The 144,179-nt window shown below is 40.3% G+C and overlaps 7 protein-coding genes and 2 long non-coding RNA genes across 9 annotated transcripts; 2 read left to right on the forward strand and 7 right to left on the reverse strand.

Annotated features, from left to right (window-relative positions):
* Positions 1-3,181: 3,181 nt before the first annotated feature.
* On the reverse strand, positions 3,182-19,510 carry cfap418 (cilia and flagella associated protein 418). Its single transcript, XM_080897413.1, has 6 exons — positions 19,274-19,510; positions 18,895-18,997; positions 16,304-16,368; positions 15,877-15,942; positions 15,567-15,662; positions 3,182-6,151 (listed from the first exon to the last, which is right to left on the reverse strand). Exons 1-6 carry the CDS (start codon positions 19,417-19,419, stop codon positions 5,992-5,994), a joined length of 636 nt encoding a protein of 211 aa, XP_080753539.1. The 5' UTR covers positions 19,420-19,510; the 3' UTR covers positions 3,182-5,991.
* Positions 19,511-24,186: 4,676 nt separating this feature from the next.
* On the reverse strand, positions 24,187-28,003 carry cd83 (CD83 molecule). The gene is made up of 5 exons (XM_080897412.1): positions 27,884-28,003; positions 27,584-27,720; positions 26,566-26,794; positions 25,837-25,940; positions 24,187-25,618 (listed from the first exon to the last, which is right to left on the reverse strand). The coding sequence occupies exons 1-5, from the start codon at positions 27,927-27,929 to the stop codon at positions 25,457-25,459; spliced, it is 678 nt and encodes a 225-aa protein (XP_080753538.1). The 5' UTR covers positions 27,930-28,003; the 3' UTR covers positions 24,187-25,456.
* Positions 28,004-28,023: 20 nt separating this feature from the next.
* Positions 28,024-35,830, forward strand: LOC308406415 (uncharacterized protein). The gene is made up of 5 exons (XM_080897414.1): positions 28,024-28,116; positions 29,235-29,362; positions 29,718-29,837; positions 31,159-31,255; positions 32,037-35,830. The coding sequence occupies exons 1-5, from the start codon at positions 28,089-28,091 to the stop codon at positions 32,093-32,095; spliced, it is 432 nt and encodes a 143-aa protein (XP_080753540.1). The 5' UTR covers positions 28,024-28,088; the 3' UTR covers positions 32,096-35,830.
* Positions 35,831-37,305: 1,475 nt separating this feature from the next.
* Positions 37,306-70,245, reverse strand: LOC308406411 (uncharacterized protein). Its single transcript, XM_080897410.1, has 26 exons — positions 70,027-70,245; positions 66,570-66,654; positions 65,822-65,890; positions 65,503-65,675; positions 63,191-63,319; positions 62,976-63,029; positions 62,794-62,847; positions 62,090-62,143; positions 61,808-61,861; positions 61,016-61,069; positions 58,473-58,526; positions 57,925-57,978; positions 57,615-57,668; positions 56,651-56,695; positions 50,853-50,906; positions 50,717-50,770; positions 47,786-47,839; positions 44,161-44,232; positions 43,566-43,601; positions 41,266-41,310; positions 41,103-41,135; positions 39,878-40,024; positions 38,809-38,985; positions 38,567-38,657; positions 38,179-38,256; positions 37,306-37,899 (listed from the first exon to the last, which is right to left on the reverse strand). The coding sequence occupies exons 1-26, from the start codon at positions 70,045-70,047 to the stop codon at positions 37,703-37,705; spliced, it is 1,992 nt and encodes a 663-aa protein (XP_080753536.1). The 5' UTR covers positions 70,048-70,245; the 3' UTR covers positions 37,306-37,702.
* Positions 70,246-71,249: 1,004 nt separating this feature from the next.
* On the reverse strand, positions 71,250-78,355 carry snrnp48 (small nuclear ribonucleoprotein 48 (U11/U12)). Its single transcript, XM_080897343.1, has 9 exons — positions 78,127-78,355; positions 76,846-76,959; positions 76,569-76,629; positions 75,959-76,039; positions 73,981-74,160; positions 73,739-73,860; positions 72,443-72,546; positions 72,207-72,329; positions 71,250-71,473 (listed from the first exon to the last, which is right to left on the reverse strand). Exons 1-9 carry the CDS (start codon positions 78,271-78,273, stop codon positions 71,377-71,379), a joined length of 1,029 nt encoding a protein of 342 aa, XP_080753469.1. The 5' UTR covers positions 78,274-78,355; the 3' UTR covers positions 71,250-71,376.
* A 404-nt stretch (positions 78,356-78,759) lies between these two features.
* Positions 78,760-81,044, reverse strand: LOC308405613 (uncharacterized protein). Its single transcript, XM_080896300.1, has 4 exons — positions 80,881-81,044; positions 79,679-79,966; positions 79,399-79,471; positions 78,760-79,203 (listed from the first exon to the last, which is right to left on the reverse strand). The coding sequence occupies exons 1-4, from the start codon at positions 81,041-81,043 to the stop codon at positions 79,131-79,133; spliced, it is 597 nt and encodes a 198-aa protein (XP_080752426.1). The 5' UTR covers position 81,044; the 3' UTR covers positions 78,760-79,130.
* Positions 81,045-82,499: 1,455 nt separating this feature from the next.
* sri (sorcin) lies at positions 82,500-93,615 on the forward strand. The gene is made up of 9 exons (XM_080897628.1): positions 82,500-82,614; positions 82,775-82,829; positions 84,124-84,168; positions 84,316-84,385; positions 87,159-87,202; positions 87,360-87,507; positions 87,978-88,091; positions 88,373-88,431; positions 93,242-93,615. The coding sequence occupies exons 2-9, from the start codon at positions 82,782-82,784 to the stop codon at positions 93,266-93,268; spliced, it is 555 nt and encodes a 184-aa protein (XP_080753754.1). The 5' UTR covers positions 82,500-82,614; positions 82,775-82,781; the 3' UTR covers positions 93,269-93,615.
* A 34,482-nt stretch (positions 93,616-128,097) lies between these two features.
* Positions 128,098-128,757, reverse strand: LOC308406154. Its single transcript, XR_013973461.1, has 2 exons — positions 128,585-128,757; positions 128,098-128,309 (listed from the first exon to the last, which is right to left on the reverse strand). It is a non-coding gene; the product is annotated as an uncharacterized lncRNA (long non-coding RNA).
* Positions 128,758-128,935: 178 nt separating this feature from the next.
* On the reverse strand, positions 128,936-131,174 carry LOC308405814. The gene is made up of 5 exons (XR_013973398.1): positions 130,987-131,174; positions 129,824-130,063; positions 129,615-129,726; positions 129,211-129,299; positions 128,936-129,098 (listed from the first exon to the last, which is right to left on the reverse strand). It is a non-coding gene; the product is annotated as an uncharacterized lncRNA (long non-coding RNA).
* Positions 131,175-144,179: the final 13,005 nt, after the last annotated feature.

The following is a 144,179-nucleotide window of genomic DNA, read 5'->3' on the forward strand; positions in this document are numbered from 1 at the left end:
GAACCGGTGCCATCATGGCACCGGACACCGGTACCCATCCCTACTAATGAATGTTAATGCTTGGAAATAGGACATCTCCTGATGAGATGATGCACATCAATACACTGCTGGTGTGAACACTTACATACAAGAGAAAACAATGGACGCAGGTGTAGCAATGGGTAACGCGGCGTTGTCTTACCCATCACTGCTCAGGAGGACTCATGTTTGAGTCATGATCAAATCATTATTTAAAGGAAGAAAGCAAAAACTGTCATTATGAACAACTCAGCAATGATTTTGCCGGTATTAAACACAATATGTGTGATTATGGAGCGCTGGAGAAGACTGAAGAACATTTATCCACCACTCATCCACCTGTGGCAGATGTGATGCGGTCTAGTTGTTTACTGAAAAACACAAAATCTTCCTGCAAAAGTCTCCACGATTATTTATGTATGACTCGTATTATATAACCACCGATATGCGCTCTACCCTGATATTTGCTGTGCGGCATGATGGCACCATAATATATGGTGTTATTCAACACCTTATATATATGTACATGCTGATTTGAGCTTTCGTGTATATTGGACTTCATGGAAAACAATATGAGGAGGAAAAAGAATGAACTTTTATCTCATTTTTTTTTTTTTTTTTATGTAACACTAAAGGCATGTTATAAAATGCAGTATTCAACTAGGGTACTGTGCAAAAGTCTAGAGTTACCCTGCATTTCTTCACATTTTGCTTTCATACTTTTCAAAGTGGTCTTGAGACATAATTCTCAAGTTTTTGTGAAGGTCTTTCAAATTTTTTGGGGGGGAAATGGCTGCTTTTTCACTCATTTTCAGTCCAGCCCACGTACCTCCATCTTTTTAGGAGGAATGTTTTGGGGTGTTTTTTTTTATTAAGCAACAGCTTAATTTTTCAGAGATAATAAACACAAAGTCAATGCAATAAAAGCATAACTGGATAGAAAAACACACAAAGCCCCGACCTTAATATTATTGATGCAGTGTGGGATTGTCTTGACAGAGAACACAACAAACAGCAGTCAACATCCAAAGAAGAGTTTTCAATGTTCTTCAAGAAGCCTGGACAGCTGTTACAAGAACGTTTACATAAGACCGGCTGTGTTGAAGAATAAAGGTGATGATATTAATTACTGACTTGCAATTAAATTAAATTCTATTCAATTCAATTTTATTTATACAGCGCCAAATCACAGCAACAGTCGCCTCGAGGCGCTTTATATCGTAAGGTAGACCCTACAAAAATACATACTGAGAAAAACCCAACAATTATATGACAAATGATGTCTGTCTCCTGAATCCAAACTGGAAGCTGGTTCCATAGAAGAGGGGTCTGAAAACTGAAGCCTCTGCTTACCTTTCAAGCACATTAAAATTTATACAATCTTTTTCTTGGCCTATAAACTATATTTCCATAGTTTCAATAAATCCATGCACCCACTCATAGGAAAATATAAAGAAATATAACTTAGGAAGGAGAGCAGAAAACTTTTTCAGAACACTGTAAATTGTTCTTGCATTTAACCAAACCAACACTGAATGTACCCACTCAACCTTTATTACTACTAAAACATACACAAAGTAGCTTCGGCTCATTTTCACCCACACCATCCTGCAAGGCACCCAATGTGCATGAGACCAGTCCCCGAGAAATGCACGATTTGTTTTCTTTTAGAGAAGCTGTGGCTGTAATCTATAGTGTAGCTATTTTAGTGTTTTAATGAGCTGGCTTCTTTAGGGGGAAGCAAAAGGCACAATGCTGAAAAACCAATGTTGATGTGTTTTGTTTTACTGGATTTGTTGGCAGTAAGAATTTGCTAAATAGGTCCAGATTTAAAGCTTTAATCTGAGATAAGATTAGGGTTTCTATGAATAAAGAATAATATACTTTTGCAGTGGGTGCAATTTTTTAAATAAACCCGATGATCTACTGTTTACTTCAAACCATCACCAGGTTTTGTGAACCAAAATCTAAATTTTTTTTTAGATCATCAGTAATTGATTTATGAGATTTTTAATCGACCGTGTTAGCAACTCTCAGCGCATGTCAGGAAAACTCACCTTGCTCCCATTTGCTCACTAAGTACACCACTGATGTGACTCCATGTGGCTTTATCTGTGTTTACAGCTAAACAGCTTAATCTCATTAAACTGTGACTCGACTTTAAAGCGCTGCATAAAAATGATCTCGGAGGCATCAAACTGTCGTCACTTCAAAAGCCATTACTGAAGCAGAAAACTGCAGATTTTCAAGTCACAACATGGAGGAAACGCAGCCTCCTCGAAACGAGACGAGCTGAGATAGCTAATACGCTGTTTCATAGCAGGGCTCTTTGCTGCTTTAGTTCAGTTACTCATTTATATAATATGAAACAGTATTGTGGAAAACGTTACAGCATTAATGTCACGTTGATAGAAGAAAAAAAGATGTGTACAATCTCCAAATTGACTAAGACTTGGCTTAAGTCCTGATTAAAAAACGATATATAACAGAGAACATTTACATTTAAATAAAGTTCTGCTGTAAGACGGAGATGGTTTTCATTTTAGACTAAGAAAAGTCTAAGTGGTTAATATTATGCACAAAATACAGAAATACTTATTGTATTGTTATATGTTTTTTTTTTTAAAGAATTTTAATTTGTTTTATCATTTTGATTTGAAGTCTTCACTATAAAGCAGGATTAGGAGCTTATTAGGAGTAAATTCAGGTGTGACTCTGCATTTTCAGGGTTGCAATGATGGTTCAGGTATGATTTGTGTTGGACTTTGAGTTTTAAGATTAGTGGTTAAGGTCAGAGTTTCAGTGTAAAACCATCTCGAGGTGTCATATTTTCACTCAGCATTTAATTTACATTATGCGTTAAGTGTTGAACAGATTGTTTGCTCAGGAAATATGTTCTGTATTTATCAACATGTCTTTCCACATTTTATAAAAACGACTCAGTGAAGCCATGCTCTAAAGCTTTGTTGTGATGCTGGGAATGAATGAATGTTTCTCTCTTTTTTGTCACAGCAGTGTTGCGATTTGCTGTAAGACGTTTCAGGTTCGTTACACATTTTAATGCCTGGGTTAACGGAGAAAGGCGATAACCACCGCCACTGTAATACCCCTTTATCTTCACTAAGGTTTTAGGTTTTGTCAAGTCAGCTTAAGTAAAGAGAGCTTGGCTATGTTGCACTTGCTTTGCAGTGCAGCCCTCAGGTTACGTTCAAGATCAACATGCACAAAATCATCACTGACCTACCAAATTTGTATTTTCTTGATGAACATCCACAAGAAATACAGATCCTTAGAAACAATTGTAAAACTTAAAAAACCCCAATAAGTCTTAATATTGACAATTGTTAAAACGGGTAAATCAACTTTCTTACCCTCACATGGTTTAACACCCCCAACGTTGCAGGTGAAAGAATAGAGCATGTTAAAAGAAAACATCTAAGCAACACACGTTTGATGCAATACAAAACTAATTACAGTCAGATCTTAAAGATAGAATGAAGATATTGATGAGTCTTAACTCATCAATATCTTCATTCTTACATGTTTCTCTGGCTTACTTTTCTTGATTTAAATAACCTTTGCTAACAGTTTTACCACTTTTCCAGTCAAAGCGCTTTGAGTGCACACACATTCACACAGCATTTCTTTTAACATTTAAAAAGTTTTTAATACTTAACCCCACTTTTTACACACTGCTATTACTGAATAGCTTGTAATATGCATTTGCTTATTACAGCAAATACACTGGTGTGGAGCCAGATGCTGCTGTCAGAAAGACAAACGGGCATCAGGAAATGTTTCCGGACATTTATCAACATGCAAACTTTTTTTTTTTCTTTGCAGTTTTTTTATGGACAACATAATGCATAAAAAGACCCATGGGGTGATTTGGAAATGGTGCCATTACACTGTTTGTCCAACAGAGCAGCTCTAAAGTCACAGTTTACATGCAGCTACTCTCAGCTGAGAGGAGGAGGTGACAAGTGTTGTCTTTGCAGTTTGCAAAATTCACTGCTGGTGAAAAAACAGCGATGCCATAATTTAATTAACTGTAAAGATTAACAGCAGATATAATGTCATAATTATTACACACTAAAATGCAAGGATCTGTTGTGGCCTACCAGAATCAAATATTAACATCCAACATGTATAAAGTCACTTTGGAAATTATACCACAGAGAATTATGAGCTGAATCTGCAGCATCACCTGGTTTTGCAAGTTTTTATCAGGTTTTGGCCTCATTGTTGAGAACTCCTACGGTTGCCTTTGATTGCAAGCAGAAGCTCTCTGCAAGAAAAAAAAAGCCTGTGAGCCCAGCCTGTGGAGGATTTAGCAGCTAAAGAGGAGTCGACAGGAAGTAAATACTTACCTTGACTCGGCGCTTCATTTGGTAGTCCCTAGTCACCATAATTTTCAGATGCCTAATATTCTTTGTAATTGTTTTTGCTTCATATCCCAATTTCCTCTGGATTTTATATCCACACACTCAAATGAGTTGTGATAACTCTGAAAAGAGGTTAATGCTAAACATGTTTACATTCAGATGAGCACAACTCAGAAATTGGGAGAAATAAAGGAAGAAGATGTTTTCTGAAAATGTTCCAATAAGTAATCCCCCCCAAAAAACGCAGCAGCTGAGCAACAGAGCTATAGAGTTTATCTCAGATTTTCTAATTCACTGGGACAGCAAACAACCAAGCAGGTCAAAAAATAAATACAGCCGTTACATCACAAGTGCCATTTGCTCTGTTGTGCTGCAGATGTTTTTCCTCCTTTTACTGCAGAACTTTCATTTTGAACTCCTCTGCCTTCTGGCAGTCAAAGCCTTTTAAGGCCATCTGACATTTTTTAAAAAAGAAACATTATTATGTTGACATTACTGTTTTTAAAAACAGCGAAACTCTGCGCTTGGGTGTAAATTTTGATGCCAGCTGTCAAACTAGAAGTTAACAAACTCTTTAAATACAAAGATACATTTCATAGATCAATTATCAATCAAAATTTTCATTTTATTGATAATTTCAATCATTTTACAGCTACACATTTGGAGAAAAGAAGGACCTGGATTCTAATCTAGTCTGGGCCCCTCTGTGTAAAGCAGGAGTCTCAAACTCACGGCCTGGGGGGCCACTTGCAGCCCATGTCACCCCTACTTGTGGCTCATATATTGATGTGAAGAGATATGATGCAATTTGGCCCTTGAAGTTACTTTTTTGTTAGGGAGGATTTGTTTGTTGTTGAGTGCAATGTTAAAAGAATTTCTTTAAAAAGCCCAAAAATGATTTAATATGACGGTAATATGAGCAGAGAGCACAAACATGCTGAGGGATTGGCTGTGTTAGCTCAGCAAAAGTTATTTGTAAAGAAAACAGTTTTCACTGGCAGTCAAAAACTAATGTGTACACTTATGTCTGCATTTTTATTTTGTTAAATACAAACAAAATTATAGCAGATGTGCTGCCACGTGTCTGGCCAGAGAGAATACCAATTTGTTTATTAGGTAGTTCAATGAAAGACTTCAGTTAAGAGTGAGAAAGAAATGTGTTCACGTTTGCAGTTTTGTCCTGTTGTCCTGGGTGGCTGTAGGAGGCAGAGCAGGTCACCTACTGATCGGAAGGTTGGTGGTTCGATCCCTGGCTCCTCCAGTCTGCATGTCAAGTATCCTTGGGCAAGATACTAACCCTAACTTGCTCTCCGATGCATCCATCGGAGTATGAATGTGTGAATGTACTTAGAAAGCACTATGTATAGATAAAGTGCTTGTGAGAATGGGTGAATGAGGCATGTTGTATAGAGCACTTTGAGTACTCCGGGAGAGTAGAAAAGCGCTATATAAGAATCAGTCCATTTACCATTTATACAATATTTAAATTTTTTTTAAAAAAAACTCCTACATTTTCAGAAATTTTGGAGGGTTTTTTTGTACTACTTGAACAGTCTTTCTAGCACTGAGGGTTAGGGGTTAGGGAAAATCAGTCTTGGTGTTTGCCACAGACCCATCTGAGCTGAGGTTGGTCCCTGAGGTCTGTCGGCTCTAACGTGGAGATCCAGCTGCACTGGCAGGCGTACGCCCGCAAGCCTCTCCTCTTCTTCAGCTTGGTTCCAAGCTTCTGACGTTCCGGCATGTTGTTCCTGCCGGCAGAGAAAGACAGACAGTGAACTTTAATCGTTACAGGGATAAGACCTTACCCTTCCAGCTGCAGCCCTGCAGACAGTCTGCTGGAAGGACAAAATATCTGACATGCACAGATGAAAGTGAGAGAAAAAAAGGATTCTTGCCCTTAAGGAACTTTTAAGCTATGATGCCAAAGTATAGCGACAATAAAGGAATCTTTATCATATGAAACACACTGGCCGACTGGTTCCATTTCTGTGTTTCCAGCAGCTCAGGCAGTGTTTTCATCACACAGCCTCTGACAGACTTCACCAAGGGGAAAATCTAGCAGCTTTAGAGACAGTTTGTAATTTAAAAAAAAATGTTCTTTGGACACAAACACCACTTTAAACTGATGTCAGTGTTGCTCTGTAACTGGTAGATGGGTACACTCAGTACCTCAGTTTGCTCACAAAGCAACCTCAATTTGTGCAGTCATGGAATCCACAGGATGTTGGAAACAATCCTTTGAGTTTGACACAATGCCATCACATAATTTCTTCAGAGTTGATACAACCGTCCGTTTTAATGCATCACCAGAGCTCTTTGTTATGTTTCAAGAAACCAGTCTGACATGACTTTTGCTCATGCTGGAAGCAGCCACTAAACATGGAAAATTATTTCCTTATAAGAATGAACATGATGGATGACAATAGGGCGACCGTGGCTCAGGGGGTTGGGAATCGCATCTGTAACCGGAAGGTCGCCGGTTCGATCCCTGGGCTCTCTGTCCTGGTCGTTGTGTCCCTGGGCAAGACACTTTACCCTACTGGTGATGGCCAGAAGGGCCGATGGCGCGATATGGCAGCCTCGCTTCTGTCAGTCTGCCCCAGGGCAGCTGTGGCTACAACTGTAGCTGCCTCCACCAGTGTGTGAATGTGAGAGTGAATGAATAGTGGTATTGTAAAGCGCTTTGAGGGTCTCGAAAAGCGCTATATAAATCCAATCCATTATTATTAATAAACAGAAAGGCTGCAGCATTCCAGTAATTAATTAAAAGTAGATAGAAGTTAAAGTACACTTCTACTTCTTTGTTTTCAATCATGTATACACTGTTACAATGATGTATCCTCCATGACAAATATCATCCATATAGTAACCTTTCCAAAAACACAAACAATAATACCAACCTATACTGTGTCAGTTTGGGTTAAAGTAGGGGCCCGTTCTTCGTACCTCGCTAAGTAAGTTAGCTGGATTTGATTGTTGACGATTTCGCGTGATCTTGGATCGTTCGGTTCCCCGAAGCTCATCCGGGACTTGCTGTCATAGCAACAGTAAGCGTAAACCTGCTCGGGAGCAGGTTTACTTTATGTAAACAGGATTAGATCGCGGCCACGCAGGTATGTCCGCTTCATTCATACGAAAGCAACAGCGATATTCCACCACTGTTTCACCATAAATAAATAACATCAATGTAACTAAAGATAATGCAGCACTTGATCCTTTTATTGATTTCACACAGATACATACAGGTCATTTCCTAAAAAAGGGAAATGTACTATTAACATTCTATTACATGTATGTGATTATTATAGATGTAAGTCATATTTCAGAGTAGTAATTGTAAATTACTTCATGTAATCAAGATGAGAGACCACGGCTATAAAAGCGAAGGTGGATTTGGGAAGCCTGTCGCAGTCATATCCTGTCCGTTTACGCGAGCCACCCATTGCGGAAGGTGCAAGATTGATAAGGAGAGTCCTCAGAATTCAGCGTATATTGCGGGACAGACAGGATCCTTTAGCTCAGCGCGACAGTGTGCTCATAGAGAGATATCGATATTCCTGTGAGGGTATTATTCACTTAACCAACTTGTTGACGAGGGGGTGCAGGACCACCACCTGTCTTTTTTTTTGCTCTGCCCTTTTCTTGGTTGCTGTTATGAACAAACAAACAGAGTATTCCAGGGTCTCTTTCCAAGAGACTAAAAGCAATATAAGTGATAAATATTACCAGTCTGTAGAATATTCTTATATTTCACTTTTACTTGTTCCCATGTTCTAGTGGGTCCTGTTGTGGCTCTAATGTGAAAGGGGATATAATATAACATATTATAATATAATATAATGTAATATAATATTGGGTAATATAGTGTGATATGATAAATCTACCCTACCGCCTACTGGTGTTGGCCAGAGGGGCCGATGGCGCAATATGGCAGCCTGGCTTCTGTCAGTCTGCCCCAGGGCAGCTGTGGCTACAACCGTAGCTGCCTCCACCAGTGTGTGAATGTGAGAGTGAATGAATAGTGGCATTGTAAAGCGCTTTGGGTGCCTTGAAAAGCGCTATATAAATCCACTCCATTATTATTGTTATTATTAAATTACTTACGAGTTTAATTTGTCAGCAACTTTCTGCCAGCCCTCTCTCCTTGCTTTTGCAGCCTTTGCAGTATTCCCTTGCGTTTTAATTAAACTCTGAAACTCCTGAAATCCCTCACTCAAGAGTTCTTGCTCTGCTGCCGAAAAATACCGAGCGCGCTCCTTCGACATTTTCGCCGACCAATCAGAGGGTTGCCAATCAATGTTTCTACTATCGATGCGTAGCCCCTTTTACAACACCCAGTGATCTCACATTAGTTCATCCAGCTGTACTAATCGTCAACAGCAGGTGTGTTTGGAGAACCGGAATAGCGAGCTCACGGTTAGCGCGATGATTTGGTCTTGGATGTGTCATTTGATCTTGGATGTAGTAAGCGACGTAAGAAGAACGGGCCCCAGGTCTTTTCACTTTTACATCAGCGGATCTTACATCCGTCAGTACTGAAACTCTGCAACTTAGGAAACACTGAGTTAAAGTCCTGGCTTTAGCATGAGGAGAGAAAAAATGTGAATTTTAATATCCTTACATAGAATAACATCATGAAATTGAATGGGCTAGATAAAGGAATCAAAGTCATTCATCGGAAATAACTATATAATGACTTATTTTTTATCTTTTAAATATACAGTGATTAACAACCACCAGTGCCCACAAACTCTTTAATCAAACCTTTTCATGTTTCCGAATTTCCAAAAAAAGCTGAAAAGAAAATAGTAAAGCACATTATCATTATTTTTTGAATAGATGGATGCATGGATGATTACTTTTTGATGAAGATGCTAAATTACAGTTCTTTGTTAGTTTTAGTTGTTAAATGTCTGGGTTGATATATTTCTGAGAGGTCCAAAGTGCCGGCTCTAATTTGGGTAGAAAAACACGAATTTGGTTTGTTATTTGCTTATAAATGCAAATGTCATTTTTAGGTTTAAACAAGTCTTTGACCGATTTCTGAATTTTTTGTATTTCTTTGTTTTTATGACAGGTGGTCGAATATATGTGTTAAGCACTGCGTTAAACACTGTAATTAAATATGAAACATTTGATTTAGACATGAAAACGTAAAATCAAACATATTTAAAGTTTACACCGGTAATAGTCCAATATGAATAATCCTGACCCACTGACCTAGATTCATCTATAACAGTACCCTGATCTTCGCTAAATAAAAATGCATGCTTCTGCGTGACAAATGAATACAGACAGTCATTAACATTACGCTCAAGTGTACTTAACATGTATTTTCCTCTAGCTTTGTGCTGTTTGAGGTTGATGTTTTTTTAACTTCTGCTTTATGCTTGAAATAAAATCTGCGTTATGCAGGTCACCCCATAATAATTTATGAGTAGAAAATTATGCAAACAATTCTAAATTTGCATACTGTGCCACTCCCTTTTGCTTTTAAAATTATAGGCACAGCAGACATGCACTTCTATCACTGTTAATGTCCTGGTGTAAGCCTCTTAATTAAGAAGAAACAACAACCGTGTGGGTAGTAATGGATGCATAAGCTACACATGACCAGGCAAATGTCAAATTAGTGTGAAAGGAAAATCACCTACTCAGACCACTGAGGACAGAAAACACGATATTCCTCATTAACAAATTATGGGTAAACTACTTAATGTACTATTCAGACAAAAACAATGAATTTAATTCGTTCAACACAGATCAAGTGTGAAATTAAATTACAGCTCGGTAGCTTAACCCTCCAGTAAAATGTGTTTGAATAGATTATAGCATAACTTTTATTTTAATCTGTCACCAGGTCTGTAAAAAAAAAAAGTAAATTTGCATGTGAATATGTTTTCCCTACATTTACATTTAGAGGCTATGAAGTGCATATGTACATGCCTCCGATGTGATGTTTCTATTAATTTTTTTTTTAAACTTCACCTTTTGTAGCTGAAAGGTCGAAGCTCTACTCCTAACGGACTGAAGCTTTATTGAGGATAACACTGACGTGATGACATGAAGGGCAAACTCATCATCCTGAGTGCTCCTGAGTGCTTCAAAGTGCTCTGAACCTAAAATCACACTAAAAGTAAATTGCACACTTGTGGAGTAAAAACATTGCTAAGTGCTGACATGCCATTGGTGTGGACGTATATCTTTGGGTATATCCTGGTGTGAAAACTTGACACATTTACAGCCTTCTTAACATCTCATAATGTCTTTCCAAGCACTAAAAGCCTTCTGGACACATACATTTAGGTTTCCTGCACTTTCCAGTGAAAAACACTTTAAGACCGTCTTAAGCTTCACAGAGCCAGCTTCACCGTTTCTATATACTCTGGAAACCTTTCATAATCAGAGGATTTCTGGTGTTTTACCCGCACACTAACAACAACTCATTTAGATGTATTAGATCTTTTGTGTATGTACTTATATATTAATTCCGATATTACTCATAAATCACCACCTACCCACCTACCTATCGATCGATCTATCCTACATGCATATCTGTGTTGTCTTTCAGAAGGAAACTATATAGACCCAAGCACCAAACAGCTCCTCTATTACAACTTTATATTTTATGTCACGAGATTGAGAATATCTCCCTTCTACTTAGCAGAAGTTAGGTGAAAAGATGTAGAAGACAACTTTGATGGGCATCTAAACAAAAGCCTTTTTATCAAAAAAAAAAATTGAAGGAAACATTTTCTCTGCAGTCTTCAAGACTACAAGGCAGCAGATCTAACCACAGCCACATCATGCTTACTATTGTGGGAACCACAAGTTTTTAATTCCCAGACTTCCATGCAAATAAGCTCACCATGCAGTATAGGCGTAACCCCATGGGAAACATGCTTTGCTTTGGACAAAGACTGGATTTAAAACTGTAGTTACATATTTGCCTAACAGGTGAAAGACCCCTCATATGAAACACCAATCTCTTGGGCAGCTGTGTCAGGAAGGGCATCTGCTGGAAAAATCTGCCAGATTAAGCGTGTGGAGATAACTGCTGTGGTGACCCATTGTGAATAAGGAGCACCTGAAAGTAGCTTTATGTGTGATCTAGACATCTACTAAACTTTCACCTCTGAACCACAATGAACATGATTTTAATCTCGACAGCTCTGTACCATTTACACACCCTTTCAGACCCATAATCAACAGAAAATTGCTCAGTGGGATATGGATGACTGGCTGAAATTAGGTTGAATTCGTGTTAGTGTAAAGGCCTGAAATGCCAACCTTTCTCTTTTCAACTCAATTCAGATTTATTTTTAAAAGAGACTTAATCCACAAAATAATGTCCATAGACATCTGGTACATGGGGGAGCAATTTTTCTTCATTAATGAGGTTATTTTGTTTCCATTGTCAAAGTGAGAATATGTCTAGATTGAGTTTCCCTTATTCGGAAAGGATCAGATGGAATGCTTTAAGATCACATTGCCAACTGATGCAAATCAATTCCGTTTTTGAGGAATTAAGGCAATTTTATAAGGATGGTACTGGACCAGAATTTCACCATCAGCTAATCTACTAACAAATTTGACTTCAATCAAATCTCCAATAATATTAAAAGAAATGTAGAAACAATCATGAATCAGTGTCTTAGCACCATCAGCCCTAACCCAATTTCCCTCGGGATGAATAAAGTATTATCAATCAATCAGTTTACACCTACGTATTTCCAGCTATTGAAATGGAAGAGAATCGATCAACTTGAAAAGAGAAAGTCACCTGCAAACAGTAGAACAATGCAGTCACACCATGTGCAGATACAAATGCTGGCAACGACATCATCCACACTGTAGGCTCTCCATACATTCGACACAGACGTTAATCAGCCTCAGTGTTCAGTTAAACCCTCAGTTCCTTTATTTATTTATTTATTTGCCTTTACAGTAGCTCTCAAACTTTTACTCAAATACTTACTTTACTTAAATAATGGTCAGACACCTTAGTCTCACTTCATACTTTTCACCTGATTATCCGTGGCCCATTAGTGTGACCCGCCATAGTCTAAGAACCGCCGCTATAACGAGTGACAGCGTCACCAGAAGTCAACCTTTGCCCCTCCTGTAGCTGCACGTGCGGACAAAATGACACCATTACCCGTTGTAACATTAATGGACGTCACCTGTGTGCTGTTATCTGAATGGTATTCTACTGCTTTAGTATTAAAATTATGGAAAGCTCATTTCTCACATCATCATCCATCCATCCATTCGCTTCCGCTTATCCTTTTCAGGGTCGCGGGGGGCACTGGAGCCTATCCCAGCTGTCATAGGGCGAGAGGCGGGGTACACCCTGGACAGGTTGCCAGTCTGTCGCAGGGCTAACACACAGGGACAGACAACCATTCGCACTCACATTCACTCGCACATTCACACCTAGTGACAATTTGGATTATCCAATTAACCTATCCCTACAAGCTGCATGTCTTTGGACGGTGGGAGGAAGCCGGAGTACCCGGAGAGAACCCACGCAAACACGGGGAGAACATGCAAACTCCACACAGAAAGACCCCGGCCTGATGGTGGAATTGAACTCAGGACCTTCTTGCTGTGCGGCAACAGTGCTAACCACCGTGCCACCGTGCTGCCATCACATCATCATAAGTAGATAAAAGCATGAGGATGAACCTGTTTGTGTAGTTCAAACTGCATTCACAATATCACATATTACTAATTATTTATGTCCTCATGAACTTTGTTTTCATATATTTTCTGAGCAACAGAAAGAAATCTATGAACTGGGATGTAAACACAAGCAACAAGAGTAAAAACAGACTGGTGCTTGTCTGACAAGTAGCACGACTCACAGATAACTAAGACATTATGTGAATTCTGTCAAGAGAAAGTTTACAGAAAGAAAACCTAATATGCTCACATTTATATAACTGTGATACTCAGTCTGTAAGCTTGTACCAGCAGTCTGCTTAGTTTATAGTTTTCTGGAGAGGCTTAACAAGGGTGTGGGAGTAGGATAGTGTGGTTGTTTATATTCTAGTCACAAAGATCTGCAGATGCTGAGTTGTTTCCATTGGGGAAAGATAACTGCTCTTATCAGTCATTAGGACTGTGGGTGGATTAATGAGGGCTGACCATGTTTTACAATGTGCCCTGTTCTACTTTACTCAGAGTTCAGCTCGTCTAGAAGGAAAAAAAACAAAAACATATACATTTAAAAGTAGCTCCACAGAACATTACTGCCCCCGTCTGGTCAAGCACAAAAACCCAATAAATCTTGAGAAAAAATAATAATATAATTTTCTTAAAACGCATAAACATTTAAATTCAATTTTTATGCCATGTGATTCGTTTTTATATTGCGCCAATTCAAAAACGGTCACCTTAAGGTGCTTTATGTGGTAAAGGTAATGACACCAACAAGTTCACTGTCCCAAATATGGGAACAAGTGAAAAACACTGTTTTGGTCGATGTAGCCATTCCATGCACTAAGACTGAAATACTGAGATACTGAAAGGGTTCTGTAATAGAGCAATGAAAGACTTTTATAATTCACTTACATACTTACAATGTGAGTAGACTATAATAATTAGAACATTCATTCAATATCCCCAAAAAATCCAGCCTTCCTGACATTATATGTGAGTAAGAGTTGTGGATAATTTGGAGTCTCACACTTAACAAGGTTGGTATTAAGATAAACATCCAGGAAATTCCTTATAAAATAATAAAAGGCAGCACAGAGGCTTTTAATACTGTAAAATAGGATTTCATGACTCATTCTTTTTTTTTATGTTATTTGGGTACAAATGTGTTTGCTCATACTTGATTGGCCAGTAAAGCCTCATTCCCGATGATGATGTCATGTTCAGAGTTTGTTTTTTTTTGTCCCTCTGCTGCATTAATAAAGTGGCCTCATTCAGTTTCACACTGTTACCTGTCAGAACAAGGCGCACAACTCAGTACGCGCACATCAAACAGCTAAAGTCCACAACAACTGATCTGCACTTATGTGTAACAGACTACTTTATCACTGCTCCCTGGCTTTGCGGGGAAGGTGGGGTGAATACAGTTGAAACTCACACAGGGGATCTCAGTGTGTGTGTGTTATGGATCATCAAATTGATGCCACATAAGTCGAAAAAGTGGTGAGAACAATGAAATGCTGTGCAAATTCACTTCTGTACAGCCCCACTGGTACTGGTTTGTAACCTAGGATCCCCAATAAGGACGACAATAAAAGTGTGTGTGTGTGTGTGTGTGTGTGTGTGTGTGTGTGTGTGTGTGTGTGTGTGTGTGTGTGTGTGTGTTGGGGGAGGGGGGTCACAAGATAAAACCGGTAGCAGGTTTAAAAATATGTATGGCAAATTTATAGACAAATATATCCTTTTCCTTGCAAGTTTTTGTATTTTGTTTTTATGTGTTCAAGAGGAAAAATGAAGCAGAAAAAAATCTGTTTTATCTGAAAAGTGATAAAACAGAATAGCTTGAGTCTCAAGAGACCAAGCTATTCTAGAGACTAAAATGCCAGAGTGGGGTCATTTTATTATACTTTTTCTGATGGCTTTACTCGTGTTTATCTCACCTCTAGTGTTTCATTTATATGTGACAGATATTCTAAAATGTTCTAATAGACTTAAACGTGACTGAAAACTAGAATTATGTAAAAAGTAATCAAAACATTTTCATCATCAACTTTAGCAACAAGCCTTATGCAGCTGCACATCCTACTATTCTAAGTCATCATAATTCCTGTAAAAAACTACGAAAGTTTCAATGAAAAGTTGCAGATAGAGTTCAAATATTTAAAAATAATCACTGCTGGGCTCGTAAATTATCCCGATCAATCACTTGAAGGTTATAGGCTGACCAAAAACCAAAGTTTTTAACAAGTACTAGCAGAGCACACTAAACTGCATATACAGTCTGTAGAGGCTAAGCTTGCGCTTGAAGCCAGTGAGGTGTTCGTGTGTCTACCTTAAATACATTCCCATAGACACACCATATGTAAAACACAAAAGGTGACCACTAGCGCCATACATAAGGAGCAATTTAAATCTGCTACTCGTGTTCCTCTTTAAAACTTCTTTAATCACGCATTTTCTTGTCAAGATGAGAAAAACATGGCATCGAGCCTGCAGACTCACCTGAGGAACAGGTAATTACAGGTTGAATCCCACTCACAGTCATCAAACATCAGCACCCGAAAGTCGCAGGATATACACCTCAGCTGGTCACATGATCTATTGGTATACAGTCAGTTATTATTTGCAATAGGCAATGAATACACACTATAGGTAATCACTCATTGGTCTATAATCATTTGAAAATGCACCGTGGTATAATTTATTTAAACTAATAAAAAGTATGTTGTGGATCCTAGAGTTCTACATCTTTATAAACCAGGACCAGACGAGACCTGACAGACGCTCTCAGTATGAAATTACTTTTTCACACCTCTTGGATGCGGCTGTTCCGACACCATTTGCGACAGAGCTCCCGCCAATAAAAACAGGACAGCACCTGGATGCAGAACACGCAGTGCAGATTGTGTCCAGACAAACAGAAAGAGCAAGAAAATCAAAATCCTGCATAAACAGGATACACAGCCTGAACAAACACACAACCTGGTTGTTACTTTTATATTTAATATAAAGACTTTTATCTGGCCACTGATACGCTTCCACATAATATGTTACTGACTTTTATCTTGGTTAACTATCCTTCATACACTGATTTAGTAAATATCCAAACTTATGGCACATGTAGAAATGCTAACTCGGAGACAAATGCAGTTTAACTTCCTTGCATCCTGTGATTATTGCATGCCTGCATGTTTTTGTTGTTTGTTTGTTTTTAATTTTGAATAAACTAAAAGACTTACTTTCTTCCTCCTGACTGAGATGGAAGCCTCTTTTCCACATGTGGCCCTTTAGGAAACTGCTCAGCCTAAAATGAAAGGTTAAAAAAAGAAAAGAAAAAAAGAGTTATTTCTTTCTTAAACTGTGAATAGAATTCAACCAAATAAAACCTACATTTATCGCCACCTGCTCCTCCCCATCCCTCTTGTGTATGTGTAGTTATAATCAAGTAGAGCTGTCACAAAGAGGACATTTGAAAACCCAGGTGTATGTTTATGGCTCTTACTGTTTATTCATAATGCAGGTAAAGACTTGGAGATGAGACAGGTGCATCATAATAATGTCTGACTGTGAAGGCAGAAGCTGAACCTATCGGCACTTTAAGTGTTTCACATAATCGTATTCTTCCACCTGCCTCTTCTTAGAACCCGCTCCTGGTGCCTGAGCTGCATCCTCTTTGTACCAAACGTAGCTGGTCACAGCCAGTTTTAGTGTTGTGGGTCAGAGTGACCGAGTTTCCCTCTGTCAGAGGACCAGAGCGGCTGAGTCATGTGTTATTTAGAGGATCTGAAAAATAATTTGGACATAAGAATTTGAGCCGTACCTAAATTAATAGATTTTGCCCCCACTTGAAAAAAAAAAAATCCTTTGAGTATCTGGTTCTCCAGCTTGAAATGCTCCGATGTGTTTACCTGCTGGTCACTAACTTTCTTTTTATTGGTCAAATTGGTTGATCATAGCTTTTCTGTTAAATTGATGCTGAACTGAACAATTTCTAAGGCACAAAAGCAAAACAGAGGAAAAAATTTAACAAATTGCATTCGCAGGGAACTACAGTGTATTAGGAACAGATATTTCCTGTGTGTGTGTGTGTGTGTGTGTGTGTGTGTGTGTGTGTGTGTGTGTGTGTGTGTGTGTGTGTGTGTGTGTGTGTGTGTGTGTGTGTGTTTGGGGTTCTTTGTGGCAGCAATTTATTTAATTAGTGTAATTGTTTCATATAGCACATTTTTTGGCTTGGTCTTGCCTAATAAGTCAACTTGTCACATCATCCATTTAGTTAATAGCTGACACACATTAAATATTTGGAATTTTGTTACTGGAAACTGTGTATCCTCTACTTTTATTATATATTTTCCCTCACTTTCTGCAAAATTAACACGATTAGCTAATGCAACTCCTTTGAGAATAGTTTCAAACAATAATTTTCTGTTTTTTCCCCTCAGTATACCTGTCTATCAGCTCAATTATCCAAGTTAAGGCTACTACCTGCTTCATTCATTGGGCACTGTAAGACTGTGGTTCTCAAACTGTGGCTCATGAACAATCAGAGTACCGTACTTTCAAGCAACATTAGAGATTTATCAAAGTAACTTAAAGTTTTACCCTAAAAAGCGGTTCACTTCTTACAAGAATACACTGCGATGGTAACTTGTGCTGCAAATCAACACGTATAAAAATCACTTTTTGCTGACCAATCAGTTTCCTAAAAAGCAGTGACCACAGAAAAGTGGCACCTGGTGTGCTCTTCTGCAGCTGTAGCTCATCTGCTTCAAACTTTGATGTTTTGTGCATTTAGAGATGTTCATCTGCATTCCTGGTCTCACACAAGTGGTTTTTTGAGTAACTGTTGCCTTCCATTCAGCCCACAGCCTTAATCCTCTTACCTCTCTGGGTCAAGGCATTTTGACCCCGAAAACTGCTGCTCTCTGGATATTTTCTCTTTTCCAGAAAATTCTCTGCAAAGATGGTTGTGTAAGAAAATCCTAGCAGATCAGCGTTTTATGATATACGTAGACCAGCTAGACCCAGACCATGTCACCAATGACTATGCCACATTCAAAAATCACTAAAATCATCTTTCTTCTGATTCTCTGCTTGAACTTAAGGAGCTTGTCTAGACCATCAGCATGCTTAAATGCATTGACTGTATGCCGTGTGATTGGCTATTTAGATTGGATTTGCATTAACAACCACTTGACTGGTGTATACCTAATGAAATGGCTGGTGAATGTATATAGGGCCTTCCAAGGCTTACTGACTAAAGCACTAAACCACACATATTCCTATCAGGCACTGCTGACAAATGCCGGGTTGACTTATGAGGGTAATAACTACCTTTGTGTAAGTGCTTAACCTGAATGCAGATATTGAGATAAATAAATCTTGACATTTTGAACTTACTCTGTGGTCCTACACGAAAACAAACATGTGAAGTGAAACTAGTTGAATAAATATACTTATTGCTAAAGCTTGATAAAATCTCTGGGGCATGCCAGCCTGAGGGCCAACACCAGCTCTTGGTAAGATTTTATGAGGATCCTGAGCCTGACAAAGAAGAAAGAACAACTCTGCATTTCATTCATCCACTTCATCACTTCAGACATGATACAGCAGTGCAAAATAAGATTATGGGACCACAACGCAAGATTAAGTCTTCCTAACAATTTCAGATACAAGCAGTGCCAGCTCAGCATCAGTTAAAAACTTAAAGTATATGACAGCAGTGTGCCCCTCAATCATATGCAAGACTTAAAAAATGTTTTAAGGTGTAATTCACTTCTTGTAATTCACAGTTCTCTTTCCAGAATTCAGAACGGGTTCAAGTCAATCTTACCTTTGGCTGAGGGAAAGGACTGCAGTCTTCCTCCTGTAATTCCTCCAGCAGGGCGTCAATATCCTCAGTGACACTGTTCACTGACCGTTTAGGCTTTGTGGCACTAAATCAGAAACAAATACATGGATTAGTGTCTTGGAGTTGTAGCAGGTGCTGGTGACAGATATTAATGACTGTTTTTAAGAGCAAACCTCTGTATCTACAATAACCCATATTCTGCATATTTCGGCAGTTTCTAGTATAATTTGAAAACGCTGAAGTCATTGAATATAAACTGAACTGATCATTAAGTTTATTAAATTGTAGCAATGCATGGAAGCTGAAGTAATGCTCAGCTAACTTATACCTGACATGTGCTAGCCAAGTTAGCTTTGTTTACCCGTGCTTTTTCTGTCCGTCTTTGTCTTTCTCGTCTTTTCCAGCCACATTTGAGTTGGTGCGAGCCGCTGAGGACGCGATTGAAACGTTGCGACAAAACTTTTTCTCGACTTCATCCAGCAACTTGTCCAAATCTTCATCATCCATCGTAAAGAGTTCCTCCCACAGAATGCTGTACCCCCACCCCAGCTAATCAGCACAAGCTAGCGGCCGAAACCATGAGAGCGTTTATCGTTGCTAAGCAACAGCGGAACATAGCGGAAGCCGAACTGCGGAGTCTTCAAAATAAAAGTCTAAATCGACTCATGCTCAAAGAAAGTTTTAATTTATACTTGACATTAGGTATTACATTAGGGATTTGCCCCAGAGCCTCTGCTTGTTTGCAGATGTTTGTGTCTACCTGACATATGTAGGTCAGGCATGAATCTCCTGGACTATGATGTTTGTAGACAACAGTGTTATCGATAGTGAGAGTAGGGACCTGATAAAATAGGGTCTGGAGAAGTGGGGTCATTGTTCTCTAGAGAGATTGCGAATGAAAATCAGTAGAAGAAAGAAATACTCAAGATAGCAGTGAGACCCCCAAAAAACCCCATACAGGAACACACACTTTGTCTAACCTTTTTTCAGGTTAAAGTATACTGATATCTTACAGGTAACTATCAAATAATTACATTTGACAACATGGGCGCGCAACTTCTATTATATATTGGGATGTTTATTTATAATGGGATATTTATAAATAGAGCTATTTGTATTTATTAGAGCTATTTGTATTTTTCTTGCTGTGTTTTATTTCATTTAGTTGTACAGCACTTTGGTCATCTGTGTTGTTTTTAAATGTTTATAAATCTCAGTCATGATTTTGTTCTGTTTTGTAACTCTTTAATATATTGTGATGTTTCATTAAGTTTAATTAGAACGCTTATTTTATTAATAAATTTATTTTGAAAATGTGACAGGATGTACTGTTAGTTGTTCTTTCGTTGCTTATAACATTAGAACAACCGTTTTTAAACTAATGTAGGCTAATTTGTCAACAATAAAATAGTCCCGTCCTTTGAAAACCCGAGAATGTAGAATTGCAAATTGCATTTTAAAAATAAATAAATAAATAAGCCAAAAAGATTCGTTGTCGGCAGGATTCGAACCTGCGCGGGGAGACCCCAATGGATTTCTAGTCCATCGCCTTAACCACTCGGCCACGACAACCGGATGGAGCAGTACCTTCAAATTGCACGTTTTTAACAGGCCAAGTTAGTCTTATACGAACGACAGAATGAGTTCCTTTGGTTCATAGCGTAGTTCTACTGAACTGTACTGTACAAAGTACAAGTACAGTTCCGCAGAACTACGCTATAGGAACAGGTGTATTTGTAGATATCAGTGGTGTACTCTGTATTTACAACAGTATTTGCAACCGATTTCCCTACTTCCCTTAGTTGAACAGCTCTACACACCCACATGCTGTAGTCTCACATTACAGTAGTTACTGCAGTTTAATTTGAAACCGGTGTTCCTTAGAATGTGAAAATATCCAACATATATTGTGCATCGAGCTGTAAAAAGGCGCGAGGTCTGAGTTTTACAAGAAGTGCTGCTTTGAAAAAGTCCCAACCACTCAAACACGGTGAAGTGTGAAGACGGCGGAAGAAACTTGGTTAACCTCGTAGTTGAGTTATTTAGGGTCAAGGAACAAGTCTGACTTCCTGCTCATTCAACATTAAAGAAAACCCAAGTCGTATTCCCGTATTATGAGTTCAGGTGCCTTCCCATCAGGTGCAACACTTTTCCGCGAAATTTCCTGAAATCAATTAAGACTTTAGGGAGTTCCACAGTTTTATGAAAACAAATATTATACTAAAATAGAATACTACTCTCCCTGAACACTCACAGAGCTTGATACAATACTCTTCAGGTTGAGGGATTGCCCTGCTTCCATTATGACACATAAAATATATTTAGAAGCTTAGCATTCATCCAGCGGCAACTTAATTCCATAATATACAGTGAATTGTATGTATTCATCTATATAAAGCTTCCTTAACCATTGTGTCAGCCCTCCCTTCACTTCAGATGCAGCCATTTATCTATCTATCCACTTTTTAAATGCTTATCCGGTTCACATGAGCCTGTTCCAGCTAACACTTGGCATTTTCCCAGGACAAGCTGACAGAGGTGGTTCACCTCCAATTCAATTCAATTTTATTTATATAGCGCCAAATCACAACAAAAGTCGCCTCAAGGCGCTTCATAGATACAGAGAAAAACCCAACAATCATATGACCCCCTATGAGCAAGCACTTTGGCGACAGTGGGAAGGAAAAACTCCCTTTTAACAGGAAGAAACCTCCGACAGAACCAGACTCAGGGAGGGGCAGCCATCTGCTGCGACCGGTTGGTGTGAGAGAAGGAAGACACGATAAAAGACATGCTGAAGAGAGACAGAGGTTAATAACAGATATGATTCAATGCAGAGAGGTCTATTAATACATAGTGAGTGAGAAAGGTGACTGGAAAGGACTGGACTCCAGCATCGTCCTGTTGAGAGGAAGCAGTGCCATGCTGCCCAGCTCTTCACTTCATTTATTAGCGTCTTCTGCTCCTCTGTCATGCAGCGTCCCACAGGGCTCAATTTTAGGGCCACTGCTCTTTTCACTGTATCTACTGCCTCTGGGTTCTATCCGTAGAAGGCATGGGATATCATTTCATTGTTATGCCGATGACTGCCAAATTTATTTGCCACTAAAACACAAGGATGGCATCACCATAAAACCTCTCTTGACATGTCTAGATGACATTAAAGCTTGGTTGGCTCTAAACTTTTTAAATTTTAATGAAAAGAAAACAGAAGTGTTGGTGTTTGGACCCAGTGGTCCCTGTGAGTCCTCCTCTGTTGTTTTAGGATCCCTGGAAGTCTATTTTAAATCTGTTGTTACTGACCTTGGTTTTAAGTTGGACAGTGATTTTAAATTGGACAACCAAATCGGAGCAGTGGTGAAGTCCAGTTTTTATCATTTAAGGCGACTGGCAAGAGTAAAATCTTTTCTTTCGAGGCAGCACCTTGAAACAGTGATCCATGCTTTTATTTCTTCCCGCCTGGACTACTGTAACTCACTTAATGTGGGGGTCAGTCAGTCATTGCTCTCACGTCTGCAGCTGGTTCAAAATGCGGCTGCACGACTCCTAACAGGAACTCGAAAAAGAATTAGAATTAGAATTAGAATTCAACTTTATTGTCATTGCACATGCACAGGTACAGGGCAACGAAATGCAGTTTGCATCCATCCAGAAGTGCTTTAGTGATATAGATATATTACAATATATATTAGCAATAATATAGATATGTGAGTATATTACAGAAATGGGTCTATTATGGTATGTTATAATGTACACGGTATGAAGTATGTTGTGAATATTCTATAACTATAAGTATGTACAGGCTGTAGTGAGTACAAGCTATGTACAGGATATGAACAGGATATAAATATGAAAAACTATACAGAATATGAAAAAAGAGAGCATATAACCCCCGTGCTGGCCTCTCTGCACTGGCTGCCTGTGTCTTTTAGAGGTAATTTTAAAATTCTTATGTTTGTTTTTAAATGCCTTCACAGTCTTGCCCCGCCTTACCTCTCTGAGCTTCTTCATCCCCACATACTCTGTCGGTCTCTCAGGTCAGCTGACCAGCTGCTCCTGGAGGTACCGAGATCCAGGAGGAAGCTCAGAGGGGACAGGGCCTTCTCTATTGTGGCTCCAAAATTATGGAATAATTTGCCCATGCATGTTAGAGAGGCCCCTTCACTGTCCACTTTTAAATCACATCTTAAAACCCACTTTTATTCCTTGGCTTTTAACCTCAGTGAGACTTAGTTTCTCTTTTAATTGAAGTAGTTATTTAATGAATGATTTCACTCTTCTTTTATTTGTTTTTTATTTATATCTCATGTAATTTTATTTTACAGTTCCAATGTACAGCACTTTGTGTCAGCTGTGGTTGTTTTAAAGTGCTTTATAAATAAAGTTGATGATGATGATGATGTAACTTGTCTAACTACACTTTCAAGTTAGGAAGGTTTGTCAGGTGCCCAAGATGCAGTTTAACAGCTGTCATCTTAGAAGTGTTAGTGTAATAACTCATAGATTAGCTTTTCTAACTACTCCTATTATCACCTAGTTCAGTTTGTAGTAAATTTACTGGCACTGACTGGTAGAGTGGTTTTCTACTCTGAGAACACTTTTACACTACAAACTCCATACACCAATCCCAAACCAAGCATGTTGCCCAACAACACTTTAGCACGGAGACTCAAGGAACTGGAGATCGAACAACTGATCCCACAAGTTATTAATGACCTCTTATATTTTATGTCAGAGTTTGGAAAGCAACAAGGAATGCCCAGAGTCTGTCCAGGAGAGGTAGAAGCTTCTGAGTAATTTCTGACTTCCAAAGTCGGTTTCTGCACCATCAGACATAAATTGTTAGACACTAATGTGCTGCACTTTAGTTGATGAACAGACCCCAAAAAGCTGCAGAGACACAGATCCAAACTCAAAAATGTATTTATTTAATATACAGGCAGTATTTGGGAGATCACTGGTACTGCAGATGTGTCCATATAGTGTTTTTTTTATGCATTTTTAAACTATCAACAACACACATTAGGAGACGCACATACACATAAGAAATACCAATGTATTTCTTATGTGTATCATTGAATCAAAAAAGTATCCATGAATCATTAATTGAGATACAGAAAATAAAGCAATAATTTTCTCATGTTACGCTGACTGAATGCAGAATATCAGTGTTCCCATTTCTGTCTCCTTTTGTTTTCAGTTTAAGAAAGTATATATATATATATATATATATATATATATATATATATATATATATATATATATATATATATATATATATATATATATATATATACATATATATATATATATTCTTTTTCTGTTGAAGATTTAGGCAATATACATGTTGCTGTGGAGCAGCAACAAAATAACTTTTATGTCTGTTACCAAACACGTTGGAACGAACAGGCGAAGACCTAAATGCGGACATAAAAAATAAGAAGTGGACCGATAAAAATAAATCCAGACTACACTGACCCGCTCTTAGGACTTTCCCCAAAACAAATGTCACGCTAAATGCAAATAGATCACGGGTGTTCCTATATGTCATCATGTTTCACTTCTTCTTTAGAAGGTCACTTTGTTTTTTAACATTTCAAGTGACAAAAGTCTCCTTTTTTTGGTGTTGTTGTTCTTGAAGGTCATTTACAGATGTGGTACTTCCTGAGAATAATTCTCTGAACATAATTTTTTTTCAAGTTACAACATTAATAAGTCAATAATATAGATTTAATCCAGAAAATCACTTATATAACAATAGCTTATTAAAAGGTCTGCTTTAAAGAAAGAAAACAAGAAAATATGAGAACATAAAACAATTAACAGAATCCAGAATGGTAGTTTCTGTCATGGCTCAATTAAAGCAGGTAGTTTAAAGTAATTTTCAGTGTGGACACTTTAAACTTGTAGGAATGCATCCATCCTCTGTGTAAACATTAGAATTCTTGACAAACACATAAAAATACAGATCCTCTTACTACGGTGGGACATTTCAGTCTCATGAATAACATCAGTGCCTTTTACTCCTGATACTCACACATCTTCCACTACATGACTACATGTGCACAAACAACGCAAGGGTGAACCTTCTTGGCTCCATCCTGCACAGTCACTGTTTGCCTGACTTGACAGTACAGTTTTTATATGTTTGTGTTTGTCTGCCTGCAGAAAAACGTCATTTTCTTAATAAAACTTTTAGCTATGGGGCGCAATTAAAGTAATATCACCTGAAAAATTCAGGTTTTTACAAAATAAATGTGAATCTTTGACTGACTGCTCATGCAAACTCACTGTCTTTCTGTCTTAACCAGTGGCTCTTTTATATTTAACCCACAGACTGACCAACCGACGTCTGATTACTGGACCTGCTCTTTGAACCAGGTCACCAGTTTCTCCAGCATCTTGGCATCTGTGGAGATCCAGCTCTATATCTGACTTTTCTGATGATTTTTGAAAGGTTGTCGCATAATCTTCCGATTTCCATCAGTTTCCACATGTCAGGGCAGAGTGTACTTATTCTATTGGCCAACGTTAGTCCTCATCTTTACACACAGAGTATAGTTTTTGTGGATGGTTTTGGACCCAAAGTGTAGATCAACTTCAAGTCTTTTGGTTCCACTGGTTTGTTCAGGAAAAAATCTTCTTTTGTTATTTGTTCTTGCTGTTGTTGTTTGTTTCTTTCTCTCAATCCATTCGTCAAACAAACCTGTGGTGGAGATATGGGAAATACATTTAGATTAAGAATGACCAGCATATGCATATTGTTTGAGTATGTTTAAAGATGATCATTACAATCTTTTGGTAGTACAACAAAATGATTATTAGGTAAGTTGGGTTCTAAGTGGATGCACATAATAGAAATCTCTTGTGGAAAATCTGTTTAAATATTAGTGTGTTTATATATAATTATCCTCCATTACTTACGTAGCTTATGAAAGACAGCAGAAGTGCTATCATTATCACTACGGAGGCGAAAAGAATCAAGTAATCATCTCTCTCCAGACTTTCTGTGGGAGCAGCTGGACAATCTGAAAATGAAAACACAAATTAAAGTTACTCAAGTTTGAACTCACTTGAACTGTACCACACTGTGCTAGCTCAGGTTGTGAACCTAGTCAGGCTATTCTGCATACAGGAAACTCCTGTGTGGCTGGATTTTGTACATTTTTCAAACTTTCATATCAGAAAACTCGAGGTGCACTTTGCTGTAGATATCTAAGGAAACATTCCCTCTTGTTTGGTATCCCAATAAATCTGCTCAGACTTTACCAATGAGTTTTTCTTTGTCTTTCTTTGCTAAAATATAGAACATGGTAAAAGCTGAACATCAGCATTAGCCACCGTAAAAGCCTTTAAAAGCTTTTCCAAAATAAGCTTCTTCTAAACCAGCTTTTGATGGAAATCTAATGCTCTTGATGTTTTCCAAATCATGTGCTTGACAGATGATTCCCACACTCTATGCCTTGGGCCAAAGAGTGATAGTTTTGTAAAGCTGATGCTCAAAATATAACAGTTGATTCAAGTTTGGAAGTTCTCCCTGAGTCAAATTTCAGTCATGGATGCCTCAGGGAACTTGGGAAAGTTTGGGAAACCTGTATGTTGAATTTGCATGAGCACCTAAAGAACCCAGAGACAACTGGGACAAACGTTTACCTGCCAGCACCAGGTGAACGTAGCCGTCCTGGTTTTGCTCTCCCACAGGTGCTGCCAGGTGACATATGTACACGCCGGCGTCACTGCACGTTGTGTCGGCCAGGAGGATGTCGTGGGTCTCGTTGACCAGCGCCACATCTCTCTCCACGCCATCGTACCATCTCGTCGTACCATCTGGGAGGTCTCTGGTCAAAAGGCCATTACGAGCAGACGATGGGCTCTCTGAAACCTGAAAAAGCATCAGTCCAGTGTTAGAGTCATGTGCCTGATGAATGACCAAACAGGATCTGAGACTAGACAGCCAAACCAAACACGCCTGATGTCAGTGTCATTATCACTTCTGTTAATGGAAAAAAATGCCACTACTATAAATAGCACTTCTTCTTTTTAACTTTTAACCCATTAACCACAGTTACTGCACACCCCATATTTGAGTTGAACCTTGTAGTTTTAAGCAAAAGCCTAAATATTTAACCAGTTCATAAAAACAAGGATTAAAATAATCACCAGACATGTTTATACTGCCATTCTGACCTTTATACACCACGGCTGAGCAGTGTCTTGTGACCAGCAATAATCTTTATGACAGTATAAGAAATAAATGAATAAACCTTTACTGTTACTTTCACTGCTGCTTTTTACTTTACCCCTACTACTTTTAACATTACTGAAATAGAAGAAAAAGTACATTTTGAGTCGCAGGTAATTCTACTTTAACATTCCTAATTAGACTTTATAGACTAAAGAATTAAGTTGTAAGTACGGCTGCTCTTGTTATTACTGCAGCATACTCATAATGTTACCCAGTTGTAGTGCTGTACTTTGTGTTTTCATTGTTATAACCTTTTCATTATGTGATTGACTACAAATATTTTGACTTTCGAAAGAAACGAAAGTGATATTACTTTGCAGTAATCTGCCAAGGAGAGCCTGACATGTTTTTTTCTTCTTAAATGTGCAGCATGACAATAAAAATAAATTGTATTTGTATTTATTTGGTTATTTAATTTATTTTTACCTTGTACCATCTCACTGCAAGGTACTGGACTCCGGGCTTGAATTTCGCTTTGCACGGAAGGATAGAGTCTTCACCCGAAAGGACCACGACTTCTGGTGTGTCCTCCTTGACAGCTGCACCCACAGCGAGGCACACGCCTGAGGAATACAAGAATAAGATGTTTCTCAGTACACGTATTTATTTTTCTTTCAATACATATAAACATGCAGCTCTTGGTTACAAACTATACCATACAGCTATTCGAATGTACAAACTCTAATAATATAACGTTCGACTAAAGTAAACTGAAAAGACACTCACCCTGCGAGAAGAGCAGAAGACAGCCAAGGAAATCTGCAGATATCATCTTGTTGACTGAATGTTTAGAAATCGAGAGTGAGGAGAACTGTGCCCTCAGCCTTAAATGGGGTTGTAGTGAGAAGGAAGTGGGGAAGGGAAGGGGCGGGGCGGATGAGCGCGAGGTCTCATTCAACTGCTACTCTCACTTAGTGTAAAGCTAAAAACAATGAACGCTGTTCTTATCGTCCTGCTATGTAAGTATATTAGAAATGGTCTTGTAATGCATTTTACTGTACGTTTAAGCCAACCCAAGCTCTCAGTACGTTGCGGTGAGGTACCGGTATGTAATATCATTTTTTTAATAAAGCGACTTTTTATTCAGATGATTTTGCAACATCGGCATAACAACAACTTCGATTTCGATTAGCATAACCAAGTAAACAACATCCTATGTCTCCAAATCTTATGTTTCGCTTCACCGGAGAAAAAGTAGAGAAAGTTTGTGAAAGTCATTTTAGCATCAGCAGACTTAAAGACCTTAAAGACCCTATAGATCGAACACACGTTTGTCTTTCGTGTAAAATGGCAGCGATAAATCAATCGATGGGAGTTTGAATCGAGTTTTGTATTATTTTCTGAGAGTTGGCAAAATTGAAGTGTTTTTTGTTCATAACTTATGGTTTGAAATGTTTTGTAGTGTAAATACTGCATGAAGAAATAGCACAACACTTGCCCTGAAAGCTTATTCAACGTTATGCATTACCGTTTATATGCCTTGTTTGCGAGAATAGCCCGTTAGGCTATAGCTGACACGTATTTTTGTAATTGTATTCTGCAAGAAAGTTCTTACCATTTTGAATACGTAATGTTGTTTTTTTAATCATCTGATTAATTTTTCGGTCACTGTAACGAAAGCGCAAGCATCCAGGGATTCCCCTTCCTTTCCCCTGAGGTGCTTTCCAGTGCGTATGGCGAAATAAAGAGTATGTCATTGAAGTAGGAAATTCCCATCTTTGAGTCACGTAATTTCTTTTTACTACCACTATTACACGTGGAAGTATCAGAAACAAAACAAGAGACACGTCCCATATAACAGGTTGTTCTTTGATGTGCGCTGGATTTTATGTCGTGTACATGCGAAGCTAATGTTTTTATTTGTGCTTTGGGGTTCATTACTATTGTCAGAATGTTTAAATAAAAATAAAGATACAAACATATTGTATATCCTAGAGATTAATAATGGGTGAAATGGAGAGAGATTAACAATCACTGTCCAGGTCTTTGATTAATGATAAGAAGATGAAACCAAAACCGGTGAATCACAGAAGTGTTCATAGTCTAATGCATTTCTTTTCTTCTTTTTTTTATTAAGTTGCTGCTGTGGGGTCGGCCATAAGCAGCTCAGAGGTGATGCAGAAAAACATTCCTTACTCCTGCTGCCAAAGTAAAGCACTGGAGTTTGACCAAAACTGTGAGAACACCTGGAGTGTTAATGGCAAGGTATAAATATTCCTGCAAGTTCACACAAAAATCTGTGTTACAAAAATCTAATAAAGTGTCAACTCCTGGTTCTGTTCTTTCACACATCAGCTGAAGTCGGCTAGTAATTAAAAAGGCATGGTTAGAGATACTTCAATTGTTGAAAGCAGTTTTTCAACTATGACAAGAATGTACAGTCAACAAGCTTATTTCAGAGGATCAATGAGTCCAATATAAAAGAAATAAGAACTCTTTTGAACATTAAGCCATGTAAAGCCACTTTAGAGCCCAAGAATACAATTCTAAAGCGAGCAACTGGTATAAAACCCCCAAAACAACCTACTAACTCTGCTTTTGGGTTTGTTCCTTTCTGCAGACCTTTGCCCACTCCAAACGTGTGAAAAAAAGCTGTGTACATCCATGCCAGAAAATTGAAGGTGGAACAATTGTCATGGATGAATGCGTGGATCTAAATGTTACCACAGTTTGTCATATGGTACGTTATCCACTCGCCTCTGTCAGTGCGCCCCAGGGTGGCTGTGGCTACACTGTAGCTTGCCATCACCAGTGTGTGAATGTGTGTGTGAATGGGTGGATGACTGGATATGTAAAGCGCTTTGGGGCCCTTAGGGACTAGTAAAAAGCGCTATATAAATACAGGCCATTTACCATTTACCATATTTGTTTTAACTTAGGCCCTTTCTAGAGGGAAAAACATTATGTAAAGTCATGTATGATGCAGTTAAAACCCCTAAAAAGGGGTTTGTTTGAAAGCATGGTTTCTTGGAGTCATTTCTAACTAAGTACAGACTCCATAAGTCAATTCAGACAACTGTACATAATTACAAGTTATTGGGATGTATCATGACTTTGCCAAGGTCTGGAAAAATACCCAAACAGTCATGCTCAAATAGGAGGAAATTGATTAAGATGTTCAAGGTTCTTTCTTGGTGCCAACCAAGAGAAGTGTGTGCTCCAAAATTAGCACCTTCAGGCTCAACTAAAACTTGTATCTGTCTACATGGACAACCAAAATGACTTCTGCCTTCACTTTGTGGGTGTACAAGAACCACTGGCAGCAAAGCAGTACCATGAAAACATGATGCTACCACCATCATGCTTTACAGTTGTTACAGAGCTCTTAGGTTTGGAAGCCTCACCTTTACCTCTACAAGCATACCTTTTGTCACTGTGGCCATCATCTGACCATAAATCTTTAAGGAAATGAACTGAGGAGGGAGCCTAATAGTACATCTTTCACCATTTTGCATTATTGTGATTGCAGCCATTCCTTAGCTCTCTATGACTGGTGCTTATGGCCACTGAGAAGTAGTCATGGCAGTTTACATATTAACAATCATGAAACTCTGGTTTGGCCATTATGCAAATGTACTGTTAGGGAAAACTGCAGTTAGATGAGACTTAGATGAGAAACATCTCTCAGGTCTCTTCTGAAAACACTATGTCCAGATAAACAGATTGCTGATGGCTACCAACAGCATCTGCTTGAGGTGCCATTTGAGAGATGTTTAGAGATGTTTAAACAAATTTTAGTGGGGCTGTATGTATAACTTTGACCCTGTAATGATTAGAGGAAAGCAACGCTGAGAGGAGATACATATCCAGTGCTGGTCCCATGCACAGGTACATGGGAGCATAGGAGGTGAATCTGGTGTCAAATCTGTGCCAGATATAAATATGTAGATCTCTGTGCTGTGGTGACCCAAAGGCATGGCAGTCAAAAGTATCCATTTAAAGTCATGTCAACACAATAAAGAAAGAACTCTTCAGGTTTATTTTCACTTTATCTGTTACAGCGCTCTGGTATTGTTAAAGAGGAGTGCATCCACTACCAGAGCCAGCCCTGCTCCCAGACTGTTCCTAAGGATTTTAATGGGTCGTGTAGGCATCAGAGTAAGTCTTGTTTTATACAATGACAGACAGATTTTTGACTGTGTTTTTAAACTCCATTTTTGAGATACATAAACATAGACCTAGATTCCACTCCCCAAACAATGTTTAAGCTTATTTTTATTTCTCTCTTCAAGAAGATGATACAATTTTGAATCGGTGTAGTGAACTGTAGGCCATGATTATTTTCAGTGAACAAAAAAAGGATAAAAAAAAAAAAACACTCCCGTGCATGACATGAATCACAGTCTCACAGCCTTCTGAGTGACAGTAAAATTATTTGTTTTCTGCAATGTTTTGATGTTATTGATGTTATAACACAAGCAATATCAAAACATCAGCAGCTGTTGAACATGTTGAACAGCACATGTTCAATACAGGACTAAAGTAGATGGTCTAGTAGAATGAGGCAGTCTTAAAATACTCTTTAAACTCTCCATCATGTGTCTAACATGACACATATTTACATAGGAGTGCAATGCTACTAACCAGACACGAATGTCCCAGGTAACAATCTTGTTATAAGGGTGGAAATGTTCCCGTTTGCTTGCAAACAGTGCTCAGCTTATTAGCACACAGTACAAGTCATTTAATCAAATCAATGGAGAATCCAAAACTTTGTGTTATGGCATCTATTCAGTAAGCTGAAAAATATTTAATTCCACAATAGAGACAAAGGATGCACACATTAAAACTAGTGAATGCTATATTAGCACCTATCTGAATAGTGGTTTATTATAAGCATGAAAATCTAACCTGCTAACCAATTTTCTTTCTGCTGCAGGCACCGTTGGATTGGCACTACTGACAGCCGGATGGATTGTGAAGCAGATGATCTCCTGAGTCGTCTGCTTTTGCCAGAAAGAAAAGATGCTTTTAATATCAGGGGTGGAAGGTATTTCTGCTAAGGGAACAGCTATGCTTTTGCTTCCTGTCAGCTTGAATCAGTTTGCACTGTCTCGCCATGCAGTGCCGTGTAGACAGTGTTTACCATGAAGGCAATTTTATACTTTTATACTTTATACAACTATAAGCTCAAAAATATTATATTTACACTTCTTCTTACAGCACTGAAACACTTTATCATTCTTCAGGCACATCGGTTTCCATCCTTTACTGTTAAATGACAAAATGAAAGTGATTTAGAGAGCATTGGAATATATATCCTACAACCTAAAAACCTCACTTTTTTTTTTTTAAATTTGAGTCGTGTTTCTCTCAGGGGTGTATTTACCAAGAAAGACCCTTTTAAAAATTTCATGGATTTCTTCCACAAGCCAAAATAATAATGATCACCAGTCAATTTTTTCGCTTTTGTCTCCTTGCCCCTTTTGGTAAGATTTTTAAGTTTAGTGTTAAATGATGACAAAATATTTAAAAAGTGTAACATTTTCCTTATTAATGAGACAATTTGCTGCTACCATTTATTTATTGACACTGAATGTGTATGGACATGACCTGCTGCTATTTAAATGACAAATTTATTGATGAAGATAAACATTCAATTTATTTGAAACACACTAAACTACAGTACAGAGGTGTACTTAGCTGCTACACTTGGTAAATACAACTCCCAGAGTTCACTGAACAAAGCTGCTCACAGAAACCTTTCAGAAATTGTCACTAGTGTATTATGAAGGGAAGAAGGTTTCTGTTGTGTCATAGGACTGGAAGAGGTTTAAAAAATGTGTACATGCCAATTTGATGTTTACAAACCAGTGATGGTAAAAATCCAGGTACTAATTTTAACAAACTGAAAGTATAAACAGGTCCCACTTGTCACTTTACTGTTATAATCTCAGGAAACAAAAATACAGTGAAGTGCTGACAAATTTATTATTTATTTATTTAAAAGAATACCCTGAATGCACTTGAAAGAAGGTCAGAGATTGTCGAAGCAGAAAAGAGCATCTTATGTTTGTTTGGTTTACTTGAATTGCACCAGCGACCTCAAAGCTGTATTTTACTACTGTAGGACTAAACCAAGCACAGAACACAGCTTGTTTTAGTGTTTCATACATTTTCAAGCATTTCTAAACAAACTGCTCAAAACTAACTAAACTAATCTAAACTGGTCAAAACAATTACCACTGACACTATCCAAAGTAACAAAGCAAATATTCAGGTAATATCTGTTTTGAAACCACTTACTGACATTAACTGAGCTGCTAATAAATAAGCTACTTTCTTTGAACAATTTTATTTTTGAATAAATATGCTCCATATAAACATTTCAAGTTATGACAAAATAAGCTATTTAAACTATGTGATTGGTGCCTTGGGAAACTGAGATTAGGCGTTTTTAAAAACTTTTATTTTTAATTTCATAATGGGAAATTGACATTTCTTTTTTTACAAAAAAATATCTGCTGCTTTTATTCATTTTAAGTGGCTAACAATAAGGTATTTACAGCTTTTTTGACAGGCTAAAGTAAACTCTTTTTAGCTGAGATTTAATAAAGAATCAGTCAATATTCAAGACAATACTCATAGATTATAGAATTTTATTTATGTTGTGATCCATTCTTATTCTGCAAAATGCCAAATTTATGTGTGGCTCATCTTATTAAAAGATGACATAAATACAGTTATGTGGCACATAGTTAAATAGCTGAAGGACAACACCAGCACTGGAAGGAGTAACATTCCCTAAACACACAGTTCTCATGTACAGCTCTTCCTGCAGAACTCTTAATGCAATGGCAGCTATGAATGTTTACAATATGTATTTGAATAGTAACTGTAACGGTTTTACTACATTTAAATGACAGCTACAACTAGTAAAGCAGAACCAAAGCCATTCTCTGTATAGATGGAGTGGAAATGAGATAAACTGCCAGTATTTCTTTACCAATGTTTTCCACTCCATTTCTCTCCTCCCTACAATAACTGTTTCGCCCAAATGTGGCCCATATCTGCAGTTTTCTCTACAGGCACTTTGGCCTTGATTAATGGTACTGTACTGGTACTGGTGGAGTAAGTTTAATACCAGGCTACATCTGACCCAACACTAGCTGTGACCAATGTTAGGACCACTCTGTGCCTTTTATCCATGTTTGGCAGATGCACCATTTGCCAGTTGCCATAAAATAGCCAGATTAAACCCAGATGTGTCTTCTTTCTGGAATACATAATTTTCTTTTGTTTTTTTTATTGACCTCTCATGTGTTTTACAAATATTCGACACTTCCACTCCAACTAGGGAAACTATTTTACATTTTATTACCAACTTAAAGTGTAAAGTATTAAAAAATAAAATATTAACAGTGTTTTCATTTGGACCAGATGAATATGTAATAAATTGTCCTACACATCTGCTACATTATATATAAGGCATTAACTTTAAACTCTTTCTGCCCATTAAAAAATGCATTAAAAAAATGTGAAAAAACACACAAACTTTAGATTTTCTCTAATTTTTTTTATCATCAAGACAGTCCATGTACTTTCAATACAACATGTTTTAATTGTGATTTTTTTAATCAGTTTCTTAATCATATCATTAGCTTTTGATTAAATAAAATAAAATCAATACATTTGTTTTAATTAACAAACAATTATGCTCTTTTTTGCTTCCCAATTATCTCTTATCTTTTGAAAATGATTATTTCATTAAAATTGGGCATTAAGTTAATAATAGAAACATTCCAATAAAAGCACTAAAAAGCTGTCCCACTGAAATACAAAAAGGACATATCAAACGTAACAGCTGAGTATTTAAAAACTATGCAGCCAATTAAGTGGTGCTTTTGTTTGTTTGTTGTGTGTGTTTGTGTGTCTGTGTGTGAGAGAGAGATATGGGGTGGGGGACTTTTAGTATTATTGTTTTTATTAGAGACTTCATTAGAGACTGGAAAAAAATGTGAAATAATCAAAAACAAAAAACAAAAACTGAGCCAAATAGAATTACCGGTAATAAAAAAAAAAAAAAATTGCTGTGTTTGAAAATCCTACTGCCGAATAGGTGTTTATTTATTTGTTTGTTTGTTTGTTTGTTTTAACCACACTGTTGTAATATGATCTATTGAAGCACCAAACATTAGAATGTAAAATTCCATATTTTTACAGTCATGTGTCATTTCATGCAGTAGGGTGTAGGGTACTTATGTGCTTTCCTTCTTGTGTTGCTGCTATCATATGTTAATCAATGCATCAGTGCTGTCCATGCTGGTAGTATAATATTATTGCACAGCTATGAAATAAAACAAAACAAAACACAATTATCGTGTGTGCTGAGTGCTTTCTTAATGAAGAGGTAACAGATGTAGTTTTATACAAAAAGTCCATGTCACTGATAATCATAGTTTTTAAGTTGGGTTTTTGTTGTGCACAAAATTGTCCTGTACTACTCATTCTGCCATTTTATTTTGTTGAAATGTTAGTTTGAAACTATAACATTGCTTAGGTCACACAGCGGACATGTCTCAGCCTCCACCACTCTCAGCACTGGAGCCCCCCAGGGGTGTGTTCTGAGCCCCCTGCTGTACTCTTTGTACACATATGACTGTGTGGCCACTACCAGCTCCACCACCATCATCAAGTTTGCTGACGACACCGTCGTGGTGGGCCTGATCTCTGATAACAACGAGACGGCCTACCTGAAGGAGATTAGGAATCTGGAGAACTGGTGCCAGAGGAACAACCTCCTTCTAAACGTCAGTAAGACAAAGGAGCTGATAGTGGACTTCAGCACTAAGCAGGAGAGGAACTACCAGACCCCCGTCATCAACGAGTGCCCAGTGGAGAGAGTGGACAGCTTCAAATACCTCGGAGTTCACATCACGCAGGACCTGTCATGGTCCTGTCACATCAACACCGTGGTGAAAAAGGCCCGACAGCGTCTCTACCACCTCAGACGCTTGAGAGACTTCCAACTGCCCTCCAAGGTGCTCAGGAACTTTTACTCGTGCACCATAGAGAGCATCCTGGCGGGAAACATCTTAACCTGGTTCGGGAACAGCACCATGCAGGACAGACGAGCTCTACAGAGGGTTGTGCGGTCAGCTGAGCGCACCATCCGCTCCGAGCTCCCTGACCTGCACTCAATCTACAGCAGGCGGTGCTGGACCAAGGCCAGGAAGATCGTGAAGGACCTCAGCCATCCCAACAACAGACTGTTCTCTCTGCTGAGGTCAGGAAAGCGATTCCGCTCCCTGAAGACCAACACAGAGAGACTGAGGAGGAGCTTCTTCCCGCAGGCGATACGGTCTCTCAATCACACCACCACACAGTACTGACCCACACATATGGTTCTTACACACACACTGGACTTTCTGGACATTGTTTTTGCACACATTGTTTTTTTGCACAACACTGGTCACTATATTCTTCATTTCCGGTTAATACTTGTACAGCTGCTGTTATTGTGTATATATTTATTTATATTTAGATTTCTTCATACATTCTTATATAGTTCTATATTGTGTATTTTGTTGTACAGTTATTTTATTTTCAACTTTAATTTATATATTTTATCTTATTCCTTCCCAGTTAAATTTACCCTTCATTCTAATTTGTGTTGTACAGTTATTTCATTTTTAACCTTAATTTATATTTTATTCCTTCCTAGTTAAATTTACCCTTTTTAATTTTTCATATTTATTTCCTATCTCATTCATAGCCTTTTCCTTTTTTGTTTTCTTTAGGTCACGAGCAGTTGTCCAAGCATTTCACTGCATATCGTACTGTGTATGACTGTGTACGTGACAAATAAAATTCGAATTTGAATTTGAATTTGAATTTGAATTTAGTAAATGTGTATTTTTAAGCCACACATTACCATAAGTGTACTTTTCATATACTTGAAAGAAATCCAGTGAAAAAAACCTGATAATAAGAGTGTAATATGCTATTTTTCTTTTTCATTTTTTTTTGAATCACTGAAAAAAAGATGTTTATGACGTCGTGGAAGATCCAGGAAATTGAAACCAGGCCATTTCTGGGGTCATTGACTGCAAAAACTTTGCAAAAAGTAAAATAAAATAAAAATGCACCCAGTCAGAAAAACTGAAGACTCAGACTGACTAAAGAAACATCTGTTTATTTGTTTCAGAGCGCAGCACATGTACTTTAGAGTCTTTACAAAATATTTACATAGATTTATCTATTTATTCTTTGGGTACCAGAGAAATTAAAAAACTAAAATGAAGAAATAAGGAATCAGCTTGGGATAATTTATCATTTTCTAAAATCACAACATACACAGCAGTAAAAACTGCTGCAGAGTTTGAACACGTATGAAATATAATCCCTGTGTGGTATCAGATGTTGACTAGAGGCATGAGATTTCTGCACAAGTCAAGTGCATCATGACACTACACTTTATCCACTGACATTTATATCACAGCTTTTGACAGACTATTGTCACAATATTGTATGTAAAATATTTCATTGTTAACACGAAGTTATTCCTATAAGCACCATAATATCTGATGTTTAGTTTCAGATTTTTTAACTCACTGGCCCTTTCACCAGACCCTGCTCTTTGCGCATCACTGGTGCATAAATGCTGCAGTCTCGTGCCTCGCAAAATCCCGGTACACCTGCAAATCCAACCATGCCGGGTGGACCCACGGGACCAGGAAAGCCACGAGCCCCACGGGGACCCTCCATGCCATCTTTTGGTTCTGCCGGGTTACCTGGTGAACCTGTAAAAAGCAAAATTTGAAAAAAGAAAACATAGTGCAAACATTCATTACGCTATATCAAGACAGTACTGAGTTTTTGGCTAATTACGGACTAAATAAATAAATTAGTATGTTTTTTATTTTTTGTTTTAAAAAAATTCAGGCTTTACTACTTGTTTATTACAGATACACTGTTATCTTTCACTGTTATCTAATTCAAGATAAAAAACAAAAAAAAAAAACAGTCCTGAAGTAATGTTTACAGGATGTTTGACAGTGTGGATGCGACCAGTGTCCTACCTCTGAGTCCCTGTGGTCCGTTGAGTCCTGGCAGCCCTATACCCGGATCTCCTACAACGCCTTTGGGTCCCTTTCGACCTTTTAAAAAAGATAAAAGATGCAACTCACAAAGCTGCACAACTATGTTTTCAAACGTTTTTTTCCCTTTTGATGAAATACTGACACTGTGAGTAAAAACCATGGCAAGAATACTATTCTAAATGATTTTAAATTGTTTAATTTACACTAGTGCCGTTCTTTAGCTATCCAACTTTTTCCCCACTATGTGCCCTTATATGTCCATCTTAACCTTTCAACAGTTCTTAAACTCTAAAACCTTCAATAAAAAGCATAAATATAAAAAAATAACATAGGTATTTAATTGGTCAAGGGAGTAGGAAACTCTTGCCTCTGTCGCCGGGTGTTCCCTTTTGTCCCTCCAGTCCTCTGTCACCTTGAACACCTCTGGCTCCTTTTGCTCCGGGTTTTCCTACTTTACCCTGGTAGATGAAGGCAGAAATTATATTAATATACTAATAGGTATAAGGGCAGGACATCCAAGAGTTTATATCACATCCCTAGTTTATCTCACAGCAGCTATTAAAATGACAAATAAATAATAAATAATAAAAAGACTGAAGAGGGACTTGCAGCTTTGCCTGGTGGCCCTGGTGGCCCTTGAGCTCCTGGGGGCCCAATGAGTGTCCGGTTGTTGATGGGACAGCCCTGAGAGCACTTGGCTCTGATGGAGGAAGCATACTGAGAGATCTGAGCTGTAACAACACCTCTGCAGAGCTGCAAGACCTGCTCATCAGTAAGCCCAGGACCCTGCAGGACAACAAACAATTCAAATTCTCTGCATCAATGCTGCAAAACTCCAGCGTTACAGTAAGAAGCTATCATCTTACTCTTTAAGTGTGAACGAAATAATAAACTGGTCAGGTTCAGGCAAAATCAGACATCTGATGCTGATCACTAGAGGTGTTGGAAGTTTCTCTGACGTCTAAGATACAAAATGAATGATAAGTTAGTCACGAAAATATTGTACACATTAATTAATAATGGGAATTCATTCTAATTATTAATGATTTTAGTAGACTGAGGCCCAGCTCTTAAGAAGACACGTTATTGTGATTTATCCAACAGTAATTTTTTCTGTGATATTATCAGCCTTCTGTTTGTGAGATGTATAAAAGCTAAAATAATATAAGCCAATAATATTTTCATATAACATTTGGACTTTTCAAAATGACTAACTGAAGTGAAAATAATGGAACCAGGAAGGAAATGACGTCAGGGAAATAAGTTTCAGCGATACTTTTAGTTCCTCTTTTAAATAAGGCAGTAGATATTATTTAGAACACACTGAGTGTGTTTCAAGTTTAACTTAAGTTGAAAACAGGGATTTTTCAGTTTAATCAGAATCAGAATACTTTATTGATCCCTGGGGGAAATTATTTTTTTGTTACAGTGCTCCATTATAAACAACATTAACAAGACAGACCAGCATGTCATGGAGTGGGTGGGAGGTGTTATCCAACATTGTCTTTATTTTGGACAATTTATTTTATTTATTTAGTGGTGAAAAACAGCAAACATGAACCTTCAAGTATTAACACTGATGAACTGGTGTTCACAATGGTTACAAATGAATATTGTTTCAATGTTCAATTTGGTTAATTCAAAAATCCATGCATTCTCCCATGCAGATGTTACTCACAGATGGACCTTGCACTCCTTTAGGTCCAGCTCGACCCTTAAGACCTGGGTCCCCGGCTGGACCACGTTGTCCTCTGACCCCTGGGATGCCAGGAGGTCCAACCGGGCCTGGAGCCCCAATGGGACCAACAGCTCCCTTAGGCCCACGCTGTCAAAAGAAGATGTTTCAAATGAAGAAGAAAGAGGCATGTGAGTACTTTTACACTACAACAGATTACTGTTTATACCCCAAAAAGCGTAATTAGTATGACTAATTTTTAGTTAGTTGTCTGAGTTTTTGCAAATTATATGTTTACACAGATTACAGCATGGGCAACGGGGAAGTGAAGTGAAGGGATTTTGAAAATGTGTGATGATGATAAAAAAATTTGAATGTTTTGTCTTGAAATCCCATCATAATAACATAAGCTTCGGGTCAACTGTCAGCTGTTAACCTGGCAGACAGTGTGGAGAAATCATAAACAGTTCTGCCAGCTACGAAGAACAGATGCTAATGTAGATACCTCTGCTTTGAGACAAGTGATAAAGCTGCAGCATCAGAATGTCTTTTGAAACAATGTTACACTGGATGCCTGTTTGTATGTTTATTCTGAAAGTTGTTGTTTCATAGTTTAGAACAAACTTCATGCTGCACTGAAGCAAAGGACAATACTGGAGCAGGGCTGGACTGTCAGTTTTCCCAAAGGGCTATGTGACTAACTGGGGCTGTTGTGGATGACTGAACCAACAAACTTAACTCAGTTGTACTCAGTATTAACTTTATCTCCTTCTAAGCTTATTGGTGCAGTACTCCACACCAGTCCCTGTATAACTTTGCCTTTTTCAGCTTTAACATGACAATACCCTTGTGTATAAAGCCTGTTCCCTAAAAAGTGGGTTTTCTGATGTTAGTGTGGGAAAGAAATGACTGGCCTGACCTGAGTTCAATGACATGCAACTCCTTTAGGATGACCTTAAAACTCTGAAGGCTATCCAGACCGATTAGCCCTGTTTAATGTTCATGGTTTTAAATTATTTATATATTTCTTTTACATATGGAGTAATGTGTTCTGATTTTTGCCTGATATATGTAGGATATTCTACTAAAACCGATAACAACTTGGAATCAGTATAATAAGGAAAGGCATGAAATGGTTTTTTTATGGATTCAGAAACTCACGCTGCATCATGTGCATGTATTTCTATGACATTAGAGTAAAAACAAGAAATGTAAATCAAGTACGCACCTGTCCTCTGTCTCCACGGTCTCCTACGCTTCCCTGAAAGGTAAAACGAAAAAGGAACAAACTCAGTGAGTAAATCCCAGCGGGGGTGGAAAGAGGAAATGAAATGGAGAGTACGGTTTGTAGGAAGATGTTTCTTTATCTAACTGTAAACAGGTAAAATCACCTTCTGTCCTTTCTCGCCTTTCATGCCCTTCTTCCCTGCTGCACCCTGCAGGGGAAAGTAAATATGATGAAAGAGGAAGTTGTTATGATTGGCAGAGGATATAAAATATAACCAGCAGCAGGTGCTTTATTTCTTGAGTCACCAATAACAGAACTAACAGGACAAGCAGGAATAACAAAACACCACTCAATGGTGGGTAATTCCCTTCTGCGTTTAATCAGGTCAGGAGACATTTTCAGAAACAATGTCTTTACCCACATCCTACTGACAGGGGTCCTCGCAGACTCCTGCAGAATAACTTTTTTCCTGTTGTTCCCATTTTTTTAAGACTTCAGTCAATTTGTTCCAAATGATGTGACACCATTATTTTCTATTTTGAGTAGTACTTTCTAAAAATACTAATGTTTTAGAGACCCAGTTCAGTGGTGTCAGGATATCATCTCTGCTTTCTGCAGGTGGTAACCTTCAGCTTGCACTGGGGTGGTTTGCATCTGACTATAAAACATTGAGAATTATCATCTCCAAGTCTGAGGCCATGGTTCTCCACAAGAAAAGTGTGGAGTGAAATTTGTCTGGGTTTAAGGATAAGTTGCTGCCCAAAGAGTTTATGTATCTGCTTCATGAGTGAGGGAAGAAAAGAGCAAGAGACTGGGAGACTGATTGGTGAGGCATCTGCTGTAACACAGATACTGCACTGTTCTGCTGTGGTGAAGAGAGAGCTGGGGTTGAAAGTGAAGCTTTCAGTTTATGGCTCATTCTACATCTCCACCCTCATCTGAGCCACCACCTCAGTGTAGTAACTGAAAGAATAAGACTGCAGCACAACTTTGTCCAAAGCATGTTTATGCTCATGCTCAGAGTGAGGGTTCTGAGCTTGGCCATTCGGGAGGAACTCAAAGTACAGCTGGTATTCCTTCACATCAAAAGGAGCCAGCTGAAGTGATTAGGGCAGGAAGCCTACTGGATGTCTCCGAAGGCATGTCCTGGAGGAGGTCTCAGGACAGATCTTGGACATCAAGGTTCAAGGTTACTTTATTTATACCTGTAGGTAAATTTGCTTTACAGAAAAATGATAGCATTAGTTTGCTATTATTTTTTCTTCTTGCAGTAAATTACTCTTTAGTCTGTATTCTGTTTATGTTTAATATGCTGGTAACATGAAGGATAAAAATGATTAAGATGGACTGATAGGCCCCATGCTGATACGTCTGTGCCCCCCTTCCCCGACCTTCTTTATGCTGCTGCCAACTTAATACCAAATATTAAATAAAGAAATAAAAAGTGCCAACTAAGAAATTTTGATCATGTTTCTACAACCATCACAAGATGTCAGCAGTTAAGCAGAGAAGCCCAGACCTCCCTCTCCCCAGCCACCTCCTCTAGCTTATCTGAGGGAACACCAAGGCGTTCCCAGGCCAGCCGAGAGATATCTCTCCAGCGTGTCCTTGGTCTGCCTCGGGGCATCCTCCCGGTGGGACATGCCCAGAAGACCTCACCCAGGAGGCATCCTAGTCAGATGCCCGAACCACCTCAACTGGCTCCTTTTAATCTGGAGGAGCAGCAGCTCTACTCTGAGGACATCATGGTGGTGCTATAGTTGCTGCCTCATAGGAAGAGGGTGTTAATCTGGTGGGGGACTGAGTAGTTTGCAGATGTGTTGAAAAGGAAAAGTATTTTTAACTTTCAGCCAAATTTACGAGTGGAGCGACAACCTTCCAACTTTCATTTTGAATTAGATCTCAACAATATTAAGACATGTGGTTTTACTGCTATGGTAGTTTTTTCCTCCGTTTATTCTACTCCAACATAAATGAGAAACTGCTACACCCATGAGATAAAAGAAAGCCTTAAGCCTTAAGCACACACACAAACACTAGCAGCCCCTGAGCCTTGACACTAAATAATACCCAACAAAGTTCATGTCAAACACAACAAAACTCTGACAACACAGACAAGGGAACTCCCCAACTTAGCTATTCAAACCGCACCTCCGTCCACACACAGACACATGAAAGCGATTGTAAATAGGAAAGTATTTAACTAGCTACTTATTCTGACCATACAACTGACAAAAGATTGTTTGTCTGTTTTCACTGACTCAGAGTTTTCATCAAAGCCTGAACTGAATTTGAATTTTGAGTCAGCACTCTCTGGTAGCTAATGTGTTATGTTTTGTTTTGTTTACAAGTGAAAGTGTGTCTGGTCTTTTAGGCATACAAAAGGTCACAAGTTACAGTCGCTATACCTTTATTTTATTTTACTTTTGTAATGCAGTTTGACTGTATAGTTAAAGAACTCACCTTCTCCCCATCAGGTCCCGTCTCACCTTTTGGCCCCTGTTAAAAAAAAATCAATTAAACACACAACTAAATAATATATCTTGATATTAAAGGTCTGTTGGTCAGTTCTGAAAATTATCAAAATGTGTGGAAGACATTTGGAAGAATGACTAAACACTAAACTAACACAAATAGAATGATTAGCACAATACTTAAGTTAATATTTAAACTATAACTGCTTTTATTAGTTTATTACAAGTTGCTAATACAGTAATCCTGACTGCAAAACCGCCTGGTAACCACCCATTGTTTTGGTCACTAGGAGACTGCGTGGAAGACACAGAACTGTCTGCAAAAACTCACTATTTGCTGACTTTTGGTGGCACTTTTTTCAAGTTTCACTACTGCTCTTTTGAGTAGTTGGCAAGTGTTTGCAGACAGGTTGGTGTCTTCAAAACAAACTACTGGCAACTGTGGTAATTTGCTGACAAAATCAAGTGTAAGGAGGTTTTTGGTGCAGCAAAAACAATGCAATGTTTAATATTTCTTAAAAGACTGAAAGATAGAAGAGAGAAATCCTTGAAGATGTTGAACACAGAGTATTGCGTGCACACACTTTTGGGCCTTGGAGGCCCTTTGCTCCTGGTTTTCCTGGTATTCCAGCATCTCCTTGTTCTCCTTGGGCTCCCTGTTGAACAAATAAAAAAAGCAACTGAAAATTAAATAGGCTTGCGCTGAGCAAATATTTTATCTTTCATTTCTGCTGTTTTTACAATTATATTAAAAACAGCTAAAGAAATCTTAAGCTATTGCCTAAACGGTAACTTTGAATAGACGATGATGAGATATGAAAATCAAACAATTGGTCACTTAACGATATTATTTACATTACAATAATCAGTCAAAAGACTTTCATCAGAATAATCAACAGTCTTACTGAAACTGACTCAGTCATTTTGAAATCACATTCATGTCAAGACTAAAACAAGTAATGGGGGAAAAAATCTGCATTTCTCTGAATAAATATCTTGTGGAGTGCCACAAGGGTCTATGCTGGGGTTACTTGTTGTTTTCTCTGAATTTGAAGGAAATCCATCAACCACTTACATTTCTATATGCCAAAGTATATATCAGGTATGCTGCGCTTAAAGCAATGTTTGGTTTTGAAAAGTTCTCTGAACACCAACTTTGAAATAATTACTCAGGATTTAACTGATAGAATCCACTGTAATGAAAAAATGTAAAAGCACTGTATGGTCAGTCACCAGTTTACTGAGCTTCTCATCTCTCTGTCAACCTCTTCTCCAGATGTTCCAGATATGTAACTCTGGATTAAAGTATATTAGAGACACATAAAAATACATTAAGTTTGCCTGTTGGATCTATTAGCTATAATCCAAACTAACAGTGTGTTTGTTATTTGTTTTTTTTACTATTAGCGATATCCTCTTTTCATAGTTTCACTGTTAAGGTCACATGGGTTTCATTGACTGGATTCATGCCAAAATAATCTGCTGATTTGAGCTTTGGGAAAATTCTTTACTTATTCAGTAGAACAGCTGCTAAAAGTTGTACAGTGTTATGTTTTAATGAAAACCACTATCTTCACTTCCACTTCTGGATTTTCCCTGACTTGCAATTCACTGATCTATGGACAGTTTCCATAACTTAGATCAGCTGAACTGAGAAAGAATTAAAAAAAAAAAAAAAAAAAAAAAAAATCAGTCCACTGCTAAGTATCTATTCTGTGCATCCAGTAAATAGCTTGAATGTACTCAGATTCAATATATTTTTGTAAATAATTTGTTAGGTTTGATATTTCCCAGGATTATAAATAATCTCACCGCATTCATCTGTAACTGTTTGACGTTTTCTGCTTTCAATTTCTATTTCTTAAATAAAATGCAGCCCTATTATTCATATTATCTTCATGGATAAAAACAGATATGAATTTGTTTATGTCTAGCAATATGTTTCACTTCCCTTTGGTATCTCCCAGAAAATTAAAAAGAAAAAAAAAACACTGGCATATAAAGGCTAAATGCAACTGCTAAAGTTCCCCTAAGCCTACAGAGACCATAGATTTCACACAACATTAGTTTGACATTTACATGGGACTGGCCAAAGAGTGGTAAGACAATGAATAACAACGAAGCAGCAGATGTCGCGATAACCAAAGGGTCTGTCCCTATTACTCAATTTAAACCCATGTGTAACTTTTTGGCTTCTCAGACCAGATAACCCAGGTGGTCATAGGGTTCTTTCTCAGTAATTTGTTTCTGTTATTGGGAAAACTACTTTTACAAACTGGCTATGAAGATTTGTGTTTTGTTTTTGATGAAAGGTTATATGTATTTAGTTTACTGATTGTCAGTGTAGGTTCTTAGTCATCCAGGACATGGTAGTCTCGAGTGCCTAAAAAGAAACCAAGTGGACTTTTTTAGGTTTGTGAAGATGTTTCTCCTCTCATCCAAGAGGCTGTTTTAAAGTTCCAGGGATTTATGCTGCATTCCAGATTCCAGATATCTTGGAAGTCGGGAGTGGCATCACTCCAGAGTTAGAGCGCTCCAAGAAAAACAGAATTTCTTTTGACTGTCAGCAAGCTAGAGCCATTCAGGTATCACTAGAAATAAAGCATAATATTTATTCTTTATGCTTAAAAAAACACATTTGTGGATAGAACCTGATCACTGCTCTGCATAGGACTTATTTAATGAGTGAAAAATACACAAGAGTTGGAGTACAGAATAAAAGTTTGCAGTTTTACTATTGTTTACATTCAGTGCTGCCATGTTGGTATGCTCCATCTTTTCAATTGGGAACTTTGTTCCACAATTCTAACCCGACTTCCAAGTTATTCAGGAGCGGGTTAGAATTAACACAGTATGCAGTATTAACCTCCAGTGGGAACTGGAAGTGGTCTTCAGGGTTGTTGACACATTAATAATCATCTGAGATGTCACATGAGTCAAGGAGTGAAAAAAGCATTGGGTCATTCGGTCACTGAGTTGTGTGAAAGTGTGAAATCTTTGTAAGATGTTGCCCAACTCCATCATCGAGCTCAAGAGCTCATAGTTTGAGCTCTTGAGGTCACCCAGACAAGGTGCGAGTTGCGGTTGAAACACCTGGGGAGGGATCTCGAGACTGGACTGTAGGTGAATGACAGCTGGTGTCGTAAGTCATCACCTCTGTTAAGTGGTTGTCACCCACCTTCCCAAATGAAAACTTTGGCACTGGCAACATGACATTCTAAAAATAATAAGTTGTTCTTAAGACAATGTTGCCAATGTTCTTATAATTCTTACCTGTTGTATTTCACTAACATTACATGGACAAAAGCACTGGGGCAGCTGCATAATAGATGTACAGGAACTGCTTGGCCATCGAAGTCCGTATCATGAAGCTCAGTTTTTGTGCTACTGTTTAAGCCAGAGGGGGTTTGGAACTCTTACTTTAATTTATCGCACAATGCACCTCAGTATTCAGAAACCCTGCTCTGTAATTTGAACAGTGATCTTCCACTCCATGTCTGAATTGCTGCCGTTCTTAAGCAATAACAACACTTAAAATTTATCACTGAATATCAAGAAGGTAAGATTTTCGCAAAATGGCTTCTTTTTTAACCATTACTGCATGGCTTGGTGCTACATTTTGTGCACCTTGTGGAAATGGGGCTAAAAATACCTGAATTCAGAGGTGGTCTTTTTTGTCCATATAGCGTACATTTTGGATCCTTTCTTACATTTAATGATTGATAAAAAATTGTGGGGCATTGGGAATAAACTGTATTTCAGCTCCTGCAGCGGGGCATTCCAGAAAAAGTCTGAGAACCACTTGTGACAGGCAGGGACCTGAGATCACTGGACTAGAAAGACTGGACTGGCCTGTAAGTAAAACACATGTGCAAAAGTAACTCTTTTGCTCATGGGAAAATCCTCCAGTTTAAGGGAACAAAAGAAGAACTGGAATGGGCGTGATTTATTGTGGGAATTGTCACAAGAGCTGTTGTATGTTTGTAAATAAGGAAAAGAACCAAACACGGAAATGGACTGTGGGAGAAAAAAGGAAAAACTGAAAGTGAGTTTTTGAGTTAATTGACTGGGCTTTCCTAAGTGTGATCAATTGAAAATTTATGTGTTTTTCATGATTGGTGTTTCAAGACATTTAAGTGGTTATGGGTATCTAAATTTTGCAATTTGTCTTTCCCACATTGTATTATAACTGTGACGCCACTCACTCACCCCAGCGCCCACTCTGCCTCGAGGTCCTCTGATGCCACCATCGCCTTTACTCCCCTGCCAAGGAAGAGCAGGTAATAACAGGTTAAAGGAAGAAAACACAAAATAGACACTAGAGCCCAGTTTGTGTCTGGATGACAATAACCTATAAAGTTTTATGACTGTAACTTCCACAGTTCACATTTCAGTATCATGTTAACAACAACCTGTCCTGACATTTAAGCACCATTCAGTGTATAGAAACCACCTTTGGGGCTAATTCCTGGTACAGTAGGTGGCTTTAGGATCTATTTTTCCAATGACTTTTACAAAAGGAGTCATATGGTGAAAGAAACATTGGTGGTCCAGGGTATATGCTACAGCTGTGTGTTGCTGTTAAGGCCACAGTATTGCAGAACTACAGTAAAAAAGAAAAAAGAAAAAAAAAGAAGGTTTTCACTGGAATTTTACAGTCCTTTGAAAAAAGGTACACATTTACTGCTTCCATAGGAATTAACTACGGAAATCCAAATCAAATCCACTTGATTAGCTGATCATCAGCAAGTGTGAACATTTATAAAAAGCATAAATTTTTTCTGGAGCATTTAGGTGTGCATTAACACAATACCATGCAGTGCTCAAAGAAACTGCAAAAAACCCAAGAGCTATATCTGAGATCCTAAAGTCCTCAGCAAACTGTCAAAGTTGACGACAGTCCAATAAGAAAAAAAAAAGGGGTGATGATTTGAGCTTGTTTTCGAGCCTGGGCACTTCAAAATTATTGAATTGAACATGATTTCCTGTGTATGCCAAAGTATTCTAGAGTCAGAACCAGAATACATTAGTTATTGTTCTTATAAAATAAACTAAATAAATAATACCATATATGAAAGTCGTAAAATACAACAAAATGACTCTAATAGATATAAATAGCCCTAATTATAAATATTCCAGTATATTACACAAATTAAACATATATGGTTGACATTTAGGTGCCCATCTTATCACACTGTACTTTGTTTTGTTTTTTGTAGAGAATGTACAATGGGTGTACAATTATTGCAGTGTGTACTTGTGCTTTACATGGATGAGTTGTACAGAGATGCACAGGCAGGAATGATTTCCTGCGTCGTTCAGTAGTGCATTGGGGTAATCTCCGTGTCTCTCTTGTTACTGGCCAAGATTTCATGGAGTGTATGGGCGGTACTGTCCAGCATTGTCCTTGTCTTGTACAGCCGCCTCTCTGAAACCACCTCAAGAGAGTCCATCCCCACAACGGTACTTGCCCTGTGGACCAGTTTATCCGGTCTTTAAGTCTGACGTCATTAGCCGTGTCTGTGCCCAAACTCTGCCGCAGGTCCCTAAGTCAAACGATCACTGCGGCATCACTGAGAGTTGAAAAACTGTCTAAATTCTTTCATCTGTAATAATATGATCCGTGTGGCTGCTTTACCAGGTGTAACAATGAAGTTTAACATCCAGGCATCCATGAAAACAGAATTTATTAAATTCAACAGCGTTAGAAGTTAGCTTGCTAGTTTCCGTCTAAATATAATATACCATGTTCTGACTTAGAGATTTCTGGAAAAAAAATTAAGACGTACACCTCTGCTATCACGTCCAACATAAATGAAGACAAAATACTAAACAGAAGTGACGTTTGTAGGGTTGCTGAAGTTGGGCTAGCTGGTATATAATGATGTGCTACGACACTAGCGACACAGCTATGTTAGCATAATATAAACACAGTGAAGCTGGAGGATGAACGCTAACTTTTTTCCACTCAATAGTGAGGGATCCTGATTGTTAGGGACAAATGCAATTGCATGGCAGGATGATGTAAACGGACCAAACTTCAGTCAAGAGAAAAACTGAGATAATCCATCCACAATGCGAGGTTAATCATTAATTTATTGCTCTATTAGCTGGGCTGTAGTTACAACGTAAGGTTTTAAAAACTGAGCTTTAAAATAAATAGCGGTAATAAAAACCGAGAGAGGCCAACAGTGATCACTGACAGTTTTTAGGGCTTGTTGATAAGAATAGGATAAGATAGGATAAGATACAAAGCATTAAAACATGTTAAAAACACAACAGCCTTAATAAACGCAGGGTAGTTTGGGCCCGAAAGGAGGGTTCATCACATCATCACTTAAAGACCGGATTGAACCTATTGGCATTCGCGACCCTCAATCCCAACCATGTGAGACCATCTGTCTGGCAGCTAAAGCTTGGTCAAATGTCAATCATGAAACAGGATAATGCTGCCTAGCACAGCAGTAACTCTACAACACAATGAACGAAAAAGAAAAGAATTGAGGTGTTGCAATGGTGCAGTCAAAGTCCGGACTTGAAACTGACTGAAATGATGTGGACCTTAAGAATGCTGTACATGAACACAACGATATGAGAGACTTCTAGTCATACAGAAAACCATTAATTCTGGTTATTTCTGCTAAAGGTAGTTCTAAAATCTGTTGACATGTGTTTAGTTTTTCACGAAATTGCGTAGTACTTCATCAGGAAAATGAGTCATGTCATGAGTCATTTTGAGGAATAATCAGAGACCCTGCAACATGTTTTGTAAGTTAGACAACACTGAATAGTCCAGACTCTTTTTATGACTCGCAAAAAATTCTGCTATTTATGCAATTAGTATAAAACAAAGAGACACTGACTCAGAAAATACCAGGAAGTAAAAACTAACTTATAACTATGATGTCTACTCCAAACAGTGGGGCACAGACAAAATGAGAAGTTTGCAATTTGAACCAAATTATTTCTGCTTATTTGGTACTTGAGCAGATAGAGCGCAATGTTTTTATTCATGTAGGAATTACATGTTCTGAAGTCGTAGCTCTGTGTTCTCCAATGAAATGACTACTGAGGTTCATGCAATTTCTTAGAAACATGAACTGGATGTTTACAACAAAGCCTTGTTCTGCCTGTGGTTACCTTGGCACCAAATGGCCCCGGTTCTCCCATAAACCCTGGGACTCCTATAGGACCCTGTGGAAACAAAAGGTAGGAGTCAATGGTTGTAGACATAGAAACAAGTGCACAGTTTTTCTTTTACTTCTAATCTACTCACATCTTCTCCAGGGTCACCACCTCGTCCTGGCAAGCCACTGTAACCTTTAGTCCCCTGAAAGAGACCGAAGGAGAGAAGGATATAATCAGACAAAAAGCAAAGATTGTCTATAAATTTTTTTAATATATTGCAAAACGTCATCCAAAATGAAAAGTTTTAATGACTGCTAAAACTACAAAACTCAAAAGGCATATTGAAAGGATGATAAATGTGAAATGGACTGGTTCTTATATAGCACTTTTTCTACTATACTATACATAAGAAGAAACAGAAGAAAAACAAAGAAACACTACTGGTGAAGATGCACATACAGGGAGTGCAGAATTATTAGGCAAATGAGTATTTTGTCCACATCATCCTCTTCATGCATGTTGTCTTACTCCAAGCTGTATAGGCTCGAAAGCCTACTACCAATTAAGCATATTAGGTGATGTGCAACTCTGTAATGAGAAGGGGTGTGGTCTAATGACATCAACACCCTCTATCAGGTGTGCATAATTATTAGGCAACTTCCTTTCCTTTGGCAAAATGGGTCAAAAGAAGGACTTGACAGGCTCAGAAAAGTCAAAAATAGTGAGATATCTTGCAGAGGGATGCAGCAGTCTCAAAATTGCAAAGCTTCTGAAGCGTGATCATCGAACAATCAAGCGTTTCATTCAAAATAGTCAACAGGGTCGCAAGAAGCGTGTGGAAAAACCAAGGCGCAAAATAACTGCCCATGAACTGAGAAAAGTCAAGCGTGCAGCTGCCAAGATGCCACTTGCCACCAGTTTGGCCATATTTCAGAGCTGCAACATCACTGGAGTGCCCAAAAGCACAAGGTGTGCAATACTCAGAGACATGGCCAAGGTAAGAAAGGCTGAAAGACCACCACCACTGAACAAGACACACAAGCTGAAACGTCAAGACTGGGCCAAGAAATATCTCAAGACTGATTTTTCTAAGGTTTTATGGACTGATGAAATGAGAGTGAGTCTTGATGGGCCAGATGGATGGGCCCGTGGCTGGATTGGTAAAGGGCAGAGAGCTCCAGTCCGACTCAGACGCCAGCAAGGTGGAGGTGGAGTACTGGTTTGGGCTGGTATCATCAAAGATGAGCTTGTGGGGCCTTTTCAGGTTGAGGATGGAGTCAAGCTCAACTCCCAGTCCTACTGCCAGTTTCTGGAAGACACCTTCTTCAAGCAGTGGTACAGGAAGAAGTCTGCATCCTTCAAGAAAAACATGATTTTCATGCAGGACAATGCTCCATCACACGCGTCCAAGTACTCCACAGCGTGGCTGGCAAGAAAAGGTATAAAAGAAGGAAAACTAATGACATGGCCTCCTTGTTCACCTGATCTGAACCCCATTGAGAACCTGTGGTCCATCATCAAATGTGAGATTTACAAGGAGGGAAAACAGTACACCTCTCTGAACAGTGTCTGGGAGGCTGTGGTTGCTGCTGCACGCAATGTTGATGGTGAACAGATCAAAACACTGACAGAATCCATGGATGGCAGGCTTTTGAGTGTCCTTGCAAAGAAAGGTGGCTATATTGGTCGCTGATTTATTTTTGTTTTGTTTTTGAATGTCAGAAATGTATATTTGTGAATGTGGAGATATTATATTGGTTTCACTGGTAAAAATAAATAATTGAAATGGGTATATATTTGTTTTTTGTTAAGTTGCCTAATAATTATGCACAGTAATAGTCACCTGCACACACAGATATCCCCCTAAAATAGCTAAAACTAAAAACAAACTAAAAACTACTTCCAAAAACATTCAGCTTTGATATTAATGAGTTTTTTGGGTTCATTGAGAACATGGTTGTTGTTCAATAATAAAATTATTCCTCAAAAATACAACTTTCCTAATAATTCTGCACTCCCTGTATCACACAATAAAAAAAAAATCACTGAAAGCACAAAGTGTATGAACAGCAATAATATTACATAATGTGCTTTTAAAAACTTTGTGAGCAACAAACTTAATTGAATCTGAACAGTCTGAACACAGTTTTATTCCCATTCTGTTCACACACAGACTTCAAGGAAACTATGTGTGAGTCAAAACGCTACAAAAATGTTCCCAAAGAGTAAAAGATGTATCTTTGATCTACTTCTACACTTTATCTTAGGATAGGATTAGGATTCAAGGATCAAGATGCAATCAGAAAGAAATTAGGTAAAATGACTCAGGAAAAAAGTAAAATAAAAAGGAGTGGTAAGAATAACGGGCTCCAGAAAATGTAACTAGCTAATCTACTTTTTAACGACTCAGTGAATCAACTGATAATCATATAATGATCAGAACCGCTTCAGCTTCAGGAAATCCTAAGAGAAAACCGATTAATGAAGTTTTGAGTTGTTTGTTCCTGTCAGTGAATCACACTGACGTGCTGCTGTGTGTGAAACTAGTTAAACAAAAACTTGGGTTGTTCATTACATTACACATTATAAATAACTTTGGCAGCAGCACACTGTTAAATGTTTGTGAACTGGTTAAACAGGTTAAATAGATTTTCTGGGAACCAAGTCAAATTAAGATAACTCCTGTACTCACTTTTACTCTTTACTTTCACTTTTACTTACTACCCTTCAACTACAGCTCTTCAAAGAACCTTAGCCTCAGTTTTGTTATACTGGCACTCTTATTAGACACCGGTGTTCATGCATTTCTCAGTTTGACTCAGTATTTTAGTGAGAATTTTGTACAGAAACTTTTCAGTAAACATCTCTGTAAGTGTAAAAATATTCAACAAAAAGTCAGATGGCTGAGATCAAAGTAATAGAGAACTCTTTGGGAAAGTTCAGAAACTACTCTGTGTTTTTGATTCTCTGCCAAAACAGCTAATACAGTGATTTGGGCAGGGATAGCTCAGTAGGTAAAGTGGTCGCCCCATGATCGGAAGGTCGGCGGTTCGAATCCACTTAACGGCTACCCTGAGGTACCCCTGAGCAAGGTACCGTCCCTACACACTGCTCCCCGGGCGCCTGCTTAGTGGGCTGCCCACTGCTTCACTGAGTGAATGGGTCAAATGCAGAGGAAAAACAAGTAATTTCCCCATGGGGATCAATAAAGTATCCATTATTATTATCATTATTATTATTTAATCCAGTGCTTCCAGTTTCTACTTTACTTTGATTACATCACTGAAACTTTTCATTTTTATACTTTCTTTTTGGCTTCTATAGCTCACTTACATATAGACAGAAAAGGTAAAGGTAAACATATACTTTTTTAAAACCCTATAGCAATAAGTGTAATATATGGTATTTTTTTTCCTCTCTGAACTTAAAGTTTCAGGGAGACCTAAAGTTATAAGAGCTAGAAATGACTCACAAGAAAATTACTTTCTTTCCTACTGAGAGAAAAACAGCTTATGGGGATTTTGCCTGCCACCAATGAGAATCTACATTGATTTATTGAATCTTCTTATCATCAGTTATATCAGATCAAATATATTTCCCGTTTTTCAGTGTCACATTTAGATTACAAAGGTCATATGAAGCACAGGAAGAAATGATCTTTTTCCGCTTGTGACTGATTGACAAACATGATCGTCTGTCATAAGTTTAGTTTGTTGCAATAAAAAATATTGTGAAAACTAAGGGTTGCCAAAGAGTTTCTTATTTAGTAAGTAGGTGGTTTTGCTGTCTAAACCACACAAGTTATTTTCCCTCCATTTCCAGTCTGTATGCTAAGATAAGCTAAGCACACTCCTGATTTCTACTCGTTAAACAGATTTTTAGGTATCTTCATCCTTTCATCTCGTGTGTGTGTGTGTCATCTTTAGTTAATTAGTGTAATTGCTTTATATAGCACATTTTCTGGCTCCGTGTTGCCTAATAACCCAACTTGTCACATGATCCACTTAGTTAATAGCTGACACACATTAAATATTTGGAATTTTGTTACTGGAAACTGTGCATCCTCTTCTTTTATTATGTATTTTCCCAAATTTTCTTATATATTTCCACACTTTTCTCAATATGATAGAATTTTTAATATACATACACATTTTTCAGTCAGTGATTTCCATTGATAGAGATCTCCAAAAGTTGATTCTGTTCATCTGGATATGAAAAGTGGCAGGTTAGCCTTGTTAGACTGTGAGATTTCCATCTGTAATGGGGGACAGCTAAAAGCTGATGTGTACCATAAACCTACGCATACGGATCAGTATTTAAGGTTCGACTCTCATCATCCACTGGAGTATAAACTGGGTGTCATCAGGACACTACAACACAGAGCGAACACCATCCCCACAGACACAGCAGCCAGGGAAGCAGAAGAACATCACATCATCACATCAAGAAGGCCCTGAGTAAATGTGGTTATCCCAGCTGGACTTTTGTCATTTACACCTACAGGCCAGTGGACACTCTTTCAATGATGAGGATGTACACATCCTGGACAGGGAGGAATGCTGGTTTGAGTCAAGGAGGCCATTTACGTGAAAAGGGAAAGACCATCTCTGAATCGAGGAGGGGGCCTAAGGGTACATCTTTCGCCATCGTACAATGCTGTGATTGCAGCCATTCCCCAACTCTCTGTGAATGGTACTCATGGCCATTGATCAATGGGCTTTGATCAGTGGTTGTTGATCAATGGTCATGAGAATTTGCATAATCATGATGAAGGAACTGACCTCCCAGGCCATTGTTCCTTCAGTGGGCTGGTTTCAGTCATTATGCAAATATGCTGTTTACCTGCATGAATGACGAAACGTTTCTCCCACTGAAAACGTTACGTCCAGATGAACAGAATCAACTTTTTGGAGATTTACTTACCTGGATGATTGAGCATGCATTAAGATAGAAATCTTGGTGTTTTTTTTTTTGATTTTCTGATAAAACTGAGCAAAAAGATTATTAAGATCTCCTACAAATCATCTTGTTTTATTCTTGTTGTGGTTAATTTTATTTTAATTTTATTTTTAATACGATAAAAATGTTTCTGTTTCTTGTTAATCATTTATTTAAAAGGTTTTCCTGAAGGAGGCTTTTGAAAGCCTTCAGTCAACATGAAGTTTTTCTGACTACTACTCTGAAGTCTCAGTAGGACCACTGGTGAGGTGCCAGCAAACAGGTGAAAAATATAAAGTTAAACAAATGAATAAATTACAATACAATATTTGGGGGGGAAGGCAAGGAAACATACATGTGCTTGTGCTGGCACATTTAAGTAAAATTCAACTTCAACCATTTTTATTCTTTTTGTTTTTTTATTGTGTGTTGCTATAACTTATTTTGGCTTCTAGGCTGAAATAGGTTAGAAAAAGTTTGAGAGCCAGTGATGTATACTGTTATACAAAAGTGTTTTTGTCATTTATTCAGCTTAATAAAGTGTGTACTTAGAGTCAACTAACACTGCATATGTTTGTGTGTTACATTAATACTAAATTCTTTAATTGCCCATATTTACATCATTCCCTTTATTTTAGCTTATTTGTAGGGAGTTTTACCAGCTCTTAACAGTGTGCCTTGGCTTTAGACAGTTTTGCTATTTTTATGGCTGATTCATTAGTTTGTGATGTGGGTCTCGCAAAAGGGCAGAAATGAGATATCCAAACTGGAAAAACAAAAGAAGTACCCTCTGGGCAGTAATAATATTTATGTGAGATTCCTGTGAAATGTGGCCAGGAGCCAGAGTGACTCTCAGACTCATAAAATGCAAAAGTTTTCTTCCCAGGCTGAATCATGAAGGCCATAATCTGGAAACTGAAAGGATGACTGGGTGAACTTAAATACAGACACTTGGGCATGAAAAAAAAGATTTGAGCAGAATAAAAGTGCCTCAGTTTATTTGTGTACCTTCGGACCGCTCTTTCCGATTGGGCCTTGCTGTCCAGGATAACCCTGAGGAGGATAAACAAGAAATATTGTTCTCAGATTTTTTTAAATCAAAGGAGAAAAAAGAGAAATGAGTTCAAATATGACGTGAAGAAGAAAATTATATAAAACAGTGAATTCGGGAAATTTTAGAAATGAAAACACTAAATAAGCCGCTTTGTACTAGAGCCTGAAGCTTAGGAGCTTGTGTCACTTTAAAAGGAGGAGTCTGAGTGATATCATCTGTTGCTACGTAGATGGAACACAATTAAATAAAGGAAGATTAAACCACAAGGCAACCCTTGACAGAGTCACATGTGTACCGCTATAGTATGCGTCAGTATTTGTTGTAATGGAAACCCGAAGAAAAGAGAAACGTGAATCTCCTCAACCCAGGAAAGGTTTATGGAATTATATCTGTGACTCTGTTCTGTGTAATGGGACAGTTTGAAAAGCGTGTTTGGAGGACTTAGGAAAAAAAAGTTGTACGTTCTGCCTTTCGTGTAGATTTAATCAAATTCACAGCTCACAGCTAATGAAATTTCCTCCTGCTCATTTGCTAATAGAGGTAAAACTAACTACTGTGCGTCTCAGATTGAGCAAACTTGGGACTGCACAGACAGAGAAGTTATTAATACACTTTTATGCTGATTAAAACAAGCATGCCGAGATATTTGAAGATATTTTGTCTATTGCATAACATAACTAATGCATAATTGAATAGAGTCCCAGATATATATTAATACACCAGAGAAACTGCATCATCAGATGTCTTAAAAACCTTTGATACAATGTTTTGAATCGGTTTTTTGATTTTAAAAAAAATTGCCAAGAAAGAAAAGGTTATGGAAGTCAAATGAGATTAAAATTCAAATCAAATGATGACACATAGAGTAAATGTTAAGATGTTTTGGTAGTTTCCATGACCAGTAATGATGTGTCTTACAGTGTAGCCTCTCTCGCCAACATCACCTGGAAACCCAGGTGCTCCTGTTTGACCCTGTTGACGAAGAACAAACATGTTTAGATCGACACCAAGACAGCTGTGACTTGAACCGGCACTGCTGGTTATCAAAAAACTGTGCAATAAACAGCTAGACATAATGCAGAAGAATAAAAAGAATTATTTTCTTTTAAGCAAAGAAACTGTGTCAGTTTTTGATCATAGACATTTTAAACCACCTTCAGTTGTGTGCCAGGGGAAATCACCAAACATTTTCTTTTTTGAAGAATTTAAGTATGTGATACTTATATACCTTTGGTCCGTCTCTTCCCTGAGGACCTTGTCTGCCTTTGTCACCAGGAGCGCCCTAAAAAAGAAAAAACACATCCATCCAAAGTGCCAAAAACTAATAAGCCACCAGAGCATTCAAAACACATGGTTAAAAACTTTATTATATTATTCAGTGTAAATAAATTCATAAAATACAGAAACTTAAAATAAAAAAAATCATATACACACTGTATACACTTTAGTAACAAGTACTGATTGTTACTGTTATTACTTGTTAAACCAGTATTTTATTCAATAATTTATTAAGAAAAAAACAAAACAATAAAAATCAGTTTATTTCCATGTCTTTATGGGCCTATTGACTTGGCCAAATAAATAAATAAAGATAAAAATTGAAAAGAACCACTAATATTTGAGTTTATAAATACTGATACTAATAAATGATTAATAAAATAATTTCAGCATTTGCCTCATCAAAATGTTACTGAACATAAAACACAGCTGCGTTGTTGTATTCCAGTCGTGTAATTATCATGAGGACATAGTTATCACTCTTTTTTTTTCTTTTACCTTGATACCTTTAGTCCCTCTTCCTCCAGCAGGCCCAGCATCACCACGACGACCCTGAAATAACCAAAAAACTCAATTACCACCTTTTCCAGTTGTGTGGCTCCATCAGCTCATCAAGTTCTAGGGTCTATAATATATAATCCATGTCTATAATATTAATCTCCCCAATCCAGGGTCTAGCCAAAGGTAAAATGTGGTGATTTATGGTGAATTGTGGCACTGAAACATTAAGTGGAAAATGCTGTCTCATCCATTCGTTAAAAATTGCATCATCACTTTATAATTTTAGTTAATTGTGTCATTTATTCATTTATTTTTTGTCCTAATTTGAACATCAAAATTTATGTTCTTTCCTGAGTCAAAGTGAAACTTTGTGCCTAATATGAAGAACGACTCTAGAGGTTTGAAAGAAATTGTTGTGTTCACAAGAGCAGGATTCTTTTGCAGGCAAAAACTCTTCAGTGATTTACCATGTCACTACCCGATCCGTACCGGAAACCCGATCCGTACCACGCATGTGCGAAAGGCATCTACTTCCACTCGAAGCATTTTATTATAGTTACGGGTCAGCGTATCTGTTAAGATGTTAACAATAATAAGTATCTGTTAAAATGTTTGCAATAATGAAACATTTCAATACAATGTAGACCAAAAAAAAAAAGTTACGGATCAGGCCTCCCCAATCCTTACTCACATGTTCAAAAGTCAGACCGTACAGATCCGGTCTACCCGATCTTACCGCCTACGTGCAGATGTTCTCTTCTTCTTCTGTTTCGTTGTGTATGCGTGTTAAATTTGATTTAGTAATAGTCGAGTGCGTTTATGTTTGTCTATGTGGAGAGGATTGATTGGAATTGTGACGATGATGTCCGCTATCACTGACAATTGTCAGTAAACACTTAATTTGGCTAATGAATCTTCACGTGACTCATTACAAATGTTTATTTTTAGACACAATAGGCTTCTATACGGAGGTATCCATTGTTTAAATGTCCCGGGCAGTCGAAAAGGAAATATGTCCAGAAATACTAGGAGCTTACTTGGCGCTAACCATGTCATTGAAATACATTAACTGTCACAATGTTGGCAAAGAGAGGAAGTGACGAAAGATTCTCGCGTGCGTGGTACAGATCGGGTAGCGACAAGCATCATAACAGATGAAGTAATCATCTTGGCCATCATGTGAGATGGGCTGTGATAAAGTGATAATAACTCCTTTCATACATGAGCAGGGAACTATATTATTTAACTATGGTAGTAATAATATTTTACAATTCTTCAGCCAGTACGGAGTGGCTCTTTGGATCTCATAATACACATAATGTTTGGAAGTCAAAAGGCACTGCATATCACCCTAAAACACCAGAGCAACATTGAAGTTTGGAGGTGGGAATTTCATGGTTTCAAATATACCAGGATGGAACAAGGGTGGAAAATTTCAGCAAGACAGTGATCCCAAACACACAGGCAAGGAAACTCAGTTGGTGTCAGAGAGAGAAAATAAAGCTGCTAGAATGGCTCAGACCTGACCTGAACCCAATGGAAAATCTATGTAAAGAACTAAAGCTCAGAGTTCATAGAAGGAACTCACAGAACATCTGAATTTGAAAACTATGTAATGGAGAGGGCCAAAATCACACCTGAGTAATGCTTGTGACTAGTTTCTCCACACAGGAGACATCTTGTCACCGACAAAGGCTTCTTTACGAAGTATTACATACATTTCAGTCAGCGTGTTCAATATTATTTTCCTGTGCCATTTCTCATTATTACAGATAACTTTGAACATCTATGGTTTGTTTTCTTAGCATGTGTGGATTGAATGGGTTGTTTTTGTGCATGAATAAATGTGTGTGTGTGTGTGTGTGTGTGTGTGTGTGTGTGTGTGTGTGTGTGTGTGTGTGTGTGTGTGTGTGTGTGTGTGTGTGTGTGTGTGTGTGTGTGTGTGTGTGTGTGTGTGTGTAACTGCAGTTAGGGGTCATAAAGTTTATTATCAGGAACTGCCAGAAAAAACCCCAAAACCCCAATCTGCTATTTAAATGTGTCATTTGTTTGTTGATACTCTGGGTGATTTCCAGGATAATGACACAACCTCTGTTGTCTCAGTCTGCGGTGGGAGGTGGTTTCAGTTTCATTTCCTGAATGTGTCAGTGCATGTCAGTGAAATACCTTAAATTAATCTAATTTAATCTTTTTTTTTAAAATGTGCCTGCATAATTTGCTTGCTATGCTTACATAGCATCTACAACAGTTGAAATCCAATTATTAAAGCTTTTCTGTGTAACTTTTGCACTGTTTTTTTTTTTCCAACACGGAAACCCATTGATTCAGTGTAGACTAAATAACATCTGCCAGTTTAAAAATAGTGTGACTCATCGTGGAGTCACGACTTCCTTACTTTCACTTTTATCAGAATTAGTCTGATTTAGTTGAGCTGAAGCAAATGTTTCACTAAAAACCTGTTCTTATTCAGCTTATTGAAGTTTAGCTTAGATGTTAAATTTTCCACCACAGAGAGGCTGAGAGGTAGCTGTGTTCCTTACAGTCTCACCAGGAGGTCCGACTCCTCCACGGGGTCCCTCCAATCCCATGTCACCCTGTCAACAAGAAGAGGCACTGCAATTATTGGCTACTTGAGCTGCTAATAACACATAATAACTGCTGGGCTAAACAAATGCAAAACAGTATAAAAATACAATGGTTCAATGTAAATCTGTAATTTAAAACCATAATGTTTTTAAATTAATTATATATTTATAATAAATCATATAAACAGCAATAGATAGATCTAATAATTATGACGTCTACCACAAACTAATATTATGAAGCCCTGAACTGTAATTCTTTCAGCATAAAATCACATAATTTCAGGTCAAATGAGCTTTCTTTAAATTATTATTATATTACATGTCACTTCAGTGAATTTTAAACTTACTGATGGGGTTGATGCAATTGATAATTACACTTCATATAGTTCTCTAAATGTAGCTGTTGCAGGTATTGCAGTCTGCTTAGGTATTGTCTGTCTATCATTATGCAAATATTTTGCTTATTTATTGACAGGAGCATAGAAGACATTTAAACAAACAAAAATATTGTAAATAATGCACAGAAAAAAATAATGCTCCAAAGGGAAGAGATGCTGTAACTTGTAGATAAATACCTGACACTGTGAAAACATTATGTCAGGTATGACATTGTGGAAATACTAAATGTATACTGTAATCAGTGCATTAACTCAACAGTGATGCATCTATCAACATCCCTCCAACCACATGACTGAGGCGAGAGGGGTGGGAGGGATAGAGTGTGCGTGTGTGTGTGTGTGTGTTTACCTTTAGACCCACATCTCCAGGCTCACCTGGCTCTCCTGGAAGTCCAGTTTCTCCCTGACAGATTCAATGAATAAGCTTAGGAAAGTTTTAAAAATCCTCACAGATGGAGCTGCAGCTTTACGGAGCTTAACTCTTTGGTGAAAAAAAAATTTCAGTTATTACTTTAAAAGGTTTTAAATGAAACTTAACAGCTCACACTCTGCACTTATATCTTTTAATAGTCACAATAAAATGTAAACGTAGCCAGTTAACTTTCACTTCAGGATGGACTGGTTAACTCACTGTGGCTCCAGAAAAACCAGAAGCTCCTTCATCTCCCTCAGGACCAGGGTCACCCTGCAAAATGAGGTCAAAGGTTACAACAGACAAGGGCAAAAACATTTCCAAAGCTTATACACAACACTCACTCTCCTCACACAACAAAGCAGTTTCATAGTCTTAAAAATTGCAACAGCTGAAAGTTATAAACAGTGAATTTTTGATATATGGTGAAATCAATTTAAAAAAGAAAAATAATGAAATTATTGGAATGACTGATTATATCTTAATCCTGCTTTAGTTGGGGCACCTCGAGGTGTTGTGTAAAATAACACTAAAACAGCAGAAAACACTTTTTTCCCTTTTCCTGTCATAGACAAGATTTTTTTTCTGCTTTAGTCTTTAATTACTTAAATTACCCAAATTACTTTAAATTTAATTAAGTTTCAAATGAAGAGCTTTCACTTTCAGTTTGGCTTCAGGTTTTTAACAAACTTTCCTTCACTGCTTATACCTCTTTTACTTTCTGTTTAGCTGACTGGCTTTTATGGTCGTTAAAACTCAGTATTTTCAGTTTCATTTTATTTTTTCTTTAGTTTTTACTTTCACTCTATGTTACAACACCAATGCTGTCATTACTTTCACAGTGTTATGGGAGCTACAAATGTAAATACAAGCTATTTTGCATGGTAGTATCAACTGTGACTGCTGTAGCATGATTTACTCACCACTGGTCCAGTATCTCCTCTCCTTCCCTGAACACCTTTGGTCCCTTTATAGCCCTAAAACACAAAACGGATAAATAACCAGTAATTAAACTACTTGAATATGCAGCTGCTGCTTTAGTATCACTTTAATCAGGCATTCTTGTCATAAACAAACATCCATTATTCATGTTTAAGACTTTTACCTCTCTCCCTTGAGACCCTGGTTTACCGGTTTTACCCTGCAGGCCTCTGGATCCCTGAGAGAAAGAGAAAAGGAATCAGACTGTGGAAAACAAAAACTACAACATAAACAAACCTACATTTGACCCTAGTTTTGGATCAGGCCATGCAGTGTAAGAATGAAACAAAGGGGCCATTGACTGCATTTAGCCAGTGATGTGATGCAATGTGGCTGTACCTTCGGTCCTGTGAAGCCAGCAAATCCAGGCTCTCCGGGCTCACAGTCACACTCTGTTGGCCCCACCTGCCCAAGCTCTGCATCGCCCCCTGACTCTTCTGAGGAGCCAGTGTCAGGCTCATATGGCACCTAAAACACAACATTAACAAATATTATCACACCTATGGTGTCCTTCAAATTTAGCTTCACTACACCCAATGCCCTGCACCCGCATAGACATGGTTTTGTAGACATTCCTGATTCCATTTTCCTTGTTTTAAAGAAATTTAAATCAAGCTGCTACAATTTTGCAGTGCGATAAGAGAACAGTTACCAAATCAACCTCATAGTAAGATTTGCTTGACTTAAACTAAAATGGACACATTAAATTAATTTTGAATCTCATTATTGGTGAGGAATATTCAATAATACTAATTTTATATTACTCGTAACAATCTTTTTTTTTTAATCGCTTATTGGCCTTGTGCAGTGCTTCAGATTAGCTATGCTCTGGAACAAGTATGTCATTTTCATCATGAAGAACCACAAGTTGCAGAAGAGGCTTGATGGTGTAGGGTTATGATTCTTGTAGGTTCAAATCCTGGATGCGCCCTTACTTTGGAGCAATTACTGACCGATAGTTCTGGCAGGCAGTTTGCTTTCAGCATCACTAAACAAAAATTGTAGAAAATCTAGCCCATTACAGAAGACTGCCGGTAATAATACTTAAGTGCCTCCAGGGGGCAGCCACCCGCCTGTGACCTGAAGTGGACACTCCACCCGATTCTAGCTGAGAACCATGACCTCAGACCTGGAAATGCGGACATTCATCTGCCAATCACCTCACTTAAAGCTGGAGGCTCCCACCTGAGGGAGCCAACAGAACCACATCATCTGCAAAGAAGCATAGATGAGATCCTGAAACCACCAAAGTCCAAACCTTCTGCCACTTGCCAAAGTCCAAAACCCATAAGTAGGGATGGGTATCGTTTAGGTTTTATCCGATACCGGTGCCAAACCGGTACTTTTGAAACGGTGCCGGTGCTTAAACGGTACTCAAACCGGTGCTTAAAGAATGGAGAACACCAACTTTGTCCAAAAACCTCTCATGTTCAGCTGTTTTTTTGTAAAAAGATAACAATGTTAGCCTTTTCTGCAGCTATGGGGCATATATGGTATCACTCTTGGCTGGAAGCAGTGCTTAAACAATGGAAAAAACACAACCTTTGTCCAAAAACCTCTCATGTTTAACTGTTTTCCACTTTTTCTTTGGTCATTTTAGCCTTTTTGGCCAGGGTGAAGGGAGTATCTGCCATCAAACAAGAAGACAGCCACATGTAGCTATGATGATGTTTGCTAGTTCACCTTACATGCATTAATGTAATAACGTGGTGAGCCTACTCAACGTAAATTACACACGAACAACATTAAGCTACTCACGCAGAGAAGAACGGCTGCTGCTGCCATCATCATCCGTCATCATTTCTGCTACACTGGCAGGGCTAGGGGCCAGGACTCTATTCTTCGGGTTTTTGGGGGATGTTGCTCCGGGTCCGATAACTGGCAACCCACCCGCAGTAGATGTGCACGGAGTGAGGTCTCGCAGCAAGCTATCAAATACGGCGCATTTCTCGGCTTTTAAAAAAAACGCTATGCGTCACCAGGTGTTTCATCGGATTTGAGGTGTTACCTCCTTTGACAGTATCACAGTATCAGCTTAAAGCACTTGTTGCAGGCTGCTGAGTTTGCATATTTTGCTGTGAAGTACAGCCATACATTTGACCGGTCCTCCTTGGGCATTTTTAATCTAGCTCTGCTCTAAAAGAACGTGCGTACCGGGACCCGCTTACTATCCTCAGAAACATAAAATGATTGGCTAGAATCTAAAGTGTATCACAGCTCAGGGAAAAAAAAGCACCGAAATAAAGCACCGAAATGTGCGCTGCTTTTCGGTCTGGTTACTACCGTTTATGTCAGAACCGATACCGGTACCCATCCCTACCCATAAGGAATAAATCCGACTTATTGCCAACAATGCAGACCAAGCTTTCACTTGGCTGTACAGGGACTGAATGACCCTTAACAATGGGCTGAATGCCCTTTAATAGGAAGATTTTTATGCGTGAGAGAGGTCAGGTTTTTATGAATGCTATATGAAACTAAAACTCAGTTCCTAGTTATGTTTAGCAGATATGAAATTGTTGAGGGGCTTGGAACAAAGAGAGACTGAAAGAGGCTTGTTGTTTTTTAAAGCTCTCTCTGCATTTCTTCCTGCTGCAGTTTAATATTGTTGTTGAGCTACCCCTGACACTCCCAGCACACGGCTGTCCCACCTGCACGATCTCAGTGTCCTCTTTGGCATAGTGGGACTCAGTGGTGGTGATGTAGGGAAAGGTGTCCTCAGTGATCATGGTGATTTGGGTGGGGATTGGGCCATAAGTGTCATAATCCTCCTCCTCGAATATCTGGTCCACATCATAGCTATGAGTCGGCTCTGGTGGATATTCTAAGGAAATATTAAGACATTTAGTTTTGTTTGGACTTTGTGGTGCATTGTTACAGTCAGCAGTCCTGGTCTGGAGCCCCGAGGACTTCAAACAGTCAGAGAGTGTCCTCTGGTACAGTTTACACTAACTGTGTTACTGATCTCACCTGGCTGAGGAGCAGCTAAGTTGTCATAGTGGTCAACTGCAGAAGACTCTTCATAGGTGTGTTCCTCACCTGAATAGACATGCAAAATACATGAGGTAAGAATTCAGTATGAGACACATGGGGAAATGTGACTCGTTTTAGGGGTATGATTCCTGTTTTGAGTGTGCACGATCCCGGGTTCAATTCCCTGATGAGCCCTTAACTTACAGCAAATGTGGGAGGATAAAAGTTGCATCATACTGTACATACAGATCAACAACTTCCAAAAACACCTCTCCTCTCTTGCAAAACTGTGATTTGAGTCAGTGCATTAAAGTTTATGAATAAAGTGAAGTTACAATCGGAAGGGTTTTTTGTTGAAAAAACAAAGAAACAAACAATAATTTGTGGTAATAATTGAATAAATATGAGTTTGTAATGAATATGTGATAAATTTTGTGCTCGCCTAACAATGCAATTCATTTAAAGTTGTTACTTTTTTTCTCCACATAAGCCTTTACTTGACTATGATATTAAACAAGAAAGTTACTAATGAGTTGTGAAGGTACTTTTTAAAAGTAATTAAGCAGTGTTTATCATAATTAACTGTCGATTAGTTACCTAGAAGAAACCAGTTTACAATATTCCTCAGCTGGATTCTATAATTGTGTTATCTGTCACCTGTTGTTCTTTAGTAAAACAAGGCTAAACAGCTATTGTTTCACCTGAGGTTAAAGTTAAATCAGTGTCAGCATGAGGAAGCCCTGACCTGAGTGGTATCCAGAAAATTCCTCCTGGCAGTGAGAAGAGACGGCAAACAGCATGAACACGAGCAGCCCCGAGAGGAGCGACGCCTGCAGGGGACACATCAAATACAGCAGATAGACTCATGCAACACAATTCACCATTTCACACAACCTGAATGAATATTAAACTGTAAACTAAGATGTCACTGCTGGATGAGTTTGTTTTCTGACCCACTGTTCCTACTACAAGTGCTGTCAGCTGTATTTAAATAAATCCCTCCATTTGACTCTATTAATTAAATTAAATTAATTAAATTAAATTAGGTTTAATTAAATAATTAAACCAACTAACTTTTGATTGGCTGCTTCTTGCACACTAAGAATTTGAACGGCAGGTGGGTGGGGCTCCTGTATTCACAAACAGTTAAGTGCATTTAATGACCACCAGAGATGGGCAGTAACGTGTTATTGTAATCTGATTACTACAAAAAGTAATTAGATTACTCTTACTTTCCCGTAAGCACGCTGCATTACTGCGTTACTAAACCGTGATTTGTGTGTGAGAGTGTCTGATGACAATGACGTAAGCGCGTGCGACGTCAGTGGCAGCAACAGATGTGTAAATCAACATCTGAGCAAGCACCTGGCCTTCTGCCATGGGAATGTGAAATTCACAGAGAAAGCGCCGGATCCCCCCACTGACAACTGCAAGAATCACTCGTCTACTTGACTTCTGCATTTCTGTCATTGCAGGTGCTCATTGGTCTATCCTTTGAGGGATAGGTCCCCGTTTTAAATCGTAGACAAGCCCTAACTACACAAAGACTGTTGCAAACTATTCTACTTTGAAGAGTGCCCATGCTGAACCTCATGTTTTTAGATTTGAGTCCCTTGTTGGTATTTTTTTTTAATGTTATGCACAAAAAGGGTATCAATTAGCTGTCTGTGAGGTAGCTCATCCATCTCGTGATCCATCATATTTCACAGGCTAAAAACAAACTAATTATTCTACAGGGACTGCAGCAGTGCTTCTTTCTCTGTGAAGTGAAACTGTAAACAAACAAGGTTTAAAAAAAAAAAAAAAAAAAAAAAAGATTGCAATCATGCTGATGTAGTTTTGCACCACTTTGACTTAGCAAAGACTTGTTTGACCTCGTTTTTTACACTGGGAGTATTTTGACCACTTTATAGGGGCTTTTTAGTTCCAGGAGACTTGATAAGTCAGATTCTTTCTTCCATTTACTCAGTGCATCATGTAAAGTGTTTTTACATTGTAAACTTTTATATAGGATCCAACCAACTTTATTTTATTTCAGAAAAAGAAAAAGTTTAAAGTAATCATGAGCTGCATAAACAGCCTAAAGGGAGTGTTAAGTATATTGATCAACAGAAATTCAGCATAATTCAGCTCTAATTCCAGTCTTCAGTCTTGTTGCCTCAGCTCAGGTGACTGATTACTGTCAGGTTTTATGGCTCTGCTTAGACCAGTGACAGGTGTTATACTGCCCTCTGGAGGTAGCATAGTAAACTACTGGTAGGATACTGACAGAATACAATCCTATGGCAGTTTTTGTATTAGCCAAACAAATTTTTAATAGAAAAACAAAACTCCTTAATTCTAAAGGTCTTTGTTTATTTCCATGTTATTTTTTCCAGCACTGTAAACGCTATGTGCAAATATTGATTTAACCCACACGGTCAGTCTGATTGAATGAATAATAGGCAGGTTATCTGTGAAGCCTTTCCTGACTCACAGTGGTTTTTCATTCAATCACCTCTAGGCTGCATTCCTGAAATGCTCTTTTTGAAGGACTTCCTAAAAGGACCATCATTGGCTTCAGCTTAATAACCTTTCAACAGAAATTTGAATAACTAAAACTAATAACCATGTTAACCAGTTTTAGCAGAGCTGCACTGGCATAAGAAATTTTTTGCACAAGTGATTTTAAAATACTCCTTCTTGTATTTAAAGTCTTTTTTTTTTTTAATTTAAAAGTTTACTTTAAGTTCTAACTCACAGTCATAGATCTTACACTGTCACTTGTTGGACAACCAATGACAAGTATCAAAAACATCAGAAGTGAAGCAACCGCTTTCACTGATGAACCTCCTGACCTCAGAGCAGAACTTGATGCATCAAATATGATCAGAGAAGTGTTTGGGTGGGCTATACCAACAAAGGAGAATGCTGTTTGCCTGAGAATTAAACAGACTGAGGTTTCTTTGTCAGGAGGAAGACTGCTGAGCACTTCTCAGACTCATCTGACATTCCTGAAGCCTCACTGTGAGGCTGCAGACCAGCACAGGAAAAACCTGCTCTGTACCTGGAAGGCTGTGTATTAGATTTTAACACAAGGTCACTGAACTGGATAAAAGGAGGATAAAAATGACCACAACCACATTTTTGTAATCATTTCCGAAACCTCAGATCAAACCTTTTGAAAAAGAATTTTGGGAAGATTCAAACCTTGAAAAGGTCAAATGAGCTCAGCTTCTCTGGTGTTAAAGAATCCCTCACTCTTATATTGTTTCTTTATTCAAGTAACAATTTATTCATATAATATTGCCCTGAATAAAGTAGCAAAAAGAGCTCATTATCCAATAATTTAACAAGAACATTTGCCACATTTCTGCTAGACAAATGTTGCCTTGTTAACCTTTATTAGAGGCTAGTTTGTGCATGAATTTAAACAACCCAAGAGAACAGCTGTAACAGACCATACAAGCAAATTCAAACCCAATTAACTCTGCCCTGTTGGATCTCTGGGGCAGTGAGGTAGTGAATACTCTCACATTTCATATTTAACTTTTTTGTTCATATTTGTGGATTGCTATAAAGAAACAAAGGCTGCTCCAACATTCCCAATGTGTGCAAAATCTATTTGGTCACATGGCCAAACATTACACCATGTACAAATTTCCCTTTGGCTTTGTTGTGAATTCTAGAGAAAAATCCAAAGTCAGCAAAGAATCTAAACAAAGCCTGCTCTGTGAATTAAAAAGCTTCCCCAGAACCTAAAAATTACCCACAAACATTCATCAGAAATGTCTGCTCAGCAAAATGACTCCCACACAGATGACTTACTGAACAGCTGAATACAGAATTAGTTTATGATGTATTGCACCAAAATGACTTTAAAAATGAAAATAAATTACCACAAGTTATACTTCAGTAAACAACAACAAAAAAGTTTTTTAGATAAATTCTGTCTGCAGATTTTGCAGATTTAGACGCTAACACAAACAAAAAGAGAAGATCTGCATTTTTAATATGGAAGTTAAATTAATTATATCGAAATTTTTAAGGCCTATATCAACATTTTAAGGTCCTGCTAACAGCCTGAGAGGCACTTTATAGACTGTCCAGTGGACTAAGGATAAACTAAAACCTTCCCCTGATTATTTTACCATAAGCAACATTTAACAGTTCCCTCAAAATGTGCAGGGCCAAATCCACATATGATGATAATCTCATCTTACCTTATCACAGGAGGCCCCCATGGTGCTGCACAGTGATTCCCTCTAGACCAGACCTGCTAAAGGATTCTTTGGGGATATATGGATGAGAACAAAAACAGCCAGATTTTACGTTCCCTGAGGAGTTTCCCTTACACTATTATCACCCCAACGGTTCCCCTGTACTCTCGTCTCTCCAGGATCCGTCAGGTTCCCAGGCACGGACGGGATCCTGTTCGACTTTTTTTTGTTCCTCTCGTCCTCTATCTGTGCTTCTCAAAAGGGTGAGAAATACCAGATCCAGAATCCAGCATGAGCAGAGAAAAACCAGGACAGAAGGAAGATGAATAGATTTTGGGGTTTTGTGTCTTCACATTAATGTCTAGATCACATTTCCATGTGCTGCTGTCTGGAGTTGCAAAACAGTTTTAACATCTGATTAAAAAAAAAACTGTTTTGAGGATTGTAATCATCTAGACCACAATTTGCACCCATAATCATGCCTTGTATTTCCTCTCATGAGCTAAATAAAAATACATTCAAAATAAACTATCATTTAACGATTTTTCAAGCTTCAGCGAAACTTTTTCAAATTAGTTTAGTGAGGAACACATTTTACCCTCAGAACAAGATTTCTTAAATCAAAAGACCGAATGTTTTGCTGTGTTGCAATTTCAAACAATGATGTCATTTATGCCAACACAAATAGATTGTGTGACTATAGAGACAATTAATGATAATGATAATAATAATTTGTTATATAAACTGGTCATTTTTATATTCTTCAACCTAGGAACAAGAATCACAGGTGCATAGTTTTGCAACTATTCTTCAGTGAACAGTCAGATTTAGTTTTTATGTTCTTCCTGAAAGTCTGAACTCTTTATCAGACTATTAATTTAAATATCTGTAAAATGATCACCCTACATTTACTTGCAGTGTTTTTTGTTTTTTTTATAAACAGACCGCACAAACCCCCTTTACTCCATTTTCTTAATGACTTTCCAGGTAAACACACCCAAACTTACAGCAAAGACTAAAGGCCAAAAAATAACCTTTGAACTTATGGTGAAAGTAGGACAGTTAAGACACTCCTGTCTGAGATTCCAAGTTATCATTAAAAAAGAAAAAAAAAAAAAACCCAGCCAATCATGCAGAGGGAGGTAAGATGTGGCTGTGTTGTAAAACGCCAAAGTGCTGATTGAAAATGGTGTCAGTGAAGCAAAATAAAACTCAACCAGTGAATGTTCAGTTTAAAGACTTTATTGCATTTAAATCTTTACAAAATGCATCAGTGTGTAAACCTATTTTTAGTCTCGCCTTGTGAACACTGCGACTTCAGAGTCGACTTCAGTCACTGCAGATTCAGCACTCTCACTTCTCCTTCTCCCTGTCTCTCTCATCTTTCTTCTTCTTCTTTTTCTTCTTTTTATCGTGGTGGTGGTGGTGGTCATCTGGGGAATGGGAATCCCTGTGAAGATCCAAAAAGTCCAAGTTAACTCTGCAGTATGCAAAATACATTTTGGTGTTACAAAACAAGATATTTTCAATCATTAACCCTTTAAGACCTACCATAGAACCAAGTCCGCCAGAGCTTATAGTATATTTTTACATGCTGTGGAGCCATTTTTTGGAGCATTTCAAGTTGCTATACATCAATACAACCATTATAGCCCAAATTTTAATAATATGCATGCATTAAGTGCATAGTAATTACATAAATTGCAAAAAAGTGCAATAAACTACAAAAAAATTGAAAATCGTTTTTGATTTTTTGACATATATTTCTAGTTAGAGAAATTTAAGAGGCTTATCCCTCAAAACTGTAAATACAAAAATGTTGCACAAACTAGTTTCCCACCAAAGGAAATTTATTTTAAGTGTCTTCATAGTTTTATTTTTGAGATACACCAATTTTCATATACTGCAGGAAAAACGAAAAAATATATTATAGTGCAAATTTGCAAAAAAGCAGCATATGCATCAAAATAAAATATTTCCAGCAGTGCAATATGAGTCCTCAGCATCCCAGAAACGTCACAGAAAGTCATAAAGTCAAACATAACTTTTAAAAACACAAGTATAGGCTCATAAGGCCACAATGGTAAAAAACTACATGTAATTGGTGTGTGGTATACAAGAGCTAGAACAGAAGATAGAACTTCCCATACACATCCACAACCCTTAGATAAGTCCTTTCTCACCTGTCCCTCCTACTCTTCTTCTTCTTGCTCTCCCTTTCGTGGCTTCGCTCCCGGCTGCGGTGGCGTTTACTGTGGGAGTGGTGAGACTCTGAGGATGGTGAGCGTCTTTCATCCACCTGCCGCCTGAAAAACAAAACAATTTTAAAAAAAATTGTCTTTAACCTATAAACTCCTCTGATGCAATATCTTAATCGTCAATGAAGCATAAAAGTGATCATGAGGAGTGCTTCGTGTACCCGTGGGAAGACTGTTCCACTCTCATCGACTCCTCTTCATCTTCCTCCTCTTTCCACTGTCTGGCAAGTTCCTCAGAATGGACGCTGATCACCTCTCTGATCACCTGCAGGGCGATCATAGAGACCACATTACTGTTTCCTAACCTTGGTTCAAACAGGACAGGTCTCTCTGAGGACCGACATGCTGAGCTTAGCATCAGATTTTCAGTTCGGAGATTCCCAGGCAGGGTTTATTTAGTATTCCAGTCAGAGTTATCATAGTTTAGCATTTTCTAATTAGTTTCTTTTTTTATTTCATTTTGACTTAAAAAAAAAAAAATCCGTAGTTTCCAGTTGACTCTCTTATTTCAGTTTAGTTTTTAATGTTCAAAAATGTTTAGTTTTATTTCTTCCAGTCTTGTTATTGCTACAGTGTGAAGGGAATATATTAGAGCCAAGACTCTGGAAAATCAGTGCAGATATTATATTGAAAAACACACTGAAAGCAGTTAAAATCCCGAGTTTCAATAAACATGTCTATTAATGCCTCATTAAACAAGATCTCATCTGCCGCGACCGGTTATGGTGAGAGAAGGAAGACAAGAAAACTACTTATAAAACAAACTTTGCCTTGCTTCCCATAAATGTTTACCCTGCTCAACAGAATAAGGTAACATGTCTTTCAAAACTATACTGCTCCCACCGAAAATTCTCTGCCTGTGTGAAACAGACACACGTATTGTTGAGATCTGGGCAGTCAGTCAACAGTCAGATGACCAGCATCTTAAACTGGATTCTTCGCCCTCTTGTCCATCAAGATAAAGCCTGTTTTGTCTCTGTGCCTTTTGAGAAACTGTCCACATTGGAGTTGTGTAGGGTGATGTAGCAGAAAAACTGATAGTGGAGCAGAGGCTGAGAGTTTTCTGAGGAAAAGAACTACTCAACAATTTATCAGAGAGTCTGTTCTTTTGCTGCTTTGTTGCAGTCAAATGATATAAATTAACAAAAGAAAAAAACACATGAACACTTTATGTTGAAACTCAAGAGCTCAATAAGAAGAACAACAATAAGAGTAACTGGATTTCCAAATCAGGCTCCACTGGTCATTTATACTGTGCTGTCCTTCGTTTTCACCATTTTAAAGTACTGTTACTTTTGATACTTCCAACTAAAGATGGGAAAAGTGGTTCTTGTGATTCACAACACCCTTCATAATTTAAAAAAAAAAGTTATTTCACCTTCATCGTGGATTATATATAAATGAAGTAAATGATTAGAATCAGGACAACACTTATTGTTCTTTATCAACTCATCTACCTCAGTGTAGGATTTCTTGGTGATGTGAACATTTTTGGCTCTGTAGGACTGACGCCGCCTCTTGTAGTCCCTCATTTCTGCCATCAGCTCCAGTTTAGTCTTTGGTTCATTTTGTTCTTCATCTGAACAAAAACACACACAATTTTTATGTGGACTGCACCAGAGAAAGCCCAAAAAAAGTTTTCCTTCACTAAAATTACAGCAACTCTAAGTATAGAGTTAAACTTAGAGTTAAATCTCACCTTTTTGGAGTTTGGACACCAAATCTACGTAGAGATCGTCGTTGGAGGACGATGCTTCCTTCTGTTCATTGATGACGCCGACAACATGATTGTACAGAGCCAATCGGTCGGCAACAGTGAGATCACACACGGCTCGCTTGTGGTTCTGAGGCACGTCGACCGGCTCACCAGAGTACTGACCTGATAAAGGATCAGATAAGTTTTACAAGCTGAGTGAGAAAACACAAACTAAACTGACAAGATTTTAGTTCATTTATCTCATTACAAATCCTGGACTTCAACCTCAAAACAGCCACCTGATCACTCAGAGTCAGAGGTTTGGGATAAGTTAAAGTTTTGCTTGTTTGGAATCCTGAAAAACAAAAAATTCAATCTTTTTAGTTTCTCTAAATTTCTAGTTTTCTCTGCATGTGGCCAAAAGGAAACCCAACTCTAACCCCAGATGAGTCGCCAATAACCTGTTTGCTCCTAAGACATTAATGAGGTTAAAAAACAAAAAACAAAAACACGTCCACATAATGCAAGTCAAATGGTTAATTATTCCTAAGATCACTTCTCAACGTAGCTCTGTATTCAGCCAAAATTGGATTCCACATAAAAGTAATTTGGTTTTAAGCGTTAAAGTAGAAAATCATAAAGGCGAATTTACACCATGGACCCTGTTCTCAAAAAGTGACATAGATTTAACACTGACAGGAAATAAGTGCTTAAAGTTTTTTGGTTTTTTTTTTCTATGTTTAGCGCCATCTTGTGCCAGCACAGAGCATGGCATCATTGGGTCGGTTGGCTGCAGTCAATAGACTTACATTATTTTATGTTAGCTAACTAGTAACAGAACCAATAACTGAGGGGAAAACATGGGGACTTAACTAAAAATCGGTTTAAGGGGGTCACGCTTGTGCTGCCCCCGGCTGTAACAATGAGTTTTATGTTAAAATCAAGGAATAAACAGTAATTGGTTGTTTTGCTAGCTGCACTAATAAGAGGAAATTCACCTGTTAGATCTAATGTTAGGGTGAGGAACAAAGACAGAAGTCACTTTAAAGTTTAGTCCCTAGTTATTACCTAACATCAATGACTGGTTTTCCTTTTTGTTTTGCTGCTGTTTAGTTTCCGTTTCCTTTCAGCTTCCAATCTCTGCTGATAACTCAGCATCAGTAAGGAACTGTGGCCTTCTACTGGAATACTTTTAGATGAAGATTTGACAGAAAGCAGAAACTACATAAGTATTTTAAACATTCAGTCTAAATATGACTGATGAGTCTACATGTATGGACTTTCCCCATCACATAAATCTGAAAAGTATTTGTATGTTTCAAGGATGCAGATGTGACTGATAAGCTTCCCGCACCCAAACCCCTGTGGTTTGAAAGGATATGACAGTAAAGGATATGAGGCATGAAACCAGTGGCAGACCTCTCTAGAGCCCATCTCCTCTAATACTCACCCCAATCGCTGCAAACAGAACAAACAACACATGGATGTTAGGAGCAAAACTAGAAAAGACGCGACGATCCTAAATTGATATTGTAAAAGCTCCTCTTTTACTAATTACTAATTACTAGTACTAATTACTAGTTACTATTTGGTGAGGGTGAGAGCCAAAAAAGTGAACAATGAATTTACAATGAGTTTAGTGAGGACTTTAAAACTAATGGCATTTTTCTTGGTGTATAAAATTAAACATCTAAATATTCAAGAATAACCCTGTAAAATCATGTTTATCACTGGAGAGGAATGACCCTAATCCTAACCATTCTATCTGACCATGTCAAAGGGGGGAAAAAAACAAACTTTTTTCTTTTTTCAACATCTAACAACAGGTCTGGATTCTGAATGTAGGTCTGGTGGTGGGGTTGAGTCATCGCCAATGATGAGTTGGCGATGACAGAGTTAACTTTGTACCTTTGCTTCTAGTAAATGTACGTTGGTGTGTTGTACTTAGAAAAAGAACGCACAGAATAAAATGAGCCGCTACCTTGCCAGAAGACTCCTTCCATCCTCATCATTGGTGCAGCAGATCTCGCCTGTAGGATCACCTGATGCTGGGTGGTTTTGTCTGCATGATGAATGAGAACAGAAAAAACATTACTAAAACATTCCTGACCGAAAAATTCCATCCTTACCTTCCTTTCTACTACAAATGAGTTTCACTACACGCCAAGACAAAAGCATCATTACTTAACGTTCAAAGAACATTTAGTAAACAATGAAATGAAGGCGACATATGTTCTTTTTCCAAGAAATAAAAAAACAGTAATATTCAAAATGATTTATATAATTAACTAGATAAAAACGGCTTTCAACAGGGCACATAACAATATACATCTTTTTTTTACTGCACTACAAACTTTTTAAAGTACATTTAAAAAGAACGAAGAAAACTAAATTGAGTGTTTCTTGTTGAGATTGTTTTATTTCATTTTTTTCAAAAATGAATTATCTCTTCCTTCTTTTAGCAACACAAGTTGCAAAACTTCAAAAGAAAACAGGTGGTCTTCTAAAAAGATCTAATCTCACTAGGGTGAACTTTGGTTATACTAAAGAAAGGTGATAATTTCCAGAGAAAGTCCTCTGTGATGACTTACCCATTGTAAAGCTTCTGACGCTGGTGTTCTCATAGCTCACGGAGGGGTCGTACATCTCCGCCTGCAAAGTAGTGATAAGCTTTACAGCTCTTTCAATTATTAAACACAACTTTACATTAACACTGGAGGTTAGGAGGTTTTCAGTAGTCTGTTGCACAATAACAAGAAGCTTTTGTAGTCTACTTTACTGCTTTTGCCCTGTTGTCTCTGGTCCAATTGCCAGGTTACAGCAGCAGATTCCAGCACCAACACATTAATCTGTAACTAACTGTGTCACCTGCTCCTCGGCAGAGTAGCCCATCTTTTTTAGCTTGCAGGAGGCTTTGTGCTTCTCCATGGTCCTGACCGGGACCCTGTGGTGAGGGTCATAGGGACACTGCTCCATTGGTTCCTGAGAATGCAAGCATATTACATTAGCAAGTAATGAATTTAAATTAACATCAGGTATGAATTACACAGAAGCATTATTAACATACCATTGCTGTAGCACAATTACCTTCTGAAAGGTTTTTTTCTGCAGTGTTTATTAAAACTGTTTTATAAGGACAAAACAACCTCATGGCCAGAATTCAATACAATCTGTATTGTGTAAATATGTATGAAAGCTAATAATAAGCATATTTTCCTATGATGTAACAACTAGCACCACAAATTAACCCCATAGCAAAACTTGTTAAAATAGGTCTAATTCAAACTGAGAATTAAATGTCTTTGTAAAAATTGGATTTAGATGTCATTAACTTTTGTCTGCTCTCTCCCGTACTTGGCGTTTTGCCGTTGTTTTTGTATGTCCTTCTTTCCTTGCCAAGTTCTATTGAATGCTGTTCAAGAAATCTTCCTAATGTAAAGTTCAAAGGGAGTTTTTCCCTTTCAGTCATTGACAAATACTGCTCAGAGCGGGAATTATGACTTGAAATGTCACTATTTTGAATCTTCAGTACCAGAAAATGATCGCCAAGAAGATACAAATGTATATGTGGTAATCAAAAGAAGGAAAACTTGTACTATTTCATGTAAACAAAGACATTTGAACCAAAGTGTAGCTTCAAAAGCATCCTCGTTGAAACTTTTGAGAAGAGCACATTAAAAAATAAATAACAAAAAACTCGGGAAAAGAAAAGCGGCCTTAAAAAAATCCGGTAAATATTATAAGATGCAAGCATAAAAACACTATTAGAAGACACATGACATATTAATTATAGTTTTTTTTTATTACATCAGACGTAGACCACTAAAAAAGCCAAAATAGAACCACATTACAGCAAATAAAAGTGCCAATTGGGCGAGAGCAACCAGCAAATCTACCACCAAGCTTGAGTGACTTCAGAAAAAAATATTAGAAACTCACCGAAAACGCCCCAAACTTAGCTTAGCTTAGGCAGCAGAGAAAAACTCCATTATAGTCACTTAAGCAAATCTCTCTGGACTCAAACTTAGTTAAACGCTTAAATCTGATGCTGCTCTATTGCTGCTACGGAAAACAAAACATTCCGAGAAGGTTTTCTGCTGTTTTGACTGAACAATAAATGCTAACATTAGCCAAACAAACGCTAGCTACCTGGTTGGAGTTCTTGTAGTCTAGCGACCATCCCAGCGTTTCAAATATGTCGTTTATCTGTTTTTTGCACTTTTCAGTAAATTCCGTCAGCTCCTGAAGACGCTCCATGCGGTCCTGGAGAGTTAGCGGCGGTAATGAATCCGACATGATGGGTTTTTATATCAAAATGAACAAAGATTTTCCCTTGAAATCATCACAAGGATCGTTCACTGTACTGGAGAGCGGAACATCCTGCGCGCAGTGATGACGGAAGAACAATAGCGATGCATGCTGGTAGTTGAAGTCCAATAGTTGCTATATTATATTATATTATATTATATTATATTATATTATATTATATTATATTATATTATATTATAAAAAATAATAGCAATTCAGAAATTAGTTGTAACTTTTTTATTTGTATACATAAGTATCAAAGACAAGGACTCATGTAGAATACAAACATATCTGATAAATACATAACTCTAAACCATACAGTCATAACGCAGTGGATTTTAGAACTGTGCAGCATAGTTTGATTCTTCTTGTCCCCTTGAGTATACTCAATTCACACTGATGGAAAATTGTTCTCCAAGTGCTCATTTCGGTATGATATAATATTTCTGTCCCATTGGTGATCGTTGTAACAGGTTAGTGCTTTGTAGGACTTTAATTGGGTGTGAGGTGTCACCCTGTCACTGTACAGTTTAATAAACATAAGAATTACTTCGGTCATATGATGTGAGTGGTGAAAAGTGATGAAATTTTAACCCAAATCAAACACCTATGGGACATCTTCTATTGGATTTTTTACTATCATCGTATAACACCAAATGATGGCATTTCTTAGAAGAGTGGCATTGACTCCCTAAGCTTTGGAGACATGTTAACACCAGGTAAGCTTTTCAGCCCTGCGTCTTCATAATACATACAAATGCATTTCATTTAAATTTGTCGTCTGACTGTGAATTAAATTTTATTTACAGAGCGTACAGTGAAACTGAGAAACACTGAAAGGCACTTCATGTGGGGTACGGCTGGTTTTCTTGTGATGTATCTGGATCCAGCAGATCATCTGCATAAATATCCTCTGTTCTGGGAAGAGATACACAAGCAACAAACTTTTTCAACCATATGTAGTATGTTTGTATGAACTGCGGTGTATTTATGTGTTAGACAAAAAAAGGTTATGAGGTGTACAAGTGTTAGTTGTGCAAAATAATGTTTAAACAGTTACTTTATTTGCTGTAATGATTTTGGTATATGATATAATAATTCTTAAATACTTACATTACTTCCAGAGTGTCTTCAACTGCAACCTCCTCTACAACCTCCACTCCAATGATCACGTTCCTCCTCACTGCTTAAATCAAATACAAGAACATTTTGATATGTCTCAAATGGATGCCTGCATAAATATATGTGTGTGTTGGCTGAATGACAACAGTAATCTCAGCTTTAAACACTCCGATGGAACATCTTAGTTCAGTACATTGAATATCACAATTGCTAAGGTAAAGGGAAAGGATATCATTAAGGAAAAGACCCTAGAAACTAGGTGTAATCTCACCTCCACAGTAGATAAATGGAGATCCTGATGAGCAGTGACCCAAAACAGCTTGTTCCCTCTGTCTATAAACACATCTCTGGGTTTCCATCCCTGGACCTCCACAGCACTGACAACCCATGAAATGCTGGAATACATCTCCTTGCTCAGCTTCAACCACTGTTATTTGCTGCAAAGGAGCACCCGCGTCATGCTGACATAGCCCTGTGCTGTTGGGAATCCCTGAGTGGACCTGAGGCTCATAGATGGACCACTGACCATCAGCAGACTGACTGATAATGTCACCACATCCTGAAGAAAGATATGTGAGATACAAAGTTAACTTGACCAATCAGTGGCTGAGGTCGAGCTATACATTACACTAAACAACAACCAAAATATACATGGCTTATTAATGCAGAGGATGGCTTAGAGTTACACGTCATGGCTGAATCATATGTCTGAACCATCTGTTTCCTCCACCTGCTGATTAGACCTGCTGGGTTTGGACTAAAACCATGGTCAGCAGTCAGCAGTATACTGGTACACATTCCCACGCACACATACACACACAACAAATATACAGAAATAGCAGGGAGTGTGGGGTTTCACAAACAAAAAAACAACATTAAATAGGATTAGATTTGTTAAGATTTGTAATTTATACCATTTACTCCAGTGGTGAAAGCAGTCATGCTATCAACAGTAAGTCTTTGCAAACTCATTCTTCAGCAATAAGAGATACTTGGATTTAAATGTGACTTTTGTTACATAATGTGGCAGCTAAGGAGAGAAAAAATTGAGCATGTGTACTTGTTTAGCTCTCCTCTTGGGAAATCAACCTACACTTTCATTTTATCCACAATGATGACTTGGATCCTTATTGATATTTCTATTATTTTATTATCAGTTAATATAACTAAATACAACAGCAGATCCTTTTTATTAGTCTAGGCCAGATAGTATGTGTGATATCGTTCAGTTTTTTAAATGACATTGTGATCAACTGAACACACATGCATTTTCTTTTTTTTCTTTAAAAAAATGTTATGTTTGTCATACGTTCCATGTAGATTTGCTCTCAATGAGTAAGGTTCTGTATGATGTCATTTAATAATTAGATATGCTTTTTATGCATTTTTAGTGCCTACTTTTTGTTATGTTTCCCATTTTTTAACCTGTCCTGCTGCATTTACAGCTGCAAAAACCTGACATCTCAGACCTACCTGTATTATAGCAACATACAGCTGGAAGTTCTCCTGTTTCTTCACCCTCCTCTTCTTCTTGGTGGCTCACCATGACAGAAACAAGGCTCCCTGAGTGCTGAGGATGAAGACACAGAGAAGGTCTGGGTGACCAATTCCAGCATTCATGACTAAGTCTGTACATCCCAGCGCCAACTTCAGCACCGTCCACTGACGCGTGTGGTTAAAGCGGTGAAACAGATTGCCTTTCTGCCTTCTAAACAAACGATGGAGCCTCTGATTGGGTTTTCTCTGGACTGGAGGTGGAAGCAGAGGAAATGACTGTATGAGCCACTTGAGAGAAGAAGCTGATTGGGCTGTTTGTTTCTGCCTCTGATGTAATGTCTTACATTAAAGGATCAGTCCTGTATTTTAATCACAAAACATAAATAAATAAATAAAATCAACTTCTTAGTTTTGTACCTAGCTTTCAGCAATAAAATTATTTCTTTTTGGCAAATCCAGTCATTTTTTAAATAGTAACATCTGAGAATTTATTTTTACTTAAGTGGTTATCTTTAAGGAAGGGCCAACATAAGGAAAGATTATAAGGATTTATCACAGAAAAACTATAAGTAAAAAGAAAAAAAAACATTCTGTATGTCTTAAGCAATTTAAAGTGGAATTTAAAATCTCCAGGGCATTATCATGGTAGCTTTATACTTTATAAACCACTGACAACTTTTTCTATCAATACATTTCTCCTGATTCATTTTTTGGTCTTGAGGATACTTACTGATGCAAACACTTCAATCTCATGAACAAAGTACTGCAAAACAAACAGACAAAAACAAATCATGTCAGCTAAGCTAAAAGATAAATCCAGAAAGCAAAGAAAGCAAACACACTAGGAGGGCAGGGGGATAAACTAAACTTAATTTCTCTCATTCCCATTTTTTTCGTTTAATATCTCTTCCTGCTCCTCTGTCCTCCAGATGCATTTAAGGAATCGAGATTTTGGTAAACAGACCTCATTGATTCTGGGTCATGAGCACGAGACCAGAGGAGACAAAAAAAGAGAAACGAGAAAACCCTTAGGGAGGGTGGGAACAAAACATGGGATTAATAATAACACAAAAAACCACATGACGATTTAAGCTTTAAAATGAAACAATATGTGAACTGAATGAGGGGACAGAATGAAAAAAACACATACAAAGAGTTGCAGACAGAGACGAACATAGGAGTCAGTCACATAGAGAAAACCACTGGCAAAACAGGAAGTGTGAATAACAACGAAAACCCAGCAATCAATATTCAAAAACAGACAAAAGAAGAAAGAGAATAATAACAACATAACCAGAAATAATACAAAGATCACGACACTTTGCATTATAAAATGTGCAATATTATCTTGTTATCACACGTATGTACGTAAAAGCTTTGTACAGCAGCTCATAGATAGTAAAATGTCACTAAAGGCTTTTACCGTAAAAATTATGATTAGAAATAATTCGACTGTGGTGGTTAACCACTTTAAAACTGAAGTATTGACTGATATTTATGATGTACATTTTTTAATCCATTAATGTACTGCAGAAAGGTTTCACTTTTACAGCTAGCCCTCTTGATCATATTGGTCAATTAGAGGTCACATGTCCTCTCCCTTCCAATCAGAACTTAATGTGGTGGCTCGCACTGAGGAAAGTGGACATTTGCCCCTCCGAGGCTTCACAGTTGTCTGTTTCTTCTCTGAGGTCGTACTTTTTATATCAGGTAAGTTCACATTTAGATCTGTGCTTCATTGTACTTCACGGCACTTTATAACCTCACTTCTCGGTGTTTTCCTGCGTACATCACCAGACACCCCCTCAGTCGCTAGATTTGTTTTGCTCTGAGTCGTTACTATTCTTATGTTTATTTCGTTTTGTAACAGGAATAAGATGGCTTTTCCCGGATACGGCGCTGGCCCTGGTGGATTTCCAGGAATGGTAAGAAACCGTTAAATTGTGATGAAACGGTTTTACAGCCATCAACCGACCTTCGTCCCGGGATGGGCGTCTTTTCCAACCAGTCCGGAAGTTAGACGGTTTGAGAGAAATTCCGCGTTTAGATCCGTTACATACAGGTTTCCATTTGAAATAACATGCAAACATTTTGACAATATATTTGGTTTCAAAGTATCTTAAAGAATATTTCGGCTTTAAAATGAAACTCGAGCAGTATTTGTGTGTTTTAGATTCGTACTATAACTAATGACTGTATAAAGGATGCATTCCGCAGTCGAGCAAAAGGGGAGTTTTTACTTAAAAGGTACTTAGAGTATAAGCCTATCCCAGGTACCAAAGGCGAGAGGCGGGCTACTACCCGGACAGGTCGGCAGCCTGACGCAGGGCTAACACAGAGAGACAGACAACCATTCGCACTCAGATTCACATCTATTAGCAATTTATATTAACCATTTGACGTAACCCCACTAACTGGATGTCTCTGGGTTGTGGGGAGGAAATCGGAAAAAAAACATGCAAACACGGAGAGCACATGCAAACCCCACACAGAAAGTTGAGTGTGGGAGTCAAACTCAGGATCTTTTTGTTGTGAGGCAACAGTGTTAATCACCCAAATACCCATGATTCTTATATTATCACATTTTACTTTAAGTAGCATCAAATAGGATTTAATAAGCTCATAGTGGATCATATTTCTAACCTGATAATTGTTTCTAAAATCCTAACCATAGCACTCCTGAAGCTGCCACACCTCATCAGAGGAGATAGCAGTTTGTTCACAGTGTAGTCGAAAGCTGTTAGAATTATACTAATAATTATACTAATTATATAACAAATTTGGACTTAATACCCTATGACAGCCTCTTGTAATGATTGTATCCAGATGTGTTGTGCAGCTTTTATTTATCTATACATCTGTTATTTAGATTACAGTGTCCATTAATGACAGAAATAATGGTGCTGGAGAAGGATGGCACATCTTCTCCAATGAGGCCTCAGAAAGCAGCCACGCAAATTAGAAAATACACTGAATCATTTCAAGCCTTTTAAGTGGCAAACAGGATTGTGAAATGATTAAAAGCATTTAAGAAATTAAAAAAATAATGTTTATTTATATTGAGATTTTTTTTTTATAATAAAGTTTGTATAAAGTATAGTTTGTTATTTTCATAGCAGGACAGAGTTCTATGGAACTCAAGTGTATCTACAAATACAGAATAATATGAAGAATCAGCTAAATCTCGCTGACTTTGATTTCTTTCGTTCTAACTTTCAGCAACAAGATCCTCTCTATGGTTATTTTTCAGCTGTTGCTGGTCAGGTAAGAGACAAAAGTCAAAGTCTCAAATCACTTCACTGATTTTGGACCTGATGAACTGTTGATGTAATGACCATTCATGCTTCTTTAAACCTTTGTAAAGTAGCTGTTAGTTACTTAACCGTGTCGTGTTTTCATAAACCCCGACAGGATGGACAGATCTCAGCAGATGAGCTGCAGCGCTGCCTCACGCAATCTGGCATCTCTGGCTCATACCAACGTAAGAGCAAAGGCTGTTTAGAATTTAAAAAGCACCTCAAACACAATATGGATTTTGGTCATTTCATTTTATATCTAAATTATATCTGTGCCTCTTGTTAAATAGTACTGTGGTGTGACTTTTGGTCATAGTTATAAAAACCTTTGCTCTAAAAATCATTTAGCATTAAGGGGAACTCTCTTGTTGGCAAGCAGCAGTTTAAGTGCTAACCAGTTTCACTGGTATTGTATTCAGTGCCTCGAGACCTCGAGAACTGTTTTGCACTGTTAATGAATTCAATGAGATAGCTTAAAAACACAGAACAGCCCATAATAGTTCTGCTTTTGAAGTCTTTTTGTATGTGACAGTTGATGCAGACAGGAAACATGGGGGGACAGGTGTTGGGTTAAGAGAACGTGGTTTGTTGTAGTTAGTCAACGTTCGTTCACATTTCTTTCTGCGTGACTTCACAACTGTGGTTACATATGAGAGCAGTTAGTGTTTGTTTTTTTTTTTGTTTGTTTTTTTGATATACAATTTTTATTCGTTATCAAGAATAGCATAAAACATAACAACCAAACAGAAAAGCAAAGAAAGAAAGAGAAGGAAAGAAAAAAATAAATAAATAAATAAATAAAAACTTTACACATACACACAAAAAACATATTTTCACTTAATTACCCACAGATATAGAAAGAGAAAAAGATAAACTCCAAGAATGAGATGTCCTTTTCACTTACTTCCTATTTAACTGAGAACATCTTAATCGCAACCACCCCCCCTTAACAGTTGGGACAAATCATTTGGAAAATAAGAAAGCAAAGGGGACCAAACATTGAGAAAGAGACCCTCATTTCCTCCTAAAATAGCAGCAGTTCTTTCGTGAGGAATAACTTTAAATAATTCTCTGTACCACAACGTCACAGAGGGAGGTTTATCCTTAACCCAATTAATGAGAATACATTTCCTAGCTACCAGCAATAGTTTGTCACATAATTTGCGCTGCAAGTGATTCAATGTTAGTTCTTTTGAGGGTAGGCCAAGAAGAAAATACCCGGGGTCCCTTTGAATCAGATTGTTAAAAATATTACTTAGTTCTTGAGATATGAAGCTCCAAAATCTTTTGATTAATTTACATTCCCAAAAGTAATGAAAAAAAGTGCCAGTTTCTTTTTGACATTTACTACAAAGATGGGAAATATGAGGTGCAATCTTATGCAAGACATTAGGAGCTATATAAAGGCGATGTATGATTTTGTATTGGGTTTCTCGTAAGCGGTTACAAGTAAAAGTGGAACTACTCATGTTAATGGCTCCTTTCCACTCCTCTTCAGTGTATTGATTATTAAGATCTCTCTCCCATTTATAAATAGCGCTCAGTGTGTTGCTACTAAGAGTATATAGGAGAGAGTAAAAAGCTGAGATAAAATGAGTTCTGTCTTTTCGCTTAATAAGAAATGTCTCAATATCATCATATATAACTATTTCTGAAGACTGTGGAATTCTAGAATGAACGAAGTTACGAACCTGGAGAAAGCCAAAAAAATGGTCTCTAGGGATATTAAAATTTGACTGCAATTGCTCAAAGTTCATCAGTGTGTTGTTTTGATACAAATCGCCAATTACCCTTAATCCCTTTTTGTGCCACTTATCGAACATGCTACAAGACATTCCTGGAACAAAATCGTTGTTTCTTACTAAAGGAGTCAAGAGTGAAGTGCAATCTTCTCTACCCAACCTTTTACGCATTTCCCCCCAGACCCTTATTGTATTATAAATGATTGGGTTATTCTTAATCCCCATTTTTAATATTGTTTTTTTGTCACAGACAGCTAAGCTCCAAAGGGAATAAGGTAAAGTGGACCAAGAGTCTAGGTGAGAGTAAGAATTTAGATAAGCATGTAGCCACTCCCATAAGACACGGCTATGACATGCCCAATTATAAAAAATTAAATTTGGTAGGCCTAAGCCTCCCCTATCTATAGGCAGTTGTAGAGTTCCAATCCTTAATCTAGGTTTCTTGCCACGCCAGATAAATTTTGAAAAGGCTTTTTCTATATTACAAGAAACCTTCTGAGTGATCAATAAAGGTAGCATTTGTAGGGGATATAATAAACGCGGGAGAATACTCATTTTGATTAAGTTCACACGCCCCATAAGAGAAAGCGGCAGTTTTTGCCATCTATCTAAATCTTTTTTGATTTTTATTATAACTGGTGATAAGTTCAATTTCCATAAATCTTTAAGAACTGGTGGAATGTTTAGCCCAAGGTATGTAAAGCCACTGGGGGACCATTGAAAGGGATTAGAGAAATCTGGCAAAGAGTTAATCTGATCACCCAGTGGCATAACTTCTGATTTCCCAAAATTAATTCTGTAACCAGAGAATGAGCTGAACTCATGTATGGTAGACATAATAGCTGGTATTGATTGTTCTGGTTTTGATAAGAACAGCAGAATATCGTCAGCGTACAATGCTATCTTATGATTTGTTCCACCCACTGTTATACCATGCACATCTTGGTGCTGGCGAATAGCCTCAGCTAGAGGTTCAAGTGCTAATGCAAAGAGGAGAGGGGACAGGGGACAGCCTTGCCTCGTACCTAGTGTTTGTTTTTGTTCAATCTTTAAACCACCTTGTATACAGATTAAAATCAGTGTTTGTATCGGTCTGTCATACCTGTTAATAACGGTGATCTCCTTATTACACAGTTAATGTTATTTGTATATTTGCCCAGATGAATCCAAACATAGTTATCAGTTGTATCTTTATGAGCTTTGTTTCTTTCCACAGCCTTTAGCCTTGAGACATGCAGACTGATGATCAATATGTTGGACGTATCCTTCAGCTAATCATCCAAAAGACATGTTTAGTGGATTAACTGATATGATGACAGTTGCTAATGGAAAAACACTACGTGACACAGTGCGTTATAAAAGGAAACCATAACTTGGGTGATGTATTAAGGGTCCTTGACTGACTCTGCTGTCTCAGAGGGATCTGTCCTGCACTATGGGCTTTAATGAGTTCAAGGACCTGTGGCAGGCTCTGAATGGCTGGAGGGGGACCTTCGCATCCTTTGACCGGGACCAGAGTGGGACAATAGAGGGCCATGAGTTGCAGCAGGCCATCAACTCCATGGGTAAGACCAAATTAAAATTAAGTTATGACTTTGACAACAGTCAGGTGTCCACTGGAGCATTGCAGCATGTTTTTCTTGCTTGAGTTATTCCCACTTTTCTTACCAATCCCAAAGAGGTGCTGTATATGTACAAGTCAGTTTAGCTGTGATGAGGGATAGAATCCAGCATCCTTGTTCGATGTAAAAATACATGTCAAAGTTTTTCTAAACCTTATACATCAAACAGAAAGGATGTTATCTAAAGTTAAAATATTTTAGTGCAAAATTCTACAAAAGTTCATACTGACCCTTCTCTGGACAGTAGAGACTGTCCAGAAGGTCTCTAAGGGAAAAGGACTTTGAACTTTGTCCTGCATATTTCTGTGTATATGGACTATACATGCACAGACTGCCTTGGGTTTTAGAGTGGCAATAAAATAGATGTTAGCCAAGTGCTATGACCATTAGATAATGTATGTCTGTTCATTCAGGTTACAGTCTGAGCCCTCAGGCTATGAACTGCATCATGAAGCGCTACAGTCTGAACGGCAGAATCCCCTTTGATGAGTTTGTGAGCTGCGCTGTGAGGCTCCGCGCCCTCACCGGTGAGTCGGTCAAGAAATGCATTAAACTGGACAAACTAGCAGTAAATATTCTTGACAGAGGACCTTTCTTAGGCTCCTTGAATATTGCCTGATCTTTTTTTACGTGTATTTAAGTTGTAAACAGGATTAAGAAGACAACATAAAATTATGTTCTTTCATGAGGTTAACAGCTTTGTTAAAACAATAAAAGAAAAGAATACCCACAATGACAGAAAAGCAAAAAGAAATAAATTGTGTAATAAAACTCATGTGGCTTTTTTTAATGTGTCTTTGTTTTTCAGATCAATTTCGAAGGAGGGACACAACCCAAACTGGCAACGCCTCATTTCAGTATGACGATGTAAGTTTTTTACAGCTGACGTGTTTCTTCTTTGTCTGAAGAGTTCGTTTTAGTGCTGCGTTTTCTTGTGTCAAAATAAACACAGAGTTTATAATTTTGTCACCAAATGCTGGAAGGTATTTAATTTGAAATTTGTGTAGAGTTTGTATTAACAGTGTGATGCTGTTAGTTTGAAAGGCAGACAAAAAACAAGCCCTCTTACAAAAACAGAGCTCGAGGGTTGGAAACAAGACTCATGAACTGTTGTACCCAATTATACAAAGGGAATTAGAAATGAAGACTCCGAGACTCGAGACTAATTTCAGATAAAGGCCTTGGTCAGTGTTTAAGGAAATAGATGTTCATTATATAGTAAATATGTTCATTAAACCTAAATATGCTTTTTACCATAATACAGCTTTTATGCAGACAGATTACTTAAAAACACTTGAAATAATTACAAAAATCTGATAACTATTTTTTTCAAACAATGTAAAACTGTGTTTTGATGACATCACAGAACTTTAGTTGGAAGTCGCATTAAAGCTGAGCAAGTGAGGCTAAAGCATGTTGGAAATGAACACTGCCACCCTGTGCTTGGAAATAATATTCCATGTGAATTCCCTGCTGCCACAATCCTGACTGTACTGTTGTTGACACTTGTTATACACTCAGCCTTTCCTTCTTGAATGGAAATTATTAATAACTTCTTGCTGTGTTGTTTTAGCAACATATCAGCTATTTAGCTCCTAGTTTGGTTTGAGGGGCTGGGCTGGACGTGGGACCTCAGTACCGTGTGTCAATCCCACAGAACTGTTCTGCACATTCTGGTTCCAAAACAGGATGTCAGTGCCTGCTTCTGAGATGTCTTGACATCCTTTCTACAGATTTGTGATGTTGATTGTCTTTATATTCAGTATGTTTTAGAAATACATAGACATCTTGGCACATTTTAAGGTTATATAGCAAACCTGTAAGCAACAGTGTTTTATTTGCTGCAGAAAAACAAATCTCCTAAAAACTACAAAAGATATACATATACAGTCTGAAAGCCAGCATGGAAGTGATTCATACTTGCATTCTTTTAAATGGCCACCAGGGAGCGACTCATCAATACAAAATATATTTTATAGTCCAAAAATCTTTGGTCTGGCTGGGAAAGGGTTCATTCTAGTCTAGCGTAACATATTAGCTTTTCTTTATTAGTGCTCAATCCCCACTAACTTCCAAGTGTAGTATATACTTTGCACACATAAGATAAGATAAGATAACCTTTATTAGTCCCACACGTGGGAAATTTGTTTTGTCACAGCAGGAAGTGGACAGTGCAAAAGTTATGACGCAAAAATTAGAATACAATAAGAATAAATACAGTACACAGCTGTACAGAATAGAATAAAATAATATACTATATACAGTAGAATAAAATAGAATAAAAATATACAATAAGATAAAAATAGAATACGAATGCTATATACAACTGAGTAAAAATACAACGATGCCAGAAAAGATTATTGCACTTAGTGTTATTGCACATGTGTGGATGTGTGTGTTTGTTCAGTTAAAGTCTTTGTTGTGGAGTCTGACAGCAGTGGGGAGGAAAGACCTGCGAAATCTCTCCGTCCCACACCGTGGGTGCCGCAGTCTCCCACTGAAGGAGCTGCTCAGTGCTGTCACAGTCTGCTGCATGGGGTGGGAGACGTTGTCCAACAGGGATGACAGCTTAGCCGCCGTTCTCCTGTCACTCACCACCTCCACTGGGTCCAGAGGGCATCCTAGAACAGAGCTGGCCCTTCGGATCACCCTGTTCAGTCTCTTCCTGTCCCCAGCAGAGATGCTGCCGCCCCAGCAGACCACACCATAAAAGATAGCAGAAGCCACCACAGAGTCATAGAAGGTCTTCAGGAGTGGGCCCTCCACCCCAAACGACCTGAGTCTCCGCAGCAGGTACAGCCTGCTCTGCCCTTTCCTGTAGAGGGCGTCTGAGTTATGAGTCCAGTCCAGTCTGTTGTTCAGATGAACACCAAGGTACCTGTAGCTGTCCACAGCCTCAATGTCCATACCCTGGATGTTCAGTGGTTGCAGTGGAGAATGCTTGTGCCTGCGGAAGTCTACCACCAGCTCCTTGGTTTTACTGGCGTTGATCTGGAGGTAGTTCAGCTGGCACCAGTCCACAAAGTCTTGAGTCAGTCCTCTGTACTCCTTGTCGTCCCCATCAGTGATGAGGCCGACTATTGCAGAGTCATCAGAGAACTTCTGCAGGAAGCACTGGGTGGAATTGTGGGAGAAGTCTGCAGTGTAGATGGTGAAGAGGAACGGAGCCAGAACCGTTCCCTGTGGGGCCCCCGTACTGCAGACGACCCTGTCCGACACACAGCCCTGAGTCCTCACATACTGTGGTCGGTCGGTGAGGTAGTCCAAAATCCAGGTAGTGAGGTGATGGTCCACTCCAGAGTTCTCCAGCTTGTCCTTCAGAACCGAGGGAAGAATAGTGTTGAAGGCACTGGAGAAATCAAAGAACATGATTCTCACAGTGCTTCCAGCGGTCTCCAGGTGAGCGAGGGAACGATGTAGGAGGTGAATGACGGCATCATCCGCGCCAATGCCAGGCTGGTAGGCAAACTGAAGTGGGTCCAGTGATGAGCTTGTTAGGCGCCGAAGCTGAGCCAGGACCAACCGCTCCAGGGTCTTCATCAGGTGGGATGTCAGAGCCACCGGCCTGTAGCTGTTGAGGTCCTTGGGGCGTGAAGTCTTTGGCACTGGTACAACACAGGAGGTTTTCCAGAGCTGTGGGACTCTTCCCAGCCTCAGGCTCAGGCTGAAGAGGTGCTCCATCACCCCACACAGTTGGTCCGCGCAGGACCTGACGACCCTCGAGCTGATGCCATCTGGGCCCGCTGCCTTCTTGCCATTAATCCTCCTCAGTTCCCTCCTAACCTGGGTGGTTGAGAGAGACAGGCTGGAGCCTTGTGTTGAGTGTGTATTGGATGCTGTTGTTGGGGGTGGGGGGGAGTGAGCAGGGTGAATAGAGGAGGTGTGAAGTGTCTGAGGTGTCAGAGGTGGAACAGCAGCAGTGGGGGTGGGTGAGTCTGCAGCCGATGTTGTAGACTGTCTCATGGTTGAATCAAATCTGTTGAAGAAATGATTCAGTTCATTTGCCCACCTCACATCCCTCCCAGGCAGAGAGTTCTGCTGTTTGTGGCCTGAGATGGTTCTGAGGCCTCTCCAGACTTCACCAACGTTGTTTTGCTGAAGCTGGTTCTCCATCTTCTGCCTGTAGCTGTCCTTCCCATTCCTTATCAGTCCCCTCAACTCTCTCTGCACCCTTTTCAACTCCTCTTTGTCTTTGGATTTGAAGGCCCTCCTCTTCTGCTTGAGGACAGCTTTAATTTCTGGGGTAATCCAAGGTTTGTTGTTGGAGAAACACCGTACAGTCCTGGTAGGTACGGTGTTATCCACACAGAAATTAATATAGTCAGTAATGCATGTAGTAAGGCTGTCGATGTCCTCTCCATGGTCGTCACAGATCACCTCCCACACAGTCGACTCAAAACAGTCCTTAAGAGCCTCCTCGCTCTCCTCTGACCATCTCTGCACTGTGCGGGTGGCTGGTGGCACCCTGCGCACTAAGGGCTCATACACAGGGACAAGGTGCACCAGGTTGTGGTCAGATTTGCCCAGTGGAGGGAGAGGTGATGAACTGTATGCCTCTTCAGCATTGGCATACAGTAAGTCCAGTGTTTTATTGTCTCTGGTTGAGCAGGTCACATACTGGGTGAAGGTGGGCAGTGTGGAGTCCAAAGAGGCATGATTGAAGTCCCCTGATATTATGAGAAGGGCTCTCGGAGATTGTGTTTGCAGTCTGCTGACCACTGAGTGGAGAGTGTCACAGGCTGCATCCGCGTTGGCCGAGGGGGGGACATACGCTGTTATTGCGATAACATGCGAGAATTCCCGGGGCAGATAGTACGGACGCATGCTAACGGCTAACAGCTCAATGTCTCTGCTGCAGAGTTGTTCTTTCACAGTGATGTGCCCAGGGTTACACCATCTGTCGTTCACAAAAACTGCCAGTCCCCCTCCTTTCCTCTTACCGCTCTCTCTCGTCCTGTCCGCTCGCAGCATCTGAAATCCCGGTAGTGTCACGCTTGTGTCCAGAGTTAGCGGTGTTAGCCACGACTCCGTTAGCATCATGATGCTACATTGCCGGTACTCCCTCTGTGACCAGGTTAGCGACGTGAGCTCATCCATCTTATTGGGCAAAGATCTTACGTTTCCAATGATTACAGAAGGAAGAGATGGTCGATAACGTCTCCTTCTCGGGCGACGGCGCTCCTTCCCAGCACGACACCCCCGTGCTTGTCCTTTTATATTTATCTGTATATTTATTACTATATCTATATATTTATCTATTTCTACACTCATTTTATTTGAGTGCTTGATTTTCGTTGTATATTTGCTGCTATGACAACTCAATTTCTCTCTGGGATTAATAAAGTCTCTCTGATTCTGATCCTGGTAAAGATGCTAAATCCCCTCACTGTTTTTACCAGCTTGTTTCTAGCTGTCTCTGTTTGATGTTCAGAAAGTAATGCACAGTTGATTTCTACCTTTTGTTTCTTGCAGTGGCAGCAGGAAGCTGCAAAGGCAAATAACATAAAACACGGCTTAACCAAACAGAAACAGTTGTCTGGAAAACTGAAACAATTAAATACATTATTAAAGTTATTACACATCCTAATAAAAATGTGATGTAGTGAAGAAAAGAATTGCTGGATAACTGTGTAAGAGTTGTAGAGTAACACTTGACATATTATCTTTGTCTCATTAGTTTATCCAGGTCACCATGAGCATTTGAAGAGGACCGCACTAAACAGAGGGACACCCACCACCTTTTAAAATCTTATATTAATGGCATTTACTTCATATGTTCATATTTTTACACACATTGTTGTACAAAATGTCACTGAAACATTCCATTTTACCAAAAACCTTTTGTAAAGTAATGCATAGTGTTAAACTTAAGAGCAATTAACCTCGGTTTTTGCTAGTGTCATTTGAGTGCCTGTATACTGGAGCTTATTAGTGTCACTCTTACATCTGCATGGGCTCTTACCACTAGTAACGATGTAAACCTGCAGGCTGGTCAGTGGCATGTGAACATTAATGGAATTAATAAAGAAATATGATATGAATTTACTTATACGTTGCTTCTATTTACTTGTGTTATCTTTGGTTTAAGTTTTTGCCCTTTTAAAGATATCTTTTTTTGTCCTTTAAATGCATGCAAGACATGCAATTAAAGGACAAAAAGGTGCTTGTTAATTCAGTGAAGCGTCAGGTTAATTACACTGTTTTTTATATTATTAGCTTGTGAGTTATTTTTTAGTTATTTTATTGGGATTTATTTCATTTGTAAATATGTATCTAGAAAAACAAATGATTGCAACAGTCTGCTTAAACTTAGGCACAAAACCACAAAGTAGTCCCAGAGTATAGGTTCATAGGTTTTTTTTAATCTGTGTAAGATATGGTTTCAAGTGGACATCATTGTCATGTGTTGTGGTACTGTGACTAACAACCTGATAATTATAGCAGGTGTGTCAAATATTCACGTAGAGGCTGAAACCAGCAGCCTTAGCACTGCATTTATTTCATTTAAAAAATGTTTTTAAATATTTACCCCGTATCAATAACATTTTAGTCTACAGTTGTGAACTATATGGCATTGGGGGAAAGAGCAAAGGACCGCATAGTAAGTAACAGTCTGTGCTGTGTCCACATTTATGAGACAAATAAGAACTGCATGGAAGCGCTTCATTTGACACAATCAAAACAGAATCTTGCTCATTGTTTTATTTCCAATGAAGACTTCATGTCATGTAAAAGAATGAACACAAAGTAAGACAGGTTAAAAGTTAGGGAGTCCTTAAAACACTCTTAAGCATTACAGCATTATTACACTGATCTTCAACTTCTGAATTTTTGTTAAGTTCTTCTGATTTTTTTAAGACTTCTTCATCTGATATGTGTTTCATTGCTTCATCTGCATCATGTAATGTTTTTCCTGGAATCAGTTTGAGCAAATAGCCTGCCTTGGTTCCAGGCTGCAATAGAAAAGAAGGAAAAGCACTGTTAAAAGGAGGGTTATTTACCTTCTGGTTATCAGTTTGAAATCTTTTAACCATCTAACGAGCAAACAGAGTAATACAATTTTATTGTCACACACCTGCTTTACATATGCTTTTCCATAACGCACGTAAGTTGCAAGATGTTCACAGTTGTTGTTCAGGAGATTATATTTTCCACTTATTGGTCATGATTTCGATGTGTTTAATTATGTCAGCTTGACTTGATGGTGTCAACTTGTTATCCAGATAATTTTATTTTTTATGTTCTTCCTCATTTGTGAGAGAATCGAAAACACAGTATTTACCGTCATTGGGCTTATCTGTAATGATTAGAAGAAACTGTTAGAAATGCGTTATAATAATTTGACAGCCAGACAGTTACCATGTCTGATTTGTTTCGTTAGCTTTTTTTTTTTTCATATTTCCATTAGTATCATAAATGTAACTGCTATTTCTATAATTCTACACCAGTGGTGTCCAAACTTTTCGCAAAGATGGCCAGACTGGGAAGGTGAGAATGTGTGGGGGCCGACCATTCAGCCTGAAATATTTTGAATCATTAACATTAAATGTAAATGAATGATTTTACAGTCTTTTTAACCAACAACCAGGATAAACACCGAGCATTCCGACTGCGATACTCTGTGTCATACTGTAGCTCAATGAGCTCCAGTTGCAGATGGTCAGGAGCGTCATCAGGGTCCACGGACATAGGAGAGGAAAAAAGCCCGTGGTCTCTTTTCAACAGCTGCAAAATCCCGAAAGCGGTGTTGAAAGTCCTCAGCCAGACAAGAGATGTCTGCTACATGCCTCCTTATTTGCGCACTGATATTGGTCTGTGGAAAACTGGTCATTATTTCCTGCAGCGATGGGAAATATGTGGTATTGGGCTTCCTTTGCGACAGGTGTCTTTGGAAAAGTAGCAGTTTAGTCCCAAAAGCTTTGATGTGTGAATACAGTTGGCTTACCACAGCATTTTGCCCCTGAAGGTTCGTGTTCAGCATGTTATGTCAACTACAAGTCCAGAATCAGCCAGCCAAACATGATCGGATAGTTTGTTGGTTTTCCCTTTTTGCCGATGGGAATGTTTCGTTTTTATGGTCCGATGGTTTTTTTTTTGTTTTTGTTTTTTCTCGTAACGGTATAAAAAATGAAAGGTGGTGGATTAGCCAGATGCTGGCAGATGTGTAAAAATAACTCAATTGTTTGGTGGTGGCTATGGTGGAGCTTCCACAGATTCAGTAACATTAGCAAGTGGTGGAGGCTGGCAGGTGGATGACGGAAAGGTGAGGCAGGAGGAGGAGAGATCCAAAGCAGTCCGAGTATCAGGGGAACTGAACTTCAGGTGAGAAGTTATGAACTACTGAATTTGAACACGGGCCACATTCGGCCCGTGTTCAAATTTTGGCTGGACTTCCGACATGCCTGTTCAACATAGATAAGGAAAATGTGCATCAGATAAATGTGTCTTTTAATGTGTCTCTCCAAAACCTGACCGTTGCTGTTTCACAAAGCCGAACACACACTAGTGTCGGAATTGCAGCAGCTCTCAGGATGAAAGGTGAGTGGTTAGCCGATGTTGCTTCTCTGTCATGATCCTGGGCCATATTGGCCCAGCATTCTTAGTTTTCTTGTATTTTTGTATTTTGTTCCTTATTTATGCCGTGGTTCCTAGGTTCTGTTAAGATGTTCCTTATTTGATTACCCCCTGTGTGCCCCTCTGTGTATCTGTGAGCCCTCGTTTCCCCTCGTGTTTCATTCAATGTTTTCCCCAGCCCGTTATGTCTGTGCTCTCTCCTCCTGTCTGAACCTCTGTGTACTTCCTGTTTTACTTTGCCAGTCTCTCGTCAGTATACGTCATGTTGTGTTCACTCCTGCCCTGTCTCGTTACGATTATCTGTGTCAGCTGTGTTCCCCGTGTGCTCCCACTTCCCTCGTTAACCCTCTGTGTATTTATGTGCATGTCTCCCTCAGTTCAGTGTCGCTTCGTCAATGTCTCCTCCCCGAACCTGTGTGTCTTTCTGTGTTCCCTCGGTCTTCTGTTAGCATTCCCAGTTTAGTTCTGTTTCTTTGTGAAGCCTGCAATAAAGCAGTGATTTTTGAGTTCAGTTCCTGTCTCTGTGAGTTTTGCGTTTGGGTCCTCATCTGCCTCCACACAGCTAGTTCATGACATTCTCTCCTTTATCCAGCCACTCAATTCAATTTTTCAATTCAATTTTATTTATATAGCGCCAAATCACAACAAAAGTCGCCTCAAGGCGCTTTGTATTGTACAGTAGATACAGAGAGAAGCCCAACAATCATATGACCCCCTATGAGCAAGCACTTTGGCAACATTGGGAAGGAAAAACTCCCTTTTAACAGGAAGAAACCTCCGGCAGAACCAGGCTCAGGGAGGGGCAGCCATCTGCTGCGACCGGTTGGGGTGAGAGAAGGAAAACAGGACAAAGACATGCTGTGGAAGAGAGACAGAGATTAATAACAGATATGATTCAATGCCGAGAGGTCTCTGAACACATACTGAGTGAGAAAGGTGACTGGAAAGGAAAAACTCAATGCATCATGGGAATCCCCCGGCAGCTTATGTCTATTGCAGTATAACTAAGGGAGGATTCAGGGTCACCTGGTCCAGCCCTAACTACATGCTTTAGCAAAAAGGAAAGTTTAAAGCCTAATCTTGAAAGTAGAGATAGTGTCTGTCTCCCGAATCCAAACTGGAAGCTGGTTCCACAGAAGAGGAACCAGCTTCCAGTTTGGGAAGGCTCTCCCTCCCATTCTACTTTTAAATACTCTAGGAACAACAAGTAGGCCTGCAGTGCGAGAGCGAAGTGCTCTAATAGGGTGATATGGTACTACAAGGTCATTAAGATAAGATGCGGCCTGATTATTTAAGACCTTGTATGTGAGGAGCAGGAGTTTGAATTCAATTCTGGACTTAACAGGAAGCCAATGAAGGGAAGCCAAAACAGGAGAAATATGCTCTCTCTTTCTAGTCCCTGTCAGTACTCTTGCTGCAGCATTTTGGATTAACTGAAGGCTTTTCAGCGAGTTTTTTGGACATCCTGATAATAACGAATTGCAGTAGTCCAGCCTGGAAGTAATAAATGCATGAACTAGTTTTTCAGCGTCACTCTGAGACAGGATATTTCTAACTTTGGAGATGTTGCGCACATGGAAGAACGCAGTCTTACATATTCGTTTAATATGTGCGTTGAAGGTCATGTCCTGGTCAAAAATGACTCCAAGGTTCCTCACAGTGTTACTGGAGGCCAAGGTAATGCCATCCAGAGTAAGAATCTGGTTAGACACCATATTTCTAAGATTTTCAGGGCCAAGTACAATAACCTCAGTTTTATCTGAATTAAGAAGCATGAAGTTAGCGGCCATCCAGGTCTTTATGTCTTTAAGACATTCCTGCAGTTTAACTAATTGGTGTGTGTTATCTGGCTTCATGGATAGATAGAGCTGGGTGTCATCTGCATAGTAGTGAAAATGTATGCTATGTCTTCTAATGATACTGCCTAGGGGAAGCATGTATAATGTAAACAGAATTGGTCCTAGCACCGAACCCTGTGGAACACCATAATTGACCTTAGTGGGTAAAGAGGACTCTCCATTTACATGCACAAATTGGAGTCTATTAGATAGATATGATACAAACCACTGCAGTGCAGTACCTGTAATACCTACAGCATGTTCTAATCGCTCTAATAGGATATTATGGTCAACAGTATCGAACGCTGCACTAAGGTCTACCAGGACAAGCACAGAGATCAGTCCACTGCCAGAGGCCATAAGAAGATCATTTGTCATAACCTTCACTAAAGCTGTTTCTGTGCTGTGATGAGCTCTGAAACCTGACTGAAACTCTTCAAATAAACCATTCCTCTGCAGATGATCTGTTAGCTGTTTGACAACTACTCTTTCAAGGATTTTTGATATGAAAGGAAGGTTGGAGATTGGCCTATAATTAGCTAAGACAGCTGGGTCTAGAGATGGCTTTTTGAGTAAAGGTTTAACTACAGCCAGCTTGAAGGCCTGTGGTACATAGCCGTTTATTAGAGATAGGTTGATCATATTTAAGATTGAAGAATTAATTAATGGCAGGACTTCTTTGAGCAGTTTTGTAGGAATGGGGTCTAAAAGATACGTTGATGGTTTGGAGGAAGTAATTATTGAAGTTAACTCAGAAAGATCAATTGGAAAAAAGAGTCTAACTTAACATCAATGGTACTAAAAGTAGCTGTAGATAATATTACATCTGTGGGATGATTATTGGTAATTTTTTCTCTAATGATTAAAATTTTATTTGTGAAGAAGTTCATGAAATCATTAGTTAACGTTTGTTATGATCCAATGTTGTGTTTGTTTTATGTGTGACTCCTCCCACCAGAGGATGGCTGTGGGTTTCTTCCCCTTTTCTCTCTTAGGAGGTGGACACCTGGGCGTGCCTGCTGAGTAGCTGGGTGGAGTCTCTTCCTGTCCTTGGATTGGATAATTGGCTAATCACCTCCAGTATTTAACTACCAGATGACAGCCACCTGGCCCCTTCTCTCCTAACCGCCACCATCCAACAAAGAACCTGTGTTTTGATTCGTTGCTGTGTAGAGTTTCTTTGACAAAGTGATTTGCAAGTATAACTGTGTGTGTGTGTGTGTGTGTGTGGCTGGCGTTAGTACTTCAATTTTGTAAATAGATTTGTCAAGTAGCAATCGTGTATTTTGTTCACCTTGTGTATATATCCTTCACTGCAGCAGCCTAGTAGGCGTGAGACGCCATTTGTGTTGATTAAGTTTTCTCTTGTTTTTCATTTAGGAAGTTAGGTAAGTGAATTTTATTTTGTGTAGGAAAGCGTAGGGACCATTAGGGAGTTTTGTTTGTTATTTTTGGCACTGGTCACTGCTGAAGAAAATAAATGGCTGCTTAGCACTTTAAAAAGATATTGTTGTTGGTGTTCTTGCTTGGGTGGTGTGTGAGTGGGCCAACTTCTTGTTGCGTTCAATACTCACCTAGACTAAGAACATAACATTAATTGGGGGCTCGTCCATTCTTTTTTTTTCTTCTCTTGTTGGGTTCTTTTGGTGAGTGGGCTTTTTTTTTTTTTTTTTTTTTTTTTTTTTGTTTGTTCATTGCTGTTGTCGCAGGTAGGTTACCTGTGTTCTTGGTTAGCTCTACTTTTCTGGTTGGCAGTTTTTTCTTGTGTGGGAGGGTGTGTGTTAAAATGGAATTTAAATTGGAGGATTTCACTTTAGGCCCAACTGAAGGAAAGTTGGACAGATGTAAAAAGGATGACCTCATTCTTATTGCCAATTTCTTTGATGTGACTGTGCCACTGAATGCAAAGAAAAAAGAGCTTAAAGAGCTCCTGTGTATTGAACTGCATGAAAGGGGGTTGTTTGGTGAGCCAGGTCCTGCAGAGGACATTGAGCTGGGAGCTGTTGCTGGTATTCCTGCCTCACAAAAAAAAATCTCCCCCCTCAAATTGGCCCTTCTGCGGAAGAGCTGCAGTTAACACTGCGCATAAAGGAGGTGGAGTTAAAAAAGCAGCAGTTGGAGGTGGATGCCATGCACTTAAGGGTGAGGGCTCTGGAGATAGAGAGGGGAGCCTCTATATCTGCCAGTCCTCCTACACCTCGGTCAGCTCTGCAGTCACCATCCCCTAAGCCAGAAGACAGCTGTGATCAGAATCAGAAAGGGTTTTATTGCCAAATGTTGAGCAGGTTTACAACATTAGGAAATTGCTGCGGTGCTTCAGTGCAAACATACTGTCATAAATTACGCTTAAATAGACATGAAATAAGAATAAGAATTAAAAGTGCTACGTAGATAGCTATATACATGATATATACATGAGTGCAGGTGGTGATCAGTGTCAAACATGGAATGATGCAGTGAACACAGCGTAGGGTCATGTGTTAGTGGTGGGAACAGTCATACGGTTATTGTTCATGTGTCCGACAGCAGAGGGGAAGAAACTGTTCTTATGGCGAGAGGTTCTGGTGCGACTGGACCGGAGCCTCCTGCCTGAGGGGAGCAGGTCAAACAGACTGTGTCCAGGGTGAGAAGGGTCAGCTGAGATCCGAGCTGTAAGATGTAAGTAGACACATCAAATTAGTCCCAGCATTTAGAGAAACTGAGGTAGACTCTTATTTCACAGTGTTTGAGCGCATTGCAGGTGCACTACACTGGCCAAAGAATGTATGGTCTCTTTTACTTCAATGCAAATTGGTGGGGAAAGCTCAAGAGGTATGCACAGCTCTTTCACTTGAGGACAGTTTGGACTATGACATTGTGAAAGCTGCTGTCCTGCGTGCATACGAGCTTGTGCCAGAGGCTTATAGGCAAAGATTTAGGAATGTGAAAAAATCTGCCACCCAGACTTATGTGGAGTTTGCCAGAGAAAAGAAAACTCTGTTTGATAAATGGTGTCACGCTACAAAAGTAAAAACCTTAGATGACTTGCGTGAGTTGGTGTTGTTAGAAGAGTTCAAAAGTCAACTCTCAGAAAAAGTGGTAACCTACTTAAACGAACAGAAGGTTAAAACTCTTGCCGCTGCTGCTGTACAGGCTGATGAGTTTGTGTTGACACACAAAGGGGTGTTTTCAGCTCCTGTTCACAGCCCACCGACCTCTGTTAGCCCCAAAATCTGGTCTCCAACGAACACCCGTCGTACCACCACCTCATCCATTGAAAATAGAGAGTGTTATTATTGCCATGAGCAGGGACACCTCATTGCTGTTTGTCCCATTATCAAAAGAAAGGAACAGACCAGGAAGGGTAAATCCCCCTCCCCAATAAACCTTCTACAGACTCAACCTCATGCCTTAGAAGATGTGACCATAATTCAAAGTGATAAAGTAGATGAAGAGTTCAAGCCCTTTGTGTCAAAAGGTTTTGTTTCATTGATGGGAGAAGAAAAGAGGGTTCCTGTTAGTATTTTGCGGGACACTGGTGCAAAGCAGTCACTCATTCATGAGGGTGTCTTACCGTTCTCAGCTCAATCGTATTGTGGTGCCGATGTGTTAGCGTGGGGAGTTATAATGTGTGTAATGCGTGTACCTTTGCACTTTGTGCAGCTCTCATCTCAGTTTGTGTCGGGTGAGGTTAAACTTGCTGTGCGACCCCAGTTACCGGTTGCAGGCATTGACATCATCCTTGGAAACTATCTAATTGGCTGCAAAGTTTTTTCGTTACCTGAGGTAGTTGAAACACCACTTGCAGACACTAGTGGTTTTGATCTTGCCGCACCGAACTGTGTTCCTTTGTTTCCTGTGTGTGCTGTGACACGTGCGCAGGCACGCAAACGTGGAGACTTGGTGGATCTTAGCAACTCTTTCTTAAGTGATTCAAGCTTGCCACCCGAATGTGAAAGTACCCCTGTTTCAGTAGAGCTTCAGCCTGATGAGGAAGCTATGACACTCTCAGTAGATAAAGACAAGCTTATAGAAGCCCAGAAAAATGATGAAAGCTTGTCATCCTGTTGGGCTTATGTGAAGGAACCTAAGTGTAGGAAATCTGCATCCTACCTCATTGAGGATGGGGTGCTGATGCGCTACTGGACTCCCAGTTCTGGCTGCACCCATGAGGGAGTGCAGCAAATTGTTGTTCCGCAGTCATTCCGTCCCCAGGTCCTAAGCTTAGCACATGACCACATCATGTCCGGTCATTTGGGAATTACAAAAACATACAACCGTGTCCTCCGTTACTACTTCTGGCCTGGTCTCAAATCTGATGTAGTAAAATTCTGCCGCTCGTGCCATACATGTCAGCTGGCCGGTAAACCAAATCAGGTGATTCCAGCTGCTCCGTTAAAACCCATCCCAGTCGTTGGGGAACCATTTGAGCATGTCATTGTTGATTGTGTTGGTCCTCTTCCAAAAACAAAGTCCGGAAACAAATACCACCTCACCATGATGTGTACTGCAACCCGTTATCCTGAGGCCATTCCATTGCACTCATTAAAAACCCGTGGGATTGTGAAAGCACTTAAGTTTGTTTTTTTTCTACCTTTGGACTGCCTAAACGCATCCAAACAGATCAGGGCACAAATTTTATGTCTAAAATCTTTGCCCAGGTCATGACAGAGCTCGGTGTCACCCATCACACTTCCAGCGCATCACCCGGAGAGTCGGGGTGCATTAGAAAGGTTCCACCAAACTCTGAAAAACATGCTTCGCAAATTTTGCACTGAGTCAAGCCGTGAGTGGGATGAGGGGTTGCCACTACTGTTGTTCGCCGTCAGGGAGACATGCCAGGAGTCTTTGGGGTTCAGTCCAGCTGATTTAGTTTTTGGCCACACTGTGCGTGGTCCGCTACGTCTTTTGAAAGAGAAATTTCTCTCAGATAGGCATCGTCCAAGAGAAAACATTCTGGACTATGTTCGTTCGTTTAGAGAGAGGCTTCATAATGCCTGCAATTTTGCTCGTGACGTGCTAGCAAAGGCTCAGGTCAGAATGAAAACCCATTTTGATAAAAAGTCTGTAGCATGGATGTTCCAGTCAGGTGATCGTGTGTTGGTTTTCTTGCCTGTCGTTGGTTCTCCCCTGCAGGCAAAGTTTTCCGGTCCGTATGTCATTGAGCGTAAACTGAGTGAAACCGATTACATCGTGTTAACTCCTGACCGTAAGAAAAGTCGCGTCTGTCACATCAACATGCTGGAGTATGTTGGTCGTGAACGCTCTCATCCATCGCCTGCTGTGTCACCTATCGTGTCAGTGTCCGTCTCTCAACCCTTATATAGTCCCTGCGATGATGGGTTGGATGACAGGCACAGCTCTGTTTCCGGTGCACGTCTGAGGAACTCTGAAATTTTGGCTGACTTGGATGTCTATTTAGCACATCTGTCTGATCCCGCCAAAACTGATGTCCGTGAGCTCATTAACCATTACCCAACTCTTTTTGGTGATATCCCCACTCAAACGCACGTGCTAAGTCATGATATTGAGGTGGGTGATCACAAGCCAATAAAGCAACATGCCTACAGAGTAAATCCCACTAAGCGTGCCATAATGCAGCAAGAAGTCCAGTATCTTCTTGATCATGGTTTTGCCCTTCCCAGTAATAGTTCTTGGAGCTCACCATCATTACTCGTTCCAAAACCCGATCAAACCTCCCATTTCTGTAACGATTACCGAAAGGTAAACGCTGCTACAAAACCAGACTCTTTTCCACTCCCACACATGGATGACCTGGTCGATCGTGTGGGCTCGGCAAACTTTGTGACCAAACTTGACCTCTTAAAAGGATACTGGCAAGTCCCATTAACCAAACACGCATCAGAAATCAGTGCCTTTGTTACACCCAATCATTTTTTGCAATACACCGTCATGCCGTTCGGGTTAAGAAATGCTCCCGCCACATTCCAACGACTGATGAACACTGTGCTACATGGAGTCATAAACTGCAAAGTGTATCTGGATGATATAGTGGCCGATTCATCCACCTGGACTGAACACCTCAAAACTCTCAGTGAAATATTTGACCGTTTGCGTGATGCCTCTCTGACACTGAACTTGGCTAAGTGTGAGTTTGGAAAGGCTGTTGTAACCTACCTAGGGAAACAAGTAGGACAGGGTCAAGTCCTCCCTGTTGCTGTGAAAGTGCAGGCAATATTAAACTTCCCAGCTCCGCAGACGCGTCGGGAGCTGCGGCGTTTTCTAGGCATGGCAGGTTATTACCGTGGGTTCTGCAAAAACTTCTCCGAGGTAGTAGCCCCATTAACCAGTCTTGCCAGTCCAAAATCACCATTTGTGTGGTCAGACATGTCAGTTTGCTTTCGAAGCTGCCAAAGCTCTCCTTTGCAGTGCTCCTGTGTTAGCCGCCCCTGATTTCACACATCCGTTCAAGCTTGAGGTGGACGCCAGTGCTTTGGGGGCTGGTGCAGTGCTTTTGCAGGAGGATGAAAATGGCATTGACCATCCAGTCTGTTTCTTTTCCAAAAGATTCCTAAAACACCAATTGCATTACAGCACGATTGAAAAGGAAGCCTTAGCCTTATTGCTAGCCTTGCAGCACTTTGAAGTGTACCTTGGGTCCAGTCCTGTTCCAACCATCGTGTTCTCTGACCACAACCCTCTCCAGTTCCTAACTCGGATGCAGAACAGCAACCAGCGCCTTATGCGCTGGTCCTTACTCCTCCAGGACTTCAACATTGAAATCCGATACAAAAAGGGCTTAGAGAATTTCATGGCTGATGCCCTCTCTAGGTCTTGAATCAAACATTTCATTTGGGGTTAAATGTTTGATTTTTGGGTGGGGGGAAATGTTATGATCCAATGTTGTGTTTGTTTTATGTGTGACTCCTCCCACCAGAGGATGGCTGTGGGTTTCATCCCCTTTTCTCTCTTAGGAGGTGGACACCTGGGCGTGCCTGCTGAGTAGCTGGGTGGAGTCTCTTCCTGTCCTTGGATTGGATAATTGGCTAATCACCTCCACTATTTAACTACCAGATGACAGCCACCTGGCCCCCTCTCTCCTAACCTCCACCATCCAACAAAGAACCTGTGTTTTGATTCGTTGCTGTGTAGAGTTTCTTTGACAAAGTGATTTGCAAGTGTGTGTGTGTGTGTGTGTGTGTGTGTGTGTGTGTGGCGTTAGTACTTCAATTTTGTAAATAGCTGTAAATAGATTTGTCAAGTAGCAATCGTGTATTTTGTTCACCTTGTATATATCCTTCACTGCAGCAGCCTAGTAGGCATGAGAAGCCATTTTTGTTGATTAAGCTTTCTCTTGTTTTTCATTTAGAAAGTTAGGTAAGTGAATTGTCTTTTGTTTGGTTTTTATTTTGTGTAGGAAAGCGTAGGGACCATTAGGGAGTTTTGTTTGTTATTTTTGGCACTGCTCACTGCTGAAGAAAATAAATGGCTGCTTAGCACTTTAAAAAGATATTGTTGTTGGTGTTCTTGCTTGGGTGGTGTGTGAGTGGGCCAACTTCTTGCGTTCAATACTCGCCTAGACTAAGAACGTAACACGTTAAAGGGATGGTTGGCTCGATAGAGCTCTGACTTTTTGTCAGCCTGGCTACAGTGCTGAAGAGAAACCTGGGGTTGTTCTTCTTTTCTTCAATCAGTGATGAACAGTAAGATGTTCTGGCTTTGCGGAGGGCTTTCTTATAAAGCAGCAAACTATTTCTCCAGGATAAATGATGATCCTCTAAATTTGTGACACGCCATTTCCTCTCCAGCTTACGACTTATCTGCTTTAGGCTACGTGTTTGAGAATTATACCACGGAGTTCTGATTTGAGGCCTTAGTTTTCACAGGAGCTACAGTACCCAGAGTCGTACGTAGTGAGGTAAAATTATTAATAAGATAATCAACCTCTGATGGGGTAGTGTTCAGATAGCTGCTCTGCTCTATGAGCATTGAAGATGATAACAGTGGGTGGATTATATTCTTAAACTTAGTTACAGCGCTTTCAGAAAGACCTCTACTGTGATAAAGTCTACTCTCCACTGCTGTGTAATCAATTATTGTAAATGTTATCAGGAAATGATCAGACAGGAGAGGGTTTTCAGGAAACACTGTTAGATGTTCAGTTTCTATGCCATATGTTAACACAAGATCTAGAGTGTGATTAAAGTGGTGGGTGGGTTCTTATACATTTTGAGAGAACCCAATTGAGTCTAATAACAGATTAAATGCCATGTTGAGGCTGTCATTTTTAGCATCTACATGGATGTTAAAATCACCCACAATAATTATTTTATCTGAGCTGAGAACTAAATCAGATAAAAAAAGTCTGAGAAATCAGAGAGAAACTCTGTGTAAGGCCCAGGTGGATGATAGATGATAAGACTGGTTTCTGAGTTTTACAGCTGGGGTGGACAAGGTTAAGCATCAGGCTTTCAAATGAATTAAAAGTTTGTCTTGGACTTTTGTTAATTAATAGGCTGGTGTGAAAAATTGCTGCCACACCGCACTCGGCCTGTGCTTCGAGATTTCTGGTAGTTAGAATGACTCGGGGGTGTTGATTCATTTAAACTAACATAATCATCCGGCTGCAACTAGGTTTCTGTAAGGCAGAGTAAATCGATTTGTTGATCAATTATTAAGTCGTGTACTAACAGAGACTTGGAATAATCCACATTTCACTGTTTTACTCTTTGGTTCAGATGTGGATACTGTATTGTTCTTTCTTTGTGATTTTTTTTTTTTTTTTTTTTTATATATATATATGTTTAACCCTTTAAGACCTACCATAGAACCAAGTCCGCCAGAGCTTATATTATATTTTTACATGTTGTAGAGCCATTTTTGGGAGCATTTCAAGTTGCTATACATCAATACAACCATTACAGCCTAAATTTTAATAATATGTCTGCATTAAGTGCATAGTAATTACATAAATTGCAAAAAAGTGCAATAAACTACAAAATAATTTAAAATCGTTTTTGTTTTTTTAACATATATTTCTAGTTAGAGAAATTTAAGAGGCTTATCCCTCACAACTGTAAATACAAAAAAGTTGCACAAAATAGTTTCCCACCACAGGAAATTTATTTTGAGTGTCTTTATAGTTTTATTTTTGAAATACACCAATTTCTATACACTGCAGGAAAAACAAAAATAAATATTATAGAGCAAATTTGCAAAAAAGCAGCATATGCATCAAAATAAACTATTTCCACCAGTGCAATTTGAGTCCTAAGCATCCCAGAAACGACACAGAAAGTCATAAAGTCAAACATAACTTTTAAAAACACCAGTATAAGCTCATGAGGCCTTGATGGTAAAAAACTACATTTCCGTGAAAATGACGTCACTTCCGGTTTCGGGCAGGTCATGCGGACATGCGATAGTTCGCGCTGATGGACGTAGGAAGTGTTATGAACAGCTGATCGGATCGGCAAAGCGAGTTTCTGGAATATTATGTTTTTGTTGCTGCAAGCGCTTTTTATGCAGTTTTTGCAAAGCTATATGTGGAAGGAAACCGTGACCTAGGACAAGCTGATGGCATAAGATGTAAGTACAACTCCTCCGGTTTCATATGCAAAAAAAATTATTGCGCTAGCTCACGTGGTTGCATTGCTACCGGGATTTAAAAATAGTTACGCAAAACGGAGCCTCCCCGCTCTTACCGGTTTTAAAGGGTTTTAAGTTGTTTATTGCTGGTTTTTAGTTTGTTTTTTTGTCTGTTTGGGAGCTGACACAGTCTCAATGGAGATGGGTTTTTGGGGGGGTAGCAGGAGGACAGAAGCTGCAGAGAGGCGTGTAAGACTGCAACTCTGCTTCCTGGTCCCAACTCTGGATAGTGTAGGAGTGTTTAGCTTATATAATAGTTGACACCACTTTTCCCAAGGATGAAGATCACCTAAAGTGTGTCACTTTGCCATGCAGATTTGACGCTCTGCAGAGAAGCCATCTGCGAGGGAGAGATGTAAACAGACGAGCCTTTTATCTACATTTAATTTATGTCAACTTCTTTAGGCTAGTTGAGGGGGAATTGGATAGAAACGGTAGTGTTAGGTGTGACTGTGGTTATTGTAACTGTGATTTTTCTTATAAGTGAATTGCCCAAAGACAGACCTGAATCCATTCCAGCGACTCCACCATCACAGGCCACGGTGAAGCGAACCAAACGTAGTGAAACAGGTAAATCAGATGAGTGTTTTGATTATTATGGCGGTATAGAGTTGGACTACGTTAAAGGGTCCACAATCTCGTATACATTTGATATTTGTGCTGTCATTAAATGCAAGTGCTTGCTGAACACTTGAGTCCAACATCTTTAATGGCAGTACAAAATCGGATGGCGTTAGATATGTTGTTGGGAGAAAAAGGGGGCGTTTGCGCGATGTTTGGGGATATGTATTGTACTTTCATACCAAATAACACCGTTCCCGATGGCTCTGTGATCCGAGTTCTGAAAGGCCTAAAGACGTTGTCCACCATAATGTATGAGCATTCGGGATTAGATGACCCGCTGGAAGCGTGGATGACCTCTGTCTTTGGGCAATGGAAAGGTTTCATTATGTCAATTATGGTTTCTTCGTTTGTTTTTATTGCAGTATTAGTGACATGTGGGTGTTGTTGTGTGCCTTGTATCAGAGCCTTGTTCGTAAGACTCATCAATCGTGCTGTGGGAGAATCTGATACAAAGGCAGACACCATGATGCCACTTTTGGGAAATGGGGAGTCACAGTATGAAAACATTATGGTGAGAGATTTAGTTTAGTTTTATCTGCCATAGGGCAGATAAAAAGGGGGATTTGTAGGAGTGTTTAGCTTATTTTAGAGTTTAGAAATGTGTTAACATAGAATGTAGAACGATTGTAGAGACATTGACACTGCCCTCAATGTAATAAAGGCCTCATTGTGTTGTGAACTTAGGAGTAGATTGTAGGAGACCCCTCCCCCAGATGGACGGACAAGGTAAGCGACCCATGTTGTAGGTGACGTCAGACGCCGGAGATTTTGGCGGAGAAAAAAAAGCAAATGGTAGTGTGGCGAGACGAGGTTGGGATATAAGGTAAATACTCTTCAGTTTTAAAGAACGACAACGCCACCCTGGGAATTTCACCCAGAGAATACTGGAAACAACACTAAATCACCAAAAAGGCACTTGGGTTCGCTATACTCAATCCAGAGACGAGGTTCAATAATAAACAAACAATTTATTAATAATTATTTAAAACACCATATAAAAGCACAATCATAAATATTCAAGTACAAATATGCTTAAAAGGGTATTCAGAGCTGAGGCTTACCAGTGGAGGGGCAGGGATGCCACACACAAACTAAAGAAAGAAAACACACCAACACACAGGTGCAACACACTATCACACTAATAAACTAAACAAGGCGGGTGTGTACACTCAAGGGATCCCACCACCAAGGCACCCTAGTCTCCTCCACGTCGGCACTCCGCATCTGAATAAAAGAAACAAAGAAAATTTTAATATATTACAACAAACTAATGTGTAGCACCGGGGGATAACCCAACTGCAGGACCACACTGGTGATCTACAGCTAGAAAAAGGGCCTCCCACCAGTGGTGTAACAAAAATCCAAACTACAAATCAAAAACAATAAAACAACATACAATCTGGATAAAACTCTAAAATCTGGAGCAAACGGAATCGCCGTACTGCTCCAACTTGCCGTCCACACGACGAAAAGTTAACAGTCGATCAATATGCACGCCAGCTGACTCCGATAACCGGCATGCATATGGCCGTTGTCCACGCCGACGTCCACTGTAAAAGCCGACAGCAGCAGGGAAAGAATTCTCACAACGGGAACAGACGGTAAAAGCACAGCAAGGCAAAACAGCAGCACTTCAGTTCGCGTAGCTTGGCGCAAAACTAAGGTCCACACTTCCTGCGAAACATAATAAATAATTACTATAAACGAACAATAGAAGGCAGAGAGCGTAACAAAAGTTGATTACGTACCAAGTAAGCCGGGTCATAGAATGTAAGCAGAATAGCTCAGAGGAGGCTTCTATAGCTACGACCAGCCGCGATGGAGACTTTAGAGGAGTAACCCACAAACGATCTCTACCACACCGAGGAAGTCAGGTGACCAAAAAGGAGATCACAGGCAAGCAATGCAGAGACACTCAAATGGCCACTATTTATACCAGCGCCCCCTAATGGGCCAGGCTAAAAGTGGGTTGGACCGAGGGATAACATTCATCCTGCCACATTCTACCCCTCCTTCTTGCATCGTCGCCCCGACGATGAATTACAAAGACACCCAGATTAGTCCCAAGGCCTAAAAAATGCAGAGACAGCATGTACCCTAGGCTCAGAAATAGAGTTAGCAGCCCCTTGTGCCACCTCCCCTGTTGGTCTTGGGAGATGATGGATGTTTGAATGCTGGCCAGCTGTGGACCGGGTTGTTTTTCGCACCACCACATTTCTTGTATCAGAACTCATAGAGGGAGCAGGAAGAGAGCTAGATGGAACTGGTGCTACACTCGGAGTAACCGTACAAGTGGCTGGGACATCGGAAGTTCGGTCTTCTGGCCGGAGCAACAACTCAGGGCTACTTGGAATCACTGCCACTGGGCTGTAAGATGGTGAAACATTTACTTGAGGAGCTCCTACGCTCAGGAATAACAGGTCACTGTCACTTGATGAGTCATGTCCTGGTTCTGGGGAGGATATTTCTGGGCCACGTGGGCTACTGCTTGGAGCAGGCCCTTCTGATGGTGTGGCTGCCGTTATCACAGCCTTCAACAAGGTACGATGAACATGCTTCACACTGCTGGGATCATCTGCAGGTGCAATGGTATATACTGCCCCACCTCCTTTAGGTGCCTTCAGGATTCTATATACCACGGGTTTCCATCGATCTTGGATTTTACATCTCCCTCTTCCACTCAGATCGCGCAGGAACACCAACTGGCCGTCGTTCAATGGTGCCTCTTTCACCTTTTTATCATGGTGCCTCTTTCTGCGGTCGGCAGCCAATTGCAATCGTTCCTTGGCTCCTTCATGTACAACCTGTAGCCGGGCTTGATGCTCCTGAATCCACTCGTGCACATCTCCACTGATGGGGTCCGGTACTCTGCCCAACAGAAAGTCCACTGGCAACCTGGGTTCTTGCCCAAACATCAATAAGAATGGGGTTTCCCCAGTAGCCTGATGGGGAGTGGTATTATAACAGTAGAGTAACTGGGGCAAACATACATTCCAGTCTCTTTTTCTGGATACTGGCAGGGTCCGCAACAAATTGTGCAAAGTCCTATTAAAACGTTCACACTGACCATTTCCAGCCGGATGATAAGGAGTAGTGTGGGACTTCTCGATACCATAAAACCTGCAGAGCTGCTGGATCAGGGAGCTTTCAAAGTTACGACCCTGATCGGAATGGATACGCGCTGGTACACCAAACTTTGAAAACCACTCAGTCACGAGAACCTGGGCCACTGTAGCAGCACATTGGTCACGAGTGGGGACAGCCAATGTATACTTGCTGAAAACATCAGTCATCACCAAAACGTTCTCCAGCCCATTCCGGGAAGGTTCGAGCAAGGTGTAATCAATGGCCAAGATTTCATTTGGTCGAGAAGCCAACAAATGTCCCATGAAACTTTGAGCTGCTGGTTGGGTGTCTTTTGCAACTTGGCAACGTTCGCATCTCTGACACCAACGAGCTACCTCAGCAGACATACCTGGCCAGTAGCACCGTGAGCGGAGAAGCGCTAGGGTCCTTTCCACACCTTGATGGCCGTGCTCCTGATGAACATGAGTCAACACCTGCTCAATTAGTGCACTAGGCAGCAAAAGCTGAAGTACCACCTCGGCACCGTCAGGGCGATGAACCTGACGATACAGAACTCCTTCCCTTTCAATCAGACGATCCCATTGTCGTAGCAGCACCAGAGCAAGTGGAGCAAGCTGCTGCCGCTCCTCAAAGCTGGGTCGCTGCTTCCGTCTCCAGAACACCAAGATCTCTTTTATCACTGGGTCGACCTGTTGGAGGGTATGAAGATCAGGAGTAGTGAGATGGGGCAAAACTGTAATGGCAGCTTGTGATACCTCAGCGGGTCCCAGCCGCAAGGCTTGTTGAAGAGGTCCAGGCAAGGCTGTACCAGGAACCATGGCTTTAATCTCCTGAGGATCAGGTGGATGCTGGCGAGATAAAGCATCTGCATTCTTATTACTCCTTCCTGACCTGTACTTTAAGTCAAAGTCAAACGAAGCGAGCTGAGCTGCCCAGCGCTGTTCAGTAGCCCCAAGTTTAGCAGAAGACAAGTGACTAAGAGGATTGTTGTCGGTGTAAACAATACACTTGTGGCCCAACAAGTACTCTCTAAATTTCTCAGTCATGGCCCACTTAAGTGCCAAAAACTCCAGCTTCATTGAGCTATAATTTAGCATATTGCGCTCAGGGGGCCTCAAACCCCGACTGGCATAGGCTATTGGCCTCACTTTACCTCCCTGCTCCTGGGAAAGCACTGCCCCTAGGCCGGCATGGCTGGCATCCACTTCTAAAATAAAAGGCAAAGAGAAATCTGCATAAGCGAGCACTGGTGCTGTTGTCAGTTTAGTTTTTAATGCCTCAAAACTTTGAGCACACTCTACAGTCCAGTTCTCCACGACACCATGCTCTGACCTCTTCTTTGATTTTCTGCCTCCCCACTCTGCCACCAGTCTATGCAGAGGTGCCGCCAACTTGGCAAAACCCTCCACAAAACGGCGATAATAGCTGGCAAACCCAAGGAAGGAGCGTAGTTCCGAAACAGTCTTAGGAGGCTGCCAGTTAGCCACCACTTCCACCTTGCTAGGGTCCGTAGAGACACCTTGATCGGAGATGACATGGCCTAGGTAGCGAACCTCCCGCTGGAAAAAGGCACATTTGGCAAGCTTGGCTTTTAAACCTTCCTGCTGAAGCCGACCTAGCACCACATCCAGCCGCTCAAGATGTTGCTGTACTGTTGATGAAAAGATTACAATGTCATCAAGATAGAGAAGCAGAGACTGGCACTGTTGATCACCGAAAAGGCGTTGCATTAGTCTCTGGAAGGTGCTAGGGGCATTACAGAGCCCAAATGGCATTCGGTTCCACTCAAATAGGCCGAAAGGAGTACAGAAGGCAGTCTTGGGCCTATCCTCTTCCGTAACTGGGACCTGATTATAGCCACTTGCTAAATCCATGGTGGAAAACCAACGGGCACCAGTCAGCGCATCTAAGGATTCTTCAATGCGCGGCAGGGGGAATGCATCTTTCCTTGTCTTGTTGTTCAGTTGCCGATAATCAACACACATGCGCGGGCTGCCATCCTTCTTCTTAACGAGCACAATGGGAGAAGCATAGGGGCTGCTACTCTCTCTAATCACCTCGGCCCCTAACAACTGGTTAATATGCTCTTTCACAACCTCGTACTCTGAAGGGGGGATGCGCCTATAACGCTGCCGCACGGGGATATCGTCTAAGACTGGAATGTCATGGGAGATCAAGTTAGTGCAACCCAAATCAGTGTCATGAGCAGAAAAGACCGAGCTGTATTTCTTAAGGAGAGACCTCACCTGTCCCTGTTCCTCTGCTGACAGTTTAGACAAATCAATCCCTTCCATCTGATCCTGCACAGTAGGAGTGGCGGTGTGAGATGCCATTGTGGCTACGTTAGGGAGTACTTCTGTCACACCAGCGGGCAAACTGACCACATGAACATCTTCCAGGGTCCCTATAATGGTCCTAGGGTAAAGCAAGACCGCCGTAGTCCCTACATTAACAACTGGTATGTATGCAGTACCTCGAACCACTCGAACCAATGCAGGGGACACTAAAAGTCCAGCAGGCAAGTTAACATCAGTAGGTTCAAATAACACAGTGGCACCTGAATATTGCTCAGAACAGGTGGCGGCCACTACTTTCATTACACCACCCGGAATGCAACATGCTCGCTTACCCCTCACTCTCACATGGCCAGACAAATCCAGTGGGGCTCTTATACTAACGTCATGGCACTTTTGCAGCGCCTGCACAAGGGGTTTAGGGGCCTCTGTGACAAAGCCCAAACTAAACAATGCTTCACCGTGTTGCCCAAAAAGCTCGTGGTAACACTTCCGAATGACATTCATCCCCAATACACCCGGAACCGTGGAAGGTCCTGCACCTGGAGGATCTTTAACGACCAACACGCCACACTGTGGAAGAAACTTGTCACAGAGCTCTACACTTAGCTCGATATAGCCAAGGTAAGGAATGGACAACCCATTAGCCGCTTTAAGCTGCAACCAATGACAAGCTTGGAGACGCTCTTGACCCCAGGACTCAAAATGCTGGCGGAAAAAACTTTCAGTAATGGTAGAGACCATGGACCCCGTATCAACCAAACAAGGTACTTTTATACCGCCCATGTCCACATCTATATGAGGACAGGATGAAATTAATTTCGAGACTGCCTCTGGACCATTAGAAACAACCCTTGAGCCAATAGACACCCCACCCGAACTGTGGCTCGGCAATACGGAGGGTGCTAGTTTTCCGAAGCCGTATTTAAAGGAGAGTGCCTGCGATTATGCAGAGGGGCCTGCGAAGGAGGCCGGGAACGAGGAACGCGTTCCCCATCACACTCCCGAGCAAAATGTCCAGGTTGCTGACAACGACGGCATATAATGGAGTCGCCCCGTCCTGAGCGAGGCATTCGATGGGGGCCCTGCAATCGAGCAATGCTCTGAGTGAGCTGATTAAGTTGCTCCTGCTGGCACTTTAACAATTCCTTCATCTCGCTCATCTCAGACAAATGGGTAGACTGGGCTATTCCTGAAGGACCGCTATGGACCCCATACTGAATGCCATAAACAGAAGGGACAGAACTGCTTCTATGCCTAACGCCACTAGGCAACCCTTCACGTTCCCACCTAATAGCTTCCCCTCTAATCTCCAGCAATGTCAGTGTGGGCTGCCTCCTTACTAACTGCTTTAACTCCCGCCGCAAGGTACTATCTAAGACCTGTTCAACAAATTGATCTCTTAATAAAACGTCAGCATTGGGCATGCCATTGGGGGCACTCGATTTAACTTTCTCCATAAGACCCAAGAGAGCGAGGGAAAACTCTTGCAGTGTCTCACTTTCCTGCTGTTTTCTAGAGAAGAAAGCTTCCTGCAATGCTACATAGGATTCTGAACAGCCATAAAGTTCTTGCAATATAGTAATTATCTTAGCAGGATCAGTCCTCTCTGCACTAGAGCGATATTTAATCTCCTCACGTGCTTCTCCTTCTAGGTGGTCAAACAGGAAAAATGCTTTATCAGCCAAAGACAAATGACGTGCTCTAGCACAACCTTCTATTTCCTCCAACCATTCATTCAACCCTATACCTGATTTTCCTCTAAACATAGGGCACTTTCTGTCACGGGGCACAAAAACTAGTCTCTCTGCTACAGAGACACCAGCCGTTGGGGGGTTAACAGATGATGCAGTTGAAGTAGAAGGTGTAGCACTAGTACCTGACCCAACAGCCCTCTCCTGACGCAGCCTCTCATTGTCTGCTTTCAGCTGCGCGATCAAGTCCCTGAGTTCCTGTAACTCTTCCTCCATCTCTGTAACACAGCTGTGAAATCCCACACCAAAGTAGCTGCTGCTTTGCCTTTATTCTGTACAAAATAATATAAAAAACAATTTACGTTACACCAAACAAAAAAAGAAGAACACACGTCTCTGTTTTAAAGAGTATATCCTGTCGACAACAACGCCAAGTTTGTGGCGAGACGAGGTTGGGATATAAGGTAAATACTCTTCAGTTTTAAAGAACGACAACGCCACCCTGGGAATTTCACCCAGAGAATACTGGAAACAACACTAAATCACCAAAAAGGCACTTGGGTTCGCTATACTCAATCCAGAGACGAGGTTCAATAATAAACAAACAATTTATTAATAATTATTTAAAACACCATATAAAAGCACAATCATAAATATTCAAGTACAAATATGCTTAAAAGGGTATTCAGAGCTGAGGCTTACCAGTGGAGGGGCAGGGATGCCACACACAAACTAAAGAAAGAAAACACACCAACACACAGGTGCAACACACTATCACACTAATAAACTAAACAAGGCGGGTGTGTACACTCAAGGGATCCCACCACCAAGGCACCCTAGTCTCCTCCACGTCGGCACTCCGCATCTGAATAAAAGAAACAAAGAAAATTTTAATATATTACAACAAACTAATGTGTAGCACCGGGGGATAACCCAACTGCAGGACCACACTGGTGATCTACAGCTAGAAAAAGGGCCTCCCACCAGTGGTGTAACAAAAATCCAAACTACAAATCAAAAACAATAAAACAACATACAATCTGGATAAAACTCTAAAATCTGGAGCAAACGGAATCGCCGTACTGCTCCAACTTGCCGTCCACACGACGAAAAGTTAACAGTCGATCAATATGCACGCCAGCTGACTCCGATAACCGGCATGCATATGGCCGTTGTCCACGCCGACGTCCACTGTAAAAGCCGACAGCAGCAGGGAAAGAATTCTCACAACGGGAACAGACGGTAAAAGCACAGCAAGGCAAAACAGCAGCACTTCAGTTCGCGTAGCTTGGCGCAAAACTAAGGTCCACACTTCCTGCGAAACATAATAAATAATTACTATAAACGAACAATAGAAGGCAGAGAGCGTAACAAAAGTTGATTACGTACCAAGTAAGCCGGGTCATAGAATGTAAGCAGAATAGCTCAGAGGAGGCTTCTATAGCTACGACCAGCCGCGATGGAGACTTTAGAGGAGTAACCCACAAACGATCTCTACCACACCGAGGAAGTCAGGTGACCAAAAAGGAGATCACAGGCAAGCAATGCAGAGACACTCAAATGGCCACTATTTATACCAGCGCCCCCTAATGGGCCAGGCTAAAAGTGGGTTGGACCGAGGGATAACATTCATCCTGCCACAGTAGCATAGAGTTTAACAAAGGTTTTTCAAGCTTCAGTATTACCAAATATACTAATCAATTGTCATATAACTAACATCATCTGTCCTATCACCTTTAACACCCTGGATGACAACGGGGAGAGTTTAGACGCTCTCCAAGATTACATCGACCGCTGTTTTCAAGATTTAGTAATGAAGAAGGCTCAGGGTGCATCTTCCCCGGCCAAAACTGAGACGCCGTCATCGAAGAGATGTCGCCCGGCAGACTCCCCCGGAACAACATCGCCTGCCGGCAAAGACATCGCAGACATCCTGGAGTCAATCGACAAGCGATTGTCCAGTTTCGATGCGAGGCTGTCCCTGGTGGAGATTTTACACCGGGAATTTAAATCTCTGAGAGAATCCCTGGAATTCAGCCAGCAGCAGGTGGAAACGCTTGCCGCTGAAAATGCCACGCTACGGGAGTCGGTTAAATCTCTCACCGATAACGTGACCCAGCTAAACATTGAAAATAAAAAAATAAAAGAATCCGTTATCGATTTACAAGCCCGTAGCATGAGAGATAATCTTGTGTTTTCTGGTATTCCAGAATCTGCCGGAGAGGACGCAGAGGCAACGGTGAAAAGCTTCATTAAAATCCACCTGAAGCTGCCGGAGGACACCGTAAAGAACATCGATTTCGATAGAGTGCATCGCTTGGGGGGCGTGCGGTCGCGGACCGGGAGACCACGGCCTATTGTGGCCAAATTCGGTCAATTCAAACAGAAGGAACAGGTGAAGAGTCGCGGCAGAGAGCTGAAAGGAACGGACTTCAGCGTGAACGACCAGTTCCCCAAAGAGATCCTGGAACGACGCAAGGTCCTGTTCCCAGTTCGACGTAGCTTTATCCAGAAAGGCTCCCGTGCTGTCATCGCCGTGGACCGGCTCTACGTGGACGGACAGCTCTACCGCGACCCCGGCATCACACCGTGGTTATATTGACTGCACTCCAGATAAGAACCCGCTACACTCTTTTCTTATTCATTCACACTCTCTCCTTTAACATGAGTTTAACCTAGTAATATCAATGTGATGTCAAAGCAGATATAACACAGTCACCCTCCGTCATTGCTTTAATTGGAATGTTTCCGTTTCGTTTCTTTTCTTTTGGTGTTGCTCACAGTTCATGTGGTTTCTTTCTTTCTCTTGTCTTTCACTGCTGTGATCACCCACTTCCCCACTCACCTACAAACAACACCCTCTATTTCTCCATATTTTCACACCACGATCACGCAAACACATCAGCTCAACGGCAGCACATTCACAACAGCCTCACAGCACGCACAGACTTGCAGGACACATAAGCAAGCCACGCTTGTTCATATTAGTGAATATTCACACACATAGTCAGACTTATGGAGCCTCTCACCACACTTCTTTTTCTCTTTCTATTTACAAACAAGTGATGTTTCCACATCCTCTCCACCTGTCTAAACGAAACACCCAGCGTACATCATTAGACATACACACACAATTATGGGCATGCTGAGGTTTGTCACATGGAATGTAAATGGAGCTGGCTCCAGAGGAAAGAGGTTAAAGATATTTAACCAGCTTAAAAAACTACAGGCAGATGTTGTTTTATTACAAGAAACTCACAGACCTGTCACAGGTTTAAATGAACTTAAAACACCTGAGTTTCCTAACGTGTTTGCAGCCGGTTATAATTCTAGACAACGGGGAGTAGCAATTTTAATACATAAAAATGTTAATTTTACAGTACTCGATACAGTTATAGATCCAGAGGGTAGATTTCTAATTATTAAACTATCAATATTGAACAAAAAACTATGTATTGTAAGTATATATGGTCCAAATGTTGATGAACCCTCATTCTTCCACGGATTTTTTAGTGCACTCTCTGAACACCTTGATTGCACACTCATTCCTGGCGGTGACCTCAACCTTGGACTAAATGAAGACATGGATAGGCTCAACACAACAGGAACTCAGCGCAATTGGCAGTCCACAAATATAATCAATCAGTATATGAGCGACTTTGGTCTTTGCGATGCATGGCGCTCTCTTCACCCCACCAGTAAGGAATATACTTTTTTCTCGCATGTTCATCACTCTTACTCTCGTCTGGATTATTTTTTGGTCAGCAGCTCACTGCTGTGTGACATTTCAGACACTGAGATTCATCCTATAGCTGTCAGCGATCATGCTGCTGTATCTTTAACACTAATGCACAAGAATAACACTACGCCAAGAAAAAACTGGAGATTTAATATATCACTACTTAAAGATGAAGACTTTATTAAATATTTTAAAAAGGAATGGACTTCATATTTAGACTTTAATGACACTCCCGGAATATCTGCTTCTGTTCTATGGGAAGCAGGGAAAGCTGTGATGAGAGGTAAAATAATTTTTCTCATCACACAAAAAGAAAGAAGAAAACAAAAATATTCAGGAATTAGAAAAAACCATCAAATCACTAGAAGAAGCCTACGCGTCCCACCAAGATCAGGAAACATTGAACAAAATATGCAAAACAAAACTAGAATTAAATGAAATTATTAATAAAAAAACACAATTCCTTATACAAAGACTACGCTTGCAGAATTTTGAACACAGTAACAAATCAGGTCGATTTCTAGCTAACCAGCTAAAAATAAATAAAGAAAAAACAACTATATGTGCTGCTAAAGATTTATCGGGGAACACAATATATGATCCTGGAAGAATAAACAACATTTTTAGGGATTTCTATGAAACTTTATACTCACCACAAATAAACCCATCTAAAAATGAAATTGATCTGTTTCTTGACAACGTAACTCTTCCAAAATTACTAGACAGTCAAGCAATGGAACTGGATTCGCCACTGACGCCAAGTGAACTCCAGGAAGCCCTGATAAGTATGCCCAATAATAAGGCTCCAGGTCCAGACGGCTTCCCTGCAGAATTCTACAAAGAATTCTGGACAATTTTGGCACCAGTATTCCACGGCATGTTGCAGGAAATCGAGGAAAATGGCAGACTACCACCAAATATAAATTCTGCCACCATTAGTCTCCTGCTAAAACCAGGCAAAGACCCTTTATTTCCCTCAAGCTATCGTCCAATTTCTCTTTTAAATGTAGACCTTAAAATAATCTGCAAAGCTCTCTCAAAGAGATTAGAGAAAATGACCCCCCTCTTAATTCATCCTGACCAAACTGGTTTCATAAAAGGTCGGCACTCCTCAACAAACACTCGTAGATTACTTAATTTAATAGACTACTCATACGATAAAAACATCGAAACCATAATATTATCTCTAGATGCAGAAAAAGCATTTGACAGAGTTAATTGGAAATTTTTATTCGCAACTTTACACAAATTTGGTTTTGGAAACTCTTTCATAAACTGGATAAGAATATTATACAATTCCCCAACGGCTCGTATCAGAACAAATGACCAGACATCCTCCAGCTTCTGTCTCCTGAGGGGCACCAGACAGGGATGCCCACTCTCCCCTTCACTTTTTGCAATTTTTATCGAACCTCTAGCAGCAGCATTTAGACAGGCTACAACAATTAAGGGCATAAAATGTAAGAACATAGAACATAAAATCAGTCTCTATGCGGATGATGTGTTGCTTTTTCTGCAAAACACACAAACCAACCTCTCTGAGGTAATTACTTTAATAAACTGGTTTTCAAGAGTTTCAGATTATTCAATTAACTGGCCAAAATCTACAGTTCTCCCCATTAACTGCTCCTTCCATAATTCTTCCTCTGCCCCACTGCAATCCGGAAATATTAAATATTTAGGTATTAATGTCTCTCCTAAGCTTTCAGACTTAACTAAATTAAACCACATCCCACTTCTAAAGAAAGTAGAAGGCGATCTGACTAGATGGAAATCTTTACCCATATCACTCATGGGAAGGGTCGCCACTATAAAAATGATGATCTTGCCAAAAATAAATTACTTATTTTTGATGATCCCCTAACAAACCATCACAAGATTGGTTCAGATCTCTGGATTCATATATTTCCAAATTCCTTTGGAAAGATAAACCCCCGCGTATCATCTTAAAAACGCTACAAAGAACCAAGGATAGAGGAGGATTAGATCTGCCTAATTTTTACCAATACTTCTTAGCCAACAGGCTTCAGTTCATCTCAGAATGGTTAAAACATACCTTCTTAGTTGAGCCCTGGCTAGATGTTGAACAGGCACTATGCAAGGATCTAGAGATTTCAGACCTACCATTTATTAGCTCAAACATCAAAAGACATGAATGCTTTAAAAGTATCAACATCAGCTTTTCTCTGACAGCATGGTGGGAGTTTCTAAAAATAACGGAGTCTTCATTAATCCCATGCAAACGTACACCTATCTGGAATAACCCTGACATATTACAAAAAAATAATATGATTAATCTCCCAGAATGGAGTTGTAAAGGAATTAAATACTTAGAACATATATTAGAGGGAACAGAATTTATTCCATTTGACAGACTAGTTGCACAATATGGGATCAACAAGACAAGATTTTTAGAATATCAACAAATTAAATCCACAGTAAAAAAGAAATTTAACCTCAGTCAAGTTGAATTACAAACACCACTAAGTGCGGCACATTTTCTTACTCTTAAATCCCCCAAATTATTATCTAAAATATACAGAACACTTTCTAAATTAGATGAATCAATATCCCTTCCTATTGCAAAGTGGGAAGCAGATTTATCAGTCAGCTTAGACCAAAACTTCTGGTCTCAGATTTGCTTAAAAACCTTTAAATTAATTAAAAATCCCAGTCTGCAATTAATACAATACAAAATACTACATAGAGTGCACTATACAGGTCATCGGATGTTCAAGATGGGCTTTACATCTTCCAACAACTGCTCACACTGTCAAGGCAATACACCAGACAATTACATCCACGCTCTTTGGTTCTGTCCACCAGTGCAAAAGTTTTGGCGCGAGATATGTGAAGACTTATCAAAGTGTCTGAAATGTAACATTCCAACTTCCCCCTTAGTGTGTTTGTTGGGCAGCTTAGATAATGTCACTTCAGAAAAGAATATAGCCCATATGGTTTTCACTGCCCTATGCATAGCCAAGAAAACAGTCCTCATGAACTGGAAAAATAAAAATAATCTTAATTCTAACCAATATAGAAATTATCTATTAGATTACATTAGTCTTGATACAGCCTCTGCCACCACATCAGATCAATTGCTCTGGGCTCCTTTATCAGCTCCATCACCTAGTGGGGGTGGGGGGTCATAGTTTGGTCCCGCCTTCACTGTTGTGATTGGTGTGGGGGTAGGGACAGGCTTAGGGCGTCGGGGGGTTCCCCGGAGGCATCTTCCTTGGGGGGCTCAACCCGGGGTAGCGGTCATGTCCGGTTGGGGGCTCTGTTGGCTCTCAGGTGACTGTTTCCTCGCGGCTGCGTGCAGCGGGGCTAGGGGAGGGTCTGTGCTGACGGACGTGGGTTACTGACCTGGTAGCCTGGCTGCCCCTGGGTGGGTCCGGGATGGGCGTGAGGTTCTGGGGGCGCTCCGTCTCTGGGCTGGGGCCCGGGCCGGACCTCGGGGGCTTGGGTCCTGGTTGGTGTGTTGCCGGGGTTGTGGGCGGGTGGGTGCATGGGGGCCCAGCCCTGGAGCAGGGTGCCGCCGGTGCATCGAGCCACCTGGGGGGCTCTTCAACTGGTGGGGGAGATGGTCACATCTGCAGGAGCTTTCCTCTCTTCAGGGACTCTCTCTGCAGGAGGGGGAGATACAGGAGAGGTGGAGGAAGATCTCAGCCTGGGCGTTTACTGTCTTATGTAGTCTGGAAGATGAGTGGATGGTGGGGTGGGTGCAGTTTTCTCTGTGGTGGGGTTGCGTGAACTGTCCCGGGCTCTGTGGGGCCGGGAGGCGCTGCTGCACTGGGCCCCGGTCTGGATGGGCCTGGGCCCCCTTTCCCTGGCGGGTCGCGGAGTGTGGGAGTGCCTACTGGGGTCAGCGGGGGAGCTGGCCCCAGGGAAGGGTTACCTGCCCCTCCCTTCCTTCCCTCCCCATCTCCAGCTGCCTCCCTCTTCCCGCTCCACCACAACCACCCACACATGCAGGGCCTTGGAGTAGGGGTATGTCACCAGGGTGCAGAGGAGGCTACCCCCCCCCCCCCCCCCCCCTGTCCACTTCCGGCGGCCTCTGCCTCAATTTTATCCCACAACTTAGACATTCACATTATTCACACTCTCATTACACATACATATAGGATCTTGGGGGTGGGCACAATCACGGAGTCCATATTACCATCAGGGTGTACACCTCACCCCTGGCGTCGTTGCCCACCTCTCAATTTTAAATACACTTAGACATTGAGGGCTATCAGGAGGGACTATGCGCTTACCTGCTGCTCCTTGGCAGGTAGCTCCATGCCCTCCTGGGTTTTAATTGCACCTTAGAACACACATGCATCAACACTACAATGAGCGGGTGGAGGGAGGTTTGGAGTCTTCTCCCACCCCCATTCTCTGCAGCCTGCTGGAGCGGGAGGGCTAGGAGGAGGAGTTGGCCGTCCGACTGCGGTCTGGAGTGTGGTGCCTCCCTGCTGCTACGGAGTCGGGGTGGTCTGCCTCTCCCCACCGCAGGGAAAAGGGTAACACCACCTGGGTCTGGGTGCAGTTCCCCCCTCCAGGGGAAAGGGCACCTAGACCCGGTTTGTAGAGTACGCTTGGGGAGTGTGATCGTGTGTACAGCGTCTCTTTATGTCTGTCTCCACGTTGGTTGAGTGTGGAGTGAGTGCATATGAGAGCATGAGGGGGGGAATGGATGTTTGTGTCTGTGTGTGCCTGTATGTCTGTGTCTATATGTCAGGTTGGGTATCAGACACCACCTCTCTGGGGACACCTCAGGTCCTCCAAGGTATGGAGGCCTATCTCCACCCACCACCACTTCCCCTGCCAGTGGCGGACTCCCTCAGGTGTCGGTGCGTTGGTGGTTCTTTGTGTCTGGGGGTGGGCGTCCAGGTACACACCGGCTCACTCCTTGGCGGCCGCTTATCGGGGCCTGGAACCTGGGGCTCGCTCGGTCCACTTCGGAGGTGGGGTGCCCCCGGCCTCTCGGCCTGGGGCTCGGTCACTCAGGCACAGCTGGCTGCAGGGGGAGCTCACGGGCGCGTCACTGCAACTCCCCCTGGCTTCTGCTCCGCGGCTGCTGAGTGAACCCTCATCTGGGACTCTCCTCAGCTCTTACTGGGACAGTGGCGCGGCTGCCCCTCTGTTGGTCTTCCATGGTCTCTTGTGTTCTGGGGGCCTCTGGATATCTGGAGTTTTGATCTCCTCCATACCTGCTTCATACCCTGGAGGACGGGGCTGTGGCCCCCCCACACTCCCTAGCAGATCGTTACATGGAGAAACCTTTGGAATACAAGCACGCTGATCCACACAGGTATGCACACAGGTGTTCACTGCTCGTAGACTTAAATTACACCTTTCTTGGCTACTACTTCGAAGCACATCTGTCCTGCGTGCTGCACAACAACATTGAATATTTAGTATTTACTGCTGTTTACACTTAGCTAGATTAATGCGATGGTGTTGTGTTTAGTATGTTGCTTTGTTTTTTTTGTTTTTTTGCTTGTTTTCTATTCTTCTCTCAACAGGTGATCCAGGAGATTTTTATTTTTTTTCTCCCCCCCTTTCTCACTGTCCCTCTCCCCTTCTGTTTTTCCTTTCCTTCCTCTTTCTTTCTCCCTTTCCTATCCCTCACTCATGTCTGTCCCGTCTGTAACATCTGAAAATAAAATATAATAAATAATAAAAACAAAGATCGACCAAATGGACCAATACGGCAATGCCACGATGATCCATTTGGCAAAGTAAATCCATTGGGTATCCTTGTTGGTCTTCAGACAACAATTCTGATGGCTAAAGAACCAAATGGGACAGGCAAAAAAAAAAAAAAAAGAGACCCCTCCCCCACTTGAACTGTGAAAGTAAAACAGAGAGGAGTTAATGCTGAGTGGAAATTCCCCAGAGAATGTTTGGGTGGGGGTCTCAACATTTGTAACTGGATAACTGTGGTCTGGAAGGGAGATGGATTTTATGACCTAGGGAGTCACCTACACCCACAGTGTTTTAACTGTCACGCACACACATCCACACGCACACTCACTCATGTGCACTCACACATACACACAGGTATGCGTACACAGTCACACACGAGCACTCACATAGACACGTGGGAACGCGCACATGTGGGCATTCATGTGCTCGTGCACATAGACACAGACAGAGTTTGCAGCACACCATGGGGGCTTTTATACGGTGGCCCCTAGAGACAAAGCACGTACAAACTCCAAAACACTTGCAAACTCCAAAGCACATGCAAACTCCAAAGCACATGCAAACTCCAAAACACATGCAAATTCCAAAACACTTGCAAACTAAAAAACACATGCAAACTCCAAAACACGTACAAACACGTACAAACAAACTCCCACTTTGGATGGAGCAGCTCTCATTTCTAGAAATATGGACAAATTTATTAAACCCCCCAAAATATGACTATTGTTGCGAAATCAGTTTTACCCCGGTTCTTTTATTCGTTGAAACTTCAAGAGACGGCACCGGAACTCGGTAGTCATTTCACAAAACCTTTATTCATCTTTGTTCATCTTCATTTAAGCATGCACTTCTAGAAGGGAAGACAAGGCCAGTGTGTCCCTCTGCAAAAAAATCTTCACTCCTTTGTCTGTGAAACACAGTTTTGCAGGGGCGACCCTATCATAAAACTAGAGCCCCTAGAGACAAAGCACGTACAAACTCCAAAACACTTGCAAACTCCACAGCACATGCAAACTCCAAAACACATGCAAATTCCAAAACACATGCAAAATCCAAAACACTTGCAAACTAAAAAACACATGCAAACTCCAAAACACGTACAAACTCCAAAACACTTGCAAAATCCAAAACACGTACAAACTAAAAAACACTTGCAAATTCCAAAACACGTGCAAATTCCAAAACACGTGCAAACTCCAAAACCACGTGCAAACTCCAAAAACACGTGCAAACTCCAAAAACACGTGCAAACTCCAAAACACAACGGAAGTGCTCCAGGACGCTAGGGGCAGTGTTGAGCTCGATTTGCAAAATAAACTGCAAGTTTGTCTGTATGGGACGGTCTAGTCTCCGTCGCGCTTCCCAGGTTGCCTAGCAACCATGATACTAACCGCTGGAAACGTGTCATACAACTTGGTTTGACAGAAATGAGGGAGAACATATTTTGTTCATTTGTTTGTTTGTTTCTACAAGAGCTTTGTGTGATTTGATAAGTATCTGAGGCTGAGACCACAGGACAGTAAAACATGATTTTTGGGCTTCATTTCTGTACTGAACAGTTATTTCAAGATTAGTTAGTAAATAAGAATTAGCTGATGTTGTTCATGAGACTAAAGTCATATCACTTTGGTAATGTAAATATAACATGGCCAATATTATAGATATATTAATCATTATTAGCTATTACAGCAGTGAACATGAACTCTGTGTCAAATACTGAGCTTCAGTACAGATTCAAGTTGCAGTTATTTATATGTCCTATCACCTTAAATCTTCACTCAAAGACAAGTATCTTTGACAGTGCATATATAGGTGTATCATATATAAGAGACAAATGTTGTTCCTTCAGTATGTTGGCATTACTAAATTTGGCTCATTGCTTACATATATTTATAAAAAGAAAATGTACAAGCTGTGATAACTGTTTCTGATAAAATGAAGAGTAGACTGATATATGAAATATTCCTTTATTGGGTGAGAAAATCAGACCATGTCATAACTGCTTTAAGTCATACAGAATAGATATCAGAGCCTTAAACAGGCTGGCTTCTGCTAAATGGGTCAAACTGGGCAGAAAGTATACAAACACATAACATCCTTATAGAATATGATGTAACACTATAGATCAACTTAGCTCAGAATATATAAAGCATATAAACAATTACAGCAATATGATGCAACAAACACAGCAGTGCTACTAATCCAAAATACTCAAAGCTTCATAGAACTGGAACAAACATTTATTTTTAGGTCCATTCTGCTGCTGATACATACTTTAGGTTTCTGAATATTACACTTGTTGCTACCTTTCATAGTGTGTAACTTGAAGGCCCCGAGTACTTTCTCCCACACTGAAAACACTGGGATGATCAAATTATTTGAACATTACCTAATAAGACTGATTCAGGACAGACAATTAGTTATTTTAAACTTTTCTAGCAGTCCTTCACAAACACTCACTTTTTATTATTATTTGTAAATATGTGTACAAATGGTTGGTTTTTTGTACTGTTTTTATCAATAAATCTCAGCAACAAAGGACATACACCCATGTGTGTTGATTTCTCCCTAAGACGGCAAACTGAAACACTCCAAGTTGGTGACTTTTGGAGATTTATTTCCCTGGATGATTGAGAATGCATCAAGATGAAACACAAAAGGAAGTTCACAGCTTTTAGCAGCTCCCCCACCCCCTCATCCACACACCCCCACTCCCCTCCCTCCAGAATTCCCAGCTAACAACCTAATTTACATATGAATGACTAGCCAATTTAGCTTCCACTTGGCTGAAGCTAAAGCCTAGCTAAAAGCCTACCAGCCATTTGGCTGGTGGTGGGTTTTAAAGGTAGAAAGGTACCCAGATAGCAAGGAAACATTGAAACAATGTTGAGTCAATATCAGGTGATGTCATTGAATCAACGTTGAAGTGTGACATTGACCTAACGTCACTCTTGCACCCTTTTTTAACGTTGAAACAACGTCAGGTTTTGATGTTGAATCAATGTTGAAACCTGACATTGATTCAACGTTATATCTTCTAATACTGTTGACATTGAAACAATGTCAGATTCTGATATTGAAACACTGTTGAGCTATGGTGTTGATTTTCCACCTCTTTCGCACAGTTGCTTTTTATTAAAACAACAGTTAAATAATGACTGGAAATCTACCTTTCTTTATAGGTATTTTAACCAATACTAAACTACTGCATGTTTCCATCAATACTTAAACCACCTTAAACACATAATTGTACTTATTCCTCAAATTGGACACCCTTTAAAAAAAAAAACCCCAAATGTCTCACAATGTATCATGTCAATATTAATATCCTAAAATAAGAAAGCATTGCATGTGATGTAACAGAGAAAAAACTAAACAAAAAAAGGTCAATAGGCATGTTTTGTTTGCTAAATACTTTATTAAAAGACAGTTTCCTATTTACATTTATATGTTTCACAGAAGTTTGTAATTTTTTACTCTGGGATGGGGATGCATGATGTGCGTCCTGCACCACCCAAACGATCTGGGGCGTATCGGAGCCATTTCTGCACTGCTTGTGCAAAGACAAACTCGGACATAGAGTTTGCCCCTAACTGCTGCGTCAGGCCATCTAGGACAAAAATACACACACACACACACACACACACACACACACACACACACACACACACACACACAAACAAAAAAAGTGAATTAGAGCACATGAATAAGCTCTTGTTAACTGTCTTTAAAACAAAATAAACATGGGGTCCTCGAGCTGTACAAACTACAACCCGAGGACTAAACAAGCCAAAGACCAAAGACTCCATCTCCAGATTAACCGGACATGAAAGTCTTGTTATTAAGAAGGACAAAGTAATATAGGAAAAAAACGGTAAAACTTACCAAATATGCATCTGCAGAGCGCTGTATCTTTAAATGCCCTTTTTTGCTTTGTCTGGTCCTTGGTTTTTTTCCCTGCCCAGTTTAGTACCGAGGCCAGCTCATTTGTGATGGCATAAGCCATTACACGGCGTACTCGCACCTCCAGTGTGGTCCCTCCAATCAAGGCAAAGCGTCTCACCTATAGACACATTTTAAGAGATGGAATTAGCGTGTCTCATGTCTTTAATGTGTATGCAAGTGCTTGTGTGTTTAATCAACAGGCTGTTGTTATGTATTTAAATCACATCTGACAGCTATTACACTTTATAGTTACAAAGTGTACATAACCTTTATATACTTATCATTGCCTTATTTGCCTCTTGTGATTGAAGAGCTGCCTGTGCATTGTTTAGCTCCTCAATGTTGTGCAAGGGCAAATCCAGAGGCAGTACCCCAGCATCTACCGATTCATTGCAGCCGGTATTGCGGATGGCTCTGACCTCCTCACGGAGTTCGTTAACAGCTCTCGTCAGGTCTGACAGAAAAAGATAATTTTTTTTAAGTATCTAAGAATACAGACAACTTGTCAAAAGTTTCCTTGTGTCACACACAGATATGTACAAAGACACCAGACAGTATTTTATTACCTGGTATTTTCACTCGAGGGGGCTGGGGAAACCGTTTTTTTGTGGGCTGCTCATCCTCTGAGTCACTATATATGTACAGGGGATTTGGTCTAAAGAAAAAAAGTTGAAAACGGTCATAAGTAATTACAAATGTGCTTTTGGAATATTATTTCCTAAAGTTACAGTTTGATTTATAACAACACACACAGGAAACGGAGATGTGCAAGAAGGTACAGTATACAAGGAATTTTTGAAGTGCACAAGTGTACACGGCTTTGCATTTATAAAAAGTTTACAAGCTTCCACTTTTTGGACTATATTATGTGGTGATATTGCAGTATGCAAGCACCACAGATATGTATAAAAGACAAGATCATAAATTCTTAGCAATCAAAGATATGTTTGTGAAATAAAAAAAGTTTTACTTGTGCTTTCTTTTATGACTGGTCTGAGTTTCAGCTTCGGACTGAAGGTCAGACATATTACAGTGTTCACTTAGATATTTCTGAAGACTGCGTTCTGCTTCGTGAAATGTGTCTGGAAGTACAAACACAATGTATGGCCAGACATAAATTAGGACACGAAAAACTTGTTATTGTTACATTTATACAACACCAATCCAGATGATACCCACCATGGCTTATTAGAAGTCGGACTGGTGCATAGGTGAGCCATGTTGAACCAGGATGAACTCTCCTCTTTACTGCGTCGTGGATCCTGAATGTGTCTCACGGAGGATATGGAGGCCATGACAATTTCTCCCCATTTATCCATGATCTAGGGACTATTTCTGTACCACCAGTGCTGAACTGCACAATGCACCAGTCTTTCATTTTTATCTTTTTTTAAAATTTGGAGTCCTTTTTTGCCCTGTCTAGGATAAACAGGAAACAGATAATTACAATATATTTCATAGTCACTACAAAACTTGATCTATTGATTGAACTAAATAATAAATAATAGCTTAAAATGTATATAGGCAACAATTACAAGCAAACCCGATAAAACAAACTCTTTTTTTTTTTAACATACAACTGCGTGTGTATATGTAAGCATTTAAACACTGAAGATAATAAAATTAACAGTATTTTGTCTAAGTCTGCCATTGTAGGAATTCATGGCACCGAGACAAAAACTTGGCGCACAGTGTGGCATCAAAATAGGCGCACACCTTTGACGCTGCGTTTTCTCCGTCTTCCTCGTCCACACGTAAATGCTAAAACGGAGTTTTCGAAAATATCCGCCCTGTCAGGCGTCTTTAAAAATCTCAGTTTTCAGTTGATGAAAACGCAGTTTACGTGTGGACAAAAGGTGGAAACGCAAGGTAGGTGAGCGTGCAGCGTAGAGTTTGAATTGAGTGCGAATCGAAGCGGGTGCTCACCAATCATTAAAAGTAACAAAGTCATTGAACACATTTATACAGTTACCGTTACGTTTATCAATCATATATCACAGATTTACAGTTTTTTTGTAGTACTATGCTAAAAAGCAACTACAGAGTGAAAGTCTGGGTCAAGCGCCGAGGCGACGGCAAGAACAAAGGAACCCTCGAAGCGTTAAAGCTAGCTTTGTAAGGGAATATAACGGAAAAGTATGAAACGAAAATGTTTTCTTTGTTGATAGACTTTGTTCGCAGTGCAATTTACTTGTTGCCGGATTGTATGATGAAAGTAGACACGATTTCGGGCTCCCACATTTTATCCGAAACTTTACATTAACAAGTTTGTTTGTTTTTTTTACTGTTATTCAAATGCGACCGTGGAAATAACGAATAGAAGAAAATTCATTCATTCTTACCTTATACTAATCGTGGTGCAGGCCAGTGCAGTGCATGAACTGATGCCTTCTCCGGTCAATTCCGCTGAGAGTAAATCTAATGTCCCGCTCTACTGTACAAGACAATGGTTACCTGGAGGGATGTACCAATGTGATAGGGGTGCTGCGGAATAGTCCAAGTGGTAGCAGCTTTAATTTCCCGCTCAACCATAAATTGATGATTTTTCAACGTGATTGTTGTCACCTTGTCAACTATAAATAGATCAACAATCAACGATGACAGAACAACAGTGAATCAATGTTATTTCAATGTCAGTGTAAGGTTTCATCAGTATTTCAATGTTGTTTCAACATTGGTTTTGTGTTGACATTTCAATCCTGACGATTCTGATGGTTCAGATGGAAAATCAACATCTGTTCAATGTCTCCTTGCTATCTGGGTAGAAGCCTGGGACTCCGGCTGCAAACCCCAAATCCGGTCATTGGCACTTCCTGGCTTGTGTAGTTACTAGGTAACAAAAGCTCAACACTGCCCCAAGCGTCCTGGAGCACTTCCGTTGTGTTTTGGAATTTGCATGTGTTTTTGAGTTTGCAAGTGTTTTGGATTTTGCAAGTGTTTTGGAGTTTGTACGTGTTTTTTAGTTTGTACGTGTTTTGGATTTTGCAAGTGTTTTGGAGTTTGTACGTGTTTTGGAGTTTGCATGTGTTTTTTAGTTTGCATGTGTTTTGGATTTTGCAAGTGTTTTGGAGTTTGTACGTGTTTTGGAGTTTGCATGTGTTTTTTAGTTTGCAAGTGTTTTGGATTTTGCATGTGTTTTGGAATTTGCATGTGTTTTGGAGTTTGCATGTGCTGTGGAGTTTGCAAGTGTTTTGGAGTTTGTACGTGCTTTGTCTCTAGGGGCTCTAGTTTTATGATAGGGTCGCCCCTGCAAAACTTTCACAGACAAAGGAATGAAGATTTTTTTGCAGAGGGACACACTGGCCTCGTCTTCCCTTCTAGAAGTGCATGCTTAAATGAAGATGAACAAAGATGAATAAAGGTTTTGTGAAATGACTACCGAGTTCCGGTGCCGTCTCTTGAAGTTTCAACGAATAAAAGAACCGGGGTAAAACTGATTTCGCAACAATAGTCATATTTTGGGGGGTTTAATAAATTTGTCCATATTTCTAGAAATGAGAGCTGCTCCATCCAAAGTGGGATGGATGCCGTCTCTCCTAATAAGACCAGGTTTCCTCCAGAAGGCTTGCCAATTATCTATGAAGCCCACATCATTTCTTGGACACCACTCAGACAGCCAGCAATTTAAGGAGAACATGCGGCTAAACCACTCGACTCCGGACTTCCAGCAGGTAAGTATGCTGGCTTTCCTTCCTCTCAATTCTGAGTTTTTCCTCTCTTTAGTCCCTGGGTTTCTCGGTTTGAGTAGTAGATGCCTCCACTCCTCTTGCTGAGATGAGAAAAACCCGGGAGAACCATGCACCTTCACCTCACTTCCTGGCTGACAGGGTCAATGCGGCCTGGGTAGGCTCTGATTGGCTGCTGAGCTAGTTGCCCTCAAGTGGGGTGAACTGAGAGGTGCATTCAATGGTCATAGGAAATATGACGCTTTGTTGATGTGGACAGTTAAAATAAAGAGAATAAATGCTCTCTTCTCTATCATTGGTGTAAATGTGTTGTTTTTTCATCTGGGCTACATAGTCACCATTATTGCTACTGCCACAACGCACCTCAACAGATGATGTTAATATTCATTTTTAAAATCGTGGATTTACAACATCCTTAAAAGGACACTGAATGCACACTGAAGGGAATTTTAAAAAATAAAATCTAAACAGTGAAGTTCATAAAAGTAAAACTGTGAATACTTTCTACTGATGCAGCTTGCAAAAGTATTACTTTTTTTTTGTTCCATAAGAAATTTTACATGTTACACTGGCAGTCTTACACAAATAAATATGGTTTCTTTTTTTTTTTTCTTTTTCGAGGGATCGAGGGAGAGGTAAGTGACGGAAGTGACGGACAAGGTAAGCGACTCATGTTGTAACTGACGTCAGACGCCGGAGCTTTTGGTGGAAAATTAAAGCGAATGGTAGCTTAGAATTGAACAAATTTCTTTAAGCTTCAATTTTACCAAATACACCTATCAATTGTCTTTATAACTAACAACATTTGTCTAAATCATCTCCAACACCCTGGAGAACAACGGGGAGAGTTTAGAGGCTCTCCAAGATTACATCGATCAGTGCTTCCAGGATCTCGTAATGAAGAAGGCTCAGAGTGCATCTTCCCCGGCCAAATCTGAGACACCGTCATCAAAAAGATGTCGCCCGGCACACTCCCCCGGAACAACAATGCCAGCCGGCAAATATATTGCAGACATCCTAGAGTCAATCGACAAACGATTTTCCAGTTTTGATGCAAGGCTGTCCTCGGTGGAGATTCTACACCGGGAATTTAGATCCTTGCGACAATCCCTGGAGTTCAGCCAGCAGCAGGTGGAAACGCTCGCTGCTGAAAATGCCACGCTAAGGGAGTCGGTCAAATGTCTCACTGAAAATGTTACCCAGCTAAATAGAGAAAATAAAAGAGATGGTTATTGATCTACAAGCTCGTGGCATGCAAGATAATCTTGTATTTTCTGGTATTCCAGAATCCGCTGGAGAAAACGCAGAGACTACGGTGAAAAGCTTCATCAAAACCCACCTGAAGCTGCCGGAGGACACCGTAAAGAATATCTTGTTTGATAGAGTGCATCGCATCGGCCCCATGCGGTCAGCGGCCGGGAGACCATGTCCTATTGTGGCCAAATTCACTTCAAACAAAAGGAACAGGTGAAAAGTCGCAGCAGGGAATTAAAAGGAATGGATTTCAGCGTAAACGACCAGTTCCCAAAAGAGATCCTGGAACGACGCAGGGTCCTCTTCCCAATCCGACGCAGCTTCATCCATAAGGGCTCCGGCGCTGTCATCGCTGTGGACCGGCTCTACGTGGATGGACAGCTTTACCGCGCCCCCGGCATCGCTCCGTGGCTATATTAACTTCACACCAGATAGGAAAATAGTTTAGCGGATTCTTATCCACTCACACTAACTTGCATTAACATCTGTTTAACATCTTTCCCCCCCTCTTTTTTTATGCTGCTCACCCTTGTCCTTGGTTTCTTTCTTCTTATTTTCTTTCACTGCTTCGATCGCCTGCTTCCAGACTCATCCACAAACAGCATCCTTTATTTCGACACATACGCACAGCACAATCATGCACAGTCATGCGCTCAACGGCAGCACATTTACATCAGTCAGACAGCGCACACAGACGCATAGGATACACACACTTAAGTCAAGCGTACTCATATTAATAAATATGCACACACATAGTCAGACTCAGGGAGCATCTCGCCACACATTTTTTTTCTCTCCTTCTCGCTATTTATGAACAAGTGATGTATTCGCTCCACCTGTCTAAGCGACACACACAGTGTACATCCCTAGTTATACACACACATCTATGGGCGCACTAAGGTTTGTTAAATGGAATGTAAATGGAGCTGGCTCCAGAGAAAAGAGGTTAAAAATATTTAACCAACTCAAAAAACAGACGGATGTTGTCCTTTTACAAGAGACCCACAGACCTCTTAGCGGTTTAAAAGAACTTAAAACACCTGAGTTTCCTAATGTGTTCTCAGCTTGTCATAATTCAAGACAAAGGGGAGTAGCAATTTTAATCCATAAAAATATTAATTGCACAGTACTCGATACAGTTATAGATCCAGAGAGCAAATTCTTGATCATTAAACTATCTATACTTGATAAAAAGCTATGTATGTATTGTCAGTGTATATGGTCCAAATGTTGATGATCCCTCATTCTTTTACAGTTTTTTTTTCAGTGCACTCTCTGAACACTTAGATGGCACACTTGTTCTTGGAGGCGACATCAACCTTGGACTGAATGAAGAAATGGATAGGCTCAATACAGCAAGAACTCAGCGTTATTGGCAGTCCACAAATAAAATCAAACAGTATATGAGCGACTTTGGTCTTTGCGATGCAGGGCGCTCCCTTCACCACAACAGTAAGGAATATACTTTCTTCTCACATGTCCATCACTGCTTCCCTTGTCTGGATTATTTTTTGGTCAGCAGCTCACTGCTGAGTGATATTCAGTTTACAAGATGGCGGCGCGCACAGACGCAGCGGCCCGGAGCTCCTACATTTTTGCACTTTTGGTGGTACTGGGTATTATTTCACACAGTCTGGGGTTACTTCAATACAACAGAGATGATCTACTACAACTAAGCCGTGGAGATCTTCAACTAACATCCGAGTATCTCATCCCCCCGGAGATCGTTAAGCAACCCCCGGGGCTACCCGCAACAGCAAGCCGCAGGAGGAGACGTTGCGAGCGGAGGCAGAAGAGAGGCAGGCGGGGAGGCCTGTGGGCACGGCTAAAGACTAGTCCGTTTAAACCACCACTCCCGACCATATTCCTCTCCAATGCCCGTTCAATCCGTTACAAACTGGATGAAATACGACTGCAGATCGCCACTCGACGGACTTTTAATAACTGTTCGTGCATGATTTTCACTGAAACATGGCTGGACAGCGCCATTCCCGATGCGGCTATTGATCTAGCAGGCCGCACCGCCTATCGAGCCGACAGGTCTGCGGACTCGGGCAAGAAGACCGGCGGGGGGCTGTGCATCTATATTAACAACTTTTGGTGCACGAACGTCACGGTAATGGAAAGACTGTGCAGTACAGAGGTAGAACTGTTGGTGTTAAAGTGCCGTCCATTCTATCTCCCTCGGGAATTTTCTGCCGTTTACATCTGCGCTGTTTACATTCCACCAGATGCTAATGCTAAGCTAGCGTTAGCACAATTGAGCAGCAGCATCAATAACAGCCTGGTAGCACACCCGGACAGTGTCTTTATTGCGGCTGGGGATTTTAACCACGCGGACCTGAAATCTGTACTTCACAATTTCCACCGTAATGTGAAGTGTGCTACCAGAGGGGAGAGAACGTTGGACCAGGTGTATACCAACATGGCGAATGCATACAGAGCCCAGGCTTATCCCCACCTGGGTCTGTCAGACCATCTCTCCCTTCTGCTACACCCAATATACACACAAAAGATCAAGAGCACTGGGATTACAACCAAAACCGTGAGAACATGGCCGCAGGATGCTATTCCGATGCTTCAGGACTGCTTCCACTGCACAGACTGGGATGTATTCAAGGTGCAGGACACTGACAATCGTGTCGCATTGGACAGTTACACCTCCACTGTCTTGGACTACATCTGTTTCTGTGTGGACAATGTAACAACTTGGAAACGACTCCGTGTGTTCCCTAATAATCCACCCTGGATGACACACGGAGTTCGACAACTTATTCGAACGAGGAACAACGCTTTCAAATCCGGGGACCAGGAGGCATACAGTGCTGCCAGGGCCAACCTGAGAAGAGGCATCAAGACTGCCAAGCAGCAGCACAGGAGGCGGATCGAGGCCAGGTTTGAGAACAACACAAACCCAAGGCAGGTCTGGGAGGGCATCAGGGCTATCACGGACTACAAAAGGAGAACACCATCACCCTCAGCCGACAGTTCTACTCTGGCTGAGGATCTAAATCTCTTTTATGCCCGTTTTGATAGGGAGAACACCGACCCTGTCCTGCCCCCTCTCCCCTCAACCGACCCTGCTCCAGTCCTGAGCACTCATGAGCTGAGGCGTGTGTTCCGGAGCATTAACACCAGGAAGGCGGCCGGGCCAGATGGAGTTCTGGGCCGGGTGCTAAAAGACTGTGCTGCGGACCTGGCGGATGTCTTCACCTCTATATATAACACCTCGTTGTCCTGTTCACTGGTGCCATCCTGTTTCAAAGCAGCAACCATCGTTCCCATCCCAAAACAGTCAAATGTCACATGTCTGAACGATTTCAGACCTGTGGCACTCACCCCCATTCCCGCCAAATGCCTGGAGAGACTGGTCATTAAACACATCAGAGCTGCTCTTCCACCATCCCTGGACCCGCACCAGTTTGCATACAAGGAGAACCGGTCAACCGAGGATGCGATCGCCACAGTGCTGCACACATTACTGAAGCACTTGGAACACAGGAACACCTATGCACGGCTCCTCTTTATAGACTACAGCTCGGCTTTTAATACCATCCGGCCATACAAACTCCGTCCCAAACTCCACCAACTGGGACTTAACTCCTCTCTGTGCAACTGGATTGTGGACTTCCTCACTAACCGTAGACAGAGTGTCAGAGTGGGTAAGAACACCTCTTCCACCCTTGTGGTCAACACCGGTGCCCCTCAGGGGTGTGTTCTGAGCCCTCTGCTATACACTCTCTTCACCCATGACTGTATTTCCTCCTGCGCGTCCAATCTCATTGTTAAGTTTGCCGATGACACTACAGTGCTCGGACTTATATCCAACAACGATGAGACAAACTATAGGACAGAGGTGCAACAACTAGAGTCATGGTGCCACGACAATAACTTGGTCTTAAACACCAAAAAGACCAAGGAGATCATTGTAGATTTCCGGAAGAAGGGTCATAACAACCATCTGCCTCTCTTCATTGGCAGTGAGGCGGTGGAGAGGGTGAGCAGTTTTAAATTCTTGGGGGTAACTGTGACCGAGGACCTGTCCTGGGGCAACCATATCACCTCAGTTGCACGGAAGGCCCAACAGCGCCTCTACTACCTGAGGAGACTGCGGAGCGCACACATTCCCAGATCTCTGATGTTGAACTTCTACAACTGTGCCATCAGCAGCGTTCTGATGTATGGATTTCTAGTGTGGTTCCCCAGCTGCACCAAGGCCGATCAGCAAGCACTCCAGCGGGTGGTGAAAGAAGCTGGCAGAATTATTGGAACAAGTCTGCCAGAGATTAGTAATATCTTCCCCACTCGCTGTCTGAGGAGGGTGCACAGTATCCTGCGGGACCAACATCACCCTGCACGCCACCTTTTCCATCTGCTGCCCTCAGGGAGAAGGTACAGGTCTATACAGGCCAGAACATCCAGACTGGCCAACAGCCTGTATCCACAGGCTGTGAGGCTCCTGAACTCTCTGCCCCCTCTCACGGACAATAACCATATCCAACTTCTTAATAGCACTGAACTGGTCTGCATTGTTGCATCATATCTTTATTCTCTTTCCCCCCTCCTGCCCCCCCCCCTCTTTCTTAAATAGATAACTATCATATCTGACATCATATCTCACAGTACAATAATATTGAATGGGTTGCATTGTTGTACTTTGTCATGTTTCTCAGGTCTTTGTCTGAATTTCTTATGAACATTACTTGTCATGTTCTTATGTTGTTGCTAAGGATTGTCTTATTGCACTGGAGTCACACTGGGTTAAATTTTTACACTTGGGTTTTAAGGGGTATTTATTATTTTCTTCATTATTGTATTTATGGGTTGTATGGAAGCCCCAAACGCAATTTCATTGTTCCTGACAATGACAATAAATACTTAAATCTAAATCTATTTCAGTCACTGAGATTCACCCTATAGCTGTCAGTGATCATGCTGCTGTATCTTTAACACTAATGCACAAGAATAATACTACACCAAGTAAAACCTGGAGATTTAATACATCACTGCTTAAAGATGAAGACTTTATTAAATATTTAAAAAAAAATGGACTCTATATTTAGACTATAATGACATCCCGGAACTTCAGCATCTGTTCTATGGGAAGCAGGGAAAGCTGTGATGAGAGGTAAAATAATTTCTTTCTCATCACATAAAAAGAAAGAAGAAAACAAAAATATTCAGGAATTAGAAAAAAACGTCAAATCCTTAGAAGAAGCCTACGTGTCACACCAAGATCAGGAAACATTGAGCAAAATACGCAAAACAAAACTAGAATTAAATGAGATAATTAATAAAAAAAAAAAAAAAATTCTTAGTACAAAGACTACGCTTACAAAATTATGAACATGGTAATAAATCCGGTCAATTTCTAGCGAACCAGCTAAAAATAAATAAATAAAAAACAACTATATGTGCTGTTCAAGATTTATCTGGCAACACTATATATGACCCGAAACAAATAAACAACATTTTCAGGGATTTCTATAAAACTTTGTATTCACCACAAATAAACCCATCTAAAAAATGAAATTGATCAGTTTTTGGACAACATAACTCTTCCAAAATTATTAGACACTCAAGCAATGGCACTGGATTCGCCACTGATGCCAGGTGAACTCCAGGAAGCCCTGATAAGTATGCCCAATAATAAGGCTCCAGGTGCAGACAGCTTTCCAGACGATTCTAACACCAACTTTTTACAGAACGTTGTTGGAAATCAAAGAAAAGAGCAGACTTCCACGAAATATGAATTCTGCAAACATTAATCTCCTGCTAAAACCAGGCAAAGACCCTTTATTTCCCTCAAGCTATCGTCCAATATCCCTTATAAATGTAGACCTTAAAATAATCTGCAAAGCTCTCTCAAAGAGATTAGAGAAAATAACCCCCCTCTTAATTCATCCTGACCAAACTGGTTTCATAAAAGGTAGGCACTCATCAACAAATACACGTAGATTACTTAATTTGATAGACTACTCATACAGTAAAAACATTGAAACTACAATATTTTCTTTAGGCAGGCAGGGATGCCCACTCTCCCCTTCACTGTTTGCAATTTTTATTGAACCACTAGCAGCAGCAATTAGACAGAATACAGTAATTAAGGGCATAAAATGCAAGAACGTGGAACATAAAATCAGCCTTTATGCGGATGATGTGTTACCTTTTCTCCAAAACTCACAAACCAATCTCTCTGGGGTAATTGCATTGATAAACTCTTTTGCAAGAATATCAGATTACTCAATTAACTTGTCAAAATCTACAGTCCTTCCGATTAATTGCTCCTTCCATAATTCTTCTTCTACACCACTGCAATCTGGAAATATAAAATATTTAGGTATTAATGTTTCTCCCAAGCTTGTAGATCTAACTAAATTAAACCATATCCCACTTTTAAACAAAGTAGAAGGCGATCTGGCTAGATGGAAATGTCTACCCATATCACTCATGGGAAGGGTTGGCGCTATAAAAATGATGGTCTTACCAAAATTTAATTATTTATTCTCAATTATCCCAACTAAACCACCACAAGATTGGTTCAGATCTCTAGATTCATATATGTCCAAATTCCTTTGGAAAGATAAACCCCCACGTATAAGGTTAAAAACACTACAAAAGACCAAGGATAAAGGAGGATTAGAACTACCTAACTTTCAGCACTACTTCTTAGCCAGCAGGCTTCAATTTATCTCAGGATGGCTAAAACATACCTTCTTAGACGAACCTTGGCTAGATGTAGAACAAGCACTTTGCAATAATCTAGAGATTTCAGACCTACCATTTATCAGCTCAAACATCCAACGACATGAATGCTTTAAAAGAGTCTTCATTAATCCCATGCAAACGTACACCTATCTGGAACAACCCTGACATATTACAAAACTATAATATGAGAAACTTTCCAGATTGGAGTTGTAAAGGAATCAAATACTTAGAACATATATTAGAAGGAACAGAATTTATTCCATTTGACAGACTAGTTACACAATATGGGATCAACAAGAAAAGATTTTTAGAATATCAACAAATTAAATCCATAGTAAAAAAGAAATTTAAACCCGGTCAAGTTGAACTACAAACACCATCAAGTGTGGTACAAATTCTTACTCTTAAAACCCCCAAATTACTTTCCAAAATATACAGAATGCTTTCTAAAACAGATGGAAAAATAAAAGTAATCTTAATTCTAACCAATATAGAAATTATCTAATAGATTACATTAGTCTTGATACAGCCTTTGCCACCACATCAGATCAATTGCTCTGGGCTCTTTTGATCAGCTCCATCACCTAGTGGGGGGGTCATAGTTTGGTCCCACCTTCACTGTTGTGATTGGTTGTGGGGGTAGGAACAGGCTTGGGGCGTCGGGGGATTCCCCAGGAGCGTCTTCCTTGGAGAGCTCAACCCAGGGTTGCGGTCATGGCCTGTTAAGGGCTCTGCTGGCTCTTAGGTGATGTTTTCCTCGTGGCTGCGTGCAGCGGGGCTAGGGGAGGGTCTGTGCTGACGGATGTGGGTTACTGACCTGGTAGCCTGGCTGCCCCTGGGTGGGTCTGGGTTCTGGGGATGCTCCGTCTCCGGGCTGGGGCCCTGGCTGGGCCTTGGGGGCTTGGGTCCTGGTTGGTGTGTCACCGGGGTTGTGGGTGGGTGGGTGTATGGGGGCTCAGCCCTGGCACGGGGTGCCGCCAGTGCATCGAGCCACCTGAGGGGCTCTTCAACTGGTGGGGGAGGCTGTCACATCTTGCAGGAGGTCTCCTCTCTCCAGGAACTCACTCTGCAGGTGGGGGAGATATAGGAGAGGTGGAGGAAGAACTCAGCCTGGGTGTCTATTGTCTTGTTTAGTCTGGAAGATAAGTGGATGACGGGGTGGGTGCAGTTTTCTCTATGGTGGGGTCGGGTGGGCTGTCCCGGCATCCAGAAGACCATCAGGATGTACAACCTCACCCCTGGCGCCGTTGCCCACCTCTCCCAGGTTTGGAGTCTTCACACCCCTCCGTTCTGTTGCCTGTTGGGGCGGGGGGGCTGGGGGAGGAGTTGGCCGTCCGATTTGGCTCTGGAATGTGGGGCCTCCCTGCTGCTGCTGAGTTGGGGCGGTCTGCTTCTCTCCACCCCAGGGAAGAGGGTAACACTACCTGGGTCTGGGTGCAGTTCCCCCCTCCAGGGGCAAGGGTGCCTAGACCTGGGGTATAGAGTACGCTTGGGGAGTGTGATTGTGTGTACAGTGTCTATTTATGTCTGTCTCAACGTTGGGTGAGTGCTGAGTAATTGAATATGAGAGCATGAGGGTGGGAATGGATGTTTGTATCTGTGTGTGCCTGTTTGTCTGTGTCTATATGTCAGGTCGGGTATCAGACGCCACCTCTCTAGGGACATCTCAGGCCCTCCAAGGTATGGAGGCCTATCTCCCCCCCACCACTCCCCCCGCCAGTTGCAGACGCCCTCAGACATCGGTGCATTGGTGGTTCTTTGTGTCCAGGGATGGGCGTCCAGGTACGCACCGGCTCACTCCTGGTGTTTGCTTGTCAGAGCCTGGGGCTCGCTCAGGCCCCTTCGGGGGTGGGGTGCCCTGGGCCTCTTGGCCTGGGGCTCGGTCACTCTGGCTCAGCTGGCTACCGGCGGAGCTCACGGGCACGTCACTGCAACCCCCCCTGGCTTCTGCTCCGCGGCTGCTGAGTGACCCCTCATCTGGAGCTCTCCTCAGCTCTTTCTGGGATAGTGGCGCGGCTGCCCCTCTGTTGGTCTTCCTTGGTCTCTTGTGCTCTGAGGGCCTCTGGATGTCTGGAGCCTGGATCTCCTCCATACCTGCTTTATGCCCTGGAGGACGGGGCTGTGGCTCCCCACACCCTCTAGCAGATCATTACATGAAGGAACCTTTTAAATACAAGCGAGCTCATGCTCACAGGTGTACACACGGGTGCTCACAGACACAAACTACACCCCTTTTGGCTCCTACCTCAAGCACACTGTGCGCTGTCGATCCTACGTGCTGCACAATAATAATCAATATTTAGTATTTACTGTTATATTCACATAGATTATCGCGATGATGTTGTTTATTATAGTGCTCTCTTTTTTTTGCTTGTTTTCTCTTTTTTCTTTCTCAACAGGTGATCCAGGTGATTGATGGTTTTTTTTGTCTGTTTGTTTTGTTGGTTTTTGTTTAAAAAAAATGGTTTCACTGTGACATATAAACAGGAATAGAACAAGTAAGAAGTTACTTACATCACCGTTAATCTCTACTACTGTGATCACCAGAAGGTGAAATGTCAAAGCAACCAGGATAAAATTCCTCATTTTTGTAAGAAGAAAGAACTGTTTTGATGTAGTACGTGTTACTTGCAAGGGGAGCACAGTGGCGGAGTGCAGTGCTGCCACTCAGCTGTCCAAGCAACTCTAACTCCTCTGCCTGCCTCACTCTTTTATTGTAAGCAAAGTAGGTCACCTAAGTTTCCAGAAGCTTCAAAATAATCCCATATAAGGCAAACACTTGATTGGTTATACAGTATCTTTTTTTTCAAGCAGAATGTGACTTCCTTTAACTATCAGATTATTCAGTCCTTGCAGAACATGTCTTTCCGGTGAGATAATGGAAACTGGCAGGTGCGGTTGCGGTTTCAGTTCTGCTTTCTTGCAGAACTCTTGCAGAGTTTATGTTTGAAGGGGGTGGGAGTACATAGTGTTATTTGTTCACACTCCTTTTTAAGCACATGTTGTACTAGAGGACAGTATTTTCCTTCATGTATATACTGTACGCGCTGTTTTTGTCATGACCCTGTGCCTTCTCGGCTGACTCTGTGTGGCTACAAGTGTTTTTGTTGTGCTGCGTCTCTCTCTCTCCCCTCCCGCGCACTGCGCTTGTCGCGGTTCGAATTTTGAGGAAGAGACATACGACTGAAAGTCCATAGTGGGTCAACACAAATTATTTTATTAATTTGTGTTGCATGTTCCAGTAACTCCAGTGAGGACATATTCTAAGAAAGAACAGTTCCTTCCGATGTTCCTCCACCTAACAGATGCATCCTGTTATTACACTCTTACACTGGACTTATCAGAACTAAACTGTCACGTATGCAGGTACACAGCCTTTGCAATCAGTTCCCTCAGGCAGACTATGTGTCTGTGTTGTGACCTTAGCGCCTGACCCCCCTCTACGTCCTCTGTTACCAGGCAAACTTCAATGCAGAAGGCTGCTGAATGCACACAGGCAATATGTAGTAAATTATACTGTAAACATGTAGGCAACCTTTCAATAGCTGAACTTTGCTCCATTGATCGGCCAGACATCGTGCTGCCCGTAGCTTCAAACCATTAATTAACTTGACCGAGCTTCAACCCTTGGGTGAGTGCTGAGTAATTGAATATGAGAGCATGAGGGTGGGAATGGATGTTTGTATCTGTGTGTGCCTGTTTGTCTGTGTCTATATGTCAGGTCGGGTATCAGACGCCACCTCTCTAGGGACATCTCAGGCCCTCCAAGGTATGGAGGCCTATCTCCCCCCCACCACTCCCCCCGCCAGTTGCAGACGCCCTCAGACATCGGTGCATTGGTGGTTCTTTGTGTCCAGGGATGGGCGTCCAGGTACGCACCGGCTCAC

This window comes from Rhamphochromis sp. 'chilingali' (genome assembly GCF_963969265.1).
Source record: "Rhamphochromis sp. 'chilingali' genome assembly, chromosome: 11".
NCBI classification, from domain to species: Eukaryota; Metazoa; Chordata; class Actinopteri; order Cichliformes; family Cichlidae; genus Rhamphochromis; species Rhamphochromis sp. 'chilingali'.

What these genes read in the sequence shown, in the direction of transcription:
- LOC308405613 (XM_080896300.1), bottom strand. Translation starts at nt 81,043, where the DNA reads ATGTACAGACTTAGTCATGAATGCTGGAATTGGTCACCCAGACCTTCT. An exon ending in TGTATGTTGCTATAATACAG is followed by an intron (nt 79,967 to 80,880) that starts GTAGGTCTGAGA and finishes ATCTTTCTTCAG; the next exon opens with GATGTGGTGACATTATCAGT. An exon ending in GAAGACACTCTGGAAGTAAT is followed by an intron (nt 79,204 to 79,398) that starts GTAAGTATTTAA and finishes ATCTCTTCCCAG; the next exon opens with AACAGAGGATATTTATGCAG.
- cfap418 (XM_080897413.1), bottom strand. Translation starts at nt 19,419, where the DNA reads ATGGATGATGAAGATTTGGACAAGTTGCTGGATGAAGTCGAGAAAAAG. An exon ending in TCTCAGTCAGGAGGAAGAAA is followed by an intron (nt 15,943 to 16,303) that starts GTAAGTCTTTTA and finishes TTCTGCATCCAG; the next exon opens with GTGCTGTCCTGTTTTTATTG. An exon ending in GGAACAGCCGCATCCAAGAG is followed by an intron (nt 15,663 to 15,876) that starts GTGTGAAAAAGT and finishes GTATACCAATAG; the next exon opens with ATCATGTGACCAGCTGAGGT.
- LOC308406411 (XM_080897410.1), bottom strand. Translation starts at nt 70,047, where the DNA reads ATGGGGGCCTCCTGTGATAAG. An exon ending in TCGGACCTCCTGGTGAGACT is followed by an intron (nt 58,527 to 61,015) that starts GTAAGGAACACA and finishes TGGTTATTTCAG; the next exon opens with GGTCGTCGTGGTGATGCTGG. An exon ending in AGGGAAGAGACGGACCAAAG is followed by an intron (nt 57,669 to 57,924) that starts GTATATAAGTAT and finishes CTTCGTCAACAG; the next exon opens with GGTCAAACAGGAGCACCTGG.
- snrnp48 (XM_080897343.1), bottom strand. Translation starts at nt 78,273, where the DNA reads ATGTCGGATTCATTACCGCCGCTAACTCTCCAGGACCGCATGGAGCGT. An exon ending in GGTGTCCAAACTCCAAAAAG is followed by an intron (nt 73,861 to 73,980) that starts GTGAGATTTAAC and finishes GTTTTTGTTCAG; the next exon opens with ATGAAGAACAAAATGAACCA. An exon ending in CCAAGAAATCCTACACTGAG is followed by an intron (nt 72,547 to 73,738) that starts GTAGATGAGTTG and finishes ATCGCCCTGCAG; the next exon opens with GTGATCAGAGAGGTGATCAG.
- sri (XM_080897628.1), top strand. Translation starts at nt 82,782, where the DNA reads ATGGCTTTTCCCGGATACGGCGCTGGCCCTGGTGGATTTCCAGGAATG. An exon ending in CTGGTGGATTTCCAGGAATG is followed by an intron (nt 82,830 to 84,123) that starts GTAAGAAACCGT and finishes TCTAACTTTCAG; the next exon opens with CAACAAGATCCTCTCTATGG. An exon ending in GCAGGCCATCAACTCCATGG is followed by an intron (nt 87,508 to 87,977) that starts GTAAGACCAAAT and finishes CTGTTCATTCAG; the next exon opens with GTTACAGTCTGAGCCCTCAG.
- LOC308406415 (XM_080897414.1), top strand. Translation starts at nt 28,089, where the DNA reads ATGAACGCTGTTCTTATCGTCCTGCTAT. An exon ending in TGTTCTTATCGTCCTGCTAT is followed by an intron (nt 28,117 to 29,234) that starts GTAAGTATATTA and finishes TTTTTTATTAAG; the next exon opens with TTGCTGCTGTGGGGTCGGCC. An exon ending in CCTGGAGTGTTAATGGCAAG is followed by an intron (nt 29,363 to 29,717) that starts GTATAAATATTC and finishes TCCTTTCTGCAG; the next exon opens with ACCTTTGCCCACTCCAAACG.
- cd83 (XM_080897412.1), bottom strand. Translation starts at nt 27,929, where the DNA reads ATGATATCTGCAGATTTCCTTGGCTGTCTTCTGCTCTTCTCGCAGG. An exon ending in TCTTCTGCTCTTCTCGCAGG is followed by an intron (nt 27,721 to 27,883) that starts GTGAGTGTCTTT and finishes TGTATTCCTCAG; the next exon opens with GCGTGTGCCTCGCTGTGGGT. An exon ending in TGCTGTCTTTCATAAGCTAC is followed by an intron (nt 25,619 to 25,836) that starts GTAAGTAATGGA and finishes TCTCCACCACAG; the next exon opens with GTTTGTTTGACGAATGGATT.